A 131,611-nucleotide genomic window follows, 5' to 3' on the forward strand; every position below is an offset into this window, starting at 1 on the left:
TTTAAATATTGGACTATTAGTGTTAAGTTAAATTTTAATTTAGTTGATGGCCAGAGACTGTAGATGTATACGACGTAACCACTGCCTGCTACACAACTAAATATCACACCAGTACTGCGAAGACTATAGGACGTAACCACTGCCTGCTACACAAGTAAATATCACACCAGTACTGCGAAGACTATAGGACGTAACCACTGCCTGCTACACAAGTAAATATCACACCAGTACTGCGAAGACTATAGGACGTAACCACTACCTGCTACACAAGTAAATATCACACTAGTACTGCGATGACTATAGGACGTAACCACTGCCTGCTACACAAGTAAATATCACACTAGTACTCCGGGTTCAAGAACATCTTGATGGGCTCCTCTCCAACCAATAAGACAAATTTAGTGTGTGACAAAAAATGAGTAAACTAAATGTAAAGACATTCCAATGTAAAGATCGAACCTTTTTTTAAAAAATAAGTTATTTTAATGGATGGTTTTAAGTCATACGATGTGAATGAGTGGGCATTGCATCGTATTGATTTCAAAATCAACCACCGCTGGAAAAGAAAAAACAAACAAACAAAAAAAAAACAACTTACAATGGATGGTTTTGAGGTCATACGGTGTGAATGTGTGGGCATTGGTATTGGTTTCAAAATCAACCACCGCAAGAAAACAAAGAAACAAACAAACTTTGAATGGATGGTTTTGTAGTCATACGATGAGAATGTATGGGCATTGGCATCGTATTGGTTTCAAAATCAACCACTGCGGGAATCCGCTATCGGAATAATTTAAATAGGCACTAGCTGAACCTCCAAGAAAACATTTAACATCTATATTTCATTTAGTATGGAAATCCAACCCAGGACTTGTGTGACAGGCTCGAGCTAAATTTGAGATGGCATAAACACGGCTTGGTGTTGGACCGAATCGATGTTGGAAATCAAGTGCCAGTGCTTTTTGTGACTGAATTAGAGACAGTATTATAAGCGCACATTCTGAAAAGCACGGGATAAAACGATATTATTAATTAATATCTATTCCTTTTAAAGACACATTAGGAAGTAATATGTAAGCATGTAGTTTAAATATTGGACTATTAGTGTTAAGTTAAATTTTAATTTAGTTGATGGCCAGAGACTGTAGATGTATACGACGTAACCACTGCCTGCTACACAACTAAATATCACACCAGTACTGCAAGAACTATAGGACGTAACCACTGCCTGCTACATAAGTAAATATCACACCATTACTGCGAGGACTATAGGACGTAACCACTGCCTGCTACACAAGTAAATATCACACCAGTACTGCGAAGACTATAGGACGTAACCACTGCCTGCTACACAAGTAAATATCACACCAGTACTGCGAAGACTATAGGACGTAACCACTGCCTGCTACATAAGTAAATATCACACCATTACTGCGAGGACTATAGGACGTAACCACTACCTGCTACACAAGTAAATATCACACCATTACTGCGAGGACTATAGGACGTAACCACTGCCTGCTACACAAGTAAATATCACACCAGTACTGCGAAGACTATAGGACGTAACCACTGCCTGCTACACAAGTAAATATCACACCAGTACTGCGAAGACTATAGGACGTAACCACTACCTGCTACACAAGTAAATATCACACTAGTACTGCGATGACTATAGGACGTAACCACTGCCTGCTACACAAGTAAATATCACACCATTACTGCGAGGACTATAGGACGTAACCACTGCCTGCTACACAAGTAAATATCACACCAGTACTGCGAAGACTATAGGACGTAACCACTGCCTGCTACACAAGTAAATATCACACCAGTACTGCGAAGACTATAGGACGTAACCACTACCTGCTACACAAGTAAATATCACACTAGTACTGCGATGACTATAGGACGTAACCACTGCCTGCTACACAAGTAAATATCACACTAGTACTGCTAGGACGATAGGACCTAACCACTGCCTGCTACACAAATATCACACTAGTACTCCGGGTTCAAGAACATCTTGATGGGCTCCTCTCCAGCCAATAAGACAAATTTAGTGTGTGACAAAAAATGAGTAAACTAAATGTAAAGACATTCCAATGTAAAGATCGAACCTTTTTTTAAAAAATAAGTTATTTTAATGGATGGTTTTAAGTCATACGATGTGAATGAGTGGGCATTGCATCGTATTGATTTCAAAATCAACCACCGCTGGAAAAGAAAAAACAAACAAACAAAAAAAAAAAAACTTACAATGGATGGTTTTGAGGTCATACGGTGTGAATGTGTGGGCATTGGTATTGGTTTCAAAATCAACCACCGCAAGAAAACAAAGAAACAAACAAACTTTGAATGGATGGTTTTGTGGTCATACGATGAGAATGTATGGGCATTGGCATCGTATTGGTTTCAAAATCAACCACTGCGGGAATCCGCTATCGGAATAATTTAAATAGGCACTAGCTGAACCTCCAAGAAAACATTTAACATCTATATTTCATTTAGTATGGAAATCCAACCCAGGACTTGTGTGACAGGCTCGAGCTAAATTTGAGATGGCATAAACACGGCTTGGTGTTGGACCGAATCGATGTTGGAAATCAAGTGCCAGTGCTTTTTGTGACTGAATTAGAGACAGTATTATAAGCGCACATTCTGAAAAGCACGGGATAAAACGATATTATTAATTAATATCTATTCCTTTTAAAGACACATTAGGAAGTAATATGTAAGCATGTAGTTTAAATATTGGACTATTAGTGTTAAGTTAAATTTTAATTTAGTTGATGGCCAGAGACTGTAGATGTATACGACGTAACCACTGCCTGCTACACAACTAAATATCACACCAGTACTGCGAAGACTATAGGACGTAACCACTGCCTGCTACACAAGTAAATATCACACCAGTACTGCGAAGACTATAGGACGTAACCACTGCCTGCTACACAAGTAAATATCACACCAGTACTGCGAAGACTATAGGACGTAACCACTACCTGCTACACAAGTAAATATCACACCAGTACTGCGAAGACTATAGGACGTAACCACTGCCTGCTACATAAGTAAATATCACACTAGTACTCCGGGTTCAAGAACATCTTGATGGGCTCCTCTCCAGCCAATAAGACAAATTTAGTGTGTGACAAAAAATGAGTAATCTAAATGTAAAGACATTCCAATGTAAAGATAGAACCTTTTTTAAAAAATAAGTTATTTTAATGGATGGTTTTAAGTCATACGATGTGAATGAGTGGGCATGGCATCGTATTGGTTTCAAAATCAACCACCGCTGGAAAAGAAAAAACAAAAAAAAAAAAAAAAAAACTTACAATGGATGGTTTTGAGGTCATACGGTGTGAATGTGTGGGCATTGGTATTGGTTTCAAAATCAACCACCGCAAGAAAACAAAGAAACAAACAAACTTTGAATGGATGGTTTTGTGGTCATACGATGAGAATGTATGGGCATTGGCATCGTATTGGTTTCAAAATCAACCACTGCGGGAATCCGCTATCGGAATAATTTAAATAGGCACTAGCTGAACCTCCAAGAAAACATTTAACATCTATATTTCATTTAGTATGGAAATCCAACCCAGGACTTGTGTGACAGGCTCGAGCTAAATTTGAGATGGCATAAACACGGCTTGGTGTTGGACCGAATCGATATTGGAAATCAAGTGCCAGTGCTTTTTGTGACTGAATTAGAGACAGTATTATAAGCGCACATTCTTAAAAGCACGGGATAAAACGATATTATTAATTAATATCTATTCGTTTTAAGACACATTAGGAAGTAATATGTAAGCATGTAGTTTAAATATTGAAGTATTAGTGTTAAGTTAAATTTTAATTTAGGTGATGGCCAGAGACTGTAGATGTATACGACGTAACCACTGCCTGCTACATAAGTAGCCTAAATATCACACCAGTACTGCGAGAACTATAGGACGTAACCACTACCTGCTACACAAGTAAATATCACACCAGTACTGCGAAGACTATAGGACGTAACCACTGCCTGCTACACAAGTAAATATCACACCAGTACTGCGAAGACTATAGGACGTAACCACTGCCTGCTACACAAGTAAATATCACACCAGTACTGCGAAGACTATAGGACGTAACCACTGCCTGCTACACAAGTAAATATCACACCAGTACTGCGAAGACTATAGGACGTAACCACTGCCTGCTACACAAGTAGATATCACACTAGTACTGCGAAGACTATATGACGTAACCACTACCTGCTACACAAGTAAATATCACACTAGTACTGCGATGACTATAGGACGTAACCACTGCCTGCTACACAAGTAAATATCACACTAGTACTCCGGGTTCAAGAACATCTTGATGGGCTCCTCTCCAACCAATAAGACAAATTTAGTGTGTGACAAAAAATGAGTAAACTAAATGTAAAGACATTCCAATGTAAAGATCGAACCTTTTTTTAAAAAATAAGTTATTTTAATGGATGGTTTTAAGTCATACGATGTGAATGAGTGGGCATTGCATCGTATTGATTTCAAAATCAACCACCGCTGGAAAAGAAAAAACAAACAAACAAAAAAAAAACAACTTACAATGGATGGTTTTGAGGTCATACGGTGTGAATGTGTGGGCATTGGTATTGGTTTCAAAATCAACCACCGCAAGAAAACAAAGAAACAAACAAACTTTGAATGGATGGTTTTGTAGTCATACGATGAGAATGTATGGGCATTGGCATCGTATTGGTTTCAAAATCAACCACTGCGGGAATCCGCTATCGGAATAATTTAAATAGGCACTAGCTGAACCTCCAAGAAAACATTTAACATCTATATTTCATTTAGTATGGAAATCCAACCCAGGACTTGTGTGACAGGCTCGAGCTAAATTTGAGATGGCATAAACACGGCTTGGTGTTGGACCGAATCGATGTTGGAAATCAAGTGCCAGTGCTTTTTGTGACTGAATTAGAGACAGTATTATAAGCGCACATTCTGAAAAGCACGGGATAAAACGATATTATTAATTAATATCTATTCCTTTTAAAGACACATTAGGAAGTAATATGTAAGCATGTAGTTTAAATATTGGACTATTAGTGTTAAGTTAAATTTTAATTTAGTTGATGGCCAGAGACTGTAGATGTATACGACGTAACCACTGCCTGCTACACAACTAAATATCACACCAGTACTGCAAGAACTATAGGACGTAACCACTGCCTGCTACATAAGTAAATATCACACCATTACTGCGAGGACTATAGGACGTAACCACTGCCTGCTACACAAGTAAATATCACACCAGTACTGCGAAGACTATAGGACGTAACCACTGCCTGCTACACAAGTAAATATCACACCAGTACTGCGAAGACTATAGGACGTAACCACTGCCTGCTACATAAGTAAATATCACACCATTACTGCGAGGACTATAGGACGTAACCACTACCTGCTACACAAGTAAATATCACACCATTACTGCGAGGACTATAGGACGTAACCACTGCCTGCTACACAAGTAAATATCACACCAGTACTGCGAAGACTATAGGACGTAACCACTGCCTGCTACACAAGTAAATATCACACCAGTACTGCGAAGACTATAGGACGTAACCACTACCTGCTACACAAGTAAATATCACACTAGTACTGCGATGACTATAGGACGTAACCACTGCCTGCTACACAAGTAAATATCACACTAGTACTGCTAGGACGATAGGACCTAACCACTGCCTGCTACACAAATATCACACTAGTACTCCGGGTTCAAGAACATCTTGATGGGCTCCTCTCCAGCCAATAAGACAAATTTAGTGTGTGACAAAAAATGAGTAAACTAAATGTAAAGACATTCCAATGTAAAGATCGAACCTTTTTTTAAAAAATAAGTTATTTTAATGGATGGTTTTAAGTCATACGATGTGAATGAGTGGGCATTGCATCGTATTGATTTCAAAATCAACCACCGCTGGAAAAGAAAAAACAAACAAACAAAAAAAAAAAAAACTTACAATGGATGGTTTTGAGGTCATACGGTGTGAATGTGTGGGCATTGGTATTGGTTTCAAAATCAACCACCGCAAGAAAACAAAGAAACAAACAAACTTTGAATGGATGGTTTTGTGGTCATACGATGAGAATGTATGGGCATTGGCATCGTATTGGTTTCAAAATCAACCACTGCGGGAATCCGCTATCGGAATAATTTAAATAGGCACTAGCTGAACCTCCAAGAAAACATTTAACATCTATATTTCATTTAGTATGGAAATCCAACCCAGGACTTGTGTGACAGGCTCGAGCTAAATTTGAGATGGCATAAACACGGCTTGGTGTTGGACCGAATCGATGTTGGAAATCAAGTGCCAGTGCTTTTTGTGACTGAATTAGAGACAGTATTATAAGCGCACATTCTGAAAAGCACGGGATAAAACGATATTATTAATTAATATCTATTCCTTTTAAAGACACATTAGGAAGTAATATGTAAGCATGTAGTTTAAATATTGGACTATTAGTGTTAAGTTAAATTTTAATTTAGTTGATGGCCAGAGACTGTAGATGTATACGACGTAACCACTGCCTGCTACACAACTAAATATCACACCAGTACTGCAAGAACTATAGGACGTAACCACTGCCTGCTACATAAGTAAATATCACACCATTACTGCGAGGACTATAGGACGTAACCACTGCCTGCTACACAAGTAAATATCACACCATTACTGCGAAGACTATAGGACGTAACCACTGCCTGCTACATAAGTAAATATCACACCATTACTGCGAGGACTATAGGACGTAACCACTACCTGCTACACAAGTAAATATCACACCATTACTGCGAGGACTATAGGACGTAACCACTGCCTGCTACACAAGTAAATATCACACCAGTACTGCGAAGACTATAGGACGTAACCACTACCTGCTACACAAGTAAATATCACACCAGTACTGCGAAGACTATAGGACGTAACCACTGCCTGCTACACAAGTAAATATCACACCAGTACTGCGAAGACTATAGGACGTAACCACTACCTGCTACACAAGTAAATATCACACTAGTACTGCGATGACTATAGGACGTAACCACTGCCTGCTACACAAGTAAATATCACACTAGTACTGCTAGGACGATAGGACCTAACCACTGCCTGCTACACAAATATCACACTAGTACTCCGGGTTCAAGAACATCTTGATGGGCTCCTCTCCAGCCAATAAGACAAATTTAGTGTGTGACAAAAAATGAGTAAACTAAATGTAAAGACATTCCAATGTAAAGATCGAACCTTTTTTTAAAAAATAAGTTATTTTAATGGATGGTTTTAAGTCATACGATGTGAATGAGTGGGCATTGCATCGTATTGATTTCAAAATCAACCACCGCTGGAAAAGAAAAAACAAACAAACAAAAAAAAACAACTTACAATGGATGGTTTTGAGGTCATACGGTGTGAATGTGTGGGCATTGGTATTGGTTTCAAAATCAACCACCGCAAGAAAACAAAGAAACAAACAAACTTTGAATGGATGGTTTTGTGGTCATACGATGAGAATGTATGGGCATTGGCATCGTATTGGTTTCAAAATCAACCACTGCGGGAATCCGCTATCGGAATAATTTAAATAGGCACTCGCTGAACCTCCAAGAAAACATTTAACATCTATATTTCATTTAGTATGGAAATCCAACCCAGGACTTGTGTGACAGGCTCGAGCTAAATTTGAGATGGCATAAACACGGCTTGGTGTTGGACCGAATCGATGTTGGAAATCAAGTGCCAGTGCTTTTTGTGACTGAATTAGAGACAGTATTATAAGCGCACATTCTGAAAAGCACGGGATAAAACGATATTATTAATTAATATCTATTCCTTTTAAAGACACATTAGGAAGTAATATGTAAGCATGTAGTTTAAATATTGGACTATTAGTGTTAAGTTAAATTTTAATTTAGTTGATGGCCAGAGACTGTAGATGTATACGACGTAACCACTGCCTGCTACACAACTAAATATCACACCAGTACTGCAAGAACTATAGGACGTAACCACTGCCTGCTACATAAGTAAATATCACACCATTACTGCGAGGACTATAGGACGTAACCACTGCCTGCTACACAAGTAAATATCACACCAGTACTGCGAAGACTATAGGACGTAACCACTGCCTGCTACACAAGTAAATATCACACCAGTACTGCGAAGACTATAGGACGTAACCACTGCCTGCTACATAAGTAAATATCACACTAGTACTCCGAGTTCAAGAACATCTTGATGGGCTCCTCTCCAGCCAATAAGACAAATTTAGTGTGTGACAAAAAATGAGTAAACTAAATGTAAAGACATTCCAATGTAAAGATCGTACCTTTTTCTTAAAAAAAGTAATTATGTCATAACGTTTGATTCAGTTAGGACTGCATATAAGTAATAGTGTCTTAAAAGTCAATGTTTTTACAACTTCTTAACAGAGTTAAACTACTTGAAAGTGTTTCAAATGAACAAACAAATGTTCTAATGTGAGCTCCAACTGGCCTTGAGGCATGGGCCCAATCGTAATGAGCTCCTTCGCGCCATGGTTGCTACGCCACAGATGTGGGTCCTATTGCTTGTGGGCCCGGGTTCATTGAACCCCTTCGCGCCATGGATGCTACGCCACTGAGTAGGCCTACAACAACCAAACGCCTTTACTTTCCTCAACTAAAGTCAGGTGTCCATTAGAGTTGGGTGGGCTCAGGGGCGCCCTAAAAATCCCGAAATTATAATCCCAGTCTTCACCAAGATTCGAACCCAGGACCCCAAGTTTCGAAAACCAGGCGCTTAACCACTCAGCCACCACACCCCATCCCGCACGCGCGTATACCCCGCACAAATGACAAAATCAGTAAAAACCAACTCGTACAGCTCGCACCCTTATATACCCCGCATGTGCAAAGCGTGACTAACATAAAGTAGGCTACTATCATCGGTATTCAGTACTATTTGTTTTCTTGGGGCTTTTAATGAGATACTCATAAAGCTTTCCAATGTACATTTCATAACTACACAGCGAACTATAGGAGGTAGGCCTATAAAGACACACCAGTATGTCCATTGTTTCTGTTATGCTATGTTTATGAGTAAAATAAATTTTGTAAACCCCGCACCTCTGTATACCACGCAGAACTGGTACTCTTTTATATAAACATGTATAAGCCGCGGCTTTGTTGAGTGAGATTACGGTATTAGATCTATATCCTGCTCTATCTACTCTAGCACATAATTACTGCATGAGAGTTTAGGCTAAGAGACACAGCAGAACTGAGCGGACTTAAGGACGTTGTAACGTTTCCAATTCAAAATGGCAGTCTTCAGTGAAATTTGCTCTTCAGATTCTTCATTCAGAAAGCAAATACTTAACTCAGAAAAAGTAAAACATTGCAAATTTCCACACTTAGTCAACCACTTTGAAAAAGCCAACCCTGAGTTACAATCAGGACCGTTAGGCAGCTTGAAGTACACAGTGCTACACCCTGACAGAGCCTCAATGCCACTGATCCCAAACTGTACCAGCACTTGCCATTCCTTTGAATAGATTAGCTGCTTTCCGATCAGAGCTGATGCCATTTATAGCACACACAATTTAAATAATTGGCGTGGAAGAGGCTTCAGACATTACCAGTGACAGATCTTTGTGGAGACAGCCCAATGAGCAGAAGGATCTAAGTCTGTAAGAAAGTCTAAGTTGGCATAGATTATTGAAAAAGATTTGTTAGTCCTTCCTTGTTAGTAGGATCTATAGGGCAGATGATGTTAAGGTCATCTGTTTCTTTGGCTGATGGTTAGCAAAGGTGTCATGTGACCAGCATAATGACCAAATGCCTTTACTTTCCCCAACTAACATCAGCTCCCATTACAGTTGAGTTGACTCAGAAGCATCTTGAAATTCCCAAAATTAAGAATTTTAAACATTACTGGTATTTGAATCCGAGACCCTTTGGTTCAGAACCCAAGCGTTTTACCACTCAGCCACCCCTATTTAGAAGTAAAGTAAAAAAAAATCTTTTAAGACAGTTGACTTGTTAGTTCTACCAACTGAATTCTTGATGAAATGAATTATGAGTCTACATTTTGTTGTCATCTTGATGAACCGGTGCAGGTGGACCAGCTGCTACATCAAAGAAATACGTTTTAAGAAGTCATCCAATGTTGTAAGTAATGTCACTTCTTTACTTTCCAACCTGCTGAACAAAGTTTGTAAAAGGATTTCAGGGGCAGCAATTTAATGACCTGCAGTAGACAGTAAAAAGTACTGCTGATAAGTCAAAATCTGGAAACAATCCACCACTTGAAGTTCTGCTTGGACCAAACAAATAAAATGTTTACAAATCTAGTTGGTTCTACTTTTTTATTTTTAATAGTTCGTCCATCGTGGTTCAATGATGACCACTTTTTCATCCAGGGGGCTGATGGCTTTGCACTGGGGTTTTATGCCTCCTCGTGTGGCTGGTGAGACCTATGTGAGCCTGGAATGTTTGGCTGCACACTGGGCAGGTTATTCCAGCTGGAGCTAGTGTCGTGAGCCTAGCTTTTCTTCTCTGGCGTTTTTCTTCTGCCAACGTTGTTCTCTTTTCCTCAGCAACCTGTGCGCCAGTTTTCACAGCGCGACGCCATGATGCTGTCATGTGCCTCTGTCTCCCAGGTGGCTGCGTCTATGCTGAACGCCTTCAGAGAAGCTTTGAGGGTGTCCTTGAAGCGCTTTCTTTGACCACCTTGCGAGCGCTTTCCTTCGCTTAGTTGGCCATACAAAAGTCGTTTAGGGATGCGGTGGTTTTCCATTCTGCAGACGTGTCCTGCCCATCGCAGCTGGGACTGCATCAGGATTGTATGGATGCTTTACAGACCCGCTCTTCAAAGGACTTCAGTATCTGGTATTTTGTCTTGCAATTTGACATTCAGTATTTTTCTTAGACATGTCATGTGGAAGTGGTTCAGTTTCTTTGCATGTTTTCTGTACACTGCCCACGTTTCTGAGGCATAGAGCAATGTTGGGAGGATGACGGCTCGATAGACCCCTAGTTTTGTATTTATGGTGATACCACGTCTGTTCCAGACATTTTTAGACTGTCTGCCATAGGATGTTTTGGCCTTGGCGATATGCAGGTCGATTTCATTATCAATCTTTCCATTTCTGGAGAGTGTGCTGCCAAGATATGTGAATCTGTCTACTGCGTTTTACTATGTGGTTCTACTACAGTAAGTAGAGATGAACCACTAGTGAAACTGGTCTCTATTGAGTTATTGAGTGGTCTCTATTGAGTGGTCTAATATTGAAGAACCTTCAGACAGGACCAATGAAAATTTTTCTTGCTTTCAAAAAGTTTTAAAGTCGATTCATGCTGCAATACCTCAATATGGACATTTTTAAAGGTGGTTCATTTTTCTAAGTAATTTTAAAACATAATGAGGTTTTTAGGAAAATTAAAAAAAAAAAAAACTTGAAAAAAAAAAAACCCCAACACAAAAGCAATAATTCTGTTGGAAGCGAGACATTTATTACAGACATTGAAGATAGAAGCCCTAACAACCTTTTGTGTAAGCCAAATAAGAGAAGGTCTAGATTGCTTTCTGTTTCAAAATACATCAAATGCTCAATTTGATAAGACAGGAATGTAGATAAACTAATGCAAAATTGATCTATTCAATAGCCAAGACCCGATACACTGAAATTGTTTGTATATTTAACATACAAAAAAGCAATGAAATGATTGTTACAAGGTTCATTTAAAGCAAAATGGCTTCACAACTGAATATAAGTATAATAGTTCATATACATGCCACAAGATGTAAACACACAAAAAAAAATGTTTCCACTTGTATTCAGGAGAAATGAACAAAAAGTTCATTCCTTTCTCAACATTAGATCACTCAATATTATGTTCCTATAACCTACATCTATCAGTCCCGTGGTATGGCAGTGCTGTAGCAGTCAATAGTTCTAGCTTAAGGCTGACCAATTATTTGCTGAATGGGAGAATGAAATGTTTGAAGATGAGTAAAGGGAATTAAGTCCAGTGTCGTATGCTGCCTTTACACATTATCTCCCCTCTTATGTCAGCACATCAGATAAAATGCTACCGGTACATAAAAAAAAATAATTAAATCCTTTTTTTTTTTAAATAAAACAAAATGACAGAAATACAATTTAGTTGTTGACCTAGCAATGTAAACAAATTAAAAAAAAAATAAAAAAAATTATTGAATAAAATAAAAATAGATCATTCGTATGACACTAAAAAATATGAGTTCACTCCCCCCTTCTTTATCCTGGTGTCATTAAAAAAAAAGAAAAGAAAACAAATTTAATGAATTAAGAGAATGTTGAAAAAAATTAGTTAAAGATTCTCTAAACGAACAACACATGACGAAACAGTACAAATACAAACAATAATATTGCAGCTCTGAAATAAATATTCCAATGAACATATTAGACTTGGTTAAGGGATAGGTCAAGTATTATATGTGGCCTTTGTTTGTATTAATTTTTTTTTTTTAAAACTAAATCATTTTTAGAAACATAACATCTAATTGTATATTAGATTTTATTTAAATGAATACAAACCTAAAAAAAAAATTAATTAATTTACAGTTGATAGTACTTTAGTATAGCATATACTTACATGTATGCTGAGGACATTACAATAAAATACTAAAACAAAAACAAAACTCTGCAGGTTCATGTTTGAACAAGGTAAAAGTGTGACATCAAGAGATATTAGGAAATATGAATATAACATTCTACATTTCAATATATATAAATACAAAAGAGATTTATGTGTAGATAAGATAAAAACTAAATCTTAAAAAAAAAAAATATCCGAACACAAATACTTGTGCCAGATCAAAACAAAACAATCATACAATTGTAAAAGGTTAAATGCTATCACTAAAGAAATGAGACATGCCAACAAACAAACAGAACAAAAAAAAAAGATTCAATTGTACAAGTTGTATGGCCTGATGTGAAATCACAACAAAGTTAAAGTGGTTTGACTTCTGCCCATTACAAAAAATCTCAAACTTCTACATTTAGAAAAACCCAGCTTAGGATATCTTGCAGCCAAATTACAAAACTTTGCAGACTACAATAAAATCACAAAAATTTTGATGGGTTTTATTGAACAGACTAGGAGACTTTTTTTTTACATTCAAAGTTTCTGACAATGTTTTCTGAAATATTCCAAATAAAACTTTTTAGCTAGATCAAGTAAAGTTTAAAAAAAAAAGTCATAAATTCTAGTTTAGAGAATTCTGAATTAATGATTTCTATAAGGTTATTAACATTATAAATACAAGTATTCAGAATAAATGAAGGTTGACATTTTTACAAAAAAAAAATAATTAAAAAAAAAAATTAAAGGAGATCAAGTAATGAGTCTGTGATCATTTCAAGACATCATCTTTCTGTCAGCAGTCAAAGAGAATGTTACAAGAAGTCTTTAGAAAAGTTGAACTCTCATTCAGTAATTCTACAGCTGGCTATCCAAATACAAATGGTAAGACTGAAAGCTTTGTGTACAATGATTTGGGCTAGGATTAACTTAAAAGGAAACAATTAGCTTCAATGTGTTCCCATTAAAAACAAAAAACTAGATTTATACAATATCAGTATGAAAAGTAAAAAAATCAGACATCAAAGCAAACCTCAATCCCTTGTTTTAGTTATCTACATTCAAATTGTAACTTGACACAAATCTACTAAGACTAAGTTCCATGCACTCCTGAATATCACTACAGATGTCTTCCAGCATAACCAATCGTACCCATCACAAAAACCATCATGATGAAACAGTCACCTACAAGGATAGCAACATGATACTGAAGCACTAGTTGAAGGGAGAGAGAATTAAAAAAAAAAACAAAAAAAAAAACAACAACTTATATGAGTTTGAGATGGTGACAATATCGTCAGCTGATACAGCCAATCAGATGCTGCAATAGATCACCAAAAGCCTGTAGATTTTCCTCCTGGTGGGTTGGACACCTTTGTTCCAGGTCGTTTGGGTTGATTCTCATCGTATTGATGACCTGTGAACATTTTGTTAATTTATAGTTAAACTTTCAAACAAAGACAGTGATATTCTTTTTAACAAATAAATTGGCTTATAAATATTATTAGTATTGATTCAAAAAGATGAATACATGGAGGTGGGGGGAGATTACTTGCGTGTTAGATTTTCTGTCATACATTTTTTGTTTAAAGTAAACATGAGTCAGTGGTGGCAAATATTTGATCTAACAATATTATTTTAACTTATAAGAAATGACTTGGTTGTACTTGGCCACAGAATGAATGCAACAAAGTTTTTTTTTATAAGTATTAGAACTAAAAAAAAATAATAAAAAATAGGCCAATGTGAAGGGCAGTAACTTTAAGCTTACCACTAAGGGAAAATGATGAATCTTGCATGTTACGGGCCCCTCCTCTTGTTGGAGGCCGGCTGTGGAATTCATTAGCACTCTCAGGTAAGATTGGATTGTCTGACCGCTTATTATATACTAGTGCATCTTCTTCCTTGATTTCTACCACTGGTCCAGTGTAGGGCTCTCTCTCAACTATTTGAGGTTGTCGGGACTAAAGAATTGAAATAAAAAAATTTTTAATGACGCATTTATTAAGAGAATCTCTCCTGTCATAAAAAATATTTACTTGCAATAAAATGTTGAAATAGAAAAAAAAGTTTTAGTTATGCAAATGTTACAAATGTCAGATTGAAATAAAATTTAAGTTACTATATCTATAAAGACATACAACTAGAGAATGGTTTCAGAGCAAAAGAAGGAAACCCAATGACATAATTTAAAATGTCATTAAAAAGTATGAACAAATGACTGAACAGTGAACAGAGTTCATCTTACTTTAAAGTTTAAACAAAAGCTAGAAAATTATCCGAGAATAAAAGTTAGTGCTGACCTTTTCTCGGTTTCCAACACGACCAAAGACAGTTTGAGAGTTGACAGGCGTTGGTACAAATCTTCCCAGACCTTGGGTCACCTTTAGCTGTGGGGAATAGATAGATAATAAATCAACCAATGTAAACATGATAAGCTTTAAATGGTCAATGTATAATATAATCTGACATGGTATTATTATAACACATATTGTTATAAATAATTACAAAGCAGAAATGATCTAAGGATGCTTAACAGTGCACATTTCCTAGATGTGAATATGCAGATTCTTTGTCCTTACATGACAAAACACAAAGCAATGAATAATCAAAAAAAAAAATCCTTTGGTGGAAATTGCAAACAATATAATAACAATAAATGTAACAAGAGTAATTATAAGTTTGAATCAAAATATTGAATTCATATAAAACAGATTGGTTAATTCATTATACGGGGAATAATTAAATGAAGACACTGAATTGAATGAACTTTGATACTATGCCCGCATCACTTTTGAACTATTCCTTGTCTGGTGTTCCCTCAATATTTCTAGACAAAGGATAGGAAGCAACATGATTTTTGTGTTTGTCTTCTTAGCACTGCTACAAGATACTACTGAATGACATCATTCTAGCTGCAAATTTCTTTGTAAACAAGGTTTAAAGGTTATGCCACCCCTAAAGTGCTTGTGATATAAACATCTTTTTTTTTTTACATCAAGAATATAATTTGGGCACTTAGTTTCAAAAACATACCTGGCCTTCATCCATAACAATGCTCCCTCCAGTGATGACATATTCTGGTACACCATGTACTGTCATGCCTTCGAAAATGTTAAAGTCTACTGCCTGGTGGTGTGTTTTGGCACTGATGGTTCTGGTGGCCTCACCGTTCCAAATGACAATATCAGCATCAGAGCCAACAGCGATTCTACCCTGTTAAGTTAAACAAACAAATGTCATTTTGAACTACCGTCTAAGTTGATAGAAAATAAAGACCCTCTTTGTGGAGTTTACAAATGTTGCACTTTTGTTAATTTAAATTTCTTTTTTTTATTTTTAAACTTATTCTTAACATCTTAGGGGAGGAGGTGGCCGAAGAAACAGATGACCTTAACATCATCTGCCTTATAGATCGCAAGGTCTGAAAGGGGGACTTGACTTTAATATACATGTTAAGTCAATGAATTGATGACTTTCCGCATGTTTTATTATGTTTATAACATTAATGCAAACTGACAAATGTAAATAAGTCACAAATACATGATCAAAAACACTCTTCCAGCTCATTTCTTTAAAATATCCAGCACAAATAGTGTATAGGTCATCCTGCATAAATATGGTATTTGTTTATTATTGGAATGGGGGGATGTAGGGAATAGCTTTCTGGTCAGCATTAGTTGTATAACTGGCTACTTTCAGTCATAGAACAACTAATGTTTATCTCATAGGACGACTCAGTTTGTCCTCCAGATAAGACCAAGCCAAGGAAGTTAGTGTTGTCGGACGATAGTGTGAACACTGGGTTAACTGATTTGAGCAGGCTTCTCTGTGGATTTCAAAATTCAGCTCTTACTGTCAATATGTAGGCAATGACTTGCTAATGCACAGAAGGTACAGATCAGCATTAGTCAAGTTATTAAGTCAGTCAGTAATTAAATCAGATATTACGTAATCCAAGCTCCAATAATTTGCATACTGTTTAACAAAAATTAGCTTCTGGCTCCAAAAAAAAATAATAAAAAGATGACAAACTTACTTTCTTGGGGTAAATGTTGAAAACTTTTGCTGCTGTAGCACTGGTGACAGCAACAAATCTACAAGGATCCATTTTTCCTGAGTACTGAAAAGTTAGAAAAGTGACTTAGAAATGAAATTTTAAAAAATTGTTTCACTACTGGTAATTAAAAAGTGATTCACAACAAAGAATTCAAGAAAATTGTTTCCTTTACACATTTCTGTTTTTTATATATAAACTTGTACACCAGAAATGAGTGCATTTATCTTGTCCTTGGTTAATAAGCATTACTGGTTAGTAGCAGAAGAGTTGTCAAATACATAAAGTCTCTTTTCAAAATGACTCTCTGTATTAATATTAGAAAACTCTCCATTACCAATTTAGCAAATAAATTTTTAGCTATGTAGCATCTCAAGGTTTAAACATCTATGCAGCAACATTAGAAAAAAAAAAGTCAAATAATGCATAGACAAACTAAGTGCAGATATTTTTTGATGAATAAAATTGATTCTGCTCTAAAGGAAGAAAAAAATAACAAGTTCAATGGGAATAGTTGTGAAATGTCCAAGTTTCAAGATGCAATTTAGCTACTGACCACTCCTTTCTCCCAAATAATAGACATCCTGTCCTCAACACCATTTACACCATTGGGAATCCTAGTGAAGTTGTCCTTGCCGATCGCTTTCTGGTCAGCATTGAATGTACAGTTGTCTGTCCCTGTTAGCTGGAGATCATTGCTGTGGACAGACAGTAACAAGTAGAAATAAACTCAAAAGTTCTATAATAACGTCTCTAATCAAATGTTTGGACAAGGAATCAGCTAAGTATATGAAGAGGTTCTGATTTACATATTTTTTTGTTGTCTAAGTGTCAGACGTTCCTTCAGAAGTAGATTATTTCCCTTGGGCCCAAACCTCCAGAAAGATGGCAGGATAAGGAAGTTGATCTTGGGACCATTGTGACATCAATCCATAAAATATACACACAAGGCAGGCAACCATATGTGAATTTTATGTAATGATGACCCATAAAAAAAAAGAGTAAAGCTCCCCTTTCAGACCTTGCGATGTATGGGGCAGATGATGTAAAGATCATGTGTTTCTGTTCCCCCAGTTAACGAGGGTGTCATGTGGCCAGCACAACGACCAACCGCCTTTACTTTCCCCAACAAATTCAGGAACCAATTAGAACTAGGTGGACTCAGGTGCCCTAAAGATGCAGAAATTAAAAATCCCAGTCTTCACCAGGATTTGAACCTGGGAACCCTCAGTTTCAAAACCAAGCGCTTTATCACTCAGCCACCATGTCCTTGGAATGAAATAATTGAAGGATAATATGTCATTAATGTGACAACATCAAAGTTACAATGAATTACATTTTTCTTAAAACTATATTACTATTTCAGCACAGATGGTCACTTACTTAGCCAGCAGGTCCATGAGGTAGCCTGGTGTAGTGGGGTCAGCCCTGAGAGGTGGGCCCATCACATGCCCGGCAGCATGGCGCCAACATTTGTTATAGTGATGGGTTCCATCAGTTCCTAAACCAGCAGCGATCGGTTCTCCAAATACTATTTTACCTATAAGATAATACAACCATAGTAGCAATTAGTTCTCCAAATACTATTTTACCTATAAGATAATACAACCATAGTAGCGATTAGTTCTCCAAATACTATTTTACCTATAAGCTCATACAACCATAGTATGGTAAAAAAAAATAGTTTTAACCCTTTGACAACTAGAGTCGCCGCCACTGGTAGACAACTAGAGTCGCTGGCAATCGCCGATATTGGGTTGTTTCGTTTAGGCACGCACTGCTAGTCTTTTAAAATAACTATTTATATCTTTACTAACTCTGACCTAGAAGAGCGATAGTGATGCTATTTTTAGGTGTTTATTTTGTATCTGCAGCATGTTAGAATGGATTTTTATGATTTTTTGAAAATTAAGTTGTTTTTTTTGCTAGCCTAGAAAATGGAACATATGTAGGCTTATGTTTAAGCTTTAATAGAATAAGATTTTAATGGGAATATTAATGTTTAAGCTGTAAAATAAGGATATAATGATTGGGGTAAGTGATTTAGAACCATTTAAGACCGATAGTATTGAAAATAAATAAAAAATTGATGCTAGATCCAGTATTGAATATGTTAGATCTAGTGAAACGGGAGATTGGAAGGCAACTAAATATGAGGTGATATTTTAATGTTTTTGAGCTCTACACTGCTTAACCCTAGGTCTATTTTTTCTATTATAAAAAGACGGTTTTTGTTAGGTTTTATTAGTTTTTTTTCCGTGGATTTAGTCAAAAAATTGATTTTTTAAAATAGCTGATACAGAGTTATATCCCTTCTCTTAGGGATGGGGTAGATAGTTTCTTACAACTGCTTAGTGGTGAAATGGTTAAATAATAATTTGTTTTTTACACATTATGGGCAAACATGTTAAAAGTTTATTTGTGAATTTCCCCAAAGCCTCGAGTCATGTACAAAAACTTCAAATAACTGATATATATATATATCTATATCTATCTATCTATATATATATATATCTCACCTTCTCTTCTGGCCTTAGAGATAACATTAGCAGAGGATTTACTCATGACATGGACTACATACAACGGAGCTCCAGCCTGATCAGCGATGGTGATAGCTCTAGTGGTGGCTTCTTCTTCAACCTATCGAAATATTCATTAACAGGGCATAAACTCAGGATTGGTTACATTTTGAGCACATTGATAACAAAAGATATCACAGCAAATGACACTGTCAATAATTACTACATAACAACAGGACTTTATCCTACCTCCTCTGGCCTGGATTGTAAATGTCCTTCTGGGCCAGACACACCCTGTTGCAATAATTCTCTAGATTTCTGAAATTAAAAAGGGATTTAATTAGAGACCATATCATTAAAAAAAATATGTGTATTTGCATGTGTTGTATTCAAGAATATTGCCTTCAGCGACCACCGGCAGACAATGCTTATGCTTGCCATAGATGTGGCAAAATATGTAGGTCATAGCTGGGACTGTGTAGCCACAGTAAATATTGCAATCTTCATTAATCTTCGGACACGAAGATAAGCCTGATTATTCAAGAATATATTATCTGTTTTGTTCATTGTTTAAATCATACTATTTCTGACATGTATAAACATATATCAAGTATTTATTGCATTTGAAGTTGTTGCAGAAAAGAAAAAAGAGAGAATTGTAAAAGATCTTTTTATACTTTATTGACTTTATAGAACAGAATCAAGCAGAAAGATTTTAGTGCTTGAAATGCCTTTTCATTCATGTTTTTTTTTTAAATATTAATTTAATAATGAATCTATTCTCAATTGTTTTGCATTTGACCAACATTTTTTATTTTTATAAGAGAACAACTAGACAAAATATAAAAGAACAAATAGACAAAATATAAGAGAACAACTAGACAAAATATAAGAGAACAACTAGACAAAATATAAGAGAACAACTAGACAAAATTTCCTTCAAATGTACAAGGAAGAAAAAAAAGAAAGACAACTCACAATAGCAATGAGATGTCCATTCTCTGCATGCACCATGGGCAGGGCTTTCAGTTCCTTACAGCGCTTGAAGCAGTGGTAAATCTCATCATCATCCAACATGAAGACATCTTTGTAGGCCATGAAGACTTTGTAAGAGTTGACTCCTGTCATCACAACCACAAAACATTTCAGGCACATGGGGGAGGGGCAACAACAAAACATACCCAAAAAAAAACAACAAACAATGGTATTAGCCAGAATGCAGTAGCGTAACACAACAGAAATAATGTGTGCCAGGTGAATGTCCCATAACAAAACCAATTTATTATTATCCTCAAAATGAGCTTTTAGAATAGGTATTGATTTCATGATTTTAAAAATGTTATAAAATAATTTTTACTAGTCAACCCACGGTGTAACATATGTGGCTATTTTGCAGGTCAGGCCTTAGGCCACTGCAACCTATGTGACCGCAGTGGGCCCCGCAATTTCATAGGACACGTGCTAATTCTAAATGTAAATTATTAAATTAAACAATTCTATAACTTAAAACAGATTTCCCGCAACCTCCTGATTTACCAGGAGCTCCTGGAAATCTCCTGAAATTGCAATATATACGAAAAAGTCCAGGAAATCTCCGGAAATTAATAAAAATTTTTAGAAAACTCATAAAAATCTCCTGAAATATATAGACAAAAAATTGTCACTTTGGGGTATCATTCAATATGGAAAATGCCAATCCTAAGCCTGATTAAAAAATGGCATTATACAATACACGCAATGGAAAATGCCAATCCTAAGCCTGATTAAAAAATGGCATAATACAATACACGCAATTGAGGATCTGGTGAAAGAAGCTTCTCGCACCTCAAACTAATGAAGAATTACTTGAGGTCAACAATTCTCGTAGATAGATTGAAACATTTGGTAATTATTGCTATTGAGTGCGATCTATGTAGGAAATAGACTTTTTATGATATACTGTATGCCTCCGCTACATGAAAGGCTCTTAAAGTAATTCTGTACGTAGTAAAGAATGAATAAAATGCAAAGATGAATTTAATTTCTAATAAAAAGTCTAAATTTTCACATATTATCCATATCCCTACCCAAATCCGTTTCGCAGAGGGCCCCAAAATGGTTAAGTCCGGCCCTGCTATTTAGTGATGGGTGAATACAGAGTAGATTACCTGTTCCCAACCCCCCCCTTTTTTTTGCTGCTAAAGCTATGTGGGGTGGGGGTAACTTTAGTCTGACTTGCAGAAATAAAAGTGTGATCTTTCCATGACTTTTTGGTCACAATGATTAATTTCGGCCCTGCTATTTAGTGGCAGGAAAATATTACTTATTCCCTCTCCCTCTTTTTTTCCCCAATTAAAGTTACGTAGGGTAACTCTAGTCCAACTTGTAGAAATAAAAGAGTGATCTTTTCTTAACTTCTTGGTTTCCAAACTGTTGAGCCATGATGACAATTATATATATAGATTGTGTAATAGTTAACCACATGTCTCTAGACTTTGATTAGGAACACATGACATGACAAGAAGAGAGTTTTGTGCCCTAGTTGTCAAAGGAAATGGCAAATATTAATTGTGCACGGCGTTGGGAAATGAATTAACTATGTAACTGATAGACCAACAAGCCAATGGTCTGTAAGTGTAAAATAACCCCATTATGTGCTTCCTTTCTAGATTAGAGGTTGATTTATCTTTTTACTTGTGCAATAAGTATCAGGGTTATGTATGTCGAGAAAATTTTTAAAATCTGCACTCTAAGTAAAATATTTATTTACAAGGGCTTGCAATCTAGAAGCATTTAGAATGGTATAGTATTGTAACCTCTAAGTATTGTAACCTCTAAGTATTGTAACTACAGCAAGATGACCTCACCCTTCTCACTGCAAAGTACGTCCATTTCCTTGGAGACCTGATCATTCCACCATGTGACAGCCACATGCAACCCATAGTCGCAGCAGACCTTGGCATCAGCCCAGCCTCGCCATTTCTCGTAGGCGTCAAGTAAAGACTCTCCCTTCTGGGGTATCACAAAGTCAACTGGAGGAAATTAAAAAAACTATCATGAAAAAATTGTTTGGCATTATGTCAAAGTTATTTTCACCAGAGAAAAAAAATTTTAGTAACTGAAAGAATCAAAATGAAAACACTAATTGTATGTTTTGGTTTTATATAAAGAGTTAATTTTGTAAATATATAAGTTTTTAAACGTCAAATGTACTTATAAAACTCTTCTTAAGTCTTTGTGATTTTTGTCTAGGACAGTTTTCCTCTCTGCATTTGTATGTTACTCAACTGATGACAAACTTCAATGAAATAGTCACTGAACTGTGAACTAGTTTAAATAGTTCAATGTGCCTTGACTACATAAGGACAGGGAGAATATTTAGGAAGCGTGGTTGAGAGGCTAAGTGCGCTTGAACTTAGCTTGGCTACCTAGAAGGGGGCACGAGGTTCAACACCTGACTCGGGCAGAGTTGTGTTAACTGAGCGCCTAAAGGCAGCACGGAAAACCAACTCCTAGATACCCCCTCCCCTCCCACTGGTCCACTAATGAGATTGGACCAAAAGCGCTCTGAGCATGCTATAAGCATGAAAGTAGCGCTATATAAAAGCTATAATAATAATATTACACAGACAGATCTAGATTTTAGATCTGTGATAAAATAGTTGGCTTTCAAACCAAGGGGGAAAGAGTACCCCTTTTAGACCTTGCGATCTATCATCTGTTTCTATGATCGTTGATTTCACGAAGGTGTCATGTGGCCAACACAACGACCAACCGCCTTTACTCCTTCATGTCAGGTACCCATTAGAGTTGGACAGACTTAGAGGCTTGATTTTATTTTTTTATTTTTAAAGATCCTACTCTTCAATGGTATTCAAACCCTTTGGTTTGGAAGTCAAGAGTTTTACCACAATCATTAACCTTGCTATAATGGATATCTGAGCTACTATTGCTGGTTTGTCATGATAGCCACAGAAATATTTATTTTTTTTTAATTCAGAGAATGAAAGACATTGTTTCTCTTATAATGCTACACTGCTGTAAGATGTAGGACACTGTGTTATACGTTTTATAAATAACAATTTAATATAATCACGTTGGTTTCTTAGAAAAAGCAGGCCTACTTATTTTGCCTTCTCTCACTTAATGTTAGTCAAATTATGAAAGACTAAGAAAAAATAAAATAAAAATACATAACAAATAAAAAGCTCTCAAAAACCCAACAACAAACAAACAGGTTTCCATCAAACTGACACCAGGTCATATGTTTAAGAGTTATCTCCACCTGTTTATGTAAGATGATGTAAAATAAGGTTTTAAAAATAGCACTATCTTATAAAAGCATTACAGAAAACCCAGTGCCTGGGGCATGTGTAGAACAGTAAAAAATTGAGCAAACCAGTTAGATTTGTATGGAGTGTTTCACAACTTTTCCACATCAAATTATGTTCCCCAACATTCTGTTTAATGTTAAGCTCACAGTTAATCTCTCACAGTTAAGCTCTTAGTCAGAGAACCCCAGTTACATGAAAGAGTTAAAAAAAAAAGAGTAAAAACTACTGACTGATCATTGTAGTGCCACCAGCAAGTGCTGCCTTTGTCCCACTGTAGAAGTCATCTGCTGACACTGTGCCCATGAAGGGCATCTGGAAGTGAGTGTGTGTGTCAATGCCACCTGAAACAAATAAAGAAAAAACATGTTAGCATTCCATTCTAAATTTAATAACATTTATTTACTTTCTTAGAAACCTTAGAAATGTTGATAGGTATTCCTTACAAGTTGGTGGCAGGAGACTGAGTGAGCTTTTGGTAAGGGCTAGTTAGTCCAGTTGGTAAGGACTAGTTAGTCAAATTGGTGTAAGTGCTAGTTAGTCAAATTGGTGTAAGTGCTAGTTAGTCAAGTTGGTGTAAGGGCTAGTTAGTCAAAATGGTGTAAAGGCTAGTTAGTCAAGTTGGTAAGGACTACTTAGTCAAGATGGTAAGGACTAATTAGTCAAGATGGTAAGGACTAGTTAGTCAAGCTGGTAAGGGCTAGTTAGTCAAGTTGGTAAGGACTAGTTAGTCAAGATGGTAAGGACTAGTTAGTCAAGCTGGTAAGGGCTAGTTAGTCAAGATGGAAAGGGCTAGTTAGTCAAGATGGTGTAAGGACTAGTTAGTCAAGATGGTGTAAGGACTAGTTAGTCAAGTTGGTGTAAGGACTAGTTAGTCAAGTTGGTGTAAGGACTAGTTAGTCAAGTTGGTGTAAGGACTAATTAGTCAAGTTAGTGTAAGGACTAGTTAGTCAAGTTGGTGTAAGGACTAGTTAGTCAAGTTGGTGAGGACTAGTTAGTCAAGTTGGTGAGGACTAGTTAGTCAAGTTGGTGTAAGGACTAGTTAGTCAAGTTGGTGTAAGGACTAGTTAGTCAAGTTGGTGTAAGGACTAGTTAGTCAAGTTGGTGTAAGGACTAGTTAGTCAAGTTGGTGTAAGGACTAGTTAGTCAAATTGGTGTAAGGACTAGTTAGTCAAGATGGTGTAAGGACTAGTTAGTCAAGATGGTGTAAGGACTAGTTAGTCAAGTTGGTGTAAGGACTAGTTAGTCAAGTTGGTGTAAGGACTAGTTAGTCAAGTTGGTGTGGGCTACTTAGTCAAGTAAGGCTTAGCATAGGGATGATAATCTCTAGATGCAAGTTTTATGTTTCACACTTTGGTGTTATGGTAAATATAGAGTTTAGATTGACATCAGACCTTTTCTAATTATTTAACATACATCCATTTTACCAGTAATGGGGAGAGATATAAAACACAACAAGTTCAGGCTAGTTGCTGTATAATGGTATACGGTATAGTAGCTAAGTTCAGCTATACTGGTTTTAGTTGATGTTGTGATTCTTATACCACAATTCCCACTGACTTTGACTTGACTGAACTGATATAAAATTTATGGACAAGTTCAAGCTGGGAATCGCCAAAACAGAAAAGAGATGGAAAATTTGTACAGCACATTCCTAATATTCACAGGTTGGAAAATCTACATTAGTTTTTAAAAACAAAGTCCTCTTTAAAAAAAAAATTTGAAAGAATGGGTAAATTTAATGTTTTAGATTTTTATATGTGTTTTCTCTTTTATAAGAATGCCAGAGAACAGAGTAGCAAAGATTGTCCACCATTAAAAATCAAAAGGCAGGGGCCCCAAAAGCAGACCACAAGTATGGGGCTTGATGACGAAGAGGCAGATCTAGAACAGCTAAAAGAACAGGCATGGAGACGTAAAGTACATGATAGATCAGAATGGAGAGATGTGCTAAAGCAGGCGAGGGACCTCCATGGGCTGTAGCAATGCTAAGCAATCTTTTGTTCTTATATGCTACATTAGGATAACCCCTATAGCATCAATTATTATACAAAATAACTGATATCTGTCCCACTGTATATTTAATAACATATTTTTAAATAAGTCCCACTTGGTCCGTCTGGCTTATATTTTTACTTTCACATTCCACAGTCTGACCAACACCTGATTGACCTAAATCTTCAAGCCTCAACCAGTAAATCACTTGAGAGAAAAAGATAGAAAAAAATGTTTACCTGGCATGACAAATTTTCCTCGAGCATCAATAGTTCTAGCTCCTCCAGGAATGACCAGGTTAGTGCCGACTTGCCTGGGGGGAAAATAACCAAACCATTTTATGAAAATGTTTTACTAGACAAGAAACTTCAATACACATCTGAAAACACTGCACTCAGTAACACAGCAGTATGGATCAACCAAAAAAGTAGCCAGTTTTAGCAGTTGATTTTCATTACAGAGTATTTTTTTAAACGTCTCTCTTATCAAGTAAATTACTATAACTCAGTACTGTATTCATTCATTCTTATTTTAACAATGTTATGAGGCAATGACTAGTGTTTCCCAAACTTTCTCCTTAAGGGAACAATATGCACATTCTGAGTATTTAGCAGAACACTATGCTTATTTTTTAGAGAGATTAATTCACGTGGTGGCCTGCTAGTTAATTATTCCAGTAGTTTGTGAAACATCTTTTCAGGCCTCGTGGAATGCTAGGCTTCAGCAGAAAACAGTTTTTTAGAAGAGCACACTGTAATAGCCAAAAATAAAATATTTCTCTATAGAAAACAAATAAAGTTCCTTCCTTGCAAATCCCTTCTCTTTTCACCTTTTCATCCTCTGACAAAGTTCCACTCCTACATTCAGTCTTCATCTAGTTCTGTATAATGTTAGTACTCAATACTAGTCAACACCAAAAAAAAAAAATCTTCTCCTTAAATCTCCTTATATCTACTCTATTTCTCCTTCACTAAGAAAGTCTATGAGATGGCTCAGTAAATACTTACTTAATAATCCCATCTTCAATGTAGATATCTGCATGGAAAGACTGGTCATCATTCACAATGGTTCCATTTTTGATGAAGATCCTGGACTGGGCACTCTGTAACAGATACAAAGTTTGGCCTCATGAGTTGACTTTTCAATACATTCATTGCAACATCTGCACACAATGAATCCAGACCTTGAGTGTTAGGTGCCTAGGACTAAGCAACTAATGCAACATGTCTAATTGTGGCAAACATTAAAATTCCATCGCAGGAAAAATAGAACGAACAAAACTAACTTTGTGAGAGTATAAGGAAATCAAATGGATGGAAAGCAGGGATATATGTTGAGTAGTAAATTGTAATTTGATGTATCTCCTAAACATTTAACTCTTTCTCTCCTAACAGACGATACCAACGTTGATTCCACCAGCATGTGGTAAATAATTACGGAGAGAAAGAGTTTAAGAAGAGTTTAAGACATATATTAGTATGACTGTGAGATCACAAAAACAGACACAAGAACTCTTTTGTTTTCTTGGATATAAAATTATTGAATGAAAGCCAAATTTAACTTCAATCAAATGTTGGGAGTGACATTGTGGTTTTGAAAGTATATTTCTTTTGGCTATTGTTGTATTGTTTTGTACTGTAATGCACTATTGAGAGTCAGAGTTCTTAGGGAATAATAAAGGTATACAGCTAATACTCTTATTATAAAATAGCATTTCATCTAGTGTACATAATTATATTTATTATTATTTGTATATCTGGTAGAACCAATAAGCATAAATTAATAGGCCACATTAAAAGGAATGAAGATACTAAGGAAAACCCCATGAGCTAAGTATTAATAGATATGCTGGTCTAATTGGATGAGCACTTAACCCAATTACACTAATCAGCTCATTACAAAATACATTTTGATCAAATATTGCTCTCAAATGTATTGGAATTCCTTATTTAACATCAAAGTTATCCATTTTTAGTAGTTTGTGTGAATATTTCTAATTTCTAATCGGTTCAGAAACACAGTGGCTGAGTGATAAGGCAATAGGTTTCAAAAACAGGAGTCCCAGGTTCGAATATTGGTGAAGACGGGGGATTTTTAATTTTGGAATCCAACCAATGTCCAATGGGTTTGAGCAGTTAGTTGGGGAAAGTAAAGGCGGTTGGTCGCTGTGCTGAAACGTCTGAAAATGGTACTTTACTTTTCGTTTGTTGACCCTATGAGATGTAAACAATTCACAAATTAAAGTGACCAATATCTTTTGATGGTTAATGGCAGGTACTCATTTGAAATGGGAGAGTTGAGTGTGAACTTCTGTACAAAAAAAAAAATAATCTCAAGTAACCATTCCATAATCACCGGGAGTTGAACCCAAGACCTTCACATAACATGTCAATCCCACTCAACCACCCCCTCCTCTAATATTATATACAAAGAATGAAGGGACTGAAAAAAAAACTATTCTACTCCATGTTCAATGCAGACCAAATTTGTTTGTAGATTGTTTGTCTACTGTGACCACCCCTAGCAATGTGTTCAAGTACTTCATCAACAAGTTGAAATGTTGAATGATTACACTATTGAAATCCCACTTAGCTAAAGTTAGCTGGTGAGTAATTCATTTCACATGCTGAGAGCTCTCCTTGAGAGTCAGGTCTAGATTTTTGTGGTGTGCAAACCACATGGGCAACGAGGGGGAAGGGCCATTGTGTGAAATATGAATCACGTGACCTTGGAGGGGGGGGGGATAACCAAACAATGTCAGGCCAGGCACTTGTCCTCCCCAGCCTCATACACTGAGATCAACTAAAGGGGGGACAGTTTCAGGGGAGAAAACTAGTGAAAGTTATGCGCTCTTCATTACAACAAATACACAGTTATTGCGCTGAATGTCGCAATTTATTCAGTGGTTACGATTTTTTTTTTGTATCGACTTAAGAAACCCATACTTTTTTTTTTCTTCTAAGAACTAACAACAAAAGATTACGTGGTAAACACAACATACAGGCTATAGACCAAGCTTATTGGAACCTTCTTCAAACTTAGCTGAATGCACTGCCATCCCTTTATGCAGCAGAAGTGAACAGTCGACACGATGTATTCTCGAATGGACAGGCCAGAGAACATGTCATTCCTCAGTACTTACTTAAAATAACTGAGTTCTTCGAGAGTAGAGCACTACGATAGGAGACAAAGAGTAATCGTTTAGATCTTGTTACTGACGGAGTGACGCTTACCCCGCCCCCTCCTCAATTTACGGTAAACTGTCAATGGATCTGATTGGTGAGAACTCTACGTTTTAATTAGGGCGTTCTGTGTACAGCTGAATACAAGGCGACGCACGGTACACGTCTGCAATCGAACTGATAAGTCGTCTGGAAGATAGTTCAGAAATGCCACAAGTACAGAAAAAAAAAAAAAAAAAGGTCAACGGGACAGACTTCCTTGATTTTTCGTTCCTGGAGAGTTCTCGCACGGCGCCAGAATGTTGGGAGCCAGTAGAAAACTCAAAAGGAAGCAGATCTACTTGTTACCAATTCTCGTCGTGTATTAGAAGTGCGACATGAAGATCTATTTCAAACAGATAACGCTTCGGACATCAGCCCTTCTTCATCCAGAGGCATCAAAAGTACACACAAATATAATAATGTATTATAATAATAATTTATGAGTCATGGTAGATCAATACATAATTTTCCACTGTGCTCTCTTTCCCGCATTTTGTTTCCCGCCAATCCAATAGTTATCCATTAAAAAGCGTTTAAAATGATAAATTTTCTGATGAACTGTGAGAAAAGACGATGGGGGGCTGAGCTTTCTAACCATTTAATAGACAACTAACAATAACGAAGTGATTCCATTCATTGCAAATCTGATCAATTTATTAACATTACTGGCACTGTTGAAAATAAACAAAATAAAGTCATTCTCCATTGTCATAGTTTACAATCCTAGTCCCAGACAAAGTAATAAGCACCCAATGAACCGTGTATTGGGTTTCGTACTCCCGTTCATTGAACACTTTGCCTGAATAGATTTCTTTACCTTCGTAACAGACCAATAGAAGAGCTCTACTTCAACAGTTTGTACCAAGTGTTTTGATTCATACAGTCTTCATTCAGTGCCATCGATCACGGCTGACAGTTATTGCCAAATACAACTTCTTAGCAGTTTTGCTTATCATCCGCTCGGACTATTCAGTAACGGCGTATGCAAGAAACGAAAGATCAAAGGCTAAAGGTTAAAAGGCAAACGTACGAGGTTATTGTTGGAAGACGAAATCATTGGAAGAAATCTTGCTGAGCGGCACTGGAGTTATACACAAGAGAATCTAAACGTGGGTATACACTTGGAATAACGTTAGTCAGATTTTATAAACAAAATGAAGCGCGAAAAAAACCTAAACAAAATTAGACTTACCCAAAGAAAACACTTCAGTTACCCTTTGCTAACATTTCATTAAAATAATTATTTTGCAGGGATAGATAGATACATACATAATAGAAAGATATTCCGATAGATAGATAGATAGAAAGAGAGAGAGATAGATAGATTTAAGCTCGAATGAGAATGAATAAATGATTCATAATACCGTTGTTTTTTTTCCTCTCCAGTTTCAACTCTTTAGATTCTATGTTAAAATCATTTTAGTTTTACTTTTCACAAGACTACAATCTAGACCTGGTTTTAGCGAGACAATGAACATGGTGAAGACTGGGATTTTTTACTTTTGGGATCTTTAGGGCGCCTCTTAGTCCACTCAGCTTTAATGGGTACCTGACATTAGTTGGGGGAAAAGTTACGGCGGTTGGTCGTTGTGCTGGACACATGACACCAGCGTTAACCATGGGCCAAAGATACAGATGGCCTTTACATCATCTGCGCTACAGACCGCATGGTCTGAAAGAGGAACGATTACTTTGTACGTACTAACACAATGGGGACCTCGCTTACACCCCAGACTAAGGTCACACCAGTCTGTGTGTCATTAGCGAGACTGTTGTATGCAATGTTCTACCGATACAATGAGCCAGGGATGTGGGCTGTGCAGGGGGGATTAGGTCTTGCTAATGAGTTGCTGTGTATGTCTGCAATCCTCCATTGCATTCTTTCATTATATCAAGCACTCCATTAAAACCCAGCTGGAAGTTCGCTATGTTGACATTGAATGATATACCGAGTCTTAGTGCCAGGTAGAAATGTGGACTTCCAACCGACTATGTCGGTAAAGCCACACTGCTAGACACACTGCCACCATGTTCGTCTATTTAGCTGCAACTGTCATGTCGTCTATCGATTCTTAGAACAATGGAGATAAAGATATTGCCAAGAACAAATAATCTATTTGATAAAATGGGAGGGAAAAATAAGCCGGGGGGGGGGGCGTTTGAAGATCAATAACCAGTGGTTATCAGGCATTTTCCCTTTAGAAGTCTAGATCTTTCGAAAGTTTCATCGCGCAAGTCTAATGACTAAGTGACCTCCCAACCCCTGCACACCCACACAGACTCGCTGACAACACTGCTCACCAAGGCTGAACTAAATACCCAAGAAGATAACGAGCACAGCGCGTGCAACTCACCTGAATGTGATCTGTCATCGTGGACCAACAGGAGTCACTTGTGAACGCCTAAATGTACAGTGAGACACTAGCCTACATCCAACACTGAATGCTACAAATCAAGCAACTGAACAGCTCCGTGTTATTACGACTACTAATGGAAGCAGAATACTTTTAAAGACAGTACCAACTGCTAACTAATGCAAGATATCTTCAACACTAGTCGCCACATAGATCTCTAGACTACAGTAATGATTCACCACTACCTACGGGGTGAAAGAGAGAGAGAGAGAGACTATGAACACGACACAACGCAAGAGACCAAGCCAATGTTACAGGTCCCCCCCCCCTCCACTAAGATCAATAGCCGGCTTCCACCTTAAGAGTGAGACCTGGGTGTGGGAGGGGCGAGAGCATCGATCGGGCAACGAACACGGTCGACAGACGACCATAGTTCATGCCGACCCTAACATCCCAGACACTGGGCAGACGACATCGAGCACACTCCCCCCGCCCTTGGTGGTCATCTCGACGTCTGGAATTCTGTCCCTGGAGGAGGCATGTGTTTCCTTATCTTAGACATTCAGAGCAGCTTATAGCAGAACTGTTTGATTAGTCATGTCTGCTTAGAACAGAATAGTTTTTACAAACATTGTTTCTTATACAGATCTATGCCAGAGCTAGAAGTATTGATTTTAAAGATCCTTAACTCAACGGAGTCAGTAGCAATGGTATAGTAGTTCTTTGATGTAATTAGGAACACATTTACTTTGAGGGGAAAGGGGGTTCGGCGGCGGGTGGGTACTAAAATATAAGCCCAATACTAATCCAATAGAGCTCGGTTAATGTATGCAGTATTTCGATAATCAGGCTGGGGTTACCATGTTTATCTCAGGACACGACCCGTCTTTAAGTAAATGTCCGAACCTTAATGATCAATTTTTTGTGTCGTTTCTTCCATTCAAACCTCGGAAGACAGTGGCAATGATTTGTCAAACTAATGAATGTGTTTGCGTGGCGCCAGAGACAAAAGTGACTCCATCTTTAGGGAAATGCCACCGAGGTTCTTTTAAGAGACACATAGCGAGAGTGTACCAGACTTAATGCAGACGAAGTATGGACTACCCATAATGCCTGCTAATGTTTACAGTGGTATATAAGCAAATAACAACAGATCTAGATCTAAAATAAATCGGTAAATCGGCACTAGATTCTCCTAGAAATCTAGCCCATGTCCTAAATAGGAAGCTAGAATACACAATGCAAGCGAATATAAATTTAAAAAAAAAAAAAAAAAAAAATGTACGGTTGTATAAAAACATCACCTGTCACACGGCCTTGACCTATATAATTATGAATAAAAAAAAATGTAGCTATGAAAAATTATTTCCAAAGTCTCTTTCAGAAACAGATCTAGATTTACACGCTAATATAAGCACATCTAAATACGAAATATTATCTACATCTATGTTACAAAACGGGAAAGCTTGTAGACCTACACATGTACATTACACACAGCAGTTTTAAAAAAAAACGATTTTTTTTTCCAAACAAAAAAAAAAAGTCAACTCTAGCACCTTAATGATAAAATTGTAGTGTGTCAACACGTTTCCTTTCGAAAGGGAACTTGCCGTGCGTCTACTGGGGCCCGCCAAAATACACACACACACACACCCTAACGCACTTGCGTTGACACACACAGGAGAGAGAAAATGTGCTGCACTCAGCGAATATGACGCTCTCCTGTCGCTGGAGGTGAACAAATACAACAGAAGATATCATCTTGTTTGAATGGAGACCGCCCCCTTTTAAAAGTTGCATGACTAATGCCAGTTAATTATGCAAGCATAAAGGAAGTGCTAATTGTGGCTATGAAAAAAAAACCCTTCATGGTAATTGCAGACAATAACTAGATTTAGGCATAAACAGAATTTGAACTTTTCAACTAAAAAAAAACCAAACAGGACTCTCGCTAACCAGCCAATCCAACTGACATCCTTGGACTAACAAAAGGTGAGGTGACATTCAAAGGCTGCCTGGTTATATTTACCTGACTCCCCCAGCCTATACCTCCTTAGCACAATAATCTACAAAGGTCCTCAAACTATTATGTACTATTGTAATACATTATCTTGCAGATGAAGAGAATACAAAGAGGTATCGGAGACCGAACCGTCCCTTTCTAGAACTGAGCTTGAGAATGTTTTGTATTATTAAGTGAATTTAGCTGGGTTAAAGTGTTCAGAAAAACACTGATGGACTTCCTAATGTACACGACCAGTAGAGAGGAAAAGCATAGGGGGTTATCATACTAGATCTATATGGCATGTGGTCACGTGGTTACCTTGAAACATTTGAGTTAAATCCATTCCAGTACAAGAGCAGTACAAAAGGTTAGCGTTGAGGCGTAAAGAAATGTCTTCAATGGGACAAATACAAACCTAACATGGTCTCTACTAGGGTTACCTAATAAACTGATAGCGTACCCTGGCATACGTCGGCTTCGAGCAGCACTGCACCGACTTGTATTGCGTCTCACGATCAGCAATGAATCGTACACTTGACTTTGTATTATGTTACCCAATGCTCCAGCATGCACGGGTACGCCCACCATCTTTTGTTTGTTTGTTTACACCCTCCTTTGTTAAATATATTGTACATTTCTAGAATATATATATGTATGTTATGTGCTTGAGTGATTTAAGTTTAGTCTTTCCTGGGTATATTTCTTGATATTTAGGAAAATACGCATTTGCCCCTCAAAATATGCATTTCCAGGTCTGGGAATACGCATTTCCATTTTGGCATGTTTGTAAAATGTTTTACATGTTTCGGATGTTCTTTCAGTGTTGAAGATAGTTTACTTCCTAGTCCAAACCTCACGCAGGACGACGGGGGATGGGAGCGGGCAGGGTTTGAACCCTGGACCATCGATAAATTCAAACGACAGTCCAGCGCGCAAACCGCACGGAAATCTGACTTGATTCTTTCACTTCCTATTCCCTTCCTTTCACATTTTGGAAGTTTTCTCTTGAATGATTCATTGGTAAGTATGAGAATGTATGCCTTTGAAATAAATTATTACTATTTTTTAGTTTCATTCTTTCTTTGCCCAAAATGCAATTTATTCCATTCAGTTTTTTGTACTTGGCGTAATGCTGTACAGTTAGTGAATTACGAACACACATTTCAAGGACATCACGAGCAGACGATAGGGGCAAGCAAGCACAGTCCGAGATGTTCTCATGGAGTCGGCACTGCGGCTACAAACTGCTGAACAGAAAGATGCTCAAGTTTTTTTAAACATTTATTTTGAAAACACTTTCCGCTTAGGTCTGAAAGTTTGTTTGTAATGGTGTCCACACCGAATGAGAACGACGTTGTGCGATTTAAGATAGTGACCTGGTGAAAACATCTCAAGCGAGTGTACAGAGGGACGCAATGTTAGGTTTAGCTCTTGGCTCAAGTCAATGGACCAGCACCAGAGTGAGTATAGAGGCAAGTGTTCACTGGAGACACAGTAGGCGCTATGTATTTCAACGACGTATAGATCAGCACACGTTTTAATGTCTCAGAAATATTCTCCCATTCAACCATGGGTTTGTTTTTTAAACCCGATAACTTTTTAAAGTCCAAAAATTTTATTTTTTTTATATTGCCTCTCTTAAGCTCAGTGCCATCACGTGGACATGTGGGGAGAGGGGGTAGCTTGGAGGTTTTCGTGCAGCCTTTAGACGCTCAGCAAACACAAATCAGTTGGAATCGGGATTCGAACTAAAGCCCACTTGACAAGCAGCCATGGGGGAGTATGCCACTAAGCCACACAAGTTAATGGAAACAAGATTATTACTTCTACAGATTTGAACAGATTTCGATTGACTTTCCTCAGCAAGTCGTACAGATTGAAAAGACGGATACGTTGCCTTCCTGTCTTGTTGGGATTAATGTCATGTACGCTCCAACACGCACCCTCCCTACTGTGGCATGACCCAGATGTTTGCAAGAATCAAAAGAATAGTTAACAAGACACAAGGTTACCCACCCAGCCCCAGCACCAAGTGACTGACATTAAACCACAGGACAGATAGACTCCCCATTCAAGACTTGACTGTCTCACGCATTCTTTAACATTTATTTTGAAAACGCTTTCCGCTTAGGTCTGAAAGTTTGTTTGAAATGGTGTCCACACCGAATGAGAACGACGCTGTGCGATAGTGACCTGGTGAAAACATCTCAAGCGAGTGTACAGAGTTAGGCCAATATTAGAATATGCATCCTCTGTTTGGGATCCTTCAACTCAAGAAAACATTAAGAAACTAGCACAGACACGAAATAGAGCAGTGAGATTCATAACAAACGAATATTCCAGTTTGATTAGAGTAACACCATTTTATAAAATCAATAAACTTAGAGACACTTTAAGAGAGAAGAATAAAAAGCGAAGTAGCTATAATACATAAAACACTGAACCATAACTAACAAATAGAAAAATAAAACCTAATGAAATACCCAGAAAGACACAAAGATAGAGACATTTCTTATTCCATACGCTAAAAGAAATTCATATAGGTGCTGTCTTTTTCCCTAGTGCTATTAGAGAACGGAATGGGTTGCCTGAATCAGCCAGGAAAACCAACAATTTCGCAGAGTTTGTCATTTATTGACTAGATTGACACATGAAGTGCGTAGGACGAAATTATCTTCTTTTTTTGAAGTAACGTCTGTAGCATACAAGATAGATAAGAGTGATACAAGGTTAGGTTTAGCTCTTGAATAAAAAAAACAACAACAGAAAACGAACTAGAGTCCCATGATAGAAATATTCACCACATTTCCACATTCTTTCTTATAAAGATGCAAGTGTTAAACCCGAATGTCTCCAGAAACGACGCAGGCGGGTGGCTTCTGGCAGGGAGGAGTGGAGCGCCTTTGTTGCGTGCACAGTTTCAGCATCCCTTTTAGTGAATATTATACTCGCAGAGTATATCAATAGCCACAACTCGGATATATTTTGCAGACATTTTTTTTATTGAAAAAAAATATTAATATTTAGTTTCACAATGCCTTAAAACTAGTTTGTTCAGAATGATACTGAATCAATTGTAAGCCAGAGGGAGTAACCTAATAAATTATCGAGGTCTGGAGAAATACGAGTTATATTTCGTAGTACTGTCCCTTACATCGCTTACCAAACACAATGGCAAGAAACTACAAACTAGCGAGAAACACGTACTGACAACTAAAAGTGCTTACAGTAAAATAAATGTATTCATTTGTTTAGAATCCTTTTCACAAAAGGGATGGAATACTCCCGGCGAAACGGCAGAGTCATTTAAAAACAAAATGAAATACTCATTTCTAAAAGACTACGTGGTTGAATCTTTATATTATTAAATACTAGCCGGATGTGACCTGCGATCCGCGGGTTGTGGTTGGGACATTAAACATAAGCTACGGTATTCGCCATAATCTAAGGAACATTTATGCCGTTTTATCAAGATTGGTCCGGAAATAAAGTGCTGACAATCAGTGGGGACACTAGGGTCGGTGTTACCCGGTGCGGACCGCACCCCCCCCCCCCCAAAGTGACGCCTATGCTGACAGGCACTCTAGAGCCCAACACTTTGAAACCAAAGCTTTTGACAAGCACAAAACGCCAGATAGAATCACAAGCACTTAGAGCAGAGGGGCAGCGTTCAAATCAAGATAGGACGAGACAACAGTTCTAATGGGGAGTCACCTTTCTGAGAGATGGCCTTACTACTGACAAAATAAAATCGTGCCAGGTGAGAGCTTTACCTTCAGACCATTCTTTACGACTCGATAAGATCACACTGCCTGTTTCAGCCAGACGTTAATGTGGCGGGGTTGTTAGCATATATTTTCAAAGCCGAATGGAGACTGACAATTCTGACAATGAAAATAAAACAAACAAAAACAGTATTATAAAATAACAAAGAACCAAATATCCACGCATGATTATTTAATCCACAACTGCCCCAAATCTTTCCTCGCTTAAAAAAACAAACTCAATCTTAACAAATGATAAATGAAGTCTTAGTTGAACATAGTATGTGCGTTACTTCGAGTCAAAAAGAAACACAAACAAAGAGTAGTCTTTTTAGCCACTTTCAAAGTAGTCCATGCGATGCGTGAATAGCCCGCCAAAAGTTGTACAAACCGTCAGCGTCTAATCAGATAAGATTTGAATCAAGTATGAAATACCGTGAAACCTTTCCCATTCTATTATGGCTTATCTATGAATAAATGACGTGACGCACTGTCTTGGCTAAATATAGACACTGTGGCGGTTAGACTATTTCAAAGCGACCAGACGACAGAAAAGTCAAGGAGGAAAACACACACACACACACAAACTTACGTAGCCGATCAATCGTTGGGTTAGGTGAAAGCCGAACAGATCTAGGTCATGTTTTGATGGCAAGAGAAAAGAGTTCTGGGAAGTTTTGTGCCAAGTTAAACTAAAAAAATGACGTACTGTTTAGTCACAATCAAACTTATGTATTAAAAGAGATCGTTGTTAGCCATTGGCAGCGGAACCGTGCACAGGCTTCAACATGAAGTTTTAGTTAATGTAGACTTTGCTTGAGAGCAACATGAGCACTTTGAGACGCTATCAGTTCTAGTTATTAGGTGAATATTGAAATATAGCTTGAACCCATTTAACAAGTTAGACTTGTGTATCTTTAGACACAGAGTCAAACAAAACAAAAAGATACGTACACCTTTCAAACCACGTGACCATGCAGATGCTACATAGCTTAAATCTGTTTCCATTGCTGACGGTTAACGAGAGGGGTAATGTGGCCAGCACAACGACCAACCGCCTTGACTTTCCCAGTGTATGTACTTCCCAACATGTGCCAGGTACCAGATTAGCTGGAGTCAGTGGCGTCCTGAAACTCATAATGTTCTAAATCCCCAGGCCTTGAACCCAAGACCCCCGTCGGTTCGGAAGCCTAAAGCTCTAACCTCACGGGCACCACGCAACACGATGTAAGGCAATGGGGGAGGACATCAAGTTTTCTGTTAGTCACTGACATACATCAACATTTATTTTCATTCCAAAAGACTTTTAGATTAGACACCTGATTATAATCCGGATGTAACCCTTTAAGTAGAACACTTTATAAACCTTAGAAATATGGGATAGTTATTTTCTCAAAAAAATTGGCAAGTTAGTTTTAACACTCTCAGTTGGCAGTGTAATTATAGTAAAAAGCAGAATAGTAAAGTTACCATTTCAGGGCAGATGATGTTAAAGTCATGTGTTTCTTTAGTAATTTTATTGTAATCTATAGGGTCTTCTTCTTCTTCTTCTAGCCAGCTTTATTGCTGCTGAGCTGTGAGCTCTTTTGCAGACTTTGCCAAGGAAAAATAGTGTGCTGTTTTCTTGAGTTGTTCGGCACTGCCGTACAGGGTGTTGGTTATGTTGGGCTATCTATAGGGTATATGACGCAAAGGTCACGTTTCTTTAGTAATTTTATTGTGAAGTAATGTAAGGGAAGGTTAGTATAGAAACAGTTTTACACGAGTTTAGGGTGTGACTATTGCAGCATTGAACAGAAATCTTACCAAAATACAGACGTGACTTCAAAACAAGAAGATAATTACGCAAATATCGGCAAACATGTGAAAGTTGTGTCTCGGTGGACGCCGCAAGATGATCAGCTTCCCCAAGTTAGTGTGTGTGTGTGAGTGTGTGGGGGAGGGGGTTGCTTAATGAACACGTGTATTTCTCTTCCGGTTCCAGGATTTCGTTTGTTCGAGTACTGACGTCTGGACTAAATGTGGCTCATCAATTCACACAACTCTCGTGGCAAGCTTCTTTCTATGACAATAAAATACATTGCTTCTGTTTCTCTGCAAGACTGTTTCACTTTGATCAACATTGAAAAAAGAAGAAGAAAAAAACTAGGACAAAATGTTATGGGTTTTCCTCAGAAGCGGCGTTTAGGGGTGGCCAATGGGGCGGCCGCAACAGGATGCCTTCCCCTCAGCTTCAAGGTCGTCCTAATCATTCTTTTACATCTTAAAATATATTTTATGTTTCATCGGAAAACTTTGGTCAATGCTTTTTTAAAAATATTTCTTCACGGTGACCCAATGTCTGTTGTGATGAGAAATTTCCTAAAATTTTAGGAATTCCTAAAATGTCCACAGATTCATTTATATTTTTAAAATAAGAAAAAAAAATTAGGCTAATGCTTTTTTTTTTTTTTAATTTTAAGACGATGTTACCATACCAAGAAAGCACAATTTTAACTAGTTCAGACTGCCTTGTAGCCTTTATAGCGTTGCTATGGCAATGGCTATGAACCAATTAAGAAATTATCCATGATTTATGCTAATTTGCACGTGTTCTTTTTACAGGTAGAAATTAAGTACATTAATTAGTTTGAAAAAAAAAAAGGAATTGACATGTAGAATTAAATTGATAATAAATAATAATAACAAACAGTGCAAGATGAGATGAAACATCAATTCTTTCCTTGTCACTGGCCACCATGGGACTGGCTGAGTTTGAATGTTGCAATGAACATCTCGCGTACATGTTACGTCCCCCCCCCCCACCAACCTGCACAAAGAGTGGATGGAAGTCATTAGTTTTAATTGAGCAAACACCCAAAGTGATGCAGGACGCCATTTAAAGGGCAATTAAAAGCGAAAGGCTCGGTAATTAATTCCTTGTTTAAATTGAAGTGAAGATCATGTAGAATAAAAATGAATATTTTCTTGGGTGTTTAAGATGTAACTGTGGGGAAAGTCAAGTGAATTTTTTTTTTGGTTGTGTAGGCTGAAATGTTTCAGGGCTGTCGTAATTCAAGTGAATAGTTTCTTATGAAACCACGAGGTGGTCTGTCGTAATGCAAGTGAATAGTTTCTTATGAAACCACGAGGTGGTCTGTCGTAATGCAAGTGAATAGTTTCTTATGAAACCACGAGGTGGTCTGTGGTAATGCAAGTGAATAGTTTCTTATGAAACCACGAGGTGGTCTGTCGTAATTCAAATGAATAACAAGAACAATTAAAAATATATAAAAAAAAAGCTTATATCAAGGGTGATTGTATTAATGAGTTTGGATCAGTCAAGTAATTAAATTTGTAATAGATCTAGACTAATAATGATAAATAATAAATCTGTGCGATTAGAAATTTTTTTTTACCAATTGTTTTTGATTAGCGCAATTTCATGCTTTTAGCTTTCTCAATACCCTATGATTCTATCACTTGTCTAAACCAATTAGGAAAAAAAAAAGGGGGGGGGGAAAGAAGGAGGGTATCTGGGTGAATGTTACCGTGATCGCTTTTTTAAACGCATTTAGAAAAAAAAAAAAAAGCTGTCCGACTTGAATTCCAACTCAAGGGCTCAAGACAATACACTAACCACTGTGCCAGCGAAATGCTTGTGAAAGTAGTCAGTTTTATAGCAATGTATTTTTAGTTTCAAAGGTTGTAAGTAAAACCATATTGGAGCACTAACATTGCATTTGTTCTGATATGTAGTAGATCCAGTTAGTCGTTACGCTGTCCCCCATTTGAACCGAGGCTAACTTAACATCACATCACATCAATCAAAAGGAAGCATGACTCAACTGTACCACTGATATAAAACTCTAAATCTAAAAATCTTTTTTTTTTGTAGTTGTAGCCAAGCGAAATACAATAAGCTACAAATGTAACATCAGTTCCACCAGTTCCGTGGCTTCAGTACATAGCACGTAACACCCCCCCCCCCCCCCCCGTTCACAAAAGACACACGATTGTCAGACAGATAACGAAAAGTGGCTCAGCGCCCAGCCAACAGACCATAAAGTGGTAAGGATTGAATGTAGTGTGAAGTCAGGACAAAACAAAGTGGGAACAAAAGGGGTGGGGTGGGAGGATGGGAAGGCAGACTTAGTCTATCTTTAGTCACTACCATGGTCACTGGAAAGACCGGCACGAAAGGCAGACTTAGTCTATCTTTAGTCACTACCATGGTCACTGGAAAGACCGGCACGAAAGGCAGACTTAGTCTATCTTTAGTCACTACCATGGTCACTGGAAAGACCGGCATGAAAGGCAGACTTAGTCTATCTTTAGTCATTACCATGGTCACTGGAAAGACCGGCATGAAAGGCAGACTTAGTCTATCTTTAGTCACTACCATGGTCACTGGAAAGACCGGCACGAAAGGCAGACTTAGTCTATCTTTAGTCACTACCATGGTCACTGGAAAGACCGGCATGAAAGGCAGACTTAGTCTATCTTTAGTCATTACCATGGTCACTGGAAAGACCGGCATGAAAGGCAGACTTAGTCTATCTTTAGTCATTACCTGGTCGCTGGAAAGACCGGCATGGCGTCACTGTGTGCACGAGAATTTCTAAGTGAACTTGAAACTACACAAATTAATGTAACTTTATTTATATGATATAATGAGAATATATTAGATAGTAAATGTATGCATATGATTTACATTATGGAGTCCTAGTTATAAGTCACCGATCGATAAGCCCAGCGACTATTTCAACACAAACATTTCATCCCTAACATCTACAAAATAATTAATAATCATGACTTTCCCCCCTCAGGCCAATTAGTTTTCATACCTTCAGTACGCTGTTGACATTCAGTGTTTCTACCCCACCACCAACCAGGTAGACAGAGTAGCTGAAAGTTCAACAAACACACTAGGTCAGGACCGGGGTAGCTGGGAGGGGAGAAGAAAATAAAACCTCCCGAAATCTCCATTTTCTACGTCGCACCATCGACACGCGTATCTGTCACGAAAAAGAAGCACGTTGAACAGAAGCGTAGATCTAGGTTGGAACAGCGGGGAGTTGTTAAATCAAATCAGAACAAAAGACGTTCTAGATCTGTATCTTTGAGTTCGTCCGTTCAGTGAGTCAAATAATCTAGCCGATCGGACCGGATACTTTTGTAGATTCAAAGTACCGCCTTTCAGACCTTGAGATCTATGGGGCAGATGATGTTCAGTTCATCTCTTTCTTTGACCCACAGTTAACGAAGGTGTCATGTGGTCAGCACAACGACCAACCGCCGTTACTCTCCTCAGCTAATGCCAGGTACCCATTAGAGTATAAAGACTCAAAAACAAGGAGGTTACTGCTGCAGGGGTGAACGACTGTATAGAAAATACAAGAAACATTACCCATACTATATCCATTAGAGTAGGGTGGAAACAGGGGCGCCCTAAAATCCCCGAAATTCAAAACCCCAGCTTTCACCGAGATTCGAACACCAAGCGCTTTACCAGTTAGTCACCAAGCAGGCGCCAAGCACATACAATTTACAATACATTATCTTCTTATTAAACTTAACAAGCAAACTATTGATCTAATTGAATCTACTTCTGTACGTTCTCTGCTAGTGATTGAGAAGACTTGCGTAGCTTTGTGAGTAACTAATCAGTAAAACATACGAGATCCACTAATTTGACAACACACTAAAGAACGCCCTACGGTTTCCCTAGTTATATTTACATTCATGAACCTGGAAACCAAGAAAGAAAGATTAAAGATTAGAAAGGACAGAACAAATGACACGACTCATTTGGACCTAGACCTGGCAAGCAAGTAATAAAACTCAAGGAAAAGCACATTGTCAGCAATGAGTTAAATGTAACAGGTCTTAGATGTCTACGTCCAGCGTGTGTGGTCATACTGCAGCAGAAGTGGGGGAAGCGTCCAATGTTGTATAAACAAGTGTCCTGAATGTTGATGCTAGAGGACACGCTAAAGGGAGAGAAGAATGGGAGGCAAAGGCAAACAGCTTCCGTTACAAACACCCACACGCAAACAATAGATGGTAAAACAGGAGCAACTAACTCCCGCCACGTCTGACAGTCCCAATGTTTGAATAAAAACATTTTGTTTTTCAACAGGAGAAGTAACTGTGCAGTTCCTTGCTCCGGAGTCGTCTCCCTTTTACCAAAGCATAAAGGTTGGATCTACTTCCGCTTGGATCACGATCTACCTGGCCGGGTAAAAACAAATGACAGCCCCAAGGTCACAAAGTCCTATAACCGAGACTACTGCAGACGTTCATTTATCAATGCCCAAACTCACTGTCTTTTCACCACCTCCTGTTCAACTTGACACTTCCACGCGATCCAAAAAACATTTTGAATGGAAAGAAAGAACAGGACTTGTTGAAGTCGTCTGCTGAAGGTGAAGTCGTCTGCTGAAGGTGAAGTCGTCTGCTGAAGACGAAGTCGAATAACATTATTTGAATAATTGTTCCCCTAAATTTTACCGAGTAGAAAAGACAGGTTGCAGAGTAGTATTGCGCTCGGCTGCCGATTGACATGAGCTCGACTCGTAGTGGAGGTACAAAGGCTCGTATTCTAAATTGAAGTCAGAGATTCCCCTCAACTTTAATTAAGATGTCTGGCGCCGGGTAAGATAATTACGGTAGTTCGTTGTGTTGGCCTAATATGACTTCGTTAACCGTTGGCATCAAAACAAGTTAGCAATTAGCATAAGACCGACAGATTTCGAATGGGAAATACAGAAATTCTGATTTAGGAATTATTTTTTTTTGTCAATACCAATAACTATCTTAAGGTAGTAAGGTATTGCTAAATAATGACAGTGGTTTAAAGCAGATGACTCTTCATTACAACTGATGTATAGACCTCCAAGTCATTTCTTTACCTAACTTAAAACAGCATGGATGATACCAACAGTACTATCACGTTATGAGTTCACCCACCTTCTCAATCATGTCTAGTGCACTATATTTTAACGCGCTAGGCTTGGCATGATAAGATAACTCTCGACTCTTCTTACTCAGGTTATGCAGAACGCGGGAAGAAAAAATCATTGCGTATGCGTTTTTTTTTTCTCTTTCAATTTCGCACTTGCCGAGACAAAAGTGGACCAAAGAAATTTCATTTAAAAAAATGAGTTTTGGGTATTCAAAAATAACACACAATAGGACATTTTTTTTCTTGCTTTTAAGACATGTTTAATATCTAAAACAAGCAGTCACATAAAAATGTCATTTTAATATAAAACTGAAAAAGAGGTATCCAATACCTAGCTGTAAGTACACATATGCAATACCTTGTTGTAATTACATGCGTGCACGCAAAGAAACAAACCCCCACCGCAAACAAGATTAATACTTCGACAATAAAAGCATGCTATCCTTCATGTGGCGAAAATTACAACAGAGCAATAACAAAAATTGTCAAGACGCCGAACTTGCCTAAGAAATTGCGTGCGACATGGTAGAGGCGGGAGGGAACTGCTGCAGTCCTGCAGACATGCCACATCATCAGAAAATCTTTAAGTGGAAAAAGTGTTAATGTAACTACAAAGAATTTTAATTCATTTTATGAGACCCAAACCCTGGTAGTACCGGGAGATGGCTATTAGCTCATGAATCACAATAATTAATATCTAATGTCATAAAAATTAACATTAAAGTAAGCATTATAAAAGTAAATTTTCATCTTTAACCATGACATATATATATATATACACACACACAAACACGGTTTATATTATAAGGGGAGAAAAAAAAGAGAGATAGATAGTGTTAAAATATAAATAAAAATAAATTAGACTTTTTTTATGTACCGAAGAAAAGATTTCCATAACATATTTAGATTGCGTTACATCAACATTGGCATATACACAGACAGATATACATTAAAACACAAACATCGAAATGCACTGACACTCATCAGAAATCTGGCACTACCATAGACATCCCTTCAAGGGGGTGTTAGAAATGGAGGGAAAGTAAATAAATAAATAAAAAAAAAGGATGCATCCGAATACAGCAGACGTGAAAGAAGAGTGAGATTTAAACGATGAACAAATAGTGTGTGCAGACATAAAAATATGGGACGTTTAGGGGGTACACAATAACGAAACAAACAGATTTAGATCTAAAGAAATATGTGTGCGATCCACGTGCAGGATTGAATTTGAGAGTTTGTGTGTGTGTGTGGGGGGGGGGAGGACATTTCTAGGAATGATACACGCAGAACGGGAAAGACACTATAAACAAATAGTCCGGGCTCCATTTACTGGTAGGATGACTTTCTTTTCAACTTTCCTCTGCCCGCACTGCGCCGGGCGTGTGTGTGTGTTTACGTGTTAACCTAAACATAGTTAGCTCCCCCACTGACCCCACACCCCAATGTGGTTTGAAGATAGCAGTTAAAAGAAGGAACTAGTAACTCTGAATGAGATAGATCTAGGTGCTTACCTTAGACCTGGGTACTAACCTAGGTACCAATAGGTAAGGAAGAAAGAAAAATTACGAGAGGTTATATAGTAAATATTAAAAAAAAAAAAAGAAAAAAAGAAAGACGGGAATCTTAGATGAAGGAATTTCTAAAGGAAAGAGGACAGTATCCCCCCCCCCCCCGATGTTATTATTTTCCGGTTTCTGTGGGTGTTCCAATACATATCGTCTCGTGTAAGCAGTAGTTTTATCGCTAGGTATTTTCCCATAGTTGCCGGTTTAATTCAGCGCTTCATGCTTACTTTTCTTTTTACAGAGCTTATACCAACTGTCTGGTAAAACGTTTGTACACGTTATTTCTCCCACACCCAAATTTCGGATCAAGTTGAAACTTTGCACAATTATTTTTTTTTTTACTTTCAAAACAAGAATAAAAAATAAATAAATTTAACCATTAAGTTTATTAAGTATAGGTTATTCAATTATTTTATTTGGTATACCGAACAAGTCAAAGAAATTGTACTTAAAAGAAGTGGTGGTATAAGCTGAGTTAGTCGCCTTTATAAGTATCAGCTCTAAATTGAAACAAACAATATCTCTAGGCATAAGCACCTCACTAGCAGAGTGGTTAGCACGTCGGCCTGAGCCAAGAGTTGGAATTCAGGTCGTTCACTTTTTGTTTTGTAAATGCCTTTAAAAATCATTTACGGTAAAATTCGTAAAATCCACCCAGTTATCCCTTTCTTACCCCCCTTTTCCCAACGAGTCCAGATTAAGTTCTAGGATCCTAGCGTATCGAGAAAACTAAAAGCATGAAATGGCGCAAACAAAAACAATCGGTAAAAATATTTTTAATCGCAGAGATTTATTGTTGTTAGTCTATAGATCTATTTCACATTTAATTACTTGACATCCAAAATAGTTGATACAATATCACTTCGTAAGCTTTTTTTTTCCTAAGTATTTTTTCCCCTTGTTCTTTACTACCAATAAACATTCCCAAAATATTTAAACGCGGCCCTCGATAGAAAAAACGGTTGCTCACCCCTGCCTTAGTTGCATTGTATGATAAAGAAAGACTAACCAGGTCCCAGCAAAGCTAGGTTGAGAGTTACATCATATGGCAATGAAAACAGAAGTAGTCTGTTCAACTACTTGGAAAGAGAGATGCGGAGGTATAGTGTGCAACTCAGGACAACTTTTCTCCTGGGTTTACTTACCTTTCTTGTTTAAAACTAAGCACAATTTAAACCGCGCATCCCCCAGCCCCCCCTTTACCAACGCCAGCTTGGTGTTTGCCTATCGCGGCCCAAATAACTTAGAGGCAAGCGTAAACCCTGCAAGACGCGTACAACTCACGTTTGGCAACTTGACGTGAGGTCACACTGTATTGAAACAGGCGTTTAGAAAGTAGGTCACCGACGTAAATATCACAACACTAAATGTATTGATGCCTTTGCAGCCAGACCATGCACGTCACAGCTTGGTATTTGAAATGACAGGAAAAGCACCGCCCCTTTCTAGTCCTCGTACTCAAAGACATTCGCATTATTATTATAAATGGATTAAGTTTTATTGCATGGGTATCTGTAGAGAAGAGGAGCTAACGTCTCATTTCCAATATGAACACCTAATAAGAAGTCGATCAGCTGAAACAGACAGTAGAAAGTAGAACGAGCAGCTGAAACAGACAGTAGAAAGTAGAACGAGCAGCTGAAACAGACAGTAGAAAGTAGAACGAGCAGCTGAGACAGACAGTAGAAAGTAGAACGAGCAGCTGAAACAGACAGTAGAAAGTAGAACGAGCAGCTGAAACAGACAGTAGAAAGTAGAACGAGCAGCTGAGACAGACAGTAGAAAGTAGAACGAGCAGCTGAAACAGACAGTAGAAAGTAGAACGAGCAGCTGAGACAGACAGTAGAAAGTAGAACGAGCAGCTGAAACAGACAGTAGAAAGTAGAACGAGCAGCTGAAACAGACAGTAGAAAGTAGAACGAGCAGCTGAAACAGACAGTAGAAAGTAGAACGAGCAGCTGAGACAGACAGTAGAAAGTAGAACGAGCAGCTGAAACAGACAGTAGAAAGTAGAACGAGCAGCTGAGACAGACAGTAGAAAGTAGAACGAGCAGCTGAGACAGACAGTAGAAAGTAGAACGAGCAGCTGAAACAGACAGTAGAAAGTAGAACGAGCAGCTGAAACAGACAGTAGAAAGTAGAACGAGCAGCTGAGACAGACAGTAGAAAGTAGAACGAGCAGCTGAAACAGACAGTAGAAAGTAGAACGAGCAGCTGAAACAGACAGTAGAAAGTAGAACGAGCAGCTGAGACAGACAGTAGAAAGTAGAACGAGCAGCTGAGACAGACAGTAGAAAGTAGAACGAGCAGCTGAAACAGACAGTAGAAAGTAGAACGAGCAGCTGAAACAGACAGTAGAAAGTAGAACGAGCAGCTGAGACAGACAGTAGAAAGTAGAACGAGCAGCTGAAACAGACAGTAGAAAGTAGAACGAGCAGCTGAAACAGACAGTAGAAAGTAGAACGAGCAGCTGAGACAGACAGTAGAAAGTAGAACGAGCAGCTGAGACAGACAGTAGAAAGTAGAACGAGCAGCTGAAACAGACAGTAGAAAGTAGAACGAGCAGCTGAGACAGACAGTAGAAAGTAGAACGAGCAGCTGAAACAGACAGTAGAAAGTAGAACGAGCAGCTGAAACAGACAGTAGAAAGTAGAACGAGCAGCTGAAACAGACAGCAGAAAGTAGAACGAGCAGCTGAAACAGACAGTAGAAAGTAGAACGAGCAGCTGAGACAGACAGTAGAAAGTAGAACGAGCAGCTGAGACAGACAGTAGAAAGTAGAACGAGCAGCTGAAACAGACAGTAGAAAGTAGAAATCCGACGCTAGTGCCTCTTGTATCATACCGATACAAGTCATTCTTCCTACGAGATATAAACAATTGTTAGGCTGAACTTTTTAGTGTCATAGGAAAACTTCGGAATAAATATAAACAAAAGAGGTTGAAAGTCTTTCTAGTTTTAAACTAAATCAGGAAGTGACCTAACACGGCCAATGCAACACTTTGAAACTACTACTTCGGATAGCTGGACAGGTCTACCGTTAGTAGATGCCAGGAAATAAAGGCGACAACTCTTAACGGAAAACCTTAAAATCTATTTACTTCAGAAAGTCAATAATTCAAATCTAAAGTTTTAAAATACTGTAATTAGATCTAAGTTAAGCTTAGCCCAAGACTCGGTTATTAATTGTTGTGTAAATATTTATTTAAAGTCTTCCTAATGTTCTTTACAACGTCAAGGCTTAGAGACCTCAACCTGTTATAGGACCTTAATTATGCCAAAGGGAGTTAACCTCTATGTCACGAGTTACTTTCCCTGAAAATAAACGTTATAAGCTGACTAGCGCTGGAAATTCTACTTGAACATCTTAACATAACATAGTCCAAGTCTTACCGGGCAAACGTTCTCTCACTAAAGCAGCTACTAATTCAATTATACTGTGTTTACTTAGTACCTAGGGCAGGGGAAAGGTAGGAGGGGGGATGACGTAGGTGAAGTTTAGGAGGGAGTGAATCTCATTGAGGAAGTTCAATGATTTTTTGAAAAGGTCGGGGAGGGGGGGGGAGAGCTTAATTCATGAATAATTAATAAAACTCATGGCTATTAATAGAAGATATCTAGACAAATTAATCAATGAATCATATAGAGTTGTTGTTTTTTTTGTCATTAAAAAGTACAATCATTATTCCCAGAGAGCACTTCTTCACGAAACTATAATGCTAAAACAAAAGATGAGTAAACATGGCATAGCTGATTCTCGGTTGCTTGTAGCCCAGGACAGTTAGTACAACTTCAAAGATGCAGGCGTATTAGATTCTTCGTCTAGAGCTTGAAAAAAACAACAACACATAAACAAGATTCGAACTCAAGTAACTCAGTTTAACAGGCAACACCACCCCATAGTTATAGGCACCAATATAACGGTCAGCAGCTGTTCTGAGTAGGATATCAAGAGAGAGAGGCCGGTCCATTGTTTTACGTCGTCCAGCCAGATTTTCTTTGGACGACCTTTGCCCCCTTAATGTTAGGAACAAACTCTCAGACTCCTCTTTCAGATGTAACGGTACGTAATGGGTGGGGGACACAGATGCCCCGAAGGTACCAAGCGGGTGGCACACAAAAGCTCCAAATGTACCAATTCTGAAAACCTGACTTCAGCTCACCAAGACATGTCACATTAAGCAATCCAAGCACCACAGTAGAATGACTCACACTGATGATATGTGGGAAAAGGGGGGGGGGGGCAAACCCACTTTCAGACAAATGAACCAAAGGGACCAAGGTACCCAGTTCTCCAACTCACGAGACACAAATGTCACGTCATCAATTTGCAGCAGAGACGAGCGCCCCCCTAACCCCAGGTCAATGCCAATAACGTCTTCTACTTTGACCCCCATACTTCAGCAACAGAGCCACTGCCAGCACTAGAAAGATGTTAGGCATGACGAATGAGCAAAGAAAGATGGTGGAAGGGACGTGAAGGCGCTAGGATAAATATAAACACAATCAAGACAACACAGAGAGCAGTGGAATGCGCTGCACACACACACACACGCGCGCACTCAAAGTGTTCTTTCTTGCACCTGTAGAAATCTAATTTTAGTTTGTGTGCCTTAGTTAAAAGAAGAAAGAAGGCACATGTTTACATACTATACTATTGAAATGTTTGGTAATTAATTTATAAAGAAGAAAGAAGGCACATGTTTACATACTATACTATTGAAATGTTCGGTAATTAATTTATAAAGAAGAAAGAAGGCACATGTTTACTTATTATACTTTTTAAATTGTTCGGTAATTAGTTTATAAAGAAGAAAGAAGGCATATGTTTAATTACTATACTTTTTAAATTGTTCGGTAATTAGTTTATAAAGAAGAAATGATGCATATGTTTATTAATTATACTTTTTAAATTGTTCGGTAATTAGTTATAATGTTTTTTATTTGGTGTAATGCACAAATTGTAAGACAAATTTCCTTACGGATAATAAAGATTATTATTATAAAGAAGAAAGAATGCATATGTTTAATTACTATACTTTTTAAATTGTTCGGTAATTAGTTTATAAAGAAGAAATGATGCATATGTTTATTAATTATACTTTTTATAAGTTCGGTAATTAGTTTATAAAGAAGAAAGAATGCATATGTTTATTTATGATACCTTTTTACGTATTCGGTATTTAGTTTATAAAGAAGAAATAATGCCCATATTTATTTATTCTACTTTTTAAATGTTCCGTAGTCACCAATGAGGAAGTGGCAGGCTGCCGGACACCTTGGCATGGCTTGGTCACGTTCGTAGAATGCCACAAGGCCGACTTCCACAAGACATTCTGTGTGGTGATGTAACAGAAGGCAGGAGAGCCGCTGGTCGTCCATCTTTAAGGTATACGGATGTATGCAAACGCGGCATGAAGCTCTTCAAAATCGACACTAACAGTTGGGTAAAAAGTGGCACTGGATAGATCCACATGGAGCGAGAGCATAAAGGAAGGGTCCCGGATTGCAGATGCCATACACAACAGTAGTAGAAAGAAGGCTGAAAGTGCAACGACGTCTGGTGATTACATATGCCCAACCTGTGACCGCAGCTGTGTATCAAGGATTGGCCTCTTTAGTCACACAAGAAGTGGAAGGGGAAGAAGGGGAAAAGATGTGTCTCTCGAGACGTAACATGCCACAGGAGTCCCCGTGGTAGGCGTATAAAAAAGAAAGAATGCACGTTTAAATATTATAGTTTTTGTTTTAATATTTAATAACGAACAGTCATGTAAACCAGAACAAAGTTAATGAGAATATATGCCAGAATTTATTAGCTTCAATTCTATACTCTGTATGATCAATTTAATTTCTATACCACTATAAACTATACTTAATTCCTTTTATATGTTTAATCAGGTTAAGTTTTGTTTATTTCAATATCTAATGAAAGCCTCTGGCATTTGTGTACACAGAGATAAATAAACTTAAAAAAAAACGGAACAATTTCTCTAAGTCCTTCCCTACAGAACTATAATGTGCCAGTCATTGCACAGCACTGGATGTCCATTGCAACAGATGAAGTTCTACTCTTCTGGAGTTTGGTGTGCTGACTCAACTCATGAAGTGGATTTAACATGTACATCAAGTGCAAGCCTAGTTACCGTTCGGTTGTATTTCATTATTTCCGTTAAAAGTTTTCCGTTTATTTCCGATTCGCCCAAGAATATGCACTTGGATAAACTGTGCACTTAAAAGTATTATTTAAAAATAAAAGGGATTCTTTTTCTATTTCCGAGGAAATATATGTCGCTAAAAACGTATAACAGTGTGTTGCTAACTGAATCAACTCTTAAACACACAGATACCTACCACAATTTTGACACTTATTCCATGTATACTAACTAAGATGAAGTGCTCCTTTGAATATGCCCCAGATCATTTAGACAAAAAAAAAAAAAGCTTGTCTCATTAAGCAATGTTTAGTCTACACCATGTCATGCTTCTGAGGATAAACTTGGGAAACAATCATGTTTTTCCCCACTGAATTGCACAGACAACATAAGAGCTTAGAGCTGAGTTGAAGCAAGCGCAGCAAGATCTCAAAGAAATCCCAATCTGACACCATCGTGTAGTGTTCTAAATTTAGTACAGTGACGCAACGTATCTCTGTCATTAATTTCAAAGTGTCAGGACACACAAGGGAAAGTGTCAAAGGAACATTCTGACGCCTAAAGACAATTGCGCAGAATTGAAACACTTCTAATTTTGTCTACACTGTACCAGACCATCTTAAGTTCTGATGGCACAGCAAACAGGGGAGACGCCTCCTGCTAAATATTTCTTTTGCAATGCCCCTCAACCACTAGATCAAACCACTATAAGATAAACTATCACTGTAGTAGGTAGAACGTATCCCAGCAGCACACAAAATAATACACTTGTACCACGCACTGGTGCTAGATCTATGTAGGATCTTGTCCAGTCTCGCCTGGTTTCCACACAGTATCAGACCGTGGGAACAGTTTATCTTACGAGGAAGATTTCGTTTTTTATTCTACGCTAAGTTATTCAGACATAAACTTTACACCATGTTGACGACAGCGTTGTGCAAATGAAATAAATATAAATTAGCTGAGGGAGAAGACAGAAGTATATAGTAACACAAAATGTCATTAAAACACATTTTATTTGACATCCGTGTCTATAGCGCTGTTACATCAACACACTGATACACACTATTGACTTGTTTATAACATGTGCAACAATGATTTCAAACCAAAATCAAGGTTAATTTTGATCAGATGAGCCGTAACGTCATTCTATAAAGAAGTGGTTACTAAAACGGTTACTATAAAGTAGTGGTTACAAGAAAGGTTTCATAAAAATAGAGGTTACTATTAAGTAGCGGATGCTATACAGCAGCGGTTACTATGAAGTAGCGGTTACTACAAAATAGCGGTTATTATAAAGCTGTCGTTACTATAAAGTAGCAGTTACTATAAAGCAATGGTTACTATAAATGAGTGAAGCAGTTAGTTGCGGATGGATAGGAAACCCAAGCACTCGTGCTAACATCGGGATAGGTCCGCAACATTCGCATAAAAAGTACAAGAGAAAAAAAAAAGTTCCAATTTCAGACCTTGCGGTCTATAGGGCATATGATGTTTCAGTGGCCTACGGCTTGCGAGATTGTCGTATGGCCAGCACAACGACCAACCGCCTTTATAGGCCGACGCTCTATTCAGACGTACCACTACGTAGGAAATCTAAGCTTGCAATCAATTTGTTTGTGTTTTTGAGTCTACCGGCACCTTGCTTCGTCCTCCCTACGTCCACATTCCATAGACCATGAAGAGAGCGCAAGCTAATGGAAGCAAGTGACGATAGAAGCGAGGAGCAAAGAGACACAGATCAACAGCAGACGTGAGTCTTGGCGGACATCGGGCTGCAGTCTTGCATAAGTGATGAGAACACTGTATTCAGTTTGTGTATCATTCCTATCGCACTCTAAGGTGTCCTCCATCTTTCCGCCAGGGCATTTTTCAAAACCATGAACGCACAAGCCTTTATATAATCAATGTGCATGCAAGATTTTAAGTTCATTGATTGGCTGATTGCTAACGCTAAATCACTCATCTTTTTTTTTTTAATGCTACACGTAGTTTAGACTTGTTGCAAGTTTTAGCGTTTGTTTGTTTTTTCTTTCAATGTTTGCTATTTGCCAGACTTGACTGCAACGCCGAAAAGCATTCTCTGCCATTGGTCACGTGCTCTTGCTAAACCAATCAATATATGCTAACGTGCCAGCCAATACAACGGCGTGTAAGAAACTTCTAGACAAACGACAAAAAAAAAATGGATTACTGCGTGTAGCTTTTATACACACACAAATAGGGCGCGCGACAAAAGCATGCACCCGAAAGGGGAATATCGATTTTGATACCGTTACAGAGGAATCCGCCTGCAGTGCCCCTTCCCCCCTAAGTCAATCCTCCACTGAAAAGCACGTGCGTGTTTGCAAAATACATGACTCTCCTGGCGTGCATTTCCTGGAGCTTCGGCTGCTGTTGTCTCTGAAGCTCCAAGGGTTAAAGTGGGGATCCTTCGAGTCCTATATGAAGAGCAAAAAGACATTACTGGTGCCAAAGATACAGAGAGAGAGAGAGAGAGAGAGAGAGAAAGTGAGAGAGAGAGAGAGAGGGGGGGGGGAAGAAGAAAAAAGTAGAGGTGGTAGGGGCCTCGAAAGATATCCCGAAAACCATATACACATATATATATATGACATTCCGATACAACAGCCTTATAGAAAAGAGAGAGGGGGGAGGAGGGAGTGAAATGGATTTTTATTTGGCCATAGAACACTTTGTCAAATGGAACACAAATATCACTATAATCCACTTCCAGCAGCAGCCCACAAACTAAAGTGTCTGCGTGCTTGTGACAAAATAGGACGAGGCGAGAATCGAACAAAGTGTTCAATAAATAAATAGGGTAGAACTTCCAACCCTTAGGGGAGTGGCCCACGCTTGCTGGGGAGAGGTGCATCACAATGTGTGTGTGTGGGACGGGGGGTGCCACAATTTGTGAGTTTGATGTAGAATGCACTACACTTCTGGAGACTACACCACATTTTGGTTTGGGGGGTGGGGTGTTCCACACGAGGGTGAGGAGAGGGTACCCCACTCTCTGTGGAACCGAACCACACGTGGGTAGAGAGTGCCCTAAAATATATATATATATATATATATATATATATATATATATATATATATAGAGAGAGAGAGAGAGAGAGAGAGAGTACCTAACGCCCAACGAGGTAAAGAACTCATTCCCACAATACACTAACAACAATACGAATGTACTTTTAACAAGTGCAATGACGTAATGTGGAACTCTGCCGAGACACACCAAAACAGCGGTTCTCAACCTTTTTTGCTCGGCGACTCCTTATTATAATCCCCTACTCTGCCGCGACCCCCACCCACACAGCAATAGAAGAAAAAAACAATAACAATCCATATTTTCGATGGTCTTTGGCGACCCCTGGCAAATCGTCAATCGACCCCCAAGGGTGTCGCGATCCACAGGTTGAGAACCCCTGCACTAAAAGAAGCCACGAACAAAGGAAACGATCAAACCCCACAAAAAACTAATCAGGTAGCAAGGACACACTGTCAAATACAACAATAGAATCTCTTGAGAAAGCTAACACTAACTGTCCACCCACCCCCGCGCTCACCTAGAGCGCCCACCATCTCCACCTCCTCGACTTCCGTTCCTCACTCAGGTATGAGGGCGGGGCGCGTTCAATAAACATAAATCACTCGTCCAATGATACATAATGCTTTTTGGGTTCGTTCCGCAGTTGCAGAACCACACGTGAATCACTCACTCGTATGACTCATTCATCCTGTTCTCTGTAATCTTCCGGAACTTTTGAAAAAAAAAAATAAAAAAATTGAGCGTTTGTGGACAAAACGGCAACTGTGAGTGTAATCCAAGCCGGCAAGCCAAAGTACTTCGCTGTTTTGAGCGTTCTCGTTACTGGCTAACTGGCAGTGACACCTTCTTATTAACCCATTTGTTTCATAAGAATCTACGCGAAACAATTATTTTATCCCAAAGTGCCGTTGAACAGAAAAAAAATAATTTTAATCTCATTAAAAACAGTTCTTTAAAATGAATCTATGTTAAACAATTATTTTTTATCCCGAAAAGCCTCTGGAAAGAAAATAAAAAAAAAAAAAACATTAAAAATCTCATTATAAGAAGCTGTTCTAGCGTCTATAAGCCCTCATTTTCCGTTGTTGAGCACCTCCGGTCTCTAGATGTATTTTCGATATATTAGACTCTGTCCACGTTTGAGATTTAGATAGTCTTTAGCAGCGACTAAATAGCAAAAGACGGCTTGGTGAGAATTGAACTTTAAAAACAAAAATTAGAGCTGACAATCCTTAAACTGTAGTCTCTTGACTTTAGTTTTACCGACCATCAAAATAGTATAATTTCACTGCAGTTCTTTCTAAGTGAACATTTCAAACAAACTACTGCGAATCACTTGAGTTGCCTCCCTTTATGCTAAGAATAAACATTTCCGACTTGAAGACTTTTAACTTGTGACATTTGAAGCTGACTATTGGAACTTGCTAATGTGAAAAGCTGTGACTCTTCATTTTTTTTTTCTTCTTCAGCGATGCAAGTAAACGCAAGGGAACTTGCCCCAATGGCACTAGTGTAGCACATCTAGACTAACATAGTCACACTGGCCTACAGCTACCTACACGCTTGTTCAAGACGTCAGATAAAACAACAAAATTCCAAAACGTATCATTTCGGGCAAGATTTCACTTCTAACGGAGATCGTCCTCAATTCGATAAGAAGCAAACAAAGAACCGATCTTTGCCGAGGCTGTTGAGTTGAACTCAACGAATCAGCTTCCAGGCCACATCGGTGGGCTTGTTAACGGCATTGGAAGACAAAGTCCTTATTCCGTCAGTAATGTAGGCAGGGACGCGAAAGTTTGTCCCTATCTCTTCCCCCCTACACTGCAATCGACTACGAGTTTATTACCTTCTAGTTTCGTTATCAATCAGATTTGGTGTGGCCACCTTTTTGGGTATTTTTGGCGCCGAAAGTTTCGGTTGGAGGGCTTTTAAAGTACTACTTCACGGACCAAAAGTTTGGAACTCCCTCCCCATTGATCTCAGACAGACAACATGCTTCACTACATTCAAAAGAACATTAAGACCTATCTGTTTAAAACCCTTTTTTTTTTTAGATTAATTTGTCATTTTAGCTATTGTATTTATTGTTTGTAATGCTATCAGAGCACCTTGAGCCTACATCATGTTTGTTGACAGCGCTCTATAAATTAAATTATTTTGTATTATATGTGGTGTTGAAGGTCGCCCCATAATCTATTTATAAGACGGGGCTAGATAAATGCAGATAGGTCAAGTGGAAAAATACAAACTTAAAAAAAGTTACCAAGACGTTTTCATAAAGTCATCTTAAATAGTTTATTTTGATGTTTAAGCTCCTATAAATTGTTTCAAACAAAAATGATATAACAGAATCCTTTGTCTGGCGATTCTATCCAGACATCGATCCACAATGGGCTCGTGGTAATCTAGAATAGCAAAGGTGCTCTCTCATCTCTCCATTTCTTGACTCCGTTCCAGACAAAGATAGTCTCAACAACAAGGATGGCAAGAACACAATTTGAATACAGCCTCTATTGATTTGGTTGACCTACTTTTTTTTCATATTCAGGAACGATGCAATTTTCGGCCTCATATGAGTGAGTTTAGACTCCCAGGACCTCAAGTCATGGGCATTCAATAGATAAAAAGATTAAAAAAAAAGAGCAACAAAGGGATATCACTGTGGATGCTTAGCAAGTTCATAAGAGTTATCTGCTCTCTGTTTAGATTTTGATGTTTAAGATTCAGTCTACGCTTTTTAAAACAATGAAATCTAGAAAACAAAGCTTTCAAAGAGTGATATGAAGACCTGTGAGGGGTGAGTAGTGTGGTATCTACGAATAACGCACGAAAATGAAAAAAAAATGGGTGTTAGAGATTTTGAAATAAACAAACAATGTCAAGGACACTACAAAGATCGATTACTGTTGCCAAATAAATGATAAAAATCCCCGAGTTTCAAGTAAAAAAGTTTAGAAGTGCAAATATTTACGAATTTGTGGATTAACATTTTGAGTGTGTGTGTGTGTGTGTGAAGAAAAATCCTACTTATACGATTAAATGTGACATCTAAAGAACACGCTGCACCGGTGTAAGTCTAAAATGTATCCAAGACAAATTATCAAAAGTTACAGCATCCAGGAGTGCTTCTATTTCATACGGGCACACTACTGCTAGTGCATCAAGCCAACAACAGCCTGCATTGCTTACATCCTGCCCCCACACACACCCAATATAACCCATTAATTCAAAGCAAAGTAATTGTTAAGTATTTTAAATGTAATTATTAACTATTCTAAAAGTATTCTAAAAGTAATTGTTAACTATTCTAAATGTAATTGTTAACTATTCTAAAAGTAATTGTTAAGTATTCTAAACATAATTGTTAAGTATTTTAATTGCAACACTTGCACATTTCTAGACGATGCTATTTAACATGAAAAAAAAAAGTTGAAGATGAGCAGACGGTATGGAACGTGAAGGTGTCTGGTTTGAGTCATGCAGATGTCAAAAGATGACAGGAACACTGTGGCCTAGTTTACAAGATGATCAGGTAGAGTTCAAGTTTTATTGCACCAGCTGGTGGCATCGCCAACATTTCAACCTCACCACAGACTTTGAAATAAAAGGAAAAACTTCCACACTTTTATATTAAGAAAAACTTCCACACTTTTATATTAAGAAAAACTTCCACACTTTTATATTAAGAAAAACTTCCACACTTTTATATTAAGAAAAACTTCCACACTTTTATATTAAGAAAAACTTCCACACTTTTATATTAAGAAAAACTTCCACACTTTTATATTAAGAAAAACTTCCACACTTTTATATTAAGAAAAACTTCCACACTTTTATATTAAGAAAAACTTCCACACTTTTATATTAAGAAAAACTTCCACACTTTTATATTAAGGGAAACTTCCACACTTTTATATTAAGAAAAACTTCCACACTTTTATATTAAGATATATTAAGTAAATCCCGATTTCGAAAATTCACTTCAATATTTTCAAAAAAAAAAAAAAAAAAATTCTGACTGTTGCATCAAATATCTACATAACAATATCATGTTTACAATAAAGAGTTATAATCACTGTAACAGATTTTCAAAAGCATATATAGCTAACTTTATCTTGTATCACCAGTAAAGTATACTCTATACAGTATACCACATAGGTGTTACTTTGTACTCAATTCCCTTTGAAGAAATTGATCAATACTTTGAATTAAATGTCTTGCATAAATTTAAAAAAAACAAATATCTAAAATACTAATTAAATCTTAGAAGCATAGAGGAAAGAAGCTGGCAGCTGATGGCCTCTGCAGGAGACAGTCGGAGAGCTCTTACAAAGGCAGTGGGACAAACATTTGAGACTCATATGCAGATGGCAACTGGGTCTGCATAGTCATGTGATTCACTGCACCCATCCTTAATCTTTGGAATCGAAGACATTGCCGTTACATAATTCTGACTTGTATAATTACAAGCATATTACAGTTAATAGCAAAATAATACCATTTTAACCCCCCCCCCCCCCCAAAAAAAAAGATTTTAACATATATAGTACAGCTTCAAATGTTTAAAAAGTGTTTAATAACATACTATGTGTAACCAGTCTTCTTTCATAACATGTTTTGTTTCGGATGGTTAGTAACAATGAAGGAGCTCTGTTAGAACTATCTCAATCCTCTACCCACTAGTGCACCCAATCAATCATCAATCATGAAGTTACAGCCCTCAAAAAATTATTTTTATTGACATCAGGAGTTGAAATTTTTTTTTTCTTGCTACCTGACTTGTACAATTAGATTATATACATTTTGTCAGAAGTTATCACATATAGGTCATGTTTCTAAAGATTTCCAACAACATAACAAGTGATATCCACAAAATAGAATATTATATATATTTATTAAATTTATATTTTAAGACCCTTTTTAATTCTTTCCAACTTTGTAATTAAACACTTCTTAGAATCTGAAATATACTTTCTACATTCTGAAGTTGTTAGGTTTCAAGGATTTTTTTTTTAAAGAAAAAAGACATGTTTAATATATATATATATATATATATTAGAATTAGTTCAAAATTTTTCTAGAAAATTCATTTTCTAAAAAAAAAATATATATTTATAAATAAAAGCATATTATATATATACAATATATATATACAATGATATATGGCACATAAACGACTAAGCTACTTTAAACAAAATGGTCTCGATTTCAAATTCTAAAGTGCACTAAGCATATTATAGTCTTCTATATTTAACTCTTGACATGTAAATGCAGAATGGAAATGTCCCCCCAAAAAAAACAATTGGATAACAGCAACCAGAGCATAGTAAAAAGCATAGAGATGTGCAATAACATAATTTATATAATAGAAAGATCAGTGGTCAGTAATCTTGCTCATAAAGGCTTCTTTAGCTCATGGATACACTGAAAACACCTACTCAGGCTGAGAAGTGGCAGACTAGTCTGCCTACATGGATGATGCCATTTATTTTTGGGTAAATTTGGGTATGCATAACAATGTAAAGACATAATATAGATCTACACCAGATGCTGTAGATTGCATGAATAAGCAAATCCCAAGTCATCTAGATAAATATATTGACCTCCGGATATCCTTTTTTTTTCAATTAATTTAACCACAAACAAGCATAAAACGGGACATTAATGGAAGAAGGTACTGTGACCCACATTACATTAATTGCTTGCTACAAGATTATGGATCTAATTATATTAAAGGGCAAATGATGAAGTCTGCCCCAGCAATAGGAGATGTAGAAATCTACCTCTTTATATCAAGTTTCATGTAAAGGATGAATGACTCAGTCTATTCTGGCAAATTTCCAAAAAAAAAAAAAAAGGGAAAAGAAGCAATATTTAGAAATAAGCTTTTAGAGAGTCTTATTTACACTAGATTATTAAGATCTCTCTCTCTCTATATATATATATAGATCTAGATTTACTCAACAATAGTTCAACAAGTTCAGTAGAGTTGGCTTATATAACAGAAGAATCTATAAATTAACTTACATTCGGTTAATTTTTGTAAGTAAATCTAAAGAATACATCACAAAACTAAAGTTTACTAAAGCTTCATTACAATATTACTTTTTATTAGATCTAGAATTATAGCTTCATATATATAAATTAATAGATCTAGTCATCTAGTCTACTATAGTATAGAATAGAAAGCATTGGGTCAGTATAGACAGTATATATTATAGAAAATATAAAATCAGTACTTACAACTGTCCCTGTGTCATTTATCTATCATCTACAGTTAAAAGTCTAGAATCTAATTTTTTTTAAATAAGATATAGCCTACATTCTAGAATCTAGATTTTTTTTTTATTACTGTCTAGACTCTAATTCTAGAGACTCTTAGTCTTAGATTCTAGATCTAGCGAAAAAAAAAGTAGTATTGATTGACTAAATAAGATCTAGAATAAAATCTAGATTCCACATCTATAGTTGACTATAATACTAGATCTATATAATTATACTATATAACTATATTATATAGATATCATATATAATATATCAAAGCAAGCATATGATTATGATATAATTGTAATATATTTATAATATTAGATCTAGATTCTACATGAATGATCAATCTATGAATATTAAGTAGACTAAGTAGACTATGTCACTATGACTATTTCTCTATTATACTCTATACTCTATATTAAATATTATCTAGAATCTAGATTCTTGATTTAAATCTAATATGATGTAGATCTAAAGAAACATCCAGATTATATAGATCTAGATTCTGACTAGAATTCTAAGTCTAGATTACTCTAGATTATGAATGATGAATCATTGAATGACAATTTTACTCACCTGCAAATGAATAGGAACCTTTTTCACCGGTGTACGACTCATGTTTTAATCAATGCAGCCTATGATTAATGATAATGACAGATGTTTTTGGAATTATAATCCAATACAGTAAATCCAAAAGTTAAGGGATATGATACAGATCTAATATAGATCTAGATGTTGAAATTAATTATTAATCCAACCCAGAACACAGCTACACGACTGCGATACGCCGGTTACGGAGCACACACCTCACACAGTGGCAAACAGTGACACTACACTACACAGTGAAATCTCCAGGCAGGGATCAATACTCTTATCAACTCTCTTTTTTTTTTTTTTTGTGAATGAAAACGGATCTAACTGATTTAGCCCAGTGACCCTGGTTTAGAATAAATCAATACATGTCACTCGAGGCTCAGAGAAATAGCCAGCTAAGCTTACACAGTGAGAAAGACCTGTAGTGTCACAGCATCATAGTCATTCAAAATCATCCGTTCGCTCTTGTGTAGTACGAAAATAAAAATATATGAAACGTGTTACTCCGCTTGACAAAAGTGGGCGGGGGTGGCAAACCGGTTCAACTCAATGCCAGCAGACAAAAAAACAAAAATATGAAGGTGGCTTTAATCAAGAGAGCCGCTCAAAGATGCAATGAAACCGGTTAAGCACCAACCAGTGTCCTGAATACCACGATTATAATAAATTATCCGCAATAAGCGGTCACACCACAAAGTTCAGCCTCAACGGTGACGTAGAACGCTAGTAGAGCAGTCACAGTAAGCTTGCACTCGACAAATCGACACGGCGACGTATTTTTATTCGCTATCAATTTTCAAACTGTACACACAAAAATAGAGCATACTTATTTATCTACGATTCTGAAAACCAAAACAACTATAAGCCTTTCATAAACAACTTGGTACACATGTGTTATTTTTAACACATATTTAAAGCTACACATCAAAACAGGAATGTAAAAGGGGGGAAAATTTGAGCCAGGCGGTCGATATTTAGCTCAAGGAACTTCCAGCGATGCGCTCGGTGTTTTTTTTCCCTCACGCACTTTTCACTGGCAACTCATTACCACTCAAACGCGCGAACGGCGGGAAGGCCACTGAACCAGCATGAGCAACAGACGGTGTATGAGTTTATTCATCTTCCTAGGAAATGGATGTCGAAGTAGATCTAAATGTGTTTTAAAGCTTTTAGGAAATACGTGATATAAAAGCACTACTCTTAGTTCCCCCCTGACAAACGTAATTGTTATTTAAAAAAAAAAACATGTATAAAACTAACAAGTAGGCCATTAAGACAAATTTTAAACAGGTCATTTTTTGTAAGGAGGTATGATTAGTTATCATGAAATGAAAATAAAAGGGAGGTGGACAGTTAAACTACAAGTGTAGGTATAAAACATGCAATAAATGTAAACGTTTATTTCGATATGCTCAGTCCCAGAAAAGAAGACATGCCCCTTTGGCTCCCTCCTACCTTTTTTTATTTAATAAAAGCACACACACACACATAAACATCGATCAACGATAGGGAAGTAACTCCGTATTATCGGGTACATATTAAGACGCCCACGATAGCCCCCCTTGTATGTGTTTTTTTTTTTCGCCATCTTGTTTCCTTTAGAAGGGCACCAACTTTTGAAAGTTGAAAAAGTTTTAAAGTAAGGAGCTTGTTGAAACCGCACTTGATATTAAGTAAGTAAAAGTAACCAAAAAAAAAAAGCAGAGAAAAACAAAAAAGAGCGAATAATTTTTAAATGCCACCCACTGTCGTCATTGCCATAATTAATTCATAAGGGGCAATGGTTGGTGCAGTGTATCACACGACTCTGCGAACCCAGTTACGACCTTCATATTTTTCCACATCTGATTATAATATAATTATTTCATAAAGATAATACAAAAACAAGATAATTTTAGTGAAGTTATAGTTTTACAAATAGTATAGACTTACTACATTCTAGAAGTAGAACGAATGACTATTACAGATGCCCAACCTGTAACCGCAGCTGTTTATCAAGGATTGGTCTCTTTGGATTGGTCTCTGTAGTCCTATGAGGAGTTGCAAGGGTAGATCGATACCTTACCTCTGGAGACGCCAAATGCCACAGAGACAATAGATCTATCGTCTTATCTCAATACCCATAATAATTATTTTTAATTGTTTATGTAAAAACTCAACAGTGTCCGGTGCCTCGTGAAAGTATTTTTTTCTGTTGGCATGCCGATTTTTTTCCGCTGTGGTCAGAAGTTTCGAGGGGCCGGTGTTACAAACTGCAAAATCTATAGGGGTTGCAATGGGTGGTTGTCTAGGGATTCGATCGTTGGCGAGCAACTCCAAGCCTTAATTCAATAGTTTGGTGACAGGAACATTTATCAGTGGAGCCCTAGCACGCTCTCCAAGGAAATTCAACTCATTTAGGCAGTTAATAAACAGTTTATTGAACATGTGTACATAAGTACATAAAATTCAAGAATGTCAATTTAGTCCAACACCGTACAACTCAAAACTAACTCAGATAGGAAAACTCTCCTACTTTAATATACAAAATTAAGTACTCTCATAATAAAAGGTCAACTACTCCCATTTGGTATATTGTTAAAATTACAGATCACAATTTTTTTTTATAAGCTTTTCACTAGCAAAGTGGTTAACGTGTTGGCTTGATAAGCCTGAGAAGTCTTGAGCCCACGAGTTCGAATTCAGGGCGTTCACTTTTATTTTTTTTTTATTTTATAAATACATTTAAAAGACGAGCACCCAGATACCCCATTCTTCCCCCCCCCCTTTTTTTTCCCACTGGTTCAGACAGGATCATAGCGTATTGAGAAAGCTAAAAGTATGAAATTGCACTAAGCAAAAACAATTGGTAAAAATATTTCGAATCGCACAGATTTATTCTTTTTGGTCTTGATCATTTACAAATTTAATTACATGACTGATCCAAACAAATTGATACACGTAATATAAGCTTTGTTGTTGTTTTTAAAGTGTTTTTTTTTGTTTTTTTTTTGTGTATTTTGCTTGTTTAGTTGGCAACAGGGCAATTAGATTTTGCGTCCTTTGGCGCTATTTAATTTATGACGAAAATGTCCAATTCTAAGTTCAAAGAAAGAGCAGAAGACCAAGGGAGGCTATGCTTGTTGCCACCACTGGCAGACGGATCGAAAGATATTTCAACGTCAACAAAGGGTCTTGGTTTTAGTTAGGGGAAATGTCCAACGCTGAGGACACTTGCCTGCAGGCAAGTGGCTGAGGGGTAAACCGCTTGGCTTCCGAACCGAGGGTTCCAATCCTGGTGAAGACTGGGATTTTTAATTTCTGGATGTTCGGGCGTCTCTGAGTCCACCCAGCCCTAATGGGTAACTGACATTGGTTGGGGGAAAAGTAAAGGCGGTTGGTCGTTTGTGCTGGCCACATGACACCAGCGTTAACCGTAGGCCACAGAAACAGATGACCTTTACATCATCTGCCCAAGGGGAGGACTGGGTGTCAAAATTGGCCCGGGCATTTCTATAAAATTCGGCCCACAAATTCTCAATCATGTGATGGGCATCCATGTCTAGGTGTATCGGTCCTTAAAAGTCATTGTTAAGTTTGATAATGTATCGATATGCATGCATACATTGAACTCTATATCTTAATAAGCAATATAGCGTCTTTTTAAATCAGCAATTATGTAGGCCCTAAAAAAGATGAAGCCTACTAGTAGCACTATCTACATTCTACATTTTATTTTCGGAAAATGTGTTCGATTAAAAGAGTATTACACTGTAATGTCTGTGAAAGATTTTTTTTAACACGACGCTCAGAGGGCCTTTTATAAAAATAATAATAAGAATATAATAAGAATATTATAAAACCTTTAACAACTTGATATGTGCCATAGTGACTTCGATCAGGCCATTTCGGTGGCCCTACCGGCCCATTTGGGTACCGGCCCACCGGGCATTTGCCCAAATGCCCATATAGCCAGTCCGCCCCTGAATTCTGCCCTATAGATGACAAGGTCTGAAAGGGGTACTTTACTTTATGGCTGCAGGCGTTTCCCACCGAGCACAAACGTCCAAGATGATTACGATGTTTACAAGAGCTTAATGAGTGTAAACAAAGTCAGGGATGAAACGGACGAAACTCGGGGACAATTGTAATATCTCATAGATAGATATATCATGTTCCAGCTTGTTGTCCTTAAGATGAAGCCGGAAGGTTTCGTGGGTCAGCCCTGGGGAAAAATATGGAGCTGAAGACCATTAGGCAGTTTGCAGCTTAATGCTCATCCCACCGATACGCCCTTGTACTGTAGTGTTGCTTAAAGAAATTCGTTTATTAATATTATATGTAGGTTTGCGTAAAACAGTTTCTAAAACTACTTCAAAGGCTGGTAAAATCAATGTTTTATCTATAGTGTTCTCAATATTTGGTTATTTTTTAATTATTATTATAGCTTTTATATTGCGCTACTTTCATGCTTATAGCATGCTCAGGGCGCTTTGGGGGTATATAAGAGTTGGTTTTCCGTGCTGCCTTTGGGTGCTCAGTAAACACAACTCTGCTCGAGTCGGGTGTCGAACCTCGAGCCCCCCTTCTAGGTAGCCAAGCCAAGTTCAAGCGCACCTCTCGACCACGCTTCTCATGTGTCATTTCATTTCTCAAGTTTTTTTACAGCTCCAGCGACCAGCGTGTCCTAAACTCATATGGCCTCTGGCCGAAAACAGTTGGCAATCACTGGAGTAGATTCTTGCCCGGAAGTGAAGGAAAGATTCAGCAAAGTGTAAATAAACGCTGATCTAGACCATGGCTACAAGTGATTCTTTTCGGGCATCATTGCGTACATAAGAAATGTAGTTTCTTACTCTACACGTCTGTATAGTGTTACATCATTCGTGATACATGTTCAGGGACCGTAAACTTTTTTTTTATCTAATGTAAATAATAAAAAGAATAGGTTGTGAAAAATTTGATATGGATAATTTTGAAATGATAAAGCAATGTCAAACAAGCAGGGGCGTGGCTAGGAATTCTCCATCGTTTTGGGGCACGCAGGGGCTTGACTCTTTGGGGGCCCCTAAATTTTGCGTAATATTTAATTTGTAATGAAAAAAAAACACTAATTTGGAGCCCCCCCCCCCCACAAGCTGGGGCCCGGGGGATTTTCAAATTTCTCCCCCTCCACCCTAGCTAGGCAAGTGCAAACAAGTCTCAAACAGGTACCAGGTATCTGATATCCACGCATATTTTCCCCTTTTTTTCCAACTAAGCTTTCAGCCTTTTTGAGATTCTTGGGGTTTAGGGAAATTTCCTTTTAAATGATCATGTGACATACTTCTCGCTGTGATAATGTTTTCTCGCTTCAAAGTGATCTAGCCCATTGTCTATTATTAGATTGCTCACAATTCACATTTGTCTATAATTAGTCAAACGTTTCGCGCGCGCGCACACAAAACAAAGGCCAGTAATCTTGACGTCTGATACGAAAGATCAAGACGCAGTTATCTGCGATTGTGTCTCAGTTTTTATGAAGCTAGTAGAGGTAAAAGGTACAGGGGGGGGGGGAGCACGTGAATGGAAAGGGGGTGAGTGAGAAACAAAGAAAAAACGAATAACCCGGAAGTCAAACGTGCTAAACAAAATCACACACACATTTTTGTGAGAAGTGTGTGTGTGTGTATTTTGTAGAGGAGATTTCGGACACAAGTGTTAGCTGCTCTGGAAATGGCAGCTCGAGATTGGGTGTGTCGTCTGCTGTTTCAACGCAGTTTAAACTTTATTGAGCATAAAAATAAGAGCAGAGAGTGGGGGGAGGGGAATGGATTCAGGCAAAAAATGGATAAATGTGCTTTAAAAAATCTGAACGCAGGTCCTGAACATTTTTTTTTGGTTTAAAAAAAAAGGGGGGGGGGATCATTTCTTTGTCTACCTGATAAACTCAAACAAAAAAAAAAAAGGTTTGCCATAAGGCATGCGTGCATTCAAGTGTTAGGTTATGGGGGCGCATGCTTCACGTCTGCTCCAGGTCACGTGTTCTCTGCACGCTAAGTTTACTTTACAACTGCTATCAGTGCAGAAGATGTGAAACACAGATGTGCTGGTCACACAATCTCATGGTGAGCTGATGTAAAAGAAAAAAAAACAACTACTAAACTTTTGCATTTGGGAATGTTCACCAAAAAAATAATAATTCCGAATTCAAATATAAACAGAATATCGATCGATTCACTGTTCTTCAAATCTTGTTCCGGTTGAAAGTAAAAACAAGAAGCCCGAAACTTATGACTTCAGTTAGGTTACCTACTCTCTATCCCTCCATCACTTCGACTGTTACTGATGACCTCCTTCAGTCGCAGATCCCCCATGGTTCATCCCGTAGAGCACTTTTTTCATGCGACTGTAGTGTTGTATTCTGGAAAGACATTCCCTCCACACTCAGCTGAGACAGTACAGTTTAAGCTGGTTTTGGCTTTGTTGGTAGAGGAACCAGACATTTCTCGTTTGGGTCGCTTTTCTTCCAGAAGCAGAGGTCAATGTTTTTTTCGTTTTTTACTGTCCGTAACTTTTTTTTTGTCACCATCTCCACATAGTGCTGTCTAGGGCTATGTGGAGACAGACTTATTCCTTCTTGATTCCCAGTGGTGCTTAGGGCCGCAACAGTATTACGCCATCGGTCTCTGCTTTGGACTATTCCCCTCCGTTGGGTCGTCCATCCAGCTGTCTTGGTCTTCCAATCTCGTTTGCTTTGGTCTTCCAGCCTTTCTCTTTCCCATGTGGGTTCCAGTCTATTGTGTGCACAGTGCTAAACGCTTAACACACGACCAACGCCAAAGCTATGTTGTTAAAGATGCTGAAACACTACACGAAAAAAAAAACTATCCATTATTTCAGACTCTAGTTCAACATCACTCCACATTTCCAATCTACCACATGCCAACATGAAGTAACCGCTTCACTAAACCCAGCGACCCCCAAGAAAAAACAACAACAAAAAAACCTCCAGTCTGCCATCGCACCCATTCATCAACAAGGTGATACGAAATATCGCTGGTTTCAATTCTAACGGGAAAAGCATGGGTACACCTCTGCTGCACCCTAGGTAAGGAAGGATAACTTGCAGCAACTCTTTGTAGTCACCCAGAGTTAATTCCCTATTGTGGTTCAGGGAATGCAATCAGGTGCAGCGTCTTGTCTCGCGGCATGTCACGGAGAGTTATGCGCGGTGCGAGACACAGGGAGAGAAAGTATCACGCAGGGGAATGTCTTCGGTATGCAACGATGCGCAATTCTTCTACTTAGTTGCCAGGGACCGTCAGAAACGCATACAAGGGAAGATAATAGAGCTTATGTTTTAGGATTTATCCAGTGGAGCACTTGTGTTTACTTTTTCATATGCTCACTGATAGATAATCTTTGTCACGGTTTCTATGGTAACTCAAACATAAACATAAAAATAAACTCAAAATATGATATGTTTTCCGAACAAGATGAAGTTTCTTCGTGATAAAGAATGCCCCCCTACCCTTTTCAGACCTTGCGATCTACGAGATCAGATGATGTAAAGCTCATCTTCATCTATAGCCGACAGTAAACGAGGGTGTCATGTGGTCAGCGCAACGACCAACCGCCTTTACACCCTCAACCTAACTCATGTACCGATTAAGAGTTAGGCGGACGCATGGACGTTCTAAAAAACCCCTGATCAAATCACAGTCTTAACCTGGATTCGAATTTAAGACCATCGGTTCGAAAGCCCAGCGCTTCACCACTGGGCCATCATAACCCGATAAAAGATGAGCACATTTCTATTCTCTATTTACGCCAGAATTAAAGAATTAACATAATATTCATTTCCATGTACAAATATATGACTTTGTAGTTCATTTGTACGCCTGCGTTGACCCTGGCATTGGACATTTTCAAGATCAACTAACCAATGTCAAGGACGCTAAGTTGAACTACAAACTTGCCAACTCAATCAAAGTAACAAACGAAGAGCTTTAGAGATTGGATTCTGCAGTTCTAAAAAGTAAAGCTGCGTCACTGTGTAAGAACCCATTGTTTATCAGCTCGTTCTTCATTTCGTACACCTGAAACACCAACAAAGCCGACTCTCTGAAAATAGCCAATATTAAGTGTCAAATAGTGTCGAACAGGAAAAAAAAATGTTATACAACAACGACAATTAAGATTGTTAAAATAATGAATCGCAAATTCAACGAAGATAACTTATGTAGTCTAGTCTGTCATTTATAAGATAAGATTATAAGACATTTGAGACCCCAAAGGAAGGCCCTTTTTTGAAGACAGGCGCAGAAGTCGGAAAGAAAACTTAAATAGACCGCCGGTGGACAACGGCTTTGTCAGCACTAGTTGCGGAAAACTATGCAGGTCATAATGGGTTGGCATATGCAGTTATGTGAAACACTGTACTCATTTTTAATCTTCGGAATCGAAGACATCACATTATATAGTGAAAACAATGGCATGACATCAGGTTTATAAAGATTAAAAATATTACTCGGTCTAGTCATGTCTTGTTTGAAACATTTTTTAAAATGTAAACTTGCATCGGTGTCTAGCCTGCTTGTCTAGCTGTTCATAATTTTATTTCGAATCTGTTTATCTCGTCTATCCATTAAAACTAGATCTAGTAGTAAATTAATATAAAAAAATCCCATTTTAACGCTTAACGGTTTGAACTGAGGCCCCAAAGCCGTCCTGCAAATATTGTACCTTGGTGTTATGAGGTGTGTCCAAACATTCTAGTACGACATTTTAACACCCAATTTTAAACCCAGATTCTAGCACCACATGCTAGCACTACATTCTAACATCGCATTCTCAGAACATGTTCTACCACCACGTTCTACCACCACATTCTACCACCACATTCTAAGACCACATTCCAACACCACACTCTAACACCACATTCTAACACCACAATCTCGTGCCACTTCTAAAACCACATTCTATGACCCTATTCTAACAGCACATCACATTTTCTGGTCCTATTGAAACACCACATTTTAACATCGCATCAGGGCCGGGCTTAAATAATTGGAGGCCCTAAGCGAAGTGTAAATAAAGTGCTAAAAATTAAAATTTCGCATTTTATTTAAAACATAATATTAATAATAATCTTTATTATCCATATGAAAATTTGTCTTACAATTTGTGCATTACACCAAACATTATAACTATAGAAAACCAAAATATACATTCACATCAGACTCACTCATAATTTACACGCGAATCAGGCTAGCTTTCTCGAGAAGTTACATTGGGCACAAGTGTCGCTATTTCTTCTCTAAATAGAAAATGTCTTGAGTCCATTGCGAGGCCCCCACCAATCGGAGACCCTAGGCGGCTGCCTAGTTTGCCTATTCCTAAGGACGGCCCTCATCACGTTCAATGAGCCTATTCTAACGCATTTCTTCTTGACAAGCTAAGCTTCTTCCCTCTTTATATTTTACATCTTAATCCAAGCCCAATCAAGTCAGTGCCTGGTCTAACAGGACCAGTAGACAATTATTCAGAGTTACAAAAAGACATCTCAACAATTACATTCCAATTGGACTCTTTCATCGAATCTTGTCACCAGTGATCGATCTCCAAACCTCGTTCAGATCGAGAGCCAAATAAATATCCGACACTCGTGTTGCGGGCCGCAACATAGCACGCGTCGCGGATCAAATGTGGTTGTGGGTCGTATATTGTGCATCTCTGGATAACACGTATTTAAACATAATATTTGTATTCGTTTTATAAGTTTATATTCCTAGGCTGATTCTATCTTATTGATCTACTAAGCTGATTCTGTCTTATTGATCTTCCAAGGTTGATTCTATCTTATTAATATTCCTAAGCTGATTTTATCTAATTGATCTTCCAAGGGTGATTCTATCTTATTGATCTTCCTAGGCTGATTCTATCTTATTATTCTAAGCTGATTCTATCTTATTGATCTTCTAAGCTGATTCTGTCTTATTCTGTCTTATTGATCTTCCAAGGTTGATTCTATCTTATTGATATTCCTAAGCTGATTATATCTTATTGATATTCCTAAGCTGATTTTATTGATCTTCCAAGGGGGATTCTATCTTATTGATCTTTCTAAGCTGATTCTATCTTATTGATATTCCTAGGCTGATTCTATCTTATTGATCTTCCTAGGCTGATTCTATCTTATTGATATTCTTAGGCTGATTCTGTCTTATTGATATTGTTAGGCTGATTCTATATTATTGATCCCCCTAAGGTAATTTGTAATTTACCTTCCTAAGCTGATTCTATATTATTGATCTTACTAAGGTAATTCGTATCTTATTGATCTTCCCAATGTGATTCCGTCTAAGATTCATGACTCAATTAGCAGTGTATTGGAGAGAAATGTTTATAACAGCGCGAGAAAGTAAAGCACGCCCATCGCAAAGACTCAATCTGCACGTGAATTCACATCACGTGTGTATCTCACGCGCTCATTCAGTGAAGGGCATTAGTAACCCACACCACATCCTGCTCTCACGCGCCATTCATTAACTCACACATTGAACACACTAGTATAGACCAAGAATCAGCCATCTTTGACAAGCGTGCTAGTAACACGCCGTTCTTCTAACTCATACAATATAAACTTATTCGCTTATCGACACAGAATCTTTTATTGTCCCTCCCTTTCTGCACCCCCCTCCCCTTATCCACAGGCTTTAACAATTTTGTTTTTTTGTTTCAAAATGACGAATGTAAAAAAATGATCTCCATCAAGATAAATTTGAAGTGGAACTATTTTGTGTCGCCCTCATAACCCGATCATACATCTGAATGTGTGTGTGTGTGTGCGTGTGTGTGGTACACAAAGAATCGTACTCCCAGTTAACATCAGTTAAAGGAAACAAAAAGTGTGTGTGTGGGGGGGGGGGGGGAGAGCACAGCTGACAGTTTGTATTTTAGTTTCCCTTTGCTTTACCTCCCCTATGTCACTCTTCCCTACATTCTACAGACAGTGTTTAATTTTTTTTCTTTTCTTACCCCCCTCTCCCCCAACCCAAAACAAAAACCTATTTAAAAAAAAAAACAAAACTTCAGAACATATAGACACACACGAATCATTTCCCTTACCGCGTCAGCACACACACACACACACACACACACAGACACAGATTCACACATAGATTCCTACTCTCAGACAAGCGCACACACGCGTAAAGCCTTCTCTTTTCTTCGTCTGTGAGCAGCAGGTCAGACCCCAGAACTGTACTCAACAATATGTGCGGAGTTCTCAACACCATCTTTACATAACACACGAACGCACATAGACACACACGCACAAAGACACACTCACGCCCAAAGACACACACACACATACACACACACACCATTTACTCAAAAAATAGTTTTGCTAGCCTAAATTTCAAGGTATAAAGAATGTCCAGCACTCGGGAATGTTGGATTGGACATCAAAATGGAATTTTAAAGAAGTGCATAAGGCAGCTTCTGGTTGTTGAGACTATAATAATGTGCTAATTGAATCTGTTGTATCTAAATACAGCTTCACACTGAAAGCTATTATTGATCCGGACCGGCGGACAGTTTGTTTTTAAATATTGAAAATATTGGGCCGGTGGGCCGCTGTTGAAAGTGGTTTTGAAATGTCAGAAACACATTTTCCCCCTAAAATGTAATAGCCTGTAACATGCATTTGTGTGCTTTAATTTACTGTAGATAATCTGTGATAAACTAATTCTTTTAATTTTCTGATTTTAATTATTTTAAACAGAATATTTACATTTTGAGAAACAACAGAAAATTTCCAATAGTACTAAAAATAGAAAAGGGAGTTAAAAATAGAGTTCTAGTCTTATCTTGTATTGAGAAGTTAATTTTAAAGAGGATATAAATACATGGGAAGACAATCAGCGGTGTCTTTCATCCAATAAGTTTTAAGCTTCATGTTAAATACTTTTGTGAATCTACTATTGAATCTACTACTGTGTGTTCAATCTTTACAAAATGTTTTATTTCGTAAATAGGAACTCTGTTAGATTTTCATCTAAGCAAATATCCCGGCATTCTTTAGGTCTGCAGACGTATTTCCTAAAAATACCGAGAACTATAAACCACCTAATTTCATTGTTACATTAAGCAAATGTAACTTATACATTTTTTGTTTGGTTACAGTATTCGCAGAACTGTAACGTAGGCTATAATAATAATAAGGCTTGTCTTCAAGTCCGAAGATTTATAAGGAATATAGTATTTCCCGTGGCTACGCAGCCCCAGCTGCGACCTACATATTTAGCCACATCTAGCGCAGGGATAACCATTGTCCGCTTTAATGAAACTGTAAATGGATACTATGCTATCGGATAAAATCTAATTCCCCAATGCTAGTGAATAGTATCTTCTAGCCTTCTAAATTGTTATGGACATGGTTAAGCGTTTGCGTTGGAGCGAGACCATTCGTATTAGAAGGCCTCAGCACTGACCAGCAACGTCACAATCTGTGGGCAGGTGAAAACGAGCTATTGGTCTAAACATGATTCAGGTTTTGTTTGGTACAATAAATAATTGTGCGAAATTTCAACTTGATCATGGGAGTAAGAGAAATAACGTGTTCAATTATCTAAGATAACAAAACCCAACATATTCAGCCATATCTCTTAATACTGAAGGATTAATTTTCCTTTCTGGTATCAAAGAAAATAATTAACTACCAATAACTAATTATTATTATTAATTATAATTTTTATATTGATTCGTGTGTTGTTATGTAAAATAAATAATTCTGCAAAGCTTCAATTTGATAAGATGATACTAACGTCTGTATTATATACGATAAGGTAAGAGAAATAACGTGGTCAATTATCTAAGGGGACGAACCCTTCATATTTATCCGTATCTATGAATACTAAGGGATTACTTTCCCTTGTTGGCATCGAACAAAAATAATTTACGCTAATTTACATTAAGTAAATGACTATTTTTTTTTTAAATTGTTTCTTGTCTATACCATTGAATAATTGTGCAAAGTCCGAGATTGGTAGTGAGAGAAAAAACGTGAATAAACTTATTACGAGACAGAGTGAATTGATATGAGCTTTGTAAAAATCGGCCTTGTGCCCTAGGTGTAGAAACTTTAAATGGCCTCCAAGTTCAACAAGGTTAAGTACCACTGTTTTAGTACATCCCCTAATCAAGTCAACATTTAAATATTTCTTGGAGTGTAAACAGATTGTCTGTTGTTGCAGTTTTTTTTTCCCTTTTCTATGCGGTTCTAAATTGTATTTATGTTTTCTGGTCTTTAAAGTTTACTCATTAGGAGCTGACATGCTCTAATTCCTAGCCTAGATTATAAACAGCTGTCAACTGGTTTTAAAAGTTCGGGGAACATTTTTTTTTCTCCAAGGAATATTTGAGAACCTGAACTTCTATTGACATAATTCTGGAAACAGGAAAGAACGCTTGGCACGTGCTTAGCATAGGTGGCGTACCTTAGAGGAAGACATAAATAATGTCAGGGGCGGCAGTGAAGCAGGGGAACAGGTGATGATTGGGGGGGGGGGGGGGGACGAGCACGTTTGCTGATACTCAAACTGACAGTATTGAACACACTTTGATGTGTTGCGTTGTACTAATTCCTTGAGATTCTATGAAAAAAAATAATATAAATTTGTCTTGTATAAAAGGTGCATATTTTTGTCTGTCCGTGCTGTCTTGTTTCGATCTCAAAAACTAGAATATCTTATCTTATAAAATGCAGACGTTACTTAAAAAAATTGAGAATATTACGTTCCTAATCCTATGTCAGTCTAGTCATGCATGTTAACCAATGACTTAAATTCTACCAAGTCATTGGTTTTCTTGGTTGGGTCAGGCAATCCATTTCCATGCTCTAATAGCACTAGAAAAGAAGGAGCATTTGTACAAATTTGTTCTAGCATACGGAATAAGGAATGCGCCTTTATCTTTGTGTCTTTCTGAGTTTTTATTGTTGTTTTTTTTAAAGATTATGGTTCAGTGTTTCATTCATAATTGCTACTTTACGTTTAAGTCTTCTAACATATATATATATATATATATATATATATACTAGCTGGACATTACCCGCGGCCTGCGGGCCTTAGTTTGTGTATTACTAATGTAGCGGATTAGGATTTAGATGTATGTTAAACTTAGCTAATGTTCTTTTCAAGTTTTTCTCTTTCGCCAGATAATAAAAGTAATTTTACCCGAAGCCGATACATGGATGGCTGCCTGGTCGTGCGGTTTGCGCGCTGGACTGGTGCTCAGATTTATCGATGGTCCAGGGTTCAAACCCTGCCCGCTCCCATCCCCCGTCGTCTTACGGGAGGTTTGGACTAGGAAGTAATTATCTTCAACTCTGAAGGAACATCCGAAACATGTAAAACATTTTACAAAACATTCATATCTATTAAAAAAACGAAAGGAGCGAGAGATGAATAGGATATAAAGTACAATTAAAATGGGTTTACCCGATTTTTTAAATGAATGGGATTATAAAGTACGTCAGGACGTCTAAATTCGCAGATAAAAGGAACGAATTTATGTAAAAATGCTTTTGAAACCCAAATTTCAAGGTTAATTTTATTAAATAATGAGATCAGTAGACTATATTTTGTATTTCCATGTGTCAAAGTAAAAACTATCTGTGCAAAGTGTAATTTTAAAAATTAGATCTAGATCTATATCCTTTCGATCCAAATGTGGTAAACATGGCCTAGATCTATGAAATAATAATACTTTCATAGAGTTTGGCAGCTTTTTTTTTTTGAGGGTCTTAAGATTGTTTTCGGGTTACTATGCATACGTTACGGTTCCAGTTAGTACTCAAGGAACATCTATGCCAAGTTTTACCAGGAGTGGTCAAACGGTTATATATACATACGCCTTACTTTCTAAATAGAATGAATAGATATTTATTTTACTAAGGATTTTAATGGAATCCTAAAACGAAGAGCTAGCTTTGGAATGGAGAAATTTGTAGTTCTCATAATGTGAAAAAAAATAAAAATTATATCAACATTAAAATACTAGTATGAAATAGGTTTTTGAGTCTTTGCATAACATTTTATCTACACCAGTGAAACCATCGTGTTTAAGCTGTGTCATTCCAATTACGAGAAGCGAGCCGCCTGCCATCCCATAATTTCCATGAGCCAGCGAGACATGTCAGAGCTGATTACTTTTACAGAGGCGTAGCCCAGTGAGCACGCCGAGGTAGACCACGATGTAGTTAGCAGGCAGCATCTAAGGAGAGAGCAGCCTCCTTCCTGGATGTATTCTGAACATTCCACAGAAACAAGCAGAAACAAAAAAAAAATACAACTGCAACAACAACATATGAACGAGCTAAAGGTCCTTGAACTTACACACACACCACATACATAACTCACCTGCATACTACGCACACACACATTCGCTTACACATAAACATATGCTTTTAAAAAATACCCCCCCCCCCCACAGACACACATAAGTAAAATTTGTCTAATATTATCTATTACAGACGTTACTTCAAAAAAAAAAAGATAATTAAGTCCTACGTCCAATCTAGTCATGCATGTAAATCAATGACGTATACTCTGCTAAGTCGTTGGTTTTCCTGGCTGATTGAGGCAACCCATTCCATGATCTAATGGCATTTAGTATTTTTGTATTTAAAACTTGCTTACTTCTCACATAGATAGAACACTGGAATAAAAGATATAGTCATACACATTTTGTTTTTGCTTTTAAAAAAATAATTTTCAAAATTTCTGAAGCAGAAAGATTTTTTTAAACGTTTTCATTAAATTTTCATTTCAGCTTAGGAAATGGGAACCAATTAGCAACACTACTTGTTCTAATGAATACATTTAAACAGTAGTATTAACCCTTAAAGTGCTGAACTGTTTTACAGTGAGTGCATACACAATTCTGATGTTTAGAGGCTAAACTACCAAACGCGCTTTAAGGGTTAATAGAAGTAGTGTCTTCAAGTCCGAATATTAGGGATGAATGCAGTATTAATAAAAGAAGTGTCTTCAAGTCCGAATATTAGAGATGAATACAGCATTTCAGGTGACTACACGGGCTTAGTTGTGACCTACATATTTTTGCACATCTAATGCAGACAAAATCGTGAGGTAACAGTAGAAGTATATATAAAACACACACAAGGCGATGTTTATTATTGAAAGCTGAATGGAAAAGTAAAACGCTAAGCATCTCGTAGCGTTAAAGTATTGGCTAGAATTGGAAGACAACAGGAGCAAAGCGGCGCGCAGGTGGAAACGGTCGTTAGGGGAGATGATTAGGTCAATAGGGTAGCAGAACAAGAGTGCTTAAGGACTAAGTTCATTGCACATGTCTGGAATTGAAAGAGAGCTCCATTCCAACATTTATGTCAAGATCCACACGCCGCTTCTCAAGGGGCTTTATCATTAATGGCGGACTCCTGCACTGTTAGTGAAGGAAAATGGTGGAGGTCTACGGCGTGCTCGGCCTCCGGCCTGTTCTCTAGTCCCAAGCTTCTTGGGCTTCAAAGGATATGATACACAGACATCTGCTTGGACCGAAACCAATCTCACCTGGACACCTCCAAGACGTTCAAACAGGCTGGCGGCAAGCTTTCGATGACCTAGAGTTTCAAGAGTCTATGAGTTAAGTCTCTCGACAGTTTCAAAAGATGAAAGACAACCGGACGAAACAATTTTAGAACCACTGTTTAAATACAAATGTAATAGCAGTATTTCTAGACAGCCTGTAATCCTGTGATTTCATTTTTTTTCTTGTGCTTCGTAGACGGAACCTAAGTCTTTATGCTGGAATAACCTTCCGAGAAATGTCATGGAAACCGGGGTCAGTCAGGGTGAGGTCAAGGACGTACATAATGACGCGTATGCTCAACGGAAATGAGCGCTCACTTTTAATTTGTTGAACATGGGAATTAACCTTTCACCCCGTCTGCTTGCACTACTCTACTCTCCACGCGCACGCCTCTGCCTCCCCTCCTTGCAAGCAGGTAAAAGTAAGTGTACACCTTGATTCAGAGAGAGGAAGCCGGTATGTTTTGCCATCAGGGAGAGAGAGGGAAGAATTAAGACCAGAAGTAAGTGGCCAGGTGAATGAAAGAGAAAGGGCATTGACTAAGAACCATCAGGTTCAAATCCCTCCCCCCCACCAAAAAAAAAAGACTACTCTCAGAAGCTTGGCCAGAATTTTGAGCTCCTGTTTTTTTAACATACAGAATGTTTCTTGCATGATTGGATTCAGAATCATGTGACTTGAATAGAACCAAAAATTAAAATCTACATCCTTCATTTTTGTTAAAAAAAACAAAAAACACTGACTACATGGCATCAAGAGGCCTTAAAGGATAGTTTGTAAAAACAAGTTAATTTTTTAAATTTCTTAGCTAATAATAATGCAGACAGAGAAAGCGATGGGAAGACAACATCAAAGAATGGACAGGGCTGTCAGGGAATGGAATTCTATCCAAGTCAGAGAGGAATGGAGAAAGGTGGTTGACAGATCTTGTGTGGTGCTCCAACGTCAAACAGACTAAGGGATAGCTGAAGGTGAATAATAATAATGATCATCTTTTATTATCCGTGAGTAAAATTGTTTTACGAGTGTGTATTGCACATAACAATACATTTTAACATTGTAAGAGCAGATGAGCAATAGCATCGATAATATACGTTACTATTACAGTCTCATTCAATAGGACATGTCTGTCACAGTCTCATCCAATAGGACATGTCTGTCACAGTCTCATTCAATAGGACATGTCTGTCACAGTCTCATTCAATAGGACATGTCTATCACAGTCTGATTCAATAGGACATGTCTGTCACAGTCTCATTCAATAGGACATGTATGTCACAGTCTCATTCAATAGGACATGTATGTCACAGTCTCATTCAATAGGACATGTCTGTCACAGTCTCATTCAATAGGACATGTCTATCACAGTCTGATTCAATAGGACATGTCTGTCACAGTCTCATTCAATAGGACATGTCTATCACAGTCTGATTCAATAGGACATGTCTGTCACAGTCTCATTCAATAGGACATGTATGTCACAGTCTCATTCAATAGGACATGTCTGTCACAGTCTCATTCAATAGGACATGTCTGTCACAGCCTCATTCAATAGGACATGTCTGTCACAGTCTCATTCAATAGGACATGTCTGTCACAGCCTCATTCAATAGGACATGTCTGTCACAGTCTCATTCAATAGGACATGTCTGTCACAGTCTCATTCAATAGGACATGTCTGTCACAGTCTCATTCAATAGGACATGTCTGTCACAGTCTCATTCAATAGGAAATGTATGTCACAGTCTCATTCAATAGGACATGTATGTCACAGTCTCATTCAATAGGACATGTCTGTCACAGTCTCATTCAATAGGACATGTCTGTCACAGTCTCATTCAATAGGACATGTCTGTCACAGTCTCATTCAATAGGACATGTCTGTCACAGTCTCATTCAATAGGACATGTCTGTCACAGTCTCATTCAATAGGGCATGTCTGTCACAGTCTCATTCAATAGGACATGTCTGTCACAGTCTCATTCAATAGGACATGTCTGTCACAGTCTCAGTTGACATTGCATGATCTAATGTTCACGTCATGTTAAGAGGTTAAAAGACACGTGGAATTCCTGATGTAGAAAACAGGAAGTAGAATGAATAAAGTTGACTTTGAGTTCAGTCAAGTCAGTCAAGTGGTATTCTTTGGACAGGGTGGTCAAGTATATTTTAGTCCGCAACGGACAGTAGTGACTTAGAAAAGTCTGTAGTAATTTCAGTTAGAAAGTAACTTGTGGGCAGTAGTTGCCAGTGTTCTTTTGAGACATGTATTAGTTGATCTATATTTCTGCACAGTGTTACCCGCTGAGATGCGGACGTGATTTGTAATTAACGTAATGGATATTTTTGATACCGCTGTTATGCGGATAGGATTGTTTATTATTTCTTGACTTGTAGCACTAACAACGAGTGCAGTATTATTACTATTGTAGTAAAATAAACTTTATATTTGTCTGCTGAAACGGACTTAAGTCAGTTTATAGTATTTGTCTTGTCACGTGTCAAGAGTACTTCAGGAAGCAAGAACTTAGCATTACACGACATTCGCATTCTGCAACGTTACACCATTTAACCTTTTACAATATGACAAGTCTACATGGCTATTGTGAGAGTCTCAATACCAGAGGGCGTGTAGACGGATGCACCAAATTAAACAAATCTTTAGAAACCAAAACAATGTACATAAAACATGTCGTCTGCTGTCAATTCTATTTAAAGTATTTTACGCAGTCTACATATGCATTCTTCTTCTTCTTCTTCTAGCCAGCTTTATTGCTGCTGAGCTGTGAGCTCTTTTGCAGACTGTGCCAAGGAAAAAAAGTGTGCTGTTTTCTTCAGTTGTTCAGCACTGCCGTACAGGGTGTTGGTTATGTTGGGCTGGAGTGGAATTAGGGTCTGCCTAAGGAGGGTTAGGAAGGGGCATTTAAAGAGGATATGGTTTACGGTTTCATAAGGGTAGGCGCAATGTCTGCAAAGGGGGAGTTGTGTGGAGTTTATTTTGTTCAGATGGAAATTTAATAGAGGTGTGTGTCCTGTTCTTAGTTGGACATATGCATTCAATATGCGTGGTGTACGCTAGTGCCACGTGGATTACGAGTGATAGTCCCAAGAGAAGTGTACACAGGAAGTTAATTTATACATTAGGAGTCTAAAAGGTTTCGAATCTAAAAATAAGTTTAAACGTGTAAGGGGAGATAATTGTGCGTCCTGTTTCGAAAAACAAAAAGTCTAGATTTTATAATATCGGGGTCCATCAGTTAAAAAATTGTAAGCTTCATGTAAAGTTTAGTTATTTATTAATATATTCATGAAATTAAGTTAGAATTATGTGTTTATTGTGTGTTCAATCTTTTAGTGATTCCTAATTGATGAATTTAAAGTTTTTTATTTCGTAAAGAGGATTTTCGTTAATTCTTCATCTGCATAAATATTTCAAACAGTCATTCTCAAAAGGGGGCCTAAGGAGGTGCAGGGGTCCTCGAGATGATCGAAAGGGTCCACAGAAACATAAAAATTGTAAACAGTTAAAATTAAAAGACAGTTAAACAGATCTGATAACTTGAGTACTATTTATCAGTTTAATGTGCCTACTATGCACCATTTTATGACGACCTAAATAGAAGATTTAAAGACATTCTTCACTTGAATATACCCAACCGGGTGTTGAACCTTTTTTTTTAGCGTAAACATACTTGCAATAACCACCAGGAACTGAAATCATTATTTGATCAAGGGCATCACAAATTATGCATTATACGAGTCATTGTAAAGAAATTGCCTTCTACTTGTTCGGTACAACGTGAATTCATTGCAGTAATAAACCTCATCACAAAGAAAAGAAACCGACTAGAAGTTTGTGCACCTTGATCCGGTCGTAAATACAATCTCATGAACCTCATCCAAGTCAGTTAGTTTCTTGAAATTAAAAAAACAACAACAACATTATGTTGAAGGAGTGTTTATTGAGATTATATAATAAACACTCCTTTAACAATTTAAAAAAAAAAATTTTACTTATATAGTTTGCATTTATGTAGCTTTTTCATTAAGGGTCTGTTGGCAAGTTTTGACAATATTAAGGGGTCCCCGGGTCAAAAAGTTTGAGAACCTCTGCTCCAGCATAATTTGGACATTGGCTCATCAAAGCATCACTTTAGAAAGAAAGATCTTAGGTCAAAAACGTTCAGCATTCTCAAAAATCGACAAGGCTTCAAGAAATGTATACAATCCTTTTATTTAACGTATTGTTAATTAGAGAAAAAAAAAAACATACAATAATGAAGACAGCGGAGGGTTTCCAGATGTGTCTAGACAGCTGTCTTGACCTTTAAATTTGGGCGATAACTCAGGATCTTTATCACGGGAAATTCCATGACGTTTTATTCTTCAATTCTTTTTTTTTTAAGTCAAGAGCAGGTAACTGCACATTTGTTAGAAAAGTGATAGCAATGATGGATATGTAGGAAGAAAAAAAAGGCTTACGTTCTAAGTGTTAACTTAAACTTTGTTAAGCCCGAGTTGTAATGGTAATATAAGCAAGGCCGGATTTAAGTAAGTGGAAGCCCATGGCAGTTGTTTTTTTCTGTGTGTTTAAAATTTGTACAAGTCCCTAACCTTCTTTTCCGACGACTTTAATGAAATTTATTAATGCTAGGGTGGTAACAAAGAAGTACACGCGGCAGTATACCCTCCCAATTCCATTTATAGGATACTCTTTCCAAACGCCTATATCTCCCTACTGCCATTAAAGGTGATTCTGGCAATCCGTTCCATGCTGTAATGGCACTAGGGAGGAAAGAGATCTTATAGGAATTTTTCCCAGCGAATGAATTCAGAAATGTGCCTTTTTGTGTCTCTAAATATTTTTTATAGGTTGCGTATTAATCAGTAGCCTGATTCAGCCAGGAAAACCAATGACTTAGAAGATACGTCTGCAAGACTAGATTGACACGTAGGACGTAATTTTCATCTTTTTTTTTGAATTAACGTCTTTATTTTATGTGATTGTCTATTTAATCTCATTTTCCTTCTTTTTTTAAAATATTTACTATGCATATTTTAAAAGTTTTTACAGTATTCTAGCTAGTGGAAGCTCCCCCCCCCTTTTTTTTTTTTTTGAGTGTGAAGCTTTGGGCGGCTATTCTAATAGAACTATAGTATGTCCGGCCCTACATTTAATATAATGATGGCTCTAGCTTGTACAAGCACAGCCAGAAACGGTAGGTAACTACTTTTAGCAGATGCGAAGCTGGATTGTCGGAGTAAAAGGTTTCCTAACTCTCTGCAGTGGTGAAGCTACATTTCTTTGCTACCATATTCCGATGAGATTAAAGGGGGTTTGGGGGTTTATGATCTTCCTCGCAAATCAAAGGATCATAATGAACATTTTCTTATCTTATAAATTACAGACGTTAGTTCAAAAAAAAAAAGATGATTACGTCCTACGCGTGTCCCTGTGTCAATCCAGGCATACATGTTAATCAGGGTTCTAAACTCTGCAAAGTCGTTGGTTTTCCTGGTTGATTCAGGCGACCCATTTCATTCTTTAATAGCACGGGAACTTGTACAAATTTGTCCTAGCTTATGGAATAAGAAATGTGCATTATTTTGAGATTTAGGGGGAATAATAAAATGTGTGGACATTCGAGGGTAGATAGATGGAGATAAAGGAAGAAAGTCCGACGATAAGAATCATATACGTGTAGGGCTAACTTTGATGATAAGTCTGCTGATAGGTATGTAGATTATTGTATTCCTATTGATGTTGATACGTATGTAGATTATTGTATTCCTATTGATGTTGATACGTATGTAGATTATTGTTTCTTATTGCTGTTGAAACGTATGTAGATTATTGTTTCTTATTGATGTTGATACGTATGTAGATTATTGTGTTCCTATTGATGTTGATACGTATGTAGATTATTTTTTCTTATTGATGTTGATATGTATGTAAATTATTGTTTCTTATTGATGTTGATACGTATGTAGATTATTGTATTCCTATTGATGTTGATACGTATGTAGATTATTGTATTCATATTGATATGTTTGCAGCTGATTTTGTTAATAAGTCTGATGATAACTGTGTTGATAAAAAATTATTCGTGCTGTTGATTTTAATGGAGTTAAGTGTGATGTCTTAAAAAGTAACATGAAGGAGTAGACTTACCCTATCACCGGCCACCCAGGGCTCAGCAGACACAATAGCGACGTCATGTGGGTAGATGGTCTCCTGGACAGGCTCGGCCATCTCAACTTCAGGCTCAGCAGACGCAGGTTCCGGTACTGTCTCTAGAGCTTTGGATTCTTCTTCTACCTGAAAATAATCATACCAAACTTTTAACAACCCTAACTCAAGATGTTTGAGAATCACTGAAAAGGCAATAAACGTTAGTACGCTAAATCTGGACAGCTGAATACTAGGTATAAATCAAGAAAATGTTCCCCCTTTCAGACCTTGCGATGATGTAAAGGTCATCTGGTTTTTGAGGTCAACGGTTAACGAGGGTGTCAAGAGGCCAGCACAATTACCAACTGTCTTTCTTTTTACCAAACTAATGTCAGGTATCCATTAGAGCCGGGTGAACTCAGAGGCGCCCTAAACATCCCCGAAATTAAAAATCCCAGTCTTCACCAAGATTCGAACCCGACACCGCCGGTTCGTAAGCCAAACGCTTTACCACTCAGCCACCTCACCTAAATAAATCATGAACATAAAGCACATATAGCAATTGGCCGAGAAAGATCCTTAGACAAGACGAAACACGCTTAACAAAGTCATCCATGACATGCAGGCCGAATAGAGGAAAGCGAAAGCAGGACAGCCCATGTCTAACATGGATCACACCATCTTAACTCTTTTCTCTCCGTAATTTTTTTTTTCTCATTCCGATTGTATTATTCGTTTTGCTCATTTGTATTTCCCTATCCTGTTATGATCACGCTTCAATAACTTTTTTGTTTGTTATCAGAAAATGTTATATTTGGTATCGAATTACAGGAGAATGCATGTTCTTCTTACACAACACAAATTAAAGTTTATAAATCCAAAAATCAATTTAGTTTAATGGGAGTCAAATCAACGTTGGCATCGTCATTTCGGAGAGAAAGAGTTAAAAGACCTCTAAATTCCATGGGCATCAGATGGGAAAAGGCTGTGAAAGTCGCCTATGACCTCTATTGAGAGATCTCTCACCAAATGACGCGGGAGGACCTAAGTCTCGGCAAGTAAAGCATACTTATTGTATGGAGAGTTAAATGCCTTGCAGGAGATGTTAGAGAAAAACTCAATCTGGACAGCTGTTAAATCACATTCACACCTTCACCTATCCCTTAGTCTGATGGACCGTTGGGGCACCACAAAAGATCTGTCAACCATCTTTCTTCATCACTCCCTGTCCCTTGCCCTGGACAGAACCTCTTTCACTGACAGGACTGTCCATTATCTGATGTTGTCTTCTCATCGCTTTCTCGGTCTTCCTCTTCTTCTTCTTCCTGGTACTGTTCCCCGAAGGAAGGTCTTTGCGAGCATCAATCCTGTTTCTTATCTCTTCATTCGCGACGAGGTCTCTGCAAGCATCACCGTGAATCGAAAATTTGGCCATAGCCTTGAGAAATATGAGCCAACAGGACGGTGGCCTGTCCTGCACCGCGCTACAATAGCCTGCTCAGGTCTGGACAGCCTCCACAACTTTGCCAATAAAATTTGCTCTATAAGTACCAGACAATGATTTAATGGGAGTAGTACAGGCAGAAGCAGATGCAACATGTCAATTATTTTATACCACAAGAAAGATATAAAAATCCTTTATTTAAAAATACAAAGTTTATCTAAAGGGGAAGAACTCCGTCCTTAAAACTATATCTACCAATGATGTACAAGTTATTTCCCTTAATCGAGATCAAACAAAATGATTAATTACCAATAATTAATTGACGAATTGAGTTTTTTTTTTTTGTTAATTGATTAATGTTTTGTTAGATAAATACTGAATACTAAAGTATCAGCTTCATTGGAGAGTGTGTGAGGGAGAAATAGCGTTAACAATTATTTAAGGGGACTAAACTCAACAAATTTAGCCATATATGCGAATACTGAAGTATTAGTTACCCTTGTTGCTGTTGAACTAAATTACTGGTAATTGTCTCATTGGTTACTTTTTTTTAAATTAATTCATGTCTTGTCTTTGTCAATGAATAAGCGTGCGAAGTTTCAATTTGATCCGAGAATTGGTGTGGGAGAAATAACATGTATACACTTTTTACCAGACAAACAGACAAAGTGAGTTGATATCAGCTTTGTTAAAAATTGATTTTCTTTTCAGCACGTTTTTTTTTTTAACGCATTGATTTTTTTTCAACACATTTTTTATCAACACGTTGATACTAATTTTTTTTATGAAACGCTGAAATGCTTATCAAAACATTTATTTTTTATCAACTCGTTGGTAATCAGCACCTTGGTTCAACGAGTGCTAATCAATTGGTTCATTAATAACCCTCAACTAAATGCCTCGTGAAGTCCAGGTATTTCGCGATACGACTTCCAAAGCTTCCGAGACTTTACATGCCAGCGTCCTGCCAGGTACTGATACACACAGTTAAGGAAAGAATGCCAACTTAAACTGGTCTATGTAATTTATCTGTAATCCAAAAAATTTTTTTAAAAATCTCGACACCATGCCAGGTATGTATGTTGAACACCTAGGACAGGTATAGTTTCTGAAACACTGGAGCCAGGTATTTTTATTTTTATTTTACTAAAAGCCACAATGGTATCTTTTAAGTGTTACGCTTACTTGACAACCAAAATGTGTGATTTTTTTCCACATCTAGATTTAGTAACATGGCTTGTTGCACAGCAGATAGTGAGCCTTCCAGAGCCTCAGCCTCGAAGGGGAGGATGTTATGAAGTGTATGTGCGTGTTTCTGATGTAACCATGAGTGAAGGTGGACAGATTGTTTGTTTGTGTAGGCTGAATACATTCGGATGCTACCATGAGGTGGTCTGTCGCAGTTGAGTTCAGTTAAAGAAGAGGAGAACAAGCTAGAGGCGTGTGACAGAAAGACGTGTGACAGAGAGACGTGTGACAGCGAGACGTGTGATAGAGAGACATGTGACAGAGAGACGTGTGACAGAAAGACGTGTGACAGAAAGACGTGTGACAGAATGGCATGTGAGAGAAGGGCGTATGACAGAGTGGCGTGTGACAGAATGGCGTATGACAGAGAGACGTGTGACAGAATGGCATGTGAGAGAAGGGCGTATGACAGAGTGGCGTGTGACAGAATGGCGTATGACAGAATGGCATGTGAGAGAAGGGCGTATGACAGAGTGGCGTGTGACAAAATGGCGTATGACAGAGAGACGTGTGACAGAATGGCATGTGAGAGAAGGGCGTATGACAGAATGGCATGTGAGAGAAGGGCGTATGACAGAGTGGCGTGTGACAAAATGACGTATGACAGAAAGACGTGTGACAGAGTGGCATGTGAGAGAAGGACGTCTGACAGAAGGGCGTGTGACAGAGTGGCGTGTGACAGAAGGACTTGTGACAGATTCTCGTGTGACATAATGACAAAGGAGGTGTGAAAGAAGGGCGTTAACACAAGGACGTGAGACAAAAGGGCGTGTTACAGGAGGGCGTGTGACAGAAGGACACATGTGACAGAAGGAAGTCTGACATAATGACGTGCGATTTTGTTAGATTTTGTCTAAAGTTTCATCTTAACTTGTGTTTCTATCTACATACATCTATATTTAATGTTGATTACTGGGTATATTAATAAATAAAAGTTATATTCAAGTTTGTTTAAAAAGAAGTCTGTTTAGGTCTATTTGAAGTTCTACATTAAGAATTTACTAAACTGGTTTAAAAGAACTAGCTGTCTGGAGCTACAAATCAACACAGAGGTGTCTCCACAAAGTACAAATAAAAATAGAGCTATGCATAGTACATTTAAAAAATGGAAAAATATATTACAGTGTAAACCTGCTTTAATAGATCATAACTATTAATACAAGATTTCTGCATGAAGTCCGTAAAAGAGGGTAAGTGCCTTCATAACCTCAACTAACTCAAATTCGGCCCTGCATCTATGCTTTCCCCCACCTCCAATCAATGCATTATAAAGTGTGTTAAGTCAGACCCACATTTTTTTTTATCACGACGAAGAGCAGACGTGAAGTCATTGAGTTCAGAGTTCACGTCTGCTAGATATTTAAATAGAATAGTCCGATCTGAGAATAAAAGGAAAGAATAATATTTCCAATATCTAACCTTGTTATGATATCAATTTAAGGTGAGTCAGGTGCTAAGTACTTGGTAAGTATTCCCTCAGGTACGGCAACAAGTCACTGTTTGGATGTCTGGATGTCACGAAGATGTCCGGAAACACGTCGCGACTATATGAGTAATCGAATACGCGCATGTGTGTATAAAGAGATCGATATAAACCACCGGAGCCTTAAAATAAATGTGTTTTTATAGATTTGTATGTGTGTATGTGTATGAGAGAGAGACAGAGAGAGAGAGAGAGAAAGAGACAGAGAAAGACATGGAGAGAAAGACAGAGAGAGAGACAGATAGAGAAAGAGAGAGAGACAAACAGAGAGAGAGAGAGACACACACACACACACAGAGACAGAGAAGGGGAAAAAATGCTAAATGTTAGAATTTTAAAAAAGGGAATTAAATTAATGTGAGGGATGCAACTACATTTTGTATATAATAAAAAAAAATAAATTTTCAGTTTACCATACTGATAATATGATTTGGTGTTTTATAAATAGATATTTGGTAGAAACCTAAATAAGTCACCAATAATGTCTGTAGATACATATTTTTAAAAGTATCCCTTTCAGACTTTGCGACCTATTGGGCAGATACCCTCCGATCAGAAGCCGACCAGTTTACCACTCAGAAATCTGATAATGTACGCAGAACTATTTGTTTATGATTTCTCTTCTTTCAGTAAAATAATTGCGTGTCACAGATACAAATAAATATCTAAAAAAAAAAAAAAGAAACCCAATCAGGCAACATTTTGTTTTCTAATTAGGAACTAAAGAATTCAAAGACGATCAGAAATTAAAGATTCGGCTTTTTTCTAGCCATTTGAAGGCTTGACAAATTGTTTTTGGAAGAGGAACATGAGTAACGTCTAGAGCTTCAATAACAACCAAAACAGCAAACTTTTAGGTTAGGTTAGGACTTTTAGGTCGACTGTCAAATACAACTCTAGTGAGTCATTCGATGTATAACTTTTTTTTATGAAGCTCAAACAAATAACTACTATAACTAATGCACTATAACTCAATAAAACAATTTGCAAGTGCAAATTTGAACAGTGACTGCATTTCTTTCTGTGTAAGACATTAAACACTGCTTTATCTTAAACACTGTCTTATCTTAAATACTGTCTTATCTTAAACGCTGCCTTATCTTAAACACTGCCTTATCTTAAACACTGTCTTATCGTAAACGCTGCCTTATCTTAAACACTGCCTTATCTTAAACGCTGCCTTATCTTAAACACTGACTTATCTTAAACCTTGTCTTATCTTAAACGCTGCCTTATCTTAAACGCTGCCTTATTTTAAACGATGTCTTATCTTAAACGCTGCCTTATCTTAAACACTGACTTATCTTAAACGCTGCCTTATCATAAACGCTGTCTTATCTTAAACGCTGCCTTTTCTTAAACGCTGCCTTATCTTACAAAGTTTAACTTGGCACATAATATTTTATGGCTACAAGACTCCATTTCGAAAGAAATGATTCCTAAAATTGAAATAATTTGCAAATACCCCTTTCATTTTGTTTCTCTCTCTCTCTCCCCCTCAAGGCTCACTCTCTCTCTCACTCTCTTTCTCTCTCTCCCCCCAAGGCTCACTCTCTCTCTCCCCCCAAGGCTCACTCTCGCTTAGATCGCAGATGCGAATGCAAAGGAACATCACTCACCTTCTTCTTCACCCTGCGATGATCTCCCGTGAAATTGAGGCTCTTGTCATCAAAAGCGTCAGGCACCATCTCGAAGAAGGAGCTCTTCACCCTGGGCTTGGTGGGGTGAGGGTGGGGCTTGAAGAAGTCGAATTCCTCTTCCGCCATGTCGTCTGTCCTAAAAGGTGAAGGTCAACTGCTGAGTAACAGTCAAGAGAAATAGTATCACTTAATACGAATAGGAAAATGAGTACTACAGATACAATTTTTTAAATTTCAAAATCATAGTGGCAAAAACATTTTTAATCAAGAGCGAGCGTGCTAATAAAATGTGGAGTGGTTACCTAAATTGAAGAACCAATTCCAATTAGATAGGACTTTTACTTTAAGCGTTTACATTGTCAAATTAGCGGATTCTCTCTCAATTAGATACTCCGCACCAATTTGAAAAAAAAAAACAAAAAAAATTAAAAGGATTAAGCTACTGCATCTTTTTTTTTTCAAACCAACCCCGCGACTTCCAACCAGTGAAGCGTGTACTACATCTGGAGAGGATCATTTGTGTGTTTCTTTTCCTGCATTTCTGAACCATTTCGTCAAGGGCAGAAGATACTTGGAGAATCATGACATTCTGCCCATCACTAAGCAGAACTGGAATAGTGCCGCAAAGTTGTGTGCAGATTACAGCCGCATTACAGGACACTGGTTTTCAAAGAACCTTTTGGTTATTGCGGAACACTTCTCGTGAGACAAAATTAAATTACAAATTTCAAAAACAATTTCCAATCAGGAAATAATTAGATTAGACGTTCCACCGCAGGCATCAGAGATAATAATCTGCATCTTGTCTTTCCATAACCAAAATGTGGAAAAATGTATCATCGTCAGGTCATAGAACTCGTTCAACGAATCCATGCGGACGGATGAGGAGCAGAAGTAAGAATACATACTGTTTCAGGAGGCTGAGCGGTAAAGCGCTTGGCTTCTGAACCAGAGGTCCCGGGTTCGAATCCTGGAATTTTTAAATTTCGGGATCTTTGGATGCCTCTGAGTCCACCCAGCTTTAATAGGTACCTGACATTAGTTGGGGAAAAGTAAAGGCCGTTGGCCGTTGTGCTGGTCACATGACACCCTCGCTAACCGTAGGTCACAGAAATAGATGACCTTTAAATCATCTATCCATAAGGTCTGAAAGAGGGAACTTTACTTTGTACATACAGTTTCCACACAAAAAGGGGGAGTCTTCGTATAACAGGGGGCTGCACTTGGAGGATATCAGGGCTGCAAACATTGCTGAAGACCGATTTCTATGAGGACAGCCTGCAGGCCAAGGCGCCGAAGGACGGTGGAGAATCTAATTCTAAGATAAAGTCTCACGTGTTCCCTGAACTAAAAAACAAATGGTTGAGTCTTTCCTGCTACATTAGGCATTAATGGCTTATTAAGATATTACTGCGCTGGGCCGACCTTTGGTAATTGGAGGCCCTAGGAGAATTGAATAGGGTGCCCCCCCCCCCAAATGAAATAGAAAAACAAAAAATTAGGACCGAAATATACGCAATGAATTAAAATAAAAAACCTTTCTGTAGCATGTATCTAGATCTAAATCAACAAATAGGTAAAATTCATATAGCGCCGATAGCACCAATTTGCTTCACTGATGATTCATGACTAGAAATAACATGAGTAGTTTAACAATTATAACTATACATTCGTGACTACACCAAGTATTGTACTCGAGACTTAGAGCTAGGCTAGTAGAGATAGAGCCAATGGGTTCTACTATTTATGCTCGATGCGATTACTCGCGACAATTTGGGCTTCAGAAACGTAAAGATTTCTTGCATCTACATGGTAGATCTATATATCAATGACACCACTGACCCAGATCTATAGTCTATATAACTGCATTATGACTTTTCAGTCAAGAAACAAAAGTAATTGTGGACTGTACGGTTAGGATTATGGTCTTGTGGTTTTTGATGTGTAACTCCTTTTGACGGCTTACACATAGAGTGCCAGTCCTGGTGTGACCTCATTGACCCAACCGCACCAGCCTCTTCTTGGACACTTGATACTGGTCCCCGTGTTCCCGGCTGCCTTGCAGTAAATCTCTTATCACCATGATCGTGTAATCGATAAGGGCCGGTGATTCAGCGACATGACCTTCCTATTAACGTACCAGGGATGCCGCCCCTGTACAATTTAGACAGAATTCGTCACTGAAGAATGAAACAGGTCTTGACTTTCCTTCCTGGTAGTGAAGAGAACGCATTCTCTTGGTGAAGATACGTAAACACGCTTAGATCTTGTGTGTTGGCGATGGCTTTGTATGTGCTAAAAATGGCTTTGTATCTCTCTTTCTCTCCTAATCAACGATACCATGAACAATTTTGTCCGAACGTGGAATTAATTACGTAGATAAAGTGGTCTGCTCATGTTTTGGGCAGGACCTTGACTCCATTTCTGGAATGCTCATGTTTGAATCTCATAATAAACATGAAATTTAAATGACTCAAATAGGATTTATGCACGATTTAAATACTACATTAGAAAGGAATTACCTCCTTGTAATATTTAAAAAAGAGATAACTTGCTCCTTGAAATTAAAAGTTTAAAAATTGTGTGTGTGGCAGTGATTCCCACTTTACGTCTGGGGCCCATGGACATTTCCGGCACAATTGTCACGAGACACATCACGTGGTCGAATCGCAGAAGTATGACATTTTTTTTTAAATTTCAGCCAGGCAGCGTATGTTGTTTTGGTTAGTGTCATTTTAAAAATGAACTGTAGAGAGACTTAAGTCCAGGAATACCAAGCGTGACCCAATTCAGTGTCACATCATGTCGTCTGCCAGCAGGTAATAACCTTCTTCCGACATGACATTCAGTGACCTTCAGTGACATTCAGTGACATTAAGTGACGTCCTTCTAGCTGATTCATTGACGTGTAAAATTTCAGACGTTCCTTAAGAAATGAAGATGATTACGTCCTAGTCAAAACGTCCAGCAGGACGTCTGGGGTGTGATGACAGACGGGGGATTCCTACTCAGGACAAAAGTGATCCCAGAAAAAAAAAAACCGGCGGTCAGGCAGCATCCATATGTTCTAATTAACGTTTCAAGCCGCAAGATTTTAGCTAGGGCTCGTTTAACTTTTCACTATACCACTATTCAAGTCACTGAGGGTTGGCGGATCTAAAAAACGGCTCTAACGATTTTCCTAGAAATTTGACAGTTGATGTATATGGCAGAGAAAAGAATTACTTTGGGAAAACTCTAGTTTGACTGTTATAATTTTGAAAGTAAAAATAAATAAAAGTAAATTTGGCTGGAGACCACATCTAGGTCTAGATCCTACATCGGTTTTGAAAGGACTATCGCGCTCTTGAAATGACTATTGCGTTCGGAAATTTCCAAATGTAAGGTTTTATTGATTCAAGAGTGTAATAAATTAATGTTCAGGAACATTTTGCGCATCGTCTTCTAAGTCTAAATCTAAAGGCTTAATCGCCTAATCTGCAAGCTAACATTTTCATATTATTATTATTATCTTTATTATTGTTACGCTTACTTCTGAGGAAAACAAAGAGTAAAGATTAAATTTAATTTTAAGATGATTTTATTTTGAAAAAAATTATGACGGTCAAAGCTGAGTTTTCCCTGTGTGGCCAACTAGCTATTCCCCCCCCCTCCCCCCCAGATATGCATAAACTGTCAAATTTCTAAGTAAATTGTTAGAGCCATTTTCGATATCCGTGTCCAGGTTTCAAGATTAGCCCAAGAAGAATTAGCAAGCTGTCAAAGAGGAAGGATTTGAATATATATACAAACATGATCTTTCTTCTCTCCATCAATATTAAGATTGGAAGAGCACGCACACACACACACAAAGTTTGATACATTAGTAGAACTCTTGAATTTTAACTATTTCTCTCCGTAATTATTTATCACATTCTGGTGGCATCAACGTTGGTATCGTCAGTTAGGAGGGTAAGAGTTAAGTTTGTCTAAAAAAATATAAAAATATATAATCGTTTTCACTATTTGTCTATGTTACACTTGTATGTGTGGAGGACCATTCAAGTAAGTCAAGTTTCCCCTTTCAGACTTTGCGATCTATGGGGCAGAGGATGGGTCAACTGTTTCTGTGGCCCACGGTTAACGAGGGTATTATGTGGCCAGCACAACGACTAACTGCTTTTACGTTTCCCCAGCTAATGTCAAGTACCCATTAGAGCTAGGTGGACTCAGAGGACTAAAGATCCCGAAATTAAAAATCCCAGTCTTCACCAGGATTCGAACCCGTTACCCGAGACCGCCAAGCGGTTTACCACTCAGCCATGTTAAAATTTTAATTTTAAAACTGGTTTCAGCCTTTCAATAATATTTAAGCATTTTGCTGGCGTGGTATCGTCATAGTGGATTCATATATCTGCGCATTCTAAAGCGATCAAAAGCTATTTCTTAATATTGAGCTGTCATAATTTTTTTTTATGTCTTATCTTATCTTATAAAATACAGACGTTACTTCATATAAGATGATTATGTCCCAGGTCCTATGTCAATCTAGTCATACATGCTAATCAATGACTCAATTCTGCCAAGTCACTGGTTTTCCTGGCTGACTCAGATAACCCATTCCATGCTCTAATAGCACTGTAAGAAGGAGCACTTGTATAAATTTGTCCTAGCATATGGGACGAGGAATGTGCCTTTATATACACGTAAAAACATATTTCCATATAGACACAAACATTATTATACAGATAGAGAGAGAGATAGAGAGAGAAAGAGAGAGAGAGTCATATATGTGAGTATGTTGGCATATATATATATACATATAAGTCTATAATCTCACATGTTTTAGTTTGAGAGGTCTATGTACATTTATGTTAATTTGTATGTTCCTCTTCGTATGATACATAAGTAACATAGACAGAAAAGACAATACACACACACACACATATATATATATATATATATATATATAAACATATACACATTAACAGTCACAGAGGAAAGAGAGAAATGTAAAAGAATATAATACACTGAGACAGACAATGAGACACAGACAGACAGACAGACAGACGGACGGACAGACCTACAGATAAATAGATAGATAAATAGACAGACAGACAGATAGATAGATAGACAGACAGACAAACAAACAGACAGACAGATATATATATATATATATATATATATATATATATATATATATATATATATATATATATAGATAGATAGATAGATAGATAGATAGATAGATAGATACATAGATACATAGATACATAGATAGATACATACATAGATAGATAGATTGATAGATTGAGAGCTGATAGATAGATAGATAGATAGATAGATAGATAGATAGATAGATAGATAGATAGATAGATAGATAGATAGATAGATAGATAGATAGATAGATAGATAGATAGATAGATAGATAGATAGATGTTGAAGATACACACACAGTAAGACGCACACATTTTAGAGAGAGAGAAACAGAGACCCACAAATGGAGAAGAACTTCCAACAGACACACACACACACACACATATCTAGTAGAGAAACATTTACAGAGACACACAGATGGAGCTGAGACACAATCGCATCGAGACAGCCACATTGAGTAAAGACACCCAAAACACAGAGACAAACTCACACATTGAGAGACACATGGAGTAGACATACATAGACACACAGGAGGAGTATTCTACTCCCACAGACACGCTTACACATTGAATAGAGAGACACTTACATAAGACACACAGATGAAGTAGACAGACACACACATACATTGAGTCGAGAGACACTTACATACAGACACACACAGGCAAACAGAAAGCCTATTGTCATCATTTTAATGCAGGGTGCCTCTGCGCTATGAACAACTTACAGAGACCTTAAAGTGTAAACAATATGGTCACATGTTGTGAATATTACGGACCCCCCCCCCTTTCTTCCTGGTCCACGTAACTACCATTACCACTACAGCCCCACACCACAAAACCGCCATTACCACCCTCTCCTATCAGACTAATTTGACAACAAGTTCTCCAGCAGCAGTAACAATGAGGTACTAACAGACAAGACAGGACAGCCAACACATGCTCACACCCCCGGACAAACTCAGACTGTTTATACGCTACTCACCTTTGAGGATGCAGGTAGATCCGAACCCAACTCCGAGATATATCACAGTCCTGTGCGGTCTACACTACACCCTTATGCTAATAGTTTAGTCTTGTCTGCAACTCCAGTTACACACAATTAAAAAAACAAAAAGAAGAAGAAAAAGAAATGTAGTGCTAAAAAAAAGTCAGCGGGCAGATAACTCTAAACGATTATCAAGAGTTAACGCACACGCTTTAAATATCCGGTCCTACTTTTGTTTTGATTCTTTTAGTTATCCATCTTCAACCTACGAAAGTGAAAAGATAGAAAAATATAGATGAAAAATTAAGCATATTTAATAATTTCCTATACCTATTTACCGTATAACAGTTTTCTAGGCATTAGAACCAAGAAAGAAAATCATTTGAAACAGTGTAGAATATATTCTGATAATCTCTAATCGCCTTTGCACAAACGTAAACACATTAGATTTGTATACTACTAGCAACGGATCATGGTGTCTAGCAACGGTCTATCCCTGGAAATTATTTCATTATTAGCACATACATATTTAACAGATCGGCCCTTTAGCGAAGGAGAAAACTACAAGGGAGAGCACACATCCACACAAGAAAACACTAAAGTGCAGTTCCAGTTATCTGCCGGTGTGTTGTTGTGGTTCTCTTTTAGCCGACAGTCAATAAACCACGTAACGGAACAGTTGGAAGAAGGGGGGAAAAATGAAGGAAAAAAAAGGGGGGAGGGGCGGAATGGTTGTTGCCAGATATCTGAGTAAGTGTTGGTGTGTGTGCGTGTGAGCGCGCGCCCCTATGCCGCGGGTGTGTAAGTGGAAATAACCGGGCTCACTTTGTGTGTAAACTCAGAGAACAAGCGTGTTGGAAACCGAAGGGGAAGCAATTCACGAGTTCAACTTATGCCAGACGTATAATTTTTTTTTTAAGAAAAAAAAAAAAAGGTAGAGAAAAAAAAATATCTACGAAATCTGAAGGTCTGGGATGAAAAGAAAAGGAGGAAAGAGACGCGCCCCTTCCACAAACTCATACCTTGTGTTTTTACCATTTCTTCGTTCTCTCATTTCTGGCAGACGGCTTAGCAAAAATATGCCGTCTCAGTGCCGGCTTCCAGGGATTGGCTACATCGTGACACGTGCTCTGACTCAAGCTTAGAACGGCTGCTGCGCAGTGTGTGTGAGCTCATCACTATACATGTTCAGGGGCCCTTCAGAACAACTCATTTTAAAAAAAAAGTTACCGCGTAAATGACAATGCTGCATGATGTTCCGGATGAATTTGATTAGATCCGATTGTTAGATAATTACATATACGTTCAAACACTATATATTGGTTTGTTAACAAATATAATATAATAAACAATATATTTATTTTAGAATAGACCGTTATTGATGTAATCCACAGTATTATGAATTACAGAAATGTGAATCAAATTTTTATGAAACTTTTGTCGACTTTGAAAAAGCCTTTGAGAGTATTGACAGAGAATCCTTCTGTATAGTAATGAGATATAACGGGATCGCAAATAAAGTAATAACAATAATCAAAAACCTTTATGATGGTTTCACCTGCCAAGTAGCCCAAAGTGGCAAACTGTCAAAGGAATTTCCAGTCACAACAAGGATGTCTTCTTTCACCACTCTTGTTCCTTCTAGTATTGGATTGGGTCACAAAAGAAGCCTACTCTAACTCAGGGAAAGGTATCCAATGAACTTTCACACAAAAGCTGGAAGATCTGAAATTCGCAGATGACATAGCCTTATTATCACAGACTACAGGATATGCAAGAAAAGGTCTAAAGAAAAACCCAACAAAAAACAAAAGTACTTAAAATAAACAATAAACAAATTGGAGACATAGAAGTGGATTTTCAGATCATAAACCAAGTAAATAGTTTTATATACCTTGGGAGTGTAGTTAATGTATCAGGTGGAACAGTTGAAGACATAAAACTTCGTTTAAATCTAGCGCGTCAGACATTTACACAGCTAAAACCAAATAGGAAATCTCCCTTCTCTAACAAGACTAAAAAAAGAATCTATCACAAGGCGGTCCTACTGTATGGTTCTGAAACACGGAGAACAACTGAAGCAACTGAAGAAAAAAAAATAAAAGGACAGACTTTCATCAACAGATGTCTGAGAAATATCTTAAAAATACACTGGTATGACCAAATAGAAATCACCAAATTGTGCGAGAGGGGCGGACAGAGAAATATAGAGGTGCAGATCTTAGAGAGAAAGTGGAGATGGATTGTTTACACCCTTACAAAAGATACCAACAACAGAGCTAGACAAGCCTTAGGGTGGAACCCCCAGAGTACAAGACGCTGAGGAAGACCAAAAAGAACGTGGCTATACAGTGTGCTAGATGAACCCGAGAGGACAGGAAAGAGCTGGGAAGTCATTAAAAAAAACTAGTAAGACCGTAGAGAACCCAATTAATCATATTGGCCAACCAGAAAAAGACCAATGAATAATTGTGTGAAGTTTCAGCTTGATCCGAGAATGGGAGTGAGAGAAATATCGTGTACACACCTTTTACCAGACAGACGGACGGACAGACAGACAGACAGAGTTGATATAAGCTTTCTAAAAATTGTTTACCCGTCCAGCGTTCAAATCATTACTGTTCTCCTCAGTCTTCCTCTTTCTGGAGTTCGTGTCTTGCTGGAGTTCGTGTCTTGCTGGAGTTACCCAAAGGGCTTGTTTTCAGTACTCGAAAAACATTTTCTCAAATTGCTTTCCCAATCAACAATTTTAAACTTTTTTTTTCCGAGGGAGGCAAATCTATAAGTTTTTATTCAGATGCACATGGCTTATCTTAATGACTTATCTTATCTTAGGGACTTATCTTACAGATTATTGAATTATCTTCCATGAAGCTGCCCTGTCAGCTTACCTAAGGCACGAACTGTGTCAATATTGGCTTGATCAGTCACTCCAGATTCTGCCCTGTCTCAAGACGAAACCAAAGCCAGTGATTCATCTTGGCGCATCTATTGTCTTCCGAGACAGAAGGAGCCATAAATATATATATTTCATCCATAAATATATCATTAGTTTTAATTAGACTTAATATTCATCGGCTAACCGTTAAAGGATTCAAACCAAAAGCTCGGATCTTCTGCCAAAGAAGACGTCAACACAGCCACTCTAAACTTTGGGTGTATTTCGAATCTAGAATATTAACAATTTCCAAACATTAATTTGAATGTTTATAGATTTAAAAATACGCGCTGTAATAAACAGCCCTTTGTCAGCGGTGGCTGAGTGGTTCAGCGCTTGACTTCTGAACCGGGGGTCCCGGTTTCGAATCCTGATGAAGACTCGGATTTAATTTCGGGATAATTGGGCGCTTCTGAGTCCACCCATCTCCGATGGGTACCTGACATTAGTTGGGGAAAAGTAATGGCGGTTGGTCGTTGTGCTGGCCACATGACACCCTCGTTAATCGTGGACTACAGAAACAGATGACCTTTACATCATCTGCCTCATAGATCGCTAGGTCTAAAAGGGAAACTTTTTTATAGATTAAAAAATACGCGTTTTAATGCGTGGCCCTTGTAATGGTGGAGGCTAAAAAAAATTATCCTGGGGTGTTAGGAAAACCTGGTACCGCTTGCCCGTCATCGATCGAGCGCCCTCGTGTCCTTGACTCACCCTCGGGGTGGTATGATAATGTGCTATTTTTACAACCTGACCCATATTCATCGCATTGACCTAATCCTTACATCGGAGAGAGGCCGTTTTGGCTGTCTGTGTTCCCTGCATAAATTCATTTATTATCATTTTATCGATTGCTTTCTGCTCTTCAGCAGGTGTGTTTCTGTGTGTATATGTGTGTGTGTGTGTGTACGTGAGAGAGAGAGTCAGCGAATTTCGACAATGATAAAAATTTCTGACTTCAAACAAGATTTTTTACTTTTTGCTAACAGTATCGCTGGCCAAGAACAAATTCCAAATAAGTGAATAGGCGAAATGAGATGTCAGTTGTTTAACAGTCTGTCTCCCGTATCAGATCTTGTGAACCATAGGGCAGATGATGTAAAGATCCTCTGTTTCTATGGCGGACGGTCAATGAGGTTGTCATGTGGCCAGAACAACGACCAACCGCCTATATATTTCTCTAACTAATGTCTGGTACCCATTAGAAATGGGTAGACCCAGGTACGTCCTGAAAATCCTGAAATTCAAAATCCCAGTTCTCACCGAGATTCGAACTCTACAGACTCTCGCTACGAAAGCCAAGCACTAAACCACAAAGCCGCTACGTCCATATATGTGTGTATTTTATTGGATATGTCTATGATTAAATGCGTGTGTGTGTTTCTGCATTCTAGAGTATCTATGTTTGATGTTTGCGTGTGTGTGTTACTGTGTGTGTGAGTAGAAGTGTGAAAAAATAAGTTAAGTTTAAGTTTCGTGCCCAAGTCATGATTGTCAGAAGACATTGATGAAATTTTAAATCATCTTTTATCGTGGCTTGTAGTCTATGACAGTGACCGGCGGGCCATTTTCGTTTCCGACACTCGTGTCGCGGGCCACATGACCGAAAAGGTACAAAAAAAAAAAAATGAATGAAATTGACCTGAAACAATTGTATTGGATCTCTTTAATGGATATTTGAAGTTGATCTTTTGTTTTTACGCGTCGGAAAATGGCTTCACGTCTCTGCTTAGAATGTGAATATCAATTATCATTGTAGCTATTTTCCACCGTCTCATTTTCTTGTCTCTTTTTGGTAAATATTCCCATGGATCCTACAATCTCTAGGCTTAGTTTAACAATCTTTATTCGCGGCTCAAAGCAAGAATGGCATCATTTTGTTTATATTGCCGTTTATATGTTTACTTTTTTAAACAGCCACACTTTCTTTACAAATCAAATATTTAAGATTATTATCATTATTATCATGGCGGGCCGGATAAAACCACCGGATTTGGCCCGCGGGCCGTTTTTTGGGCTTCACTGGTCTATGATGTTTTCTTTTGGTTAACAATAATATTTAGTGTCCTCATTAGGATGTTTACATAATTAGGATGTTTACCTCATTAGGATGTTTACCTCAATAGTATGTTTACCTCATTAGGATGTTTACCTCATTAGGATGTTTACCTCATTAGGATGTTTACACCAAGACTATCTTATTTTCTCCAGCTCTCGAACCCACGACATCAACCCGGTAGTCATACGGCTCTACCATTTACAAGCTCTTTAGGAAGCTCTTTTTGAAAGATCTATAGCCGATTCGCCTTATCCATATATTTCAAGACTCGCCTCACCTTTTTTTTTCAAGATTAGCCTTATCCATATATTTCAAGATTCGCCTCACCTTTTTTTTCAAGATTAGCCTTATCCATATATTTCAAGATTCGCCTCACCTTTTTTTTCAAGATTAGCCTTATCCATATATTTCAAGATTCGCCTCACCTTTTTTTTCAAGATTAGCCTTATCCATATATTTCAAGATTCGCCTCATCCTTCGTATTGTCCGAGATCTCACTGGAGCAAAGAGTGGACATGGGGCACCAATAAAAGACAAGCAAGGCAAAACTTTGTTAACGAAAGAAGAACAGGATGCAAGATGGGCTTAAAGATACCCTTAACCAACTGTCGCCAGACCTAACTTACATATTCAAGGACCCCTCTCCTGACAATGATCTCAAGGTCAAGACAGACCCAATAACTGCTGAGGAGGTTACCATGGCCATAGCAGTGCTAAAGAATAACAAAGCACCAGGACTAGACATGATATCAGCAGAAACGCTAAAATATGGGGGACAGTGCATTGTTAACAGAATGACTGATCTCTTAAATCTCTGTTGGCGAACTTCAAAAGTCCCAGAGGACTGGCAAAAGGGAGTGATTGTAAAGCTTCCAAAAAAGGGCAACTTGGCAGACTGCAACAACTGGAGGGGCATTACTCTCCTCTCTGTCCCAGGCAAAGTTTTCAGCACTGTTTTGTTGAGACGGCTGCAACAGTCTGTAGATGAAAGGCTCAGAGAAGAACAAGCAGGTTTCCGAAGAGGCAGATCATGTACATAGCAGATTTTCGTTTTACGAAATATCATATAACAAAGTCTTGAGTACCAACAACGGCTAACGATCATAGCGTTTGATAGTGTCCACCGAGAATCACTATGGAAAATAGTTAGAGAATACGGTATCCCAGAAAAATTCGTCCAGATCCTACGACACCTTTACAGTCAGTCTAGTTGCTGCATTAAAACAGAAGAGGGAACAACAGAGTTTTTTACAATCGAGACAGGTGTGAGACAGGGGTGCATCTTATCTCCCTTCCTCTTCCTCCTAGCCATCGACTATATAATGAGGAGAGCAATGAACCAGACTGCCTTTGGTATTCCATAGCATGAACAACTCCGATTGACGGACTTGGACTTTGCTGATGATATTGCACTACTCGGGGCTACAAATAAATGCATTCAAGAAATGACGGAGAGCCTAGACAGAGAGGCACCCAAAATTGGCCTCCGCATAAACTTGGATAAGACTAAAATTATGCGAGTGGGATATAAGGCAAGGGGTGTCCCCGTCAGACTTGGCGAGTCAAAGCTTGAAGAGCTGGACAAGTTCACGTACCTTGGCAGCATCATAACAAATGATGGAGATGCTTACCATGATGTAGCATGCCGAATAGGAAAGGCAGGGAGCATTTTCCAAAGGCTGCAGCCTATTTGGACTAGCCAAGCCATTGGACTCTAGACAAAAATACACCTTCTCAACACAATCGTCATTCCAACTGCTACATATGCATGTGAGACGTGGAAGTCATCTGTCAAAATTGAGAAAAGACTAAATGTGGCTCAACAGAGATGGCTGAGACGGATTTTGGGAGTCAGTTACACAGACCGGATTTCAAACAAGGAAATCCTATGCCGAACTGGGAGTCGAACACTTAGTGAGGTTGTGACTGAGCGTCGCATGAGGTTTGCGGGACATGTTCTACGTCAAAATGAATTACGCACACCAAGAGTTGCGATAACATGGAAGCCAAAACGAGGAAAGCGCAAACAGGGACGTCCTCGTTTTACCTGGCGACACACCCTCATGGAGGACCTCAGAACAGTGGACACCAGGTGGGAGGAGGCTTCAGACATTGCCAGTGACAGATCATTATGGAGACAGCTTGCCGCCCAATGCGCCGAACGGCGCGGGAGGACCTAAGTCTAAGTCTAAGTAAGTCTCATCCATATATTTGAAGATTCGCATCACCTTTTTTTTTTCAAGATTCGCCTCATGCAAATATTACAAGATTCACCTCATCCATATAATATAAGATTCGCCTCACTTTTGTTCAAGATTCGCTTTATCTTTTTTCAAGATTCGCCTTATCCATTTAGTATCTTCTTACACGCAATTCAAGAATTCAAAACTCGCCTCAAAAGAATTTCCGATTGGTCTCATCCAAGGTTTTTTAAGATTCGCCCTCACCCACATTACTGTGTGTCATCTATGTACCCCCCCTCCCCCGCCCAAACAAAATAAATGAAGAAATAGCTTTCTTTTTGGTACATCCAGTGTTGAGAAGTTGTTTTGAAAAGTTCATGCACAAATTGTAAGACACATTTCCTTACGGACAAGTAAGACTATTATTATTATTATTATTATTACTCTTTATTTATTTATATTTTATTTTATTCGTCATGGCGATATGCACGATTTAGAGTGCGCTATTGACTTCCTAGGTTTGTAGAGACGCACTTTAGGTGACTGATAGTGAACGCAGTTATGACGACATAAGATCCAAAGCGAGACTGTAGCTTAGCGAGATTAAACGGACAGTTGAGGCTAGGCTTTCATAGAGGTAACATCGTACATGGTAGTGACTGAGACTAGACTGCCCCCGTTTGTGAATTAAACAGTTATATACTTCATACACCTGTTGGTTGTTCACTCTATTTATGGAGTTGTATTATTCGACTACATGTCTGTAATTAAGAACTCGCTAGTAATTTGACGCATACAGAAACACGCAACCTATTTGCTAAATAGTATAGGCATAGCCTACCCAATTTAAACGTTTACATCTCTACACTTTATAATAAATGTATTAAATTCTCAAAAAAGATTTCCTCCTTTTGCATAAAAGCAGTTAATTGTACAGACTTTTAAGCCATTTTTTTGTCGTTCTAAAGTGAGGCTATTATGCTGCTCTAGGGGATTGAGAGGGATGAGCTACTCAATCTACTGGAACCGTTGAGAATCACCAAATATGAAAAGAGGAGCTTTGCGAGAGATGTAAAAACTGTAAAGACAAAACCTTGCCATGTAAGCTCTATTCAAAGAAAATTAGAATCTCTTAGGGCTACACGTGGAAGAGATTAAAGAGTTAAATCTGTAGTGGTATAAAAATGTACAAATTAAAAAAAAAATACTTAAAAAACATAGCTAATATAAAAGAACCGCGTAATTACTGACATCTCTAAATACTGCAAGATTTATCTCCACTTTCTTTTTTAAAAATAAGAAGTTTCTATTATTAATTAACTAATTGGTTATGTTTTTTTTTTTTAAAGATTCATTCATTATCTTCAAAAAGGAAGAAATGTGTAATGTTTTAAGTTGATCTGGAAAGCGGAGAAATAACGTGTTAAAGATTTGTACCAGACAGGCAGACAAGCAGAGTGAGTTGATACAAGCTTTGTAAACAAAAAAAGTTATGCTTATGTTATCAATCTTTCCGTATTCTGTACATGGGATACACCAGCAAATCCATTTATGAAAACCCCAATGCGAACTTAAACAAAGATCTTCACCTATTCCTTAGTCCAGAGGTTCCCAAACTTTTTTGTCTCGTAGACCCCTTGACATGTTTTCTGGTTTTCGGTAGACCCCCTGCGTCTTATATTGCATTTTTTCAAATTCCTAAACTCCATGATTTCCACACATGATGAACTGTTGTGAGTCGAAGAGAGGTAACAAGTAATTCAAAGCTACATTTTAGTTATAAGAGATCTTTCCATTTTATTAATAAAATTTCATATTTAAATCAATTGAAATAACAATATGTAGCACTGGAATCACCAAATACACTGGATATTTGATTTTTTTTTTTGCAGTTTCATCATTCGTTGCTACGGATATTATGTTTCATAAATGATTTTTTTCTCCTATGAAATAGTCCTTCAAACATCTAATATTAGTTAATTTATTAATTAGCCTTAAGTTTCATTGCAAAGGTTTTCGTAAAGAGCAGTTTCTTGTGTATTTCTTGATCTTTCATTTCTGGCTCAAATTTTGGAACTGCGGAACTATTTTCATTAACAGGAGAATGGGCAACAGCGAGTAATTGGTGCCTAAACCAGTCAGCTTTGGGCGAGAGGGACTCGTTAGCCTTTGCTTGCAACCCTCCTAGCTGAAGGAAAACTGAATTCAAATCTCTGCTTTGCAGCTGTACCCTAACATGGGACAGGTTTCGTCGGTCAACGCTAAGGAAAAATAAGGTGCCGGCAACCTTAAGGTTGTTTGCAGCACACAGTGATACACACTGTCAGAGCCTGCAACACGCTAATCCCAAAACTGTGTATGTCATTTGCAAAGAATTACATAAAAAGCTTATACTGTTATAACTCATACCACAGATGTGCCTTTGAATTGTTATGTTGCTTAAAAAATGTGTTTAATAATATAAGATGTAGGTCTGTGTAAACAGGTTTTTAAAACTACTTCAACAGCTGGTAAAATCAATGTATTATCTATAGTGTTTTCCGTATTTGGTTATAAGTAAAAAAAATTCTTGTAAGACGCCCACAAACCAACATCTTCTCTAAACGATGTTAAAAATAGATTGTGTGGGTCTTTGAGACTTTTTCAAACCTTAATCTTTTTATCAGGGTGGTATTGTATCAAATGTTACTCCAGCGTATTAGTTTCATATCATCATAAAAAGTCACTTCGACAACCGCTTGTTTGACAAGAAAGGACTGAATAACAATTTTAAAGAATCAACGCTGTACAATCTACATTTCTTACACGCAGACAAAATTGATCTATTTAAATATCTTGAAATACAACAATAATTTCATTTGATTAGCAGAATAAATATTTAAAGGAATAACTAAGGTGCAAATCATATATAGGCGACTAGGCCCTATAGCCTAGTGTATGAAATAAAAACATTAATGGAATGAGAAAATTAAAGTCATGATCTGCTTAAATGAAATCCATTATCGTAGACCCCCATGGACATATCATATACCCCAAATTTATTTTTTCACTTTCGTAGACCCCTTGGAAGTCTTCGTAGACCCCTGGGGGTCTATATAGACCTCTTTGGGAATCACTGCCTTAGTCTGTTGGGCCGTTGGGGCACTACACAAGATCTGTCAACCGTCTTTCTCCATTCTTCTCTGTCTTTTGCCTTGGATAGAATTTCATTCCCTGAAAGGTCTGTACATTCTATAGTGTCTTACCATCGCTTTCTGTCTTCTTAAGCCTTGATATGAGGCGATAAAGTAGTTAAACAAAAATACATATTTAAAAAAAAAATGATTGTCGGAAAACAAAATTCTTTTGTATATGTAGTGAATTAGTCATCAACAGGAGCAGTTAGGCTAAAAGACAACAGTTCAGCTTCAAATGTGTGAGTTTCAATAAATCTCTAAGTAGATTCTTCTCGCAACATTTAGTAAGACACATTGCTTTGTCAACTTCATAAGCGCTTCTCAACTTGAAAAAGTAAATAAATTTTTTTTTCATGCATTGTTCAATTTAAAAAAAAAAATGAGAAAAAAAAAAATAATTTACCTTGTCAACTCGAGAAACCATACAATTTAAGTCACATGGGACATAATTCAATATTTTCCCAATCTAATAAAAACTACACTCAGTTGGATCCCTTTCATTCTAGTATATTTTGTTTGTGTATTCCTTTTTTGAAAGCACTGGCTAAACCAGTGACAAGTCTGTTTAGACCAGCGGTTCTCAACCTTTTATTCTAGGCGACCCCTTTTTACAACTCCCCCACTCTGCCGCGACCCCCTCCCCCCGACACTCACATACAGCAATAGAAGAGTAGACAAATACAATCCGTATTTTCAATGGTCTTAGGCGACCCCTGGCTAATCGTCAATCGACCCCCAAGGGGTTCGCGATCCACAGGTTGAGAACCCCTGGTTTAGACCGTTATAGTCTTTCAGAAATACTTAACCATCTTTAAATTATATTTGGATTACTTTTGATTTATCAATAAATCTGTTCCAAAGAACATAAAACTTGGGATGTACGGCGAAGTAATTATTGCCCTAGAAAGTACCTATCAAGGGGGCATAACTGTGTTTACAGAGTTCCTAAAAGCAGCACAAAAAAAAAACATTCAGTTGCCCCCCTTTTCCTGTGGACCATAAAAGAGATTTAACCACAGCATGCTGTAAACATTAAAGTTGCGCTATAGAAAAGCAAGCAAAATAAAAACAAAATACAAAGCTTATTTAAGGGAAAGAAGCTCATCTTTAAATGCTACATGATTTATCTCCCTTTTAAGTAAAACAAATCTACTGACGATGAATGAGCATTACAAGGAAATTACTTTAAAAAAACACAAAGCTTACATTAGGCATAGCTGTATCAATCAGCCAGAGTCGGTCATGTAACTAAATTTGTAATAGATCTACACTAACAATAATAAAGTTACAGAGACAGTTTGTGTGGAAACACAAACTCAAAATCGGCCCCCGAAAAGGTCCACCCTGGCAGTTAAAAAGGCAGGCTTCAATATTTTTAGAAAGAACATCAGAAACTATGAACTACAAACTATCAACAACTACAAAAAGATACAAAAAGAAGAGACGTGCTCGTGTCGAAAGTGTTAACCTAATAATGTTGTATTGTTCGACTAACGACTTGATACCACAGGATAGGGAGATTTATTAATGCTATTATTAGTGCATGGTTAATAATAATATTCATATGTATTCAATGAACTGATGGTTATGAAGATATACTTAAATCCAAGGTGTCACTTACAAGACCGCATCCCGAATGAAGAGAATAGAAAAGGGATTAATATATCTATTGGACCCTACGATGACCTGCTGACCACTGTCAAAACAACAACAACAACAACAACAACAACAACAACAACAACAACAACAACAACAACAACAACAACAACAACAACACGAAAACTCAAACTATACGACCACATCACATCGCAGAGACCTTCCTTCAGGGAACAGTACCAGGAAGAAGATGAAGAGGAAGTCAGAGAAAGCGATGGGAAGACAACATCAAAGAACTGACGGGCCTGTCCGTGAATGAAATTGTACCAAATGCAAAGGAGAGAGAGAGGTGTGGAGAAAGACGGTGGACAGATCTTGTGGGGTGCCCCAACGGTCCAACATATAAAGGTATAGGAGAGGGTGAGGGCGAAGTTAAATGTGAGCCTGGCCCTACCAGATGTTATTGAATGATTATCTAATCTCTTATTTAAAGTCTCAACAAATCCAACGTTTCCGTTTAGTTAAGTGTTTCACATGTATAATATCACACTAGAGTTAACACTGCTTATTTTTTTATTTTTTTTCGATGCGTCTAGGTGTCCCGAGGTTCCGCTGTAATTATCATAATAAAGCAATTAAACAACTAGATCAATACACTTTACGGCATGTATTACACACTGCACTCTCTACTTTTAACAACAAACACACTACCGGTGATTCGCTCTTTAATTTTTTTTATTTTTTTTTTGTCTTGATATTAGGCTTTATTGCTAGCAATAGAATTGAGATGCTACAGAAGGATCCTAGGCATCACATTCAAAGACCGCATCACAAACCAAGAAATCAGAGACAGGGTTACTGCAGCGATCGGAGCCCATGACGACCTGCTAACTATTGTAAAAAGACGAAAGCTTAAAACCTTTGGCCACATTACAAGATCTACGGGGCTCGCAAAGACCTTCCTTCAGGGAACAGTGTCAGGGAAAAGAAGAAGAGGCAGACAGAAAAAGCGATGGCAGGACAACATTAAAGAATGGACGGGCCTGCCCCTGAGAGAGATTCTAAACAAGGCAAAAAAAAAAGGGAGGAATGGAGAAAGACGGTCGACAAATCTTGCCTGGTGCCCCAACGGTCCAACAGATTAAGGGATAGGTAAAGGTAAAGGTAAAGGTAAAGGTAGGCTTTATTCAACAAGAGTGACAAAAGAGTTCACCATAACACAGTACACACACACACACACACACACACACACAAGCTAACCTGGACACCAAGACATTTTAACACATAAGAACAGATTAGTGTATAGAATACAACAAGAATATAAATACATACATTATGTTCATATGCAAAGTAATTGTTTATTAATTGTTATTTCAAATTACATTTGATACATGTGCTGTATAGCTTTTTTTCTCTTTAAAAATTAATGTAAAATATTTTTGTAAATATATTGGTTTGTAGAACTAAGATTACTTAACTTATACAATTTTTAAAAAAATTTTGCCAAAAAATAATCTAAAACTGTCTACGTAATGGTGTTAAAAATATGGTGCACAGTTATCTCCCTTACTATATAGTCTCCCGTGTTTGTTACTATTAATAGTGAATAGTTGTAAAAATGGTGTATTTTTATGCATAGTTGATTTTTAAATTAAATTTTCGCCTTCAGAAAAGATAAAGTGGCCGTTCCATCAGAGCTTTTAAATGTCTAAAATATCATGATGGATTTTGCGTATCTTTTCTAGTTTACGACAACTAGACGGGACGGATGGACGGACGGACAGACCACACAAAACTAAAAGCTTCTATTGCCCTTTCGGTGGTCGCTGAAAAAGGGAAGCTCTTATGAAGCTCTTATGAAGATAGAAGATTTCTTTCTATAGCAGGGGTTCTCAACATGTAGGGCGCGACCTCCTTGTGGGTCGTTTGACTATTTGTTAGGGGTCGCTTATGACCATCGAAAATATGGATTTTTTTTTTTGTCCATTCTAACATATAAAACTTGTCACACATAAGGTTTTTTTTCCATTGGAATTGACTAAATATATTGTTATTCGAGGATAGATGTTGCAGACCGAAGCAGGACGTTTTGGCGCCGCCGTTTTGGCGACGCCGTTTTGGCCCCGCCGTTTTGGCGCGAAGGTCGTTTTGGCGCGAGCCGTTTTGGCGACGGGACGTTTTGGCGCGAAATACATATGTACGTTTATTGTATTATTTCTTTTAAAAGAATTATTCATATCTATGTTTTGCATGAGTGTTTGTGTTAAGACATATTTTTCACGTATAAATGTGTTTGTTTTTCACATCATTTTCTTTAATAAACATTTTGGCTTGTGTATGTGTGCTTATTAAGAGGCACACTTTTATTTTTAAAAAAGTTTTTTATGATATTACTTTAAAATTAAAAACAAAATGAAACGATGATAGACTAAAAATTGATGCAATTATTTGTTTATATTAACATTGGTTTATTTAATAACTGTATGGTATCTCCAACTATACATACCAAACACTTGCTAATATAAGTAAAAATATAATACATCTACCATGTTTCTCAAAATACTGTAAGTTAATTATACATAGACACCATGGTTATTTGCCTAAGTCTCTGGAATTCAAGGGTTCATTAAAAAAAAGCTACGTGCTTATTAAATTATCGTCTAATGATATCTCGCGCCAAAACGTCCCGTCGCCAAAACGGCTCGCGCCAAAACGTCCCGTCGCCAAAACGGCGGGGCCAAAACGGCGTCGCCAAAACGGCGGCGCCAAAACGTCACGTACCGGTTGCAGACAACTGAATCAGAATTGATTTCAAACATTTTAATTGTCCAGCAAATTTATTTTGTATAAGTTTAAATCAAAGCATAAGACCTCGTTACTTCTGGACAATCGTATTCTAGTTCAAGAGTTATAAATCACAGTTAAGATATTAGTGGAAATATTAAGATAATCACTTCACTTTTTTTTAAAAAAAAAGGAAACCTCAGAATTTGCGCTATTCAATTTTAGCTTTGTCATCATAGAAATCCTTGGGCCTTAGGCCTTTATTTTGGGCTTTACATGCCTCTTTTTTTGGGCCCTCCTACCTCTTTTGTGGGCTTTTTTTTTAAATAAGTTCTCACATTTCACAAATATTAAAGTATAAAGAATTAAAATTAAACTTTGAAATATGATTAATACATACTTAATTAGTAATTAAAGTTGTGAATCTACATAAATAGTAGGTAGAACATTCAAGATTAATAAAACTCACAAAACTTATTCAGTCTTGTAAAGATTAGTCTCCGTACTTAGTTTTCTATTGATAAACTTAGACTATTAAGTCTATGTGATAAGTAATATTACGTTTATCTTGAGGATTTATTTAAATAAATAAATGTAAAAATTCGTAATATTTGGACTAAAAATGTACGTTTTTAAAAAGGTAAGTAACGCATCCATAAATTTTAATTTTAATACGTAAACTGTTTAGAAATCCATGATCACTAACGCACTGGACAACATGAACCTAGGATGAACTCTTAATGATAGCAGTGCTGCAAAGCATGGGCCTCCCGTAGTGCTCTGGTAAGAAACTCCATTGTTGAACGTAGTTCCTCGTAACACCCAAGTGACCCTTCTCCCCGCAGCTCTTGTACACTCTTGTAAGCCATTCACCGCTGTTTCTTCTGCCTACCCCCATAATTTTAAGCAGGTATACAAAAAAAAAGTATGTTTTTTGTCTATGTGAAAAAATGACTTTGAACCTGGCAAACAGTTAAAATGATAGTTTCCGTGAAACAAAATACGAAAAACATGCATATATGTAACCCTGCCGGACCAAGTAAAATGCAGGGTTACATATATGCATGATTTTCGTATTTTCTATACAGTCGATTACCCCTGATGCAGTAAATCTTTGTTTTTTTTCCGTGAATGAACATTTGCGAATGTATATGAACAAAATGTTCTGCTACTTTCCAAATCGACTTCACATCTGAATGGGATGTTCTCATTTGCACTTGCCAGGAATCGAATGAAAGGTCAAAGTTCAAGGATTTCTAGGAGACAAAAACATTTCTCTCTTTAATTACACAAATCTGGACTAAGCGTTTGCAGCCATGTTTCTTATCCTATCTTATATAATACAGACGTTACTTCAAAAAAAAAAAAAAAAAGAAGATGATTACGTCCTACGCGTCATGCATTTAGTCATGCACATTAACCAATGACTTAAATTCTGCCAAGTCACTGGTTTTCCTGGCTAGCTCAGGCAACCCATTCCATGCTCTAATAGCACTAGGGAAGAAGGAGTATTTGTACAAATTTGTCCTAGCATAGGAATGAGGAATGTGCCTTTATCTTTGTGTCTTTCTGAGTATTTTATTAAATTTTGTTTTTGTATTTGAAGATTATGGTTCAGTGTTTTATGTATAATTGCTACATTTACTTTTGAGTCTTCTGTCCTTTATAGAAATTTCTTTTAGTAAACCCTAATGCTTTGTTTCGTATTGTATGTATTGCACCTTCTTCTTCGATTTGCAATTTTTTATTTTGTTCGAAACAGCCTGTTAGTTCTCAAGTTTAAAGACATAAAATCATCACACATGCGTGGAACGTGAATATTATGTGTACCGGTATAACAAGAAGAAGATATGTCCATGAATGTACGCCGTGAAGATATTTCACTTATTTCTAATTGGACAATAAGGAGAAATAGATTATTCAAGACTATAATTACATACTGTACCGTGATTGAACATTAAGCTTTGGCAATGCAAATTTGATAGTTACATTAGGCCTGAAGTTATAATTGTTGTAATATTTATGAATGAAAATGACTTCCTGTTGGGGTCGCGAATAAGTGAGGGCTTGTACAAAGGGATCGCTGGTCTCTAGTCTATTCGAATTTCATGTTTGTGCTCACTAAGACTACGATGACGACCTATAAAGGGGACTAATTCAGCTTATACCACAACTTCAGTCAATTACAATTTCTTTCCCTTGTTCAAGATACCAAACAAAATAATTAATTACCAATAGCTAATTATACTAATTGGTTAAGTTTTTTTTGTTTTTTTTTTTAAATTGATTCTTGTATTGTCAGGTAAAAGAAATAATTGTGCAAATGTTCAGCTTGATCCGAGAATGGGTGTTGGAGAAATAACGTGTACAAACTTTTTACCAGACAGACACACAGACAGAGTGAGTTGATAGAAGCTTTGTAAAAAGAGAATCTAAATAGACCACCGGCTCACAATGGTTATGTCTGCTGTGGATGTGGCAAAATATATAGGTCGTAGCAGGGGCTGCGTAGCCTTCGGACTCAAGACAAGCCTTATTTTAATAAACAGAACTAATTAATTTCCTCTATTTCGTTAACTAATTGGTTAAATTTTCGACTAATTCGTGTGTTGGCGTCGACAAAGTGCAAAGTTTCAACTTGATCCGAGAATGAGAAGTGGAAGAGATAGCCTAAACAAGATTCCACCCAGACAAACAGAGGGAGTTAACTCTTTCTCTCCTAACTGACGATACCAGCGTTGATTCCACCAGAATGTGGTAAATAATTACGGAGAGAAAGAGTTAATATATAAAGCAAGTAAATAAAGAGATAGCCTAAACAAGATTCCACCCAGACAAACAGAGGGAGTTAATTCTTTCTCTCCTAACTGACGATACCAGCGTTGATTCCACCAGAATGTGGTAAATAATTACAGAGAGAAAGAGTTAATATATAAAGAAAGTAAATAAAGAGATAGCCTAAACAAGATTCCACCCAGACAAACAGAGGGAGTTAATTCTTTCTCTCCTAACTGACGATACCAGCGTTGATTCCACCAGAATGTGGTAAATAATTACAGAGAGAAAGAGTTAATATATAAAGAAAGTAAATAAAGAGATAGCCTAAACAAGATTCCACCCAGACAAACAGAGGGAGTTAACTCTTTCTCTCCTAACTGACGATACCAGCGTTGATTCCACCAGAATGTGGTAAATAATTACAGAGAGAAAGAGTTAATATATAAAGAAAGTAAATAAAGAGATAGCCTAAACAAGATTCCACCCAGACAAACAGAGGGAGTTAACTCTTTCTCTCCTAACTGACGATACCAGCGTTGATTCCACCTGAATGTGGTAAATTATTACGGAGAGAAAGAGTTAATATATAAAGAAAGTAAATTTCCCTTTTCAGACCTTGTGATCTCTATACGGCAAACGATGTAATGGTCATCTGTTACTGTGGCCTACGGTTAACGAGGGTGTCATCTAGCCAGCACAACGACCAAACACCTTTACTTTTCCCCAACTAACATTACTCGTTCCATATGCTAGGACAAATTTGTACAAATACTCCTTCTTCCCTAGTGCTATTAGAGCATGGAATGGGTTGCCTGAGCTAGCCAGGAAAACCAGTGACTTGGCAGAATTGAAGTCATTGGTTAATATGCATGACTAGATGCATGGCGCGTAGGACGTAATCATCTTCTTTTTTGAAGTAACGTCTGTATCATATAAGAAAAGATGATAAGATAAGATAAGATAAGATAACGTGGGCGCCCAAAGATGCCGAAATTAAAAATCAGTCTTCCAGACCAGGACCCCCTATTCAGAAGCACAGCGCTCTACCTCTCAGCCACCGCGCCTGATATACGCTTTGTCAATAAAATAGATATATGACTTGAAGGTTTGGGTTCAGCGTCTACATTTATAAGACTTGAAGGTTTGGGTTCAGCGTCTACATGTATAAGACTTGAAGGTTTGGGTTCAGCGTCTACATGTATAAGACTTGAAGGTTTGGGTTCAGCGTCTACATGTATAAGACTACTGATGAACACGAGGAGCCAATGTGGGGGCTAGGAATTTGCCATCATTAGGGGGGGGGTAAGGTGGGGCTTGACCTCTTTGGGGCCCAGCATTTTCACATTCGATATCATGAAATGAGATGATGGATTATTATTTAATGTAAAAAAAAATTCGAACGCTCATTTGAGGGCCCCCCACAGGTGGGGGCCCGGAGGGATTTTCAAATTCTCTCCCCCTCCCACACTCTAGCTACGCCACTGCCAAGAGCTTGTCTAAAGACACCCAGAAGTTTTCTCCTGCTTTCTACAACTACACTTCTTTTCTTTCAGAATCTTTAAAGATAATCTGTAAACATGTGTCTAACTTAAAGATAATCTACATTTCTGTAAACATGTGTCTTACTTAAAGATAATCTACATTTCTGTAAACATGTGTCTTACTTAAAGATAATCAACATCTCTGTAAACATGCGTCTAACTTTAAGATAGTGTACATCTCTGTAAACATGTGTCTAACTTTAAGATAATCTACATCTCTGTCAACATGTGTCTAACTTTAAGATAATCTACATCTCTGTAAACATGTGTCTAACCTTAAGATAATCTACATCTCTGTAAACATGTGTCTAAGTGATTGTCTAACGTTAAGATAATCTACATCTCTGTAAACATGTGTCTAACGTTAAGATTATCTACATCTCTGTCAACATGTGTCTAACTTTAGGATAATCTACATCTCTGTAAACATGTGTCTAACCTTAAGATAATCTACATCTCTGTAAACATGTGTCTAAGTGAATGTCTAACGTTAAGATAATCTACATCTCTGTAAACATGTGTCTAACGTTAAGATTATCTACATCTCTGTAAACATATGTCTAACTTTAAGATAATCTACATCTCTGTAAACATGTGTCTAAGTGAATGTCTAACGTTAAGATAATCTACATCTCTGTAAACATGTGTCTAACTTTAAGATAATCTACATCTCTGTAAACATGTGTCTAAGTGAATGTCTAACGTTAAGATAATCTACATCTCTGTAAACATATGTCTATCTTTAAGATAATCTACATCTCTGTAAACATGTGTCTAACTTTAAGACAATCTACATCTCTGTAATAACGTTAAGACAATCTACATCTCTGTAATAACGTTAAGACAATCTACATCTCTGTAAACATGAGTCTAACTTTATTCAAACTGTCCTTGTTATATCTTTAGCTGGAACGTCTATTGAAGAACGTGCTAGAAAGACGTCGTGCAGTATTACAATAGCAAATAGAATGAAATATGTATATAATTATTTTTAAAATGGTATAGAACTAGTATAGATATAACTTGTGCCATTTTTATTTCAACCTTGCCCCAATTTCTAAACCTTTTCAATTTCTTTTTTTTTTTAATATCTAATATTTGCTTTACGGTACACATGATACCACAATGATAGAGGATAGTTGTGGTTACTTGTCCCCCCCCCCTCCTCCAGTCACCTGGTAGTGATAGATGTCAAAAAGTATCTGTCCTGGTATTTTAAATTGGTTTTTTTTTTCGACTTCCTGAAGAGTTCCTAATCTTTACCTCTTCATTTTTTTTAACGTTTTTCCTTTATAATAACTTAATTAGGATTGTGTTCGAGTCCTTTATAGCGCCACCACATCTCTCCATATCCCCATCTCTTCGTTCTTCTTTGTTACTGAGTTCTATTGTTTAAAGAGCGTAAACGAGATTTTAACAAGTAAAAATAAAAAAAAAATTCAAAAAACAAACAAACAAAGCATTTATTACTGTGTATCAATTAGTTTGGATCAGTCATGTAATTAAATTTGTAATAGATCTAGACTAACAATAAATAAATCTGTGCGATTATAAATATTTTGTCTACTAATTGTTTTTGTTTAGCACAATTTCAAGCTTTTAGCGTTCTCACCACGCTGTAATCACATCACGTGTCTGGACCAGTTGGAAAGAGGGAGAAATAACGGGGTATCTTTGGGCTTCTCAAGCCAACGCGCTAACCACTCTGCTAGCGAAGAATCTATGAACATGGAAGATTGTATAGTCATTTATTGTTTCTATTTCATGATTGTGTTCAGTAAGTCTCAGACGGCAGCCTAATATAAATGGGACTAATTCATCTTAAACCATCACTTCAGACAAGTACTATTTCTTTCTCTTGTTTGAGATATCAAACAAAGTAATTTATTACCAATAGTTAATTAACTAAATGTTCAATATTTTAATATTGATTATTGTGTTGTCACTTAAAAAGAAACATTTCTGCAGAATTTCAGCTTGATCCGAGTGTCCGTGAAATAACGTGTACAAACTTTTGGCCAGACACACAGAAACACGGACAGACAGACAGACAGTGTAATTTGATATAAGCTTCGTAGTGTGCGAACAAAGGCTCATTACTGTGATTAACATTTAGTGTGACAGTCACTAATGGCGATTAATAGTAGCAAAGTTTATAATATACTAGCCATATATTGTCCGCTGCCCGCTGGTCTTAATTTGAGTATCACCAATATTGTCACTAATATAGTGTATTAGAAACAATTAAACAAAATAATAATGTTATAAGTAAAGCGATTGTGAATGTAAAAATAGTATGAATAGAGCTATTAAAATAGCTAATAAACATAAATCCATATTTTTAAATAAAAACATTTGCCTGTAGGCCTATATATATATCTAAATCTAGATCTAGAGTCTAGATACTATTATAAAAGATGTAGATCTATAGGCCTAGACTATAAGAGTGAATTCATGGGCTCAATAAGCTTATTAATTATTGTATGTTAGTATATTTAATATCCCCTCATATTGGGCCTCATCTCGCCTGTCCAATTATTGTGTGTTAAGACAGCGCATGTTAAATGTGCACGTCACTTGAATGGAACTATTAAAATGTATGCCAACGCGGCTAAAGTGTCACATTTCGCAGCTGTAGCGAACGAATTAATGTAAAAATGTTTAAGAAACACAAATTTGAAGGTTAATTTTATGAACTCATGAAATGAATAGACTATCTTGTACACGTTCACATGTTGAAGTAACAATTAGTAGCTCCAGGGTTCGCGAGATTTTAAGTTCTGCGCATGCGTAGCCGTTCGGTCTTTTCTAATGAAGCGCGCGATGAATGGGATTATAAAGTACGTCAGGGTGTCTAAATTCGCAGATATTAGGAACGAATTTATGTAAAAGATGCTTTTGAAATACTAATTGACAGATTAATTTTATTAGGATGGCTGCCTGGTCGTGCGAATTGCGGCTGGACTGTCGTTTGGATTTATCGATGGTCCCGGGTTCAAACCCTGCCCGCTCCCATCCCCGGACTAGGAATTAAACTATCTTCAACTCTGAAGGAACATCTGAAAAATGTAGAACATTGTACAAACATCAATTCACATGTTGAATTGTATTCTCATGTGTCAAAGTGTAGTTCTTAAAATTAGATCTAGATCCTTTCAGTATGTCTCATGCAAACATGGCTAGATGACCTAGATCCATAAAATAGTAATCCTTTCATAGAGTCGGGCAACTTTTTTTGTGGAGGGTCTTAAGCTTGTTTTAGGGCTACTTTACTTACGTTACTGTTCCAGTTAGTATCCAAGGAACATTTCTGCCAAGCTTTATTAAGATTAGTCAAACGGTTTTGATTTCTATGTGGGACATTAATACATTCATACATACCTACATACATACCTACATACCTACATACATACCTACATACCTACATACATACCTACATACATACCTACATACATACATACATACATGCATACAATACATGTATACATACATACATACATACATACATACATACATAGGCTACATACATACATACATACATACATACATACATACATACATACATACATACATACATACATACATACATACATACATACATACATACATACAATACATGTATACATACATACATACATACATACATACATACATACATACATACATACATACATACATACAATACATGTATACATACATACATACATACATACATACATACATACATACATACAATACATGTATACATACATACATACATACATACATACATACATACATACATACATACATACATACATCATACATACATACATACATACATACATACATACATACATACATACATACATACAATACATACATACATACATACATACATACATACATACAAACATACATACATACATACATACAATACATGTATACATACATACATACATACATACATACATACATACATACATACATACATACATCATACATACATACATACATACATACATACCTACATACATACCTACATACATATATACATACATACAATACATGTATACATACATACATACATACATACATACATACATACATACATACATACATACATATATCATACATACATACAATACATGTATACATACATGTATACATACATGTATACATACATACATACATACATACATACATACATACCTACATACATACATACATACATACATACATACATACATACATACATACATACTAACATACACACTACTCGGCTACGCCTTACTTTATGCTATATATTATAGATGTCTTCCCAAAGAAAAATGTAACTTATTGTATCAATGGTATGGAATAGACATTTTAGTGAATACCTTTGCAATTTCTTATTCGTGCTTGCCATGTACAGTGTTCCACAATGACAGTGGAAATTAAAAGTTATGTGGTCCACTTCCACTCCAGTCACCTGTAAGTAGGGGAAATGTTCACTTAAAATATTTTTTTTTTAATTTGAGGAAGAATTCCTGTTTGGGGAAGGTGGAGAGAGAGAGAGAGAGGGAGAGAGAGAGAGAGAGAGAGGGGGGGGGAGAGGTGTAAATTTACTTAGGAGATAAGAAGAATGTCAGTGATATTTAAATCGAACACATTATCGGGTTATCATTGACTGTCTCGCTGGTTTAACTTTTTAGCGGCCTCCGAAAAGGGAATAGACGCTTTTAGTTTTGTGTGGTCTGTCTGTCCGTCGGTTTGTCCGTCATGAAAATCCGACATCATGATATTTTAGACCATTCAAAGTTCTGATGCCACGGCTACTTTTTTTCTATTCTGAAAGCGAAAAATTTAATTTTTAAAATCAACTATGCAAGCAGCTTTTTCATAAAAATACACCATTTTTACAACTATTCACTATCTGTCAACCTTCTTTCTCCATTCTCCTCTGTCATTGCTGAACAATAGAATTTCGTACTGATGTTTTTTTCTGAGAATATTGAAACCTGCCTTTTACCTGCCTGGGTGAACAATTTCGGGGGCTGATTTTGAGTTTGTTTTTCCATTCAAATTTTCTTTGTAACCTTGTATTTTGTTATCTCTTATTCCTGTCATACCAGTTCCTATACCTCACTGGTAATCCTTTTTTTTTTCACTCTTTTTAATACTCTGTTTTTTTCTCTATTTCATCTTTATAAACCTTTCTCTTCTTTCATTCCCTCTATTCTATCTCTCTCAACATGTTTTTAGCTAGTAATTTCTATCTTTCAAAGGCGCGGTGGCTGAGTGGTCAAACGCTTGACTTCCGAGTTTGAGAGAGTTAGTCAAGAGCTGGTGACTGGAGTTTGAGAGAGTTAGTCAAGAGCTGGTGACTGGAGATTGAGAGAGTTAATAGTTGGTGACTGGAGTTTGAGAGAGTTAGTCAAGAGCTGGTGACTGGAGTTTGAGAGAGTTAGTCAAGAGCTGGTGACTGGAGTTTGAGAGAGTTAGTCAAGAGCTGGTGACTGGAGATTAAGAGAGGAGAGTTAGCCAAGAATTGGTGACTTTAGATGGAGAGAGTCAAGAGCTGGTGACTGGAGATTGAGAGAGTTAGTCAAGAGCTGGTGACTGGAGTTTGAGAGAGTTAGTCAAGAGCTGGTGACTGGAGTTTGAGAGAGTTAGTCAAGAGCTGGTGACTGGAGTTTGAGAGAGTTAGTCAAGAGCTGGTGACTGGAGTTTGAGAAAGTTAGTCAAGAGCTGGTGACTGGAGTTTGAGAGAGTTAGTCAAGAGCTGGTGACTGGAGATTAAGAGAGGAGAGTTAGCCAAGAATTGGTGACTTTAGATGGAGAGAGTCAAGAGCTGGTGACTGGAGATTGAGAGAGTTAGTCAAGAGCTGGTGACTGGAGTTTGAGAGAGTTAGTCAAGAGCTGGTGACTGGAGTTTGAGAGAGTTAGTCAAGAGCTGGCGACTGGAGTTTGAGAGAGTTAATAGTTGGTGACTGGAGTTTGAGAGAGTTAGTCAAGAGCTGGTGACTGGAGTTTGAGAGAGTTAGTCAAGAGCTGGTGACTGGAGATTAAGAGAGGAGAGTTAGTCAAGAATTGGTGACTTTAGATGGAGAGAGTCAAGAGCTGGTGACTGGAGATTGAGAGAGTTAGTCAAGAGCTGGTGACTGGAGATTTTGTTTGACTTGATGATGATCCTCATGACGTAACCTGTAAATAAGTTGAATAATTTCATAATACGGTTGTATAAACTATAATTGTGTGTTGAGCCTCCATGTTATGGCTCCAGTGTATAACACGACAGAGCATCATGGCGTCACGCTGTGAAAACCGGCGCACAGGTTGCTGAGGAAAAACCAACAACGCAGGCAGAAGAAAAACGCCAGAAAAGAAAAGCAAGACAAACGACACTAGCTCCAGCTGGAATAACCTGCCCAGTGTGCGGCCGAACATTCCGGGCTCACATAGGTCTCACCAGCCACATGAGGAGGCATAAAACCCCAGTGCAAAGCCCTCAGCCCCCTGGATGACAAAGTGGTCATCATCGAACCACGATGGACGAACTATATATTAATGTCTCAAGACTGAACTAGGGCTTGAAGTCGCCTACCAGTGATCCAACCCCCCCAGATATAGACCTTCACCACCTCCTGGCAAGCAACTCCTATATCTATGGGTGGTTTGTCACGACTTCACCTCATTTAGTTAGGTAAAGTTTATGACAAAAGTAAGACAAGTTACAAGTAGTGGTCTAATTGATCATAAACGGATCAACTGAAGAAGTACTATATTATAGCAAACAAGTATGAAACACACTGACAGCATTGATAACACTGACATCATTGATGTCATATGCATAACTGATGTCATAGGCAGACATAGCTGACTTCATCGACATCGTAGATATCATATACATCGCTAACATCAATTTATTTTTTGTGCTGAAGACTTTGATGATTTTCGTTTCTGTTCAAAACTTCAGTCCATATTTTGATTTTTAGCACGTTCAACAGTCACTCAATTCGCCATTTTGTTCAGCGTCTTCGAGGGTCGTGCCTTGTCTGAGAGCTGCCTATATTTCGTTTCGACTTACTGCAGGGCCGTCTCAAGTTTTTGCGCTATGTGTACATTGCACGCAGGCTGCCTAATTTGAAAAAAAAGGGGGGGCAGGACCATATTTTATTTCCAAGGTTGCATAACTATTATTTCACCGAGTCTTATCACACGCTCTAAGTCTAACTGACTCTTTGTTTTTTTCAAATTCCTCTTTTTAACTTGCAAACTCTTCATGGGTGGAAACTAAAACCATCTTCGTGGGTGGACACGGATCTCGAAACCGGATCGAAAGATTTTCAAAGAAATTTGAGTTTCAACTGTATCCTTGGAAAAAAATTCTAGCTTATTGGTCACACAGAGAAAATCCTAAACTAGTAAATGTACCTTAATGATATTTATCTATACATATAGGGATATAAAATGGAGCAATGCTATCTGCTTCCTTCTTTTAACTCATGACATATTGACAACGAAATCCGCAAGAGCCCAACGTCAGCGTTGGATACCTACAATCACAGTTTGACATCAAGATCACAGTCAAGTCTCAATCACAGTTTGACATCAAGATCACAGTCAAGCCTCAATCACAGTTTGACGTCAAGATCACAGTCAAGCCTCAATCACAGTTTGACATCAAGATCACAGTCAAGCCTCAATCACAGTTTGACGTCAAGATCACAGTCAAGCCTCAATCACAGTTTGACGTCAAGATCACAGTTAAGCCTCAATCACAGTTTGACATCAAGATCACAGTCAAGCATCAATCACAGTTTGACATCAAGATCACAGTCAAGCCTCAATCACAGTTTGACGTCAATATCACAGTCAAGCCTCAATCACAGTTTGACATCAAGATCACAGTCAAGTCTCAATCACAGTTTGACGTCAATATCACAGTCAAGCCTCAATCACAGTTTGACATCAAGATCACAGTCAAGTCTCAATCACAGTTTGACGTCAATATCACAGTCAAGCCTCAATCACAGTTTGACGTCAATATCACAGTCAAGCCTCAATCACAGTTTGACGTCAAGATCACAGTCAAGTCTCAATCACTGTTTAACGTCAAGATCATAGTCAAGCCTCAATCACAGTTTAACGTCAAGATCATAGTCAAGCCTCAATCACAGTTTGACGTCAAGATCATAGTCAAGCCTCAATCACAGTTTGACAAGATGACAGTCAAGACACAATCACAGTTAGATGACAAGTTGACAGTCAAGCCTCAATCACAGTTTGATGACAAGATCACAGTAGTAGACATCTGAAAAACGGAGCCCGTTCCGTGAACTATGGCGTAATTAACATGAAGTTCCTTCGGACCTTTCAGCCTGTAGACAACATGACATAGAAAACTAACAAACAACTAAGTGTTGTGTAACATAGAGCCTTGAGAAGGTATATTGGTATTGGTTATTGACTTTGGTTCTTCAGTCTTCCATAGTCTAAAGGACTTCGTTTCTCTTTTAGAAGCAACGACGGAGAACTTGTTGTTTGTTGATCTCTTTGATTTTCCAGTAATATGTTTTTGAAAACCCATAGTTTAGCACTTCCGCGAAAGTCAGACCAGCATAACTCAAGGGGCCACTATACCTGTTATTTCATTTGAATATTTTTTTTTTCGTAACCAATCTTCAGACTCCCCTCCCCCTTGCAACAATCGTAACAAATTTTTTACCCCTCTACCCCCCCCCCAGTTGTTACGGAATATCCGAACGTTCCGTATTGAATACATTATGGTCCACTCAAGTCACTGGTAGTTGGGGAAGGGACGATGTACCACTGTCCTGGTTATTTTAAAGTTGCTTTCTTAAGAAGAGAAGCATTTTCCCTTTAGGTTGAATTATAGGGCCACCACATTTTTGCATATCGCTTTATCTTTTTTTTTCTCTCTATTTTTGAATTTTATTTCTTATTCTCTTTTCTCTTTCTGATGTTCCGTTTCTTGTCGCTCGAAATTTTTTTCTCTCTTTTTAATAACTCTTTCAACCTCTCTCTCTCTCTTTTTCTTTCAACCTCTCTCCTCTCTCTTTCTTTCAACGTCTCTCTCTCTCTCTTTCAACCTCTCTCTCTCTCTCTTTCAACCTCTCTCTCTCTTTCAACGTCTCTCTCTCTTTTTCAACCTTTCTCCTCTCTCTTTCAACCTATCGCTCTCTCTCTCTTTCAATCTCTCTCTCTCTTTCAACCTATCTCTCTCTCTCTCTCTTCTCTCTCTCTCTCTTTAAACAGTTGTAGTTTCGGTCTTTCCTCTCTTTTAACAATCAAAGTGTAAACTAAGGATAATTTACTGTAATTAACTTTTGGTTTGAACATATTTATAGAAATTGATTGCAAAGCTTATAGTTGTATGTCTGCTATAAGAAACCTCTGTGGTTTAAATGTATGGAATACAACTTCAGTCTATAGGCGATATTCTATTCTAAAAACAAAATATTTCCTGAGCGGCAAAGTGCTTGGCTTCCGAACAGGGGTCCCGGGTTCGAATCCTGGTGAAGACTGGGATTTTTATTATCAGGATCTTTGGACGCCTCTTAGTGCACCAGCTCTAATGGGCACCTGATAAACAAAAACTACAGAAACAGATGACCGCGAGGTCTGAAAGGAGGAGCTTCATTTTTTTTTAAATATTAAAAAAATACTTTAAAAATAAAACCTGACATAAAGAACTTCCAACAACAAATAAGATTTATTTACCCTAATCAATATCGAACTAAATAAATTAATTACCAATAATTAATTGACTGATTGATTGTTAACTTTTGTAATTGATTCATGTTTTATTCGATACAATTAATAATCGTGCAAAGTTTCAACTTGATCCAAGAATGGGTGTGGGAGAAATAACGTGTTCTAAATTTGGTTGCTGAGGGCTTTGTGAAAATGTAAAGAATTGATGCCAACTTGCGCCATTTTCTTTTCAACCCGTCCTGAATTTCAAAACCTTTTCAAGTTATTTTTTACCTCCTAACTTGATATTTGTATTTGCAATGTAGGTCTACATGACCACAATAGCAGAGAGTAGGAATGGTTCTGTGGGCTACTTCCAGGGGGAGCGTGGAGAGGGGGGAGCGACAACCTTGTATTTTTTTTAAATTTAAGAAGAGTTTATTTGGGTCACGGAGGCGGTGGAGACCTTTGGGAATAAGAAAACTGTCAGTAATATTGAAACCAGTGAAATGATCGGGTTACTATTTACTGTCTCACTGGTTCAAAGTTGTCTTTCATCTTTTCTTTATGTTTTGTTTCCTTTCTTAGTCCACGCTTCTTTTGAATTTCGCTGCGTTTTCTCTAATTCATCTCTAGCTTTCAACCTCTCTCTTCTCTCTCTCTCTCTCTCTCTTGCTTTCAACATTTTTTTAAACATCTCTTTATATCTTTCAATGTTTTTCTTCTATTCGCTCAACATCTCTATTCTCTCTCTTAACTTCTCTCTCTCCTCTCTCTCCTCTTTAATTTCGTTTCGCAAATCTCTGTTCTTTTTCTTTCTGTCTCTTCTCTCTCTTTTCTCTCTCGCGTTCACAAAGTTCAACATCTCTCTTTCCTGTCTCTTTCAAATCTCTCTATTTAACATTTCTTCATCTCTCTTTTAGCTTTCAGCATTTTTAAACAACTCTCTTCTTTCAACATCTCTTTTTCTCTTTCAAAATTTCTTGTCTCTCTTTCAGGATCTTTCTCCTCTCTAATTCTTTTCTCTTTCTTTCTCTCTCTCTTCTCTCCCATCTCTGTCTTTCACTATCTCTTTCTCTCTCTATTTCCCATACCCCTCTCCCCCCTGCCCCCCTCTCTCGTGTGCTCATCTAGGACTACGAAGATGTTCTTCACAGTATTTATGAAATCAGCTTGAACACAAGGACACAGATTTAAAGCTGCGTATGCAAGGGTTACCAGTCTCACCTTCCAAAAGTATTTGATATAAAAAATAACAACAAAAACAACAACAACAACAAAAACAACAACAACAAAACAAAATAACAAAAACAACAAAAACAAAAACAAAAAAAACAACTAAAACAACAAAAACAACAAAAACAACAAAATCAACTAAAACAACAATAACAACAAAAACAACAACAACAAAAACAACAACAACAAAAACAACAACAACAAAAACAACTAAAACAACAAAACAAAACAACAAAAACAACAAAAACAAAAACAAAAAAACAACTAAAACAACAAAAACAACAAAATCAACTAAAACAACAATAACAACAAAAACAACAACAACAAAAACAACAACAACAAAAACAACTAAAACAACAAAACAAAACAACAAAAACAACAAAAACAACCAATTCAACAAAAACAACAAAAACATCAAAAACAACAAAAAACAACAAAAACAACAAAAACAACAAAAACAACAAAAACAACAACAACAAAAACAACAACAACAAAAACAACTAAAACAACAAAAACAACAAAAACAACAAAAAACAACAAAAAACAACAAAAACAACAAAAACAACAAAAACAACAAAAACAACAAAATCAACAAAAACAACAAAAACAACAAAAACAACAAAATCAACAAAAACAACAAAAACAACAAAAAGATCAAAAACAACAAAAAGATCAAAAACAACAAAAACAACAAAAAACAACAAAAAACAACAAAAACAACAAAATCAACAAAAACAACAAAAACAACAAAATCAACAAAAACAACAAAAACAACAAAAAGATCAAAAACAACAAAAAGATCAAAAACAACAAAAACAACAAAAAAACAACAAAAACAACAAAAACAACAAAAACAACAAAAAGATCAAAAACAACAAAAAACAACAAAAAACAACAAAAACAACAAAAAACAACAAAAAACAACAAAAAACAACAAAAACAACAAAACAACAAAAATCAACAAAAAACAACAAAAACAACAAAAACAACAAAATCAACAAAAACAACAAAAACAACAAAAACAACAAAATCAACAAAAACAACAAAAAGATCAAAAACAACAAAAAGATCAAAAACAACAAAAACAACAAAAACAACAAAAACAACAAAAACAACAAAAACAACAAAAAGATCAAAAACAACAAAAAACAACAAAAAACAACAAAAACAACAAAAAACAACAAAAACAACAAAAAACAACAAAAACAACAAAACAACAAAAATCAACAAAAACAACAAAAACAACTAAAACAACAAAAAACAACAAAAACAACAAAATCAACAAAAACAACAAAAACAACTAAAACAACAAAAAACAACAAAAACAACTAAAACAACAAAAACAACAAAAACAACAAAAACAACAAAAACAACTAAAACAACAAAAAACAACAAAAACAACAAAATCAACAAAAACAACAAAAACAACAAAAACAACAAAATCAACAAAAACAACAAAAACAACAAAAACAACAAAAACAACAAAAAGATCAAAAACAACAAAAACAACAAAAACAACAAAAAACAACAAAAACAACAAAATCAACAAAACAACAAAAATCAACAAAACAACAAAAATCAACAAAACTATTTAATGTGTGGCTCAGAGGAATAAACCTTGACGTAGTCCAGGTATTTTTAGCTGGCATTTGACTCGAGCTAAGTTGAGTTGAGCTGAGTTGAGTTTGCTGCCCTCTCAAAGGTAGAACGGAAACCTTTTCCCAGACACCTCCCCCCCCCGTCCCCCATTGGATTAGAGCGTGCTGAGCATGCAATTAAAAGACTTGCCATACAAAACCAATCTCCCACTCCCCCACCCCCTTTAAAAAGATGCCTTTGACAGTCTTGTTACCCAATGGAATCTCTGTGCGCACCATTCAGACCAACATCTCAGTAGAATGTGGCTTGTTCTACTATCACGCAATGTCAATTTACATTTCACAACCGGCTTTGACATAAGCAAACAAGGGGAAATAAATAATTCCCCTGGAACGCAAAAAAAAAAAAAAAAAGTTAAATTAAATAAAAAAAAAAATGCGTTGATAATGAAACAAAATGATTGTTAAATATCTAGATATAGTCTTCAGGTACATGCAGCAGAGAAATTCTTTTATATTTTGCCCCTCCCTCTTTTTTTTTTATTTTCTGTAAAGTGAAAATGTGTTATCATGGCGACCAAACATGAATCAAAGAGGGTTGAGCAGTGATGGCGTGGCTATAGTGGGGGAGGGGTGCGCAATCACACCATGTGTATATAGTAAATCCTCCGGGGCCCCACTTGAGTGTTAAGAAAAAAAAGGTATATAGTAAATACTCCGGGGCCCCGCTTGAGAAGGGCCCCCAAATGAGTGTTAAAAGAGAAAAAAAAGGTATAACATGAGACTGTTTTTAGACATGCTTACGACACTCTCCTCTTGATCTAACCAATCACATCGCTTTGACGTCTTCGAAATAGGTCACAAAGGTTACGACTGCTAGGCCTAGTCTATAGGATTAGACTATGATAGTCATTGGAGTAGGTACACACTTTTTTTTTTTAAATCGATAGACGATAACTGTGTAAATCCAGACTCAAATTTAAACTTGATCTCTGACCCCCCCCCCCCCCCATAAAAAAAGGAAATAGGCAGATTTTGAGTTTCTGGTCAGATATACATATAAACATAAGTAGTGATGGGAATTAAACTAAATTTAATAAGTTCAACTAAAACTAAGTTTCAACTAAAATAAAGTAGTTAAACTAAAAGTTTATCATGAATTTCAAAATATAGTCAAACTAAACTAAGAAAAATTAATTAAACCACGAAGTCTTTTTGTACTTTTGGGGGGGGAGGGAGTTGGAATCAGATAGACCTAGCAAATCATTTGACTTTATGCCTAAGTACAGTTCGATCTAATTCTTTTATAATAAAATCAGTAATAAGAAAGATGTTTCTTACATAAATGAAATTGCACAAAAAAAGATGTCTAAATCAATATGTGTGCTTGTATCTTAGCTATGAATTAAAACCTTTAGAGAGGAAGGATACTTTAATTGTTAAAAAGTAGGATATATTCACCTATTATATAACAGAAAATTTTACTTGTACTGGTAAAGTTTGAAATCTCATTAAACAAACCGGTAACGTTGGATTTCACATTGAGATGTAGTAACCAGAGAATATATAGAAACGAAATTGTTGGAGTTTTATGTAACATTTGACCTGTGTAACTATTTTAGTGTAAATACATGCTTGACTAACCGAAGTCAAAGTGTTATTTTCTTTTTTGACCATCCAACATACAACTAACCCTTTTGCATAACCGTTAAACGCGCTAGGAACAAAATGCATAGTGGTTTTGTCAGGCTATATGCAAGAAAATTGCGCTATATAAAAGCTGTCTTCCGCTTCATTTCATTTTATTCTGGCTTTTATCCTTCCATTGAACGACAAACAAGCCACTCATTAATCATCAGCATACTCAGTTCTTTTTGTCCATCTGTTGTAGTCCTAAACAAATTGGCAACATTCTGCCCGCATTATAAATTCTCCCCCAATACGGTATACAAAAATCTTTTTCTTTTAAAGCAAAGCAGAGAAAAGCGCACATTGTGATGTTGCTTATTCAGGCTGTCTTGAAGTCAACCAATTAATCTGCAGGCGTTTGGGTGTAATTGTTCGGGTGTATTCCGTGTAGTTGAACAACAATACATATAGAATAAAACAACACCTGTTTTAACAAGTGAAGAGATGTAGTCAACGATGATGAACAAGTTCACATAGATTTATTCTGATAAAAGGCCACAGTAGAAGTCTCTGTCACTAAACACGTCGTTACCCTGGAATATTCTATCGCTAACTGATTTTCCGGTCTCTAACCCAACATATCCCAAACGTCACTAGTCCCGTTCAATATGCGTCTTCTATGGTGCGTCGCTAAATAACTAACCTATATAAATAAGGTGTCTAACAACATACAACTTTATCACTCAAGAAGGCAGAAGCCAGAAGTTATTACCCAAATTGATATCAAACGAAATAATTAATTACCTATAATTAATTGACTAATAGGTTAATTTTTAAATTATGTTTCTTCAGGTAAAATAAATAATTGTTTAAAGTTTCAACATGTACAATTATTTAAAGGACAACATTTAGCTATATCTGTGAATCCATCCATCCCTTAGGCGCTACAGCTTATGCAGGGCTCTGGCCTGCTTCAACACATCCCTCCATTCAGATCTCTCCTGGGCCTTTCGTTACCATGCCGGAACCCCAAGTTGAAGAAGATCTGCCTACACATCATCAATCCATCGCATTCGGGGTCTGCCTTTGAGTCGCCTGCCTTTTTGTTTTATACTAAAGGATTATTTTGTTGTGCTGGTATAACAAAATAATTAATAACCAGTAATTAATTGTTGTTGTTTTTTTAAAGTGATTTGTGTATGTCTTCGCCAATGAACATTTGTCTTAAGTTTCAACTTGATCCAAGAATGGGTGTGAAAGAAATAACGTGCACACATTTTTTACAAGACAGACAGACAGACAGAGTTGATATAAGCTTCGTAAAAAGTTGATTGTGCCTGATCTAGATGACAATAAAGACAGACCCATCTCACAAAAAGAGAAAGAACAGACTACTAAGGGATATAACAATGTTTTGTGTTTAGTAACAAATCTTTATTTCTATTATACCAAAAATATATCAGCTATCATTTGTGATATGTAAAGTATTACCATGTAGAAAATGCAAATTGCAAGCAACGTAATCAATAAACAACAAAATAGGTACCCTTTGATGGGTTGAGCGTTTTATTAAAATATAAACATGGCTAGAGGATCCAGACTCCAGCTGGAAATCTTTGTGAAGACTGTGATTTTTTATTTCGGGATTTTAAGGACGCCACAGAGTCCACCCAACGGTAATGGTTACCTGACTTTAGTTGGGAAAAGTAAAGGTGGTTGATCGTATGCTGGGTACATGACATTCTGATCGTTGGCCAAAGAAGCAGATGACCTTAACATCATCTGCCCCATACATTGCAAGTTCTGAAAGGGGGAGGGTACTTTTACTTTTCTTTACTACTATTGTACTATTGCTTTTCGTCGCCATCTCTTTGGTGTCTAGGAAGAATGTTTTACACCCAAGGATCAGTCAAACTTCCCGACATTCAATAAATTCTCTTGTTATAAGCTTTGGTCTCATGGCAGCAACAGAGAATGATTTCTGAAAGGTACAAAGACCAACACATTTGAGAAAGGCAGCAGATAAACTAAACCGGACCGAACCGGCAATGTCAACAATTTACAATTCAAACACATTCTCGTCTGCCACATGTCTGCGGGCTGATTATCGGTCGTTTCCTCTCGGCTTTAGGCAGCTATTAGATCTACTCCTTTTCTGTAGGAATTGGGCCAAATCTTATCTATTGACGTATGTTGACTTATTGTGTTTTTTTTTAACGTTGGC

General features: G+C 37.4%; 1 protein-coding gene across 8 annotated transcripts; it reads right to left on the reverse strand.

The window, feature by feature from the left end:
- Window positions 1-11,552: 11,552 nt before the first annotated feature.
- On the reverse strand, window positions 11,553-96,845 carry LOC106074678 (dihydropyrimidinase-like). Of its 8 annotated transcripts, none has more exons than XM_056043909.1 (18): window positions 96,717-96,845; window positions 96,189-96,456; window positions 90,051-90,228; window positions 84,257-84,403; window positions 26,579-26,673; window positions 25,811-25,884; window positions 23,810-23,920; window positions 22,113-22,277; window positions 20,245-20,387; window positions 19,516-19,584; window positions 19,267-19,387; window positions 18,131-18,287; window positions 17,304-17,445; window positions 16,730-16,813; window positions 15,727-15,906; window positions 14,994-15,080; window positions 14,462-14,654; window positions 11,553-14,107 (listed from the first exon to the last, which is right to left on the reverse strand). In XM_056043909.1, the coding sequence occupies exons 3-18, from the start codon at window positions 90,195-90,197 to the stop codon at window positions 14,022-14,024; spliced, it is 2,001 nt and encodes a 666-aa protein (XP_055899884.1). In that variant the 5' UTR covers window positions 90,198-90,228; window positions 96,189-96,456; window positions 96,717-96,845; the 3' UTR covers window positions 11,553-14,021. The 8 variants fall into 8 exon arrangements, with proteins under 8 accessions (XP_055899884.1, XP_055899885.1, XP_055899883.1 ...); XM_056043910.1 differs by having other exon boundaries at window positions 90,051-90,225; window positions 96,652-96,807; XM_056043908.1 differs by having other exon boundaries at window positions 96,652-96,807.
- Between the last annotated feature and the right edge of the window lie 34,766 nt (window positions 96,846-131,611).

This window comes from Biomphalaria glabrata, chromosome 10 (genome assembly GCF_947242115.1).
Source record: "Biomphalaria glabrata chromosome 10, xgBioGlab47.1, whole genome shotgun sequence".
In the NCBI taxonomy this organism is placed as follows: Eukaryota; Metazoa; Mollusca; class Gastropoda; family Planorbidae; genus Biomphalaria; species Biomphalaria glabrata.

Excerpts from the sequence above, each read along its gene's own strand:
- LOC106074678 (XM_056043909.1), bottom strand. The coding sequence starts at position 90,197 with ATGGCGGAAGAGGAATTCGACTTCTTCAAGCCCCACCCTCACCCCACC. Across the intron at positions 23,921-25,810 it reads AGGAAAATTTGTCATGCCAG|GTGGCATTGACACACACACT; the intron begins GTAAACATTTTT and ends TATTTGTTTCAG. Across the intron at positions 15,081-15,726 it reads TTGTTATGGATGAAGGCCAG|CTAAAGGTGACCCAAGGTCT; the intron begins GTATGTTTTTGA and ends TATTCCCCACAG.